Source organism: Schistocerca nitens, chromosome 5 (assembly GCF_023898315.1).
Source record: "Schistocerca nitens isolate TAMUIC-IGC-003100 chromosome 5, iqSchNite1.1, whole genome shotgun sequence".
Lineage (NCBI taxonomy): Eukaryota > Metazoa > Arthropoda > Insecta > Orthoptera > Acrididae > Schistocerca > Schistocerca nitens.
In genome coordinates this window covers 352,886,500-353,030,678 of record NC_064618.1, presented here as the reverse complement: position 1 = coordinate 353,030,678, position 144,179 = coordinate 352,886,500, and the positions used below count along the sequence as shown (strand labels likewise).

At 42.6% G+C, this 144,179-nt stretch overlaps 1 protein-coding gene across 2 annotated transcripts; it reads left to right on the top strand.

Moving 5' to 3' along the window:
• The first annotated feature begins 39,716 nt into the window (after positions 1-39,716).
• Positions 39,717-122,778, top strand: LOC126260115 (uncharacterized). 2 transcript variants are annotated; one of them, XM_049957351.1, is made up of 4 exons: positions 39,717-40,587; positions 59,151-59,250; positions 81,583-81,687; positions 122,455-122,778. In XM_049957351.1, exons 1-4 carry the CDS (start codon positions 39,767-39,769, stop codon positions 122,509-122,511), a joined length of 1,083 nt encoding a protein of 360 aa, XP_049813308.1. In that variant the 5' UTR covers positions 39,717-39,766; the 3' UTR covers positions 122,512-122,778. The 2 variants fall into 2 exon arrangements, with proteins under 2 accessions (XP_049813308.1, XP_049813309.1); XM_049957352.1 differs by lacking the exon at positions 59,151-59,250.
• Positions 122,779-144,179: the final 21,401 nt, after the last annotated feature.

The following is a 144,179-nucleotide window of genomic DNA, read 5'->3' as shown; positions in this document are numbered from 1 at the left end:
CTCTTTTGAACTTAAGAATGGTTTTGAGCTCGCCATTGGGTAACAGTTGTTGTATTAGAGGGAGTAACAGTTAGATACGTCTCTAGTAGGCTGTTCGTGTTTGGCAGCCGGCCGAACTGCCATGGCATATTTGTTGTGTAGAATATACTAGTATATTGGACTGAGGTGTCAGAGACATGGATAAGGAAATGCATATATATGCAGATGGTGGTAGTATCGCATACAGAAGATATAAAACGGCACTGCACGGGCAGAGCTGTCATTATTACTCAATTAACAAATGTGAAAAGGTTTCTGACGATCGTATGGCTGCTCTGCGGGAATTAACTGACTTTGAACGTGGAGTGGTAGTTGGTGCTAGACGCATTGAAAATTATATTTCGGATAACATTAGGGAATTCAACATTGCGAGATCTAAAGTGGCAAGAGTGTGCTGAGAAGACTAAACTTCAGTCATTACATCTCATAACGGATAACAGAGAACAAAGGCGTTTGCGTAGAGTTGTCAGTGCTAAGAGACAAGCAACAATTTGCGAAATGACAGTAAAAATCAGTGTGTGAACGTATACATTAGAACAGTGCTGCGAAATTTGGCGTTAATGGGCTGTGGCGGCAGACCGACGCGACGGCATTGCCTGCAGCCATATTGATTGGACTGGAAAACCGTGGCCTGGTCAGGTGAGTTCCGATTTCGGTTGGTAAGAGCAGATGGTAGGGTTCGAGTGTGGCGCAGACCCCACGAGTTCATGGACCCAAGTTGCAACAATGTACAGTGGAAGCTGGTGGTGGCTCAGTATTAGGGTGCCTGCCGCGGTGGCCGAGCGGTTCTAGGTGCTACAGACCGGAACCGAACGACTGCTACGGTTGCAGGTTCGAATCCTGCCTCGGGCATGGATGTGTGTGATGTCGTTAGGTTAGTTAGGTTTAAGTAGTTCTAAGTTCTAGGGGACTGATGACCTGAGATGTTAAGTCCCATAGTGCTCAGAGCCATTTGAAACATTTTGCTGAAGTTGAGACTACATAGTGCATCTAATCTTCTCTTGCACCCTCCTTATACAACAATCTCTTCGTCAGTAGCGAAAAGTCATCGATTGTAACACAAGATCTTACCTTAAAAGGTAATATTGATGCAACAGGAGGCGATTGGTTTGAAGAACGTTCTGAACAGTTCGGGCGAATGATTGGGGCGTCCAAATTGCTCGACATAAATCCTATCGTACATTTGTGGGACATAATCGAGAGACTACTCGCACACAATCCTACAATGGTAACTTCTGCTGTTACGAACGGCTATAGAGGCAGATTGGCTCAATATTTCCGTTGGTGGGGAGGCTTGCGGGCCTCAGCGATACAGATAGCCGTACCGTAGGTACAACCACAACGGAGGGGTATCTGTTGAGAGGCCAGACAAACATGTGGTTCCTGAAGAGGGGCAGCAGCCTTTTCAGTAGTTGCAGGGGCAACAGTCTGGATGATTGACTGATCTGGCCTTGCAACATTAACCAAAACGGCCTTGCTGTGCTGGTACTGCGAACGGCTGAAAGCAAGGGGAAACTACAGCCGTAATTTTTCCCGAGAACATGCAGCTTTACTGTATGATTAAATGATGATGGCGTCCTCTTGGGTAAAATATTCCGGAAGTAAAATAGTCCCCCATTCGGATCTCCGGGCGGGGACTACAAAGAGGACGTCGTTATCAGGAGAAACAAAACTGGCATTCTACGGATCGGAGCGTGGAATGTCAGATCCCTTAATCGGGCAGGTAGGTTAGAAAATTTAAAAAGGGAAATGGATAGGTTAAAGTTAGATATAGTGGGAATTAGTGAAGTTCGGTGGCAGGAGGAACAAGACCTTTGGTCAGGTGATTACAGGGTTATAAATACAAAATCAAATAGGGGTAATGCAGGAGTAGGTTTAATAATGTATAAAAAAATAGGAGTGCGGGTTAGCTACCACAAACAGCATAGTGAACGCATTATTGTGGCCAAGATAGACACAAAGCCCATGCCTACTACAGTAGTACAAGTTTATATGCCAACTAGCTCTGCAGATGAGGAAGAAATTGATGAAATGTATGACGAGATAAAAGAAATTATTCAGGTAGTGAAGGGAGACGAAAATTTAATAGTCATGGGTGACTGGAATTAGTCAGTAGGAAAAGGGAGAGAAGGAAACATAGTAGGTGAATATGGATTGGGGGGAAGAAATGAAAGAGGAAGCCGCCTTGTAGAATTTTGCACAGAGCATAACTTAATCATAGCTAACACTTGGTTCAAGAATCATAAAAGAAGGTTGTATACCTGGAAGAATCCTGGAGATACTAATAGGTATCAGATAGATTATATAATGGTAAGACAGAGATTTAGGAACCAGGTTTTAAATTGTAAGACATTTCCAGGGGCAGATGTGGATTCTGACCACAATCTATTGGTTATGAACTGCAGATTGAAACTGAAGAAACTGCAAAAAGGTGGGAATTTAAGGTGTTGGGACCTGGATAAACTGAAAGAACCAGAGGTTGTACAGAGTTTCAGGGAGAGCATAAGGGCACAATTGACAGGAATGGGGGAAAGAAATACAGTAGAAGAAGAATGGGTAGCTCTGAGGGATGAAGTAGTGAAGGCAGCAGACGATCAAGTAGGTAAAAAGACGAGGGCTAATAGAAATCCTTGGATAACAGAAGAAATATTGAATTTAATTGATGAAAGGAGAAAATATAAAAATGCAGTAAATGAAGCAGGCAAAAAGGAATACAAACGTCTCAAAAATGAGATCGACAGAAAGTGCAAAATGGCTAAGCAGGGATGGCTAGAGGACAAATGTAAGGATGTAGAGGCTTGTCTCACTAGGGGTAAGATAGATACTGCCTACAGGAAAAGTAAAGAGACCTTTGGAGAGAAGAGAACCACTTGTATGAATATCAAGAGCTCAGATGGCAACCCAGTTCTAAGCAAAGAAGGGAAGGCAGAAAGGTGGAAGGAGTATATAGAGGGTTTATACAAGGGCGATGTACTTGAGGACAGTATTATGGAAATGGAAGAGGATGTAGATGAAGATGAAATGGGAGATAAGATACTGCGTGAAGAGTTTGACAGAGCACTGAAAGACCTGAGTCGAAACAAGGCCCCGGGAGTAGACAACATTCCATTAGAACTACTGATGGCCTTGGGAGAGCCAGTCATGACAAAACTCTACCATCTGGTGAGCAATATGTATGAGACAGGCGAAATACCCACAGACTTCAAGAAGAATATAATAATTCCAATACCAAAGAAAGCAGGTGTTGACAGATGTGAAAATTACCGAACTATCAGTTTAATAAGTCACAGCTGCAAAATACTAACGCGAATTCTTTACAGACGAATGGAAAAACTGGTAGAAGCCGACCTCGGGGAAGATCAGTTTGGATTCCGTAGAAATGTTGGAACACGTGAGGCAATACTAACCTTACGACTTATCTTAGAAGAAAGATTAAGAAAAGGCAAACCTACGTTTCTAGCATTTGTAGACTTAGAGAAAGCTTTTGACAATGTTAACTGGAATACTCTCTTCCAAATTCTGAAGGTGGCAGGGGTAAAATACAGGGAGCGAAAGGCTATTTACAATTTGTACAGAAACCAGATGGCAGTTATAAGAGTCGAGGGGCATGAAAGGGAAGCAGTGGTTGGGAAAGGAGTGAGACAGGGTTGTAGCCTCTCCCCGATGTTATTCAATCTATATATTGAGAGTAAAGGAACCAAAAGAAAAATTCGGAGTAGGTATTAAAATTCATGGAGAAGAAGTAAAAACTTTGAGGTTCGCCGATGACATTGTAATTCTGTCAGAGACAGCAAAGGACTTGGAAGAGCAGTTGAACGGAATGGACAGTGTCTTGAAAGGAGGATATAAGATGAACATCAACAAAAACAAAACGAGGATAATGGACTGTAGTCAAATTAAATCGGGTGATGCTGAGGGAATTAGATTAGGAAATGAGACACTTAAAGTAGTAAAGGAGTTTTACTATTTAGGGAGTAAAATAACTGATGATGGTCGAAGTAGAGAGGATATAAAATGTAGACTGGTAATGGCAAGGAAATCGTTTCTGAAGAAGATAAATTTGTTAACATCGAGTATAGATTTAAGTGTCAGGAAGTCGTTTCTGAAAGTATTTGTGTGGAGTGTAGCCATGTATGGAAGTGAAACATGGACGATAACCAGTTTGGACAAGAATAGAATAGAAGCTTTCGAAATGTGGTGCTACAGAAGAATGCTGAAGATAAGGTGGGTAGATCACGTAACTAATGAGGAGGTATTGAATAGGATTGGGGAGAAGAGAAGTTTGTGGCACAACTTGACTAGAAGAAGGGATCGATTGTAGGACATGTTTTGAGGCATCAAGGGATCACAAATTTAGCATTGGAGGGCAGCGTGGAGGGTAAAAATCGTAGAGGGAGACCAAGAGATCAATACACTAACCAGATTCAGAAGGATGTAGGTTGCAGTAGGTACTGGGAGATGAAGAAGCTTGCACAGGATAGAGTAGCATGGAGAGCTGCATCAAACCAGTCTCAGGACTGAAGACCACAACAACAACAACAACAGGTTGTATGTCTTGCGGAAATAAGGCAGAACCTTTTTTCGGTATCTACCGGCATTATTGTCAACAGCCAGCCATCACAGACCTTTTCTGAATCCGGCAAACAGTATCGTACCGTCATCTTAGGTTTGATCACTCGTTGCCTATGCAGCCCGCACATTAAGAAGAAATTATCAGAATCATATTCAGCAGTGATAAAAGGGGAGGAGCTTACTAATCATATCCAACCGATACAGATTACAGCAGCTGTACAGTACGTCTGTTCGCAAAATCACGTAACAAACTCTAATTTCAAAGTTGGATAGAGATATAGGAAAAATAGACAGCGGATTCCAAACGTCTTTGAAGATGGTTACAAGTGTTGTGTGATGAACTTTTATGAACTGGGTGCAGAATGAAATATTGTATGGTGAACACTGAATCTAAATTAGTGGTAAGAATAATCAACAACTATAAACTGGTGGAAATTGCAGAAACTTGTGGAATTAGATAAATTAATCGTAACAGTAATGTGATTTTGGTCGTAATAATTACGGTTATGTAACCTTCTTATGCTAAGTAGTATTAGGAGACCTCTAATACAGACATTATTTCAATTACCTCAAAGATTAAATTTAAAAAATCGGTACAGAAAATAATCTATTGCAGGTGGTAGAAGGATTAATTAAGACATACAAAACCTAAGCTACCTGATTTAATACCACAAAAACATGATGCAAGGCGGAAGAATTTCAGGTTAAAAGCGATAAACTAGAGAGCGAAATCACGAATCAGAAAAGCAGTTCGATGGACAGAGATGCAGTGTCAAAAATCTGCGGTTGAAACTTTTAATTTAACTTGACAGTCCAATTTAGTAGTTGCTTCAGTAAAATGACAGTGCAGTGACAATGCGACTGATGTAACTGTGGCGCTTTGTGGCGTGCAAGCTCTTGGTGCAGATACTGAAATAAAATTTTATGACATCAGCGAGAAAATAGGCAACTACTCCGACCATGCATGGAAATCTGGTTGCATATTTTTGAAGAATGAGAGTAATACAATGAATGGTGTGGCGAATGTATTGTTTCCACATCCGGACTTAACGAACCACAGTTGTAATCTGAGAGCTCCGGGATTCTAACCAGTTCATGACACACATTCGCTGGTTTTTACTAAACTTACCTAGTCAGGAAATTGATGCACGAGTGAACCACTTAAAAATAAGATCACTGTTGTCAGGCAAATAAGCGTCGCAAAACTATAAAACTTTTAAATAAACTGACACAGTTTTTTTAATGAATATTTGTCACAATACCGTCAATGAGACATTAAATCATGATTCTCGACACCACCAAATTACACAAGGAATGAGTTGAGCTGGTGCTAATAGTTACAAACTCACATTGGTGTAAATGCAAATAGCGAACGGTGCAGTTAAAATTAACTGATATTTTAATTCAAAGCGCCACGTTGTGGTACAGGAAAGACTGGTTTGGTTTTTGCATCATGAAATGGAAGAAACGTGATTGATATTAGATTACTTACAGCATACTAATAGAGAATGTGCTTTAATAACTTTTTTATGTCTTGACCACATTTTTTTATTTCCAAACACACATTACGCATGTCGACTTTCCGTCGTTATCAAAGGCTACAAAATACAAGACAAAATTGGTATCAGATGGTATGGAAATACGTTACATTTCACCTCTGGTGAGAGACATAGTACAACGACTAGAATATTGCTTTCTAGCTTACCAGTGTTATGTCAGTCGTCTCGACTTCAAGTAAAAAAAGAGCTGGAGCCCTCATTAATTTACTTCTGCCTTCGCATCAAAACATAAAGTGTCATAACTTATGGAGTATAAGAATTCTAAAACCACATGCGTAACCGACCTAGTGGTCGTTTAACATGATTATGAAGCCATTAGATATGTGTCCTATTCGGATGAGAGACAGGGTGACTTCATCATGTCAAAATCGTATATTCTGTGACCTGCAGGGTGACTCGACCGTGTAAAAGCGATGTGTATGAAGTGAGACTTTGCCGGATGCTTGGCCATTCACACCATCTTCCACAGTCGTATGTTTTCTGACCTCCTGGGTAATTTAACACTGTGTACCGCTGTGTTCCTGCAGGTCTCCTTCGCTAAATGTCTGCTGGCTCTTTCCCCCAGATCCTACTGGGCCTAGCTCCTCTCCTCCGTGTTATCACCACATTATATCCGGACTTGTCGCATTAGGTAAGACGATGTTGATAATCGAACCTGAATGCTGATTAAACAATTCTGGTAACTGTATTGAGGCCCATTAAATGTAACACTGACGTAAGACATGGACAGTTGATTCTAACCAAATCATTTATCATTCCGGGAAATTAGGTGTGCTATTTGCTAACTGAACAAATGACAATGTGAAAGGCTTCAGAATGGTAACACCTCTCTCAAGTGGAAGAGAATTACGCTGAAAAATATTTTAGGAGCAGAGGTTCACTTTATATGCTACCAACACGAGCGACTGGTTGAAGACGACGTTGTAGACCATCTGGTTGCTCATCCAGTTAGCTGTTGAACATGGTTAATATGAGACTGACCAGAGGACATGTGGAGTCAGAGGACAGAGAAACAGGAACTGTTAGCAAAACTTTGTATAGTCCCATTTACCTTCCTTTCCAGAGGAAGAACAAGGAGGAGCTCGTAATAAAAGACAGTGGCTTAAGTAGTTACATTGTAGGCCTCTGTCATTCCAGATTATCTCATCGTACGTAGGACAATGGTAGTGAATGTCGGAAGAACGGAATTCTAACTGATACTACAGGCTATAAGTGAATTCACACTATCACTAACTCTAGGCCAAATGTTCGAAATAAATGTAATACTTTATAACACATATCTGTGTACAGAACTAGCGCTATCTCTGAATTACTAAACATACTCTACCTCTCATCGAACTAATAAGTTCTTTTCCAAGAGGAACGTCTGTTCACCCTGGACTCGTTTTTTGAGGAGATACTGCAGAAGCGTCTGCAAGAAGAGAAAGAAGTTCTTTCAGTTATGGTGAGTGTAAATTATAACAGTAGAAAAAATACTAGCATTTGGTTTCAAAGTGAATTTTTCGTTTTCTCACTACATGATAACTTACTCTCGAATATGATACTAGTTACTGCTCAGCTTCCGGGTATTAGGCTGAATTGTTGTGTTTATTTTGTGCTCAATACTTCCACGGACGTCCCAGTGATTAACTTCACGTGCGGCGAACTTTGCGGTAATGTGTATTCGGTGCTTGGACTGAAACCAGTCAGGGATCGTCACACGACCTGAGGGATATGGCTCGGTCAGTTGTTGAAATGTTGACCATAAAGCAGGAATAACAACACGGCATAACCTCAGAAGCACAGCATTAACCAGTCGTGCCAAAATAGTGTTAAAGATAATGTGATATTCGTTATTTGTAAGTATGAATAGTTGCTGAGAAGTGAAACGAATTAAGTTAGTTGGATAGTAAATTGAATTATTATATTCTTAATATCGATATCTGTATCCTGCTAACTTAGGATAAATGTTACAATTCGTTACACTTTTCTATGAGAGGAAGTAGTACAAATCCGGAATCACTTAACGTGTTACATAACATGAAAGTGATAAGATCTTTTCCAACAGGAAGCCGTGCGGTTCTAAGCGCTTCAGTCCGGAACCGCGTGACTGCTACGGTCGCAGGTTCGAATCCTGCCTCGGGCATGGATGTGTGTGATGTCCTTTGGTTAGTTAGGTGTAAGGACTTCTAAGTTCTAGGGGACTGATGACTTCAGAAGTTAAGTCCCATAGTGCTCATAGCCATTTTTTCCAGCAGGAGCGTCAGTTCACGTTGGACGCTTTCTTTGTGCAGTTGCTGCAGAAACGGCTGCAGGAGGAGGATTAAAGTCGTGCTGTTACGGTGAGTGGTACTTCGATTTTGGTAGAGAACTACAGATTTTGGTTTCTAAGCGTATTTCTCGTTTCATGACCACATGGTAACTCCCTTGACATAGGGAATCTTCATGTTTTCTCTAGTCTACAGTTTCATGATTTTAAATATAACTGAAATACTATCAGCTTAGATACATCCCCATGGCTACAAAGTTCTTGCCAGCCCCATAAACTTTGTTAGTACCCATAGTCTGACCTTTTTTTATGCCAGTTGTGAATTGTGTTCAGATATGTAGTCCTTTCGTGACATACATTTCGTTTTGCTCCAGTATAGGTAGGATACACTTAAACTCAAGAATCAGTGGTACAATATGGTTTCCTACGCATTCACATCATGTACAGCCGTTCAAAAAACATTCTCCTGTGTCATCTCCGGCCCATAAAACAGTTATCAGGTTTACAGCACAGCTTAAGTTTCAGCGTCCCATGATTATACTTGGTTCTTTGGTCCTATTTTTTATACTGCATAATCGTTTATTTTTCTGTCGCGTAATTATCCACGAAGCTCTCCTAATTTGAAATGAACATTTGCACAACTTGTTTTAAGAGATTCTAGTAATTTGATATTGATGCCTTTGCTCACAGCCTGAATTCTCTCCGTTCCTTAATGAGTATAGTACAAGTAAGAATAATACATCACTCTGCGTGAGGTATCGACTAACTCTAAAATATTCTGATACTTGTAACAACTATCTACCATTATGATGCAATAATTCTGTAGACCATTTGACCACAGTAGACCGCACTCCGGGACGAGTATACAGGCAAACATTCACTGTCGGTAGTTTTCATATTTGCGATAATTAGTGTTCTAGGGTTCATGAGATGGGGCGATAGAAACACCGCTTCTATGGACACAGAAAACGACCATTTATTACCATGGGGTCCTACGATAATTTAGCACTTTTCTTTACAGATGTCATGTCAACCCACCATAATAGGGTGACGTTTTTAATTTTGAAATTTATGTTTGTCGGCAGATCACTCCAGTGTCCTCCGCGCCCACCTTGGAGGTCTGCACATCACACCGCGCAGCTCCTGAGAGCCGCCATGTTAGACGCTGGATGTGTTGTCGCGTGGCCATCAACGCGACATCTGGTGAAGACCGTCTGGCTGCTAAACTGTTCGACGGCGATATCGTGGCGAATACCACCTGAAACCACAGTTACCGATCCAATAAATCTTTGGATTAATGATATAGCACGTCTCGTTATTTCTTTTATTTGCAACAGGCGGCGTTGTGGTAATGCAGGGGACTCGCATGACGGTGGTTGAAGTTCTCTTTCGACCACCTAGATGAAGGGGTTGATGGCTTCTCTAAGTAGATTATGGCAAACGCGAGAATGGTTCCTTACGAATAAAACTCTTTTGATTTTCTCTCCAATGCGAGTCCTATCTGCCATTATCTGTTCGTCAATGAAAGTGGAAGTTAGAAGTGAGTAATTCCTACTTCTTATTTTTATTCGTGTAACAAAATGAATATAAGCAATAATAGTAATAAAAAAACTGTTGTGCCAATGGTACACGAATGGAAAAATTAGGAATACACTGGACTTCTCATTCAAAATTTGTGTATGAAGTTTAAGAGCAAAATCATTGACACTAATGATAACACTCAAAAGACTACACTGACTACAAAATCTCTGCTTCGAAGGATAACATATTAGTCGCTATAATCCCAAAATTTACTATTCAACTCAACATGTAATACGGCCCTACACACGCAGCAATTAAAATGTAATCAACATTTGTCGCCCTCAGCATACAGTGCTCACTCATTAACGACGGTCTATACTTGTACGTAGAAACTACACTGATCAGTCAGAACCTTATGACCATCTACCTAATAGCCGGTATGTCCACCTCTGGGACGGATATCAACGGCGACTTGTCGTGGAATGGATGAAATGAGGCTTTGGCAGGTCGCTGGAGGGGGTGAGAGCACATCTGCACACACAAGTCACCGTAAACTACGGGGAGGGGTGCGATGAGCTGTGACGCCGCATTCCGAGATGTCTTCGATCGGGTTGGGAGGGCCAACACATCAACTGGAATTCAGGACTGTGTTCGTCGAACCGCTCCACACACTCCACTCCATCAGATTCCTGGCCATGTGACATGTCACCTTCTCTTGTTGAAAATTGCCACTGCCATCGGGAAACGCGATCGTCATGAAGGGGTGTCCCTGGTCTGCAATCAGTACACGGTAATCCTTGGCCGTCATGGTACCTTGCACAAGCTCCACTGGTCCCATGGATGTTCCCCAGAGCATAATGGAGCCGCGTTCAGTTTGTCTCCATCTCACAGTACAGGCGTCAAGGAACTGTTGCCCTACAAGAGACGGATTCTCGCCCTCCCATCGGCAAGATAAAGAAAGTACCGAGATTAATCAGACCATACAACGCTCTGCGACTGCGCCAATGTCCAGTGCCGATGGTCACGAGACCAATTTAGTTGTAGTTGCCGATGTCGTGGAGTTAACATCGACACATATTCGTGTCTTCGGCTATGGAGGCGCTTCGTTACGAGTGTTCGGTACAATGAGTTCACATACACTTGTACTCTGTCCAGCATTAAGCTCTAATGTTCATTCTGCCATAGTTCGTGGCCTGTCCTGCTTTACCAGTCTGCAGAAGTAAAGCTGTGAGTACCGGGCGTGAGTCGTGCTTCGGTAGCTCAGTTGGTAGAGCACTTGCCCGCGAAAGGCAAAGGTCCCGAGTTCGAGTCTCGGTCGGGCACACAGTTTTAATCTGCCAGGAAGTTTCATATCAGCGCACACTCCGCTGCAGAGTGAAAATCTCATTCTGGAAACATCCCCCAGGCTGTGGCTAAGCCATGTCTCCGCAATATCTTTTCTTTCAGGAGTGCTAGTTCTGCAAGGTTCGCAGGAGAGCTTCTGTAAAGTTTGGAAGGTAGGAGACGAGGTACTGGCAGAAGTAAAGCTGTGAGTACCGGGCGTGAGTCGTGCTTCGGTAGCTCAGTTGGTAGAGCACTTGCCCGCGAAAGGCAAAGGTCCCGAGTTCGAGTCTCGGTCGGGCACACAGTTTTAATCTGCCAGGAAGTTTCATATCAGCGCACACTCCGCTGCAGAGTGAAAATCTCATTCTGGAAACATCCCCCAGGCTGTGGCTAAGCCATGTCTCCGCAATATCTTTTCTTTCAGGAGTGCTAGTTCTGCAAGGTTCGCTGGAGAGCTTCTGTAAAGTTTGGAAGGTAGGAGACGAGGTACTGGCAGAAGTAAAGCTGTGAGTACCGGGCGTGAGTCGTGCTTCGGTAGCTCAGTTGGTAGAGCACTTGCCCGCGAAAGGCAAAGGTCCCGAGTTCGAGTCTCGGTCGGGCACACAGTTCTAATCTGCCAGGAAGTTTCATATCAGCGCACACTCCGCTGCAGAGTGAAAATCTCATTCTGGAATATTGATAATATTTGCACCATTTTACGTCAGTTTCAGCTTAGATTTTGCTTTATTATATCGATAAAAACTAATTACAGATATACTGTATATTATAGACCTCTAAAATGCCTAGCACGATTAGGTGAAAAAGCTTCGTACACACACGTAAATTCATTTGTAACGGACGGAATATTCTCTTATCACTATGATAAGGCACAATTAGGTTGTTTGCAGACGATGCTGTCATTTACGGTCTTGTAAAGTAATCAGGCGACCAAAACGAATTGCAAAATTATTTAAATAAGATATCTGTATGCTGCGAAAAGTTGCAACTGACCCTGAATAAAGAAAAGTGTGAAGTTATTCACTTGAATTCTAAGAGTAATCTGCTAAATTTCGATTACGCGGTAAGTCACACAAATCTGAAGGCTGCAAATTCAGCTAAATACTTAGGGATTACAATTACAGATAACCTAAATTAAAACGATCACCTAGATAATGTTGTGGGTAGAGCAAACCAAAGACTGTGATTCACTGGCAGACCACTCACAAGGTGCAACAGGGCTACTAAAGAGACTGTTTACATCAAGCTCTTCCGCCCTATTCTGGAGTATTGCTGTTCAGTGTGGGATCCGCATCAGGTAGGACTGGCGGATGACATCGAAAAAGTTCAAAGAAGGGCGGCTCGTTTTGTACTGTCGAGAAACAGGGGAGATAGTGACACAGACATGATGCTTGTATTGGAGTGGCAATCATTAAAACAAAGGGGTTTCTCGTTGCGAGGTAATCTTGTTATGAAATTTCAATCCCCAGTTCTCTCCTCCAATTGCGGAAAGGTTCTGTTGGCACGCACGTACATAGGGAGAAATGATCATCACGATAAAATAAGAGAAATCAGGGCTCGCACAGAAAAATTTAACTGCTCGTTTTCCCGCGCACCGTTCGCGAGTGGAACGGTAGAGAAACTTGTGGTTCATTGAACCATCTGCCAAGCTCTTTATTGTGAATGGCAGAGTTATCACGTTGACGTAGACGTAGAGGTGGACAATTTAGTTACTGCTTACAATAGAAGGTATACACAAGAAATCGAAATGGCAGGTAATAACTCCCGACCTACAACACAAAAGATTAGGATAAGACGACATAACATAAAATTACTAGGTAATTCAGTAATGCCCTTGATAGTTTATAGATATGGAAAAAAGTAAGGTTAAACAAGTAATTTTTCTTCCTAAAATGTGTCGGTGTTATGCAGTACGATAATGGAATAGTAATGGAATAGTAATGTGAATTGTATTCATCACAATTTTCTTAATAACTTTCAAAATGTCCTTTTTTACACTTTGCTTAAGGTCGGCCACACCGCAATATCTTTTTTTCCAGAATAATGCGGTAGCAAATACGTCTAGTGCTGAATACAAACAAACATAGTCTCCTACACAACACACTTTTATTTTACCTTTAGCAGCCCTATGACTTGTACACTTCAATACCTCTCTTCCATATACACTCCTGGAAATGGAAAAAAGAACACATTACACCGGTGTGTCAGACCCACCATACTTGCTCTGGACACTGCGAGAGGGCTGTACAAGCAATGATCACACGCACGGCACAGCGGACACACCAGGAACCGCGGTGTTGGCCGTCGAATGGCGCTAGCTGCGCAGCATTTGTGCACCGCCGCCGTCAGTGTCAGCCAGTTTGCCGTGGCATACGGAGCTCCATCGCAGTCTTTAACACTGGTAGCATGCCGCAACAGCGTGGATGTGAACCGTATGTGCAGTTGACGGACTTTGAGCGAGGGCGTATAGTGGGCATGCGGGAGGCCGGGTGGACGTACCGCCGAATTGCTCAACACGTGGGGCGTGAGGTCTCCACAGTACATCGATGTTGTCGCCAGTGGTCGGCGGAAGGTGCACGTGCCCGTCGACCTGGGACCGGACCGCAGCGACGCACGGATGCACGCCAAGACCGTAGGATCCTACGCAGTGCCGTAGGGGACCGCACCGCCACTTCCCAGCAAATTAGGGACACTGTTGCTCCTGGGGTATCGGCGAGGACCATTCGCAACCGTCTCCATGAAGCTGGGCTACGGTCCAGCACACCGTTAGGCCGTCTTCCGCTCACGCCCCAACATCGTGCAGCCCGCCTCCAGTGGTGTCGCGACAGGCGTGAATGGAGGGACGAATGGAGACGTGTCGTCTTCAGCGATGAGAGTCGCTTCTGCCTTGGTGCCAATGATGGTCGTATGCGTGTTTGGCGCCATGCAGGTGAGCGCCACAATCAGGACTGCATACGACCGAGGCACGCAGGGCCAACACCCGGCATCATGGTGTGGGGAGCGATCTCCTACACTGGCCGTACACCACTGGTGATCGTCGAGGGGACACTGAATAGTGCACGGTACATCCAAACCGTCATCGAACCCATCGTTCTACCATTCCTACACCGGCAAGGGAACTTGCTGTTCCAACAGGACAATGCACGTCCGCATGTATCCCGTGCCACCCAACGTGCTCTAGAAGGTGTAAGTCAACTACCCTGGCCAGCAAGATCTCCGGATCTGTCCCCCATTGAGCATGTTTGGGACTGGATGAAGCGTCGTCTCACGCGGTCTGCACGTCCAGCACGAACGCTGGTCCAACTGAGGCGCCAGGTGGAAATGGCATGGCAAGCCGTTCCACAGGACTACATCCAGCATCTCTACGATCGTCTCCATGGGAGAATAGCAGCCTGCATTGCTGCGAAAGGTGGATATACACTGTACTAGTGCCGACATTGTGCATGCTCTGTTGGCTGTGTCTATGTGCCTGTGGTTCTGTCAGTGTGATCATGTGATGTATCTGACCCCAGGAATGTGTCAATAAAGTTTCCCCTTCCTGGGACAATGAATTCACGGTGTTCTTATTTCAATTTCCAGGAGTGTAGTTATGAAAAAGTTAGGTATACAGATCCTAAATTTATTTATTCTTGTGATTTCGATCAGTATGTACCATTTTAAGATTTTTCTAATTATATTACCACCACAACAAATAAACTGATGCATTTTAACATATTCTTAATTCGATACTTTTAGAATTTAATACGCCCCACTAGAGACATGTGCCGGCCACAAGATATTCAGGTCCGCTAGGAATAAAACTTCACCGATCCCCTCAGTTTGCAACATTACCTGGGAAGTCACTAACCCATCCGGAGGATTCTGATCTGTAAATCAAAAGTGGAATCTGGCGACGTTAATATAACACAGCACACGAAGACGTAGAATTTAAAGGTACTGGACGCCCCATTTGTTCAATGGAAGGACGAACATAGGTATGTCATATTCCGAAGATGTAAAAGTTCGTCAAATTTGTGATCGGTTGATTTACTTTAACTGAAGGATAATGAAACGAAATAAAAATGAAATATGAAGAAAACTTAAGCGTAAGTTTAAATACTATGAGAGTGTTACTATGGCCATTTGCTATCTCTCACAAAAACTGTGAGCGACTCACAAGGAAAATTTTGGCCTCCTAAGCCAAACTGTGAAAATACAGCCACTGCATTTTGTAAAATTCACAACAATCACATCACACATCTCACGGCAAAAATTAAACAATCGCCAACAGTAATTGTAGTTATACAGCTTTCTGTAGCAGTGACTACTAACGTATATTCTTTAACCCAGCAAGGGAGCAAAATAATGCTCTGTTGTATCGTCAGTTGACATGTAACGAACTACGTGATTTTCCTGATCGTACTGGTTTCGTACATTTCGTACAATATAACTAAAACGGGAATTCAACATTGGTCGTTTTTAAAAGAGTTCCACACACGTCTCCCGCTGACAATCCACAAAATTCCCATAAGAAGTCTAAATAACATTCCGCAGTACACACTCTCGTAAGTAAATCAGCCCAAGTAAGAGTAGTCCAATGCTCTGGCTTCATCTCGCTCATCTGTAGAACACCTCCCACAGCATTCACTATTGCAGGTATTCAGTTATCATTGCTCTAAACAGAATCAAACTAATCAACATGTTTGCCATTGAAGTAGCGCACTAGATAATACAGAATGTAGAGAACTGATGTTTGGCTGCTGCTGTATAACAGCAATGCTTACATCTGGGGCGAAAACTATGTGCTGCTGCCGGTCGGAGTGGCCATGCGGTTCTAGGCGCTACAGTCTGGAACCGAGCGACCGCTACGGTCGCAGGTTCGAATCCTGCCTCGGGCACGGATGTGTGTGATGTCCTTAGGTTAGTTAGATTTAATTAGTTCTAAGTTCTAGGCGACTGATGAGCTCAGAAGTTAAGTCGCATAGTGCTCACAGCCATTTGAACAATTTTTATGAGCTGCTATGTCGTTACAGCACCACAACACATCGCTGGAGCATTTCAACCGATACATTTAACGCACCAGTCCAATAATTATCAGCCTGCGACGTCAAAACGCATCACGTCTTTACTAAACTGATTAACAGGTGTGACCGGCCGTGATCTCATCTGGAGGTGACAGCGGGCGCTGTGTGCGCCTCTCCCCTTGTTTTAGCTGTCTTCTATTATGTCAATTGGGACTGACGCACAGTCGTTTTTTAATTGATATCTGTCTTCGTGTTCTATAGTTTTTCATTTGGCCCGTACGACCCCAGACGTATCCTGCACCTAAGCAAAGCAAAACCAAACCAAACCCTCTCCCTAAGGCTAAATAGGGGCGCACCGTCCCGGCCAGATGTACGGCACTGTGTTTCAAGTATGGTGAATCATTGGGGTGAACAAGAGCCTTCGATAACACCTGTCCACTTTGACCATTGACGTCATCACAAGCCTCAAAATGCAACACAAATTTGATCTAAAAATGGCGATTAGGACGTCATAATCACCAGTTCCTATACAACCAAAATACAAAAATCAAATTCGGAAATGTAAAAATTCTGAATAACGTATATTGCACCTGAGAGGGAAACTGCGGCAATTTTGCAAGATATATTCTCAAATAAAAACCACAGAATCCCAAAAATACTGAAGTATACAAAACAAAACAACCAGAAGAATACGATGAAGAATAGGATGCAGAGGTTGGCATCGAAAATTCAGAAATACAGCATCAGACTACAGAAATTCAACTGGTATCGATAACATCACTCCACGAATATAACTTAACTCAAAAGCCAGACACCAATAAAAAAACCAAAAAGAAATATCAGTACAGAAAGCGACAAAGTAATACCTGTACAGGTAGCCAATGTCACGAAAGTTAATGGAATACGGTAACAAGCACATCACTTACCTACATAACTCGACCGAATACTCCCATACCGGTAATTTCCAAGAATGGTTGCCTATCGAAGCCGGGGGCTCCAACTCGAAACGATAGATATCGAACGTGCGATTGTAAATCGGGCACGCGACTGTGGTGGCGGGCGTTATGAGCATGTTTATAATGGTCGCCACTGCAACGACAAAAGAAGAGCGTTACTAAAATACTTGTAATTACAAAGGCAACAACTTACCTCATTCGTCGTCGACCTTGTCGTCATGAGAAAGTCCATTTGATGAGTATGCTACGGGAAGCATTTTTTTTTTGCCGTAACATGGCTAGACTCTGCCAGTGTCACACAAAAATATGTCTATGGTGTGACATACGTCAAGTTTGCCTTGCAACCGCAAGTTATGAAAATACAAATACTGAAAGAAGTTGAGTTCGTCTCTTCCTCCTGGACGTCCTTCTATTTTAATGAAAGATTTCACTGATTTCCACAGCCGCTCGATGTTCTGCGTGTGCACACTGGCGACATCGGAAGACACGAACTCTACAGAGTGGTTGACCAACTCGTGGTTGAATCCTTCTGCTTTCAGTGTCTTGAAGGGCTTAAAGCCGTCTGTAATCACTTTGCTACCAGGTAGCATAAAGTTCTTTCTTAAACCGACTAAAGGTACCTTGTCTCTGGGCAACACTTTTACCTCCAAGCACTTTCGGGACTCTCGTTCTGTACCACCGAATACCAAAATATATTTGAATTCACTCTTTAAAGGTCGTCCTCTCACGTTTTTCCCCCTTGCTATGTGCGACTCGTCTACTTCAACAACTTTATTTGGTCCACCGATCGGTACACGGTCGTTCGTTACTATTACATAACACACTTCTCTGCAAAACCCGAAATAAACGCAACACGGTATTAGTAAATAAGTCAGTTTCCGGTACTGTTGCTTGCAGGGTGTAGTCCCTAGTCCAGCAAGCTACAAGAATTATGCTGCTCTGGATTGATAATTTGGAATAGTCAAACTATGTACTCTTCCTGTTAGTCGTTCGTTACTACAGTTTCCGCAAGGAAAAACTATTAGAACTCTTGTTACGAACTTTTACAGACTTCGCCCCACCACAGTCTACACACTCCCTTCTTTTGTCATCTGGTATTTGTCCATATTTCGACAAATTCAAACAATTTTCTACAAAGCATGGAATCAGATTCTTCCACCTTAGACAATCGGCTAAAGAAACGTCTACAATACCATACATCCCACTCACTATCAACTTAAATAGTTTGGGTTTTCCTAGAAAGTCACAAATAATTTATCATAACGCCCGGCACCACAGTCGCTTGATCGATTAAGAATCGCACCTTCGATATCTATCGTTTGGAGCCCGCGGCTTTGATAGATGGTAATTTCCAAGAAAGATAGCCTCTTGAAGTCTTGGCGTCTAAACGATACATTTTGAATGTGCGATCATAAATCGATCACGCTACTCTATTGGCGGGCGTTATGATCAATTATTTGTGATTGTTATTTTTATCTGTTTTCCGTCGTTCTATTAGTTACACACCTGCGCGAATTAATAGCGAAAATGGAATTATTCGCGTAGCGTACACATATCAAGGTCTTTCACATGATGACAATACCAACAACGAGTAAGGTAAGTCGTCTCCTTTGTAATTACAAGTATTTTTGTTACGCTCTGCTTTTGTCGTTGCTGTAGTGACCACCGTAAATATACTCATAACGCCCGCCACCAGAGTCGCGTGATCGATTTAGGATCGCACATTCGATTCGTGTCGTTTGGACCCCGCGACTACTAGAGGTAATAATCCTTGGACATTACCGGCTCACCTTTGAAACAAATATGTGTAGAAGGTCACATATTTTGTAATCACTGTGTACTCACGTTAGCAAGACAACCAAAGATATCGATTAAACTCTTGTTCATTATGAGTGTAAGCGGGATACAGCGCAAACTCGTCTTTTTCTTAAGTAACTAAATTTATGGATTCAGTAACATGCCCACTCCATCAAAATTTGCAACGCTATGTATACATTATTTTGGGACACCCAGTATATATCCAATATAAACTACAAATGCAGCATAAGGTGACAATACAAGCGCCCCTAAGGAAAACAAACCAACGTTCCGCACACGTATGACGTCACCCGCCGCAACACCAATACTTTACAGCTCAAGCTCGACAGGCGATATCAAAGTTTCAGTTTGAGCTAATTACTATTTTGTCATATCGAATGCATTCTCTCTTTCCCAAGTCAGTTTATTTTACTTGTTAAATTAACGCCATAATATTGCAACTAAGCACTGCAGTCACTGGGGATGACTGTCTCGTGCAGACAGAATGTTGTCTGCTGAAATAACCACCAGTCTCTGCAGTTGATACACTTTTCCGTTTCATCTTGTTGCGGTAGACATCTCCATGCTTGCAATACGGGAGGCATCTGATGAGGAATACGTGTCCCGCCGAGACTCATGCAGTTTTGTCGTTCCCATAGTTTTCGCTTTGGGTTCATGTTGTCGGAAGACGCTATGCGGATAATCTAGTTTCTCTATTCACCACACAGCGCTAAGATCTGAATTTTATTGCTTTTGTGCAAAATGCTGCTGTTTCTGCAACGATTCCTGATGTCGCCAACTTACTAACAAGTGAATACTTCAAGAAGCAGTAGCCAAAATTATCTTTTCCAATCTAACATAAATGCCAATTTTCAATGGCACCAGGTCCTTACCATCGTGAAGAGCGATGAGAACTTACATGTGGTGAGCCATGGGATACCATTACTGTATGCAGATTTCTAGTACTTCTAGAACAGAAATCACACACAGGAATACACTCAGCCGAAGAAAGAAGCACTGGTCATAGCTCCTCTTTTAACAGCACCTTCTCGTAGGCAGGTGGCGCAACGAAAGGCACTAAGCGGCTGGAAAAAAGTTCAGGTCACCGCGTTTTCAACAAAACACACATAGTTATTGGTCCATATCACTGACTCCGTTAGGTTCTAGAAATGCGGAACATGTTTTATGATCACGCATTACGATCGAGGAAGATGTTCAACAAAAATCATTATGGATTCCACAAACAGACATCCAGCGACATTCAGTTCAATTTCATGGTCAAAAAGATCTACAGCAGAAGAGAACGAGACCCGGGTTAATGCTGTTTTCGTAGACTTCGCACTGTCGCACTCGCGTTTAGAGAAAAAATTACGAGCAACGGCGGTTCGTCGTGTGGCGAGCGGAACAGTGGATCCCACAGATATATTCACCTGACAGAATTTTACAGTGCGTAAAAATTTTAAATTTAAATTAATCCATTCTCCTGCCTCTATGACAAATAGATACTTAGTTATATAATGAACCTCTTCGACGACGTCCGCATTCTTGCTTGAAACTAGTGGTCAGCTCTCGTGTGCTGGGTTCGGCGCATGCGCAAAATCCTATTCTGCACCACCGAAGACCACATTCCATCAACTGAGTTGGTCTGCTAGGGGCGGAGAAGGGAGTGTGGGCAGCAGGTGTCTCCTGTCCTCAGCACTGGAGCAACGCTCCGTCGTGTATGAACCAGGACAATACAACCGTTGAACCTCGCCGAAGTGTGGTTCCTCTTCCGACCCAGTCGTTCCACCAATGTGACACATAAATAGTAGATTTTGAATCTGATTCATGTCTGCAACTATTCTGTAACTTATGATACCTGTTTTGTCACTGAACACGGTGGGAAATGATAGTTGTGAAACTGAAATAACAACAGGATTCAAGTCAGCTACGACAGGTAGGAAATTTCTCTGTTTGCTGCAGTTAATATGTCAGTACCGTGACCAGGTTTTACTGTGTGTCACGAGGGAAGATTCGATGTGCAGTTGTAAGTTTGAAGATGCCACTTCTCAGACGTGCAGCGTCTACAATAGTATATCCATATTTGTACTTTTCAAGTGTAGAGATTTTGGGTACTGAATTGTTTTTCCAGTTTCTTGAATATAAGTTCTGTATCTACGACTTATGGAGAATGGCGACGAAAATCAAGATAGGCAAGAATACTAAGTACAACAATAATGATATACACTCCTGGAAATGGAAAACAGAACACATTGACACCGGTGTGTCAGACCCACCATACTTGCTCCGGACACTGCGAGAGGGCTGTACAAGCAATGATCACACGCATGGCACAGCGGACACACCAGGAACCGCGGTGTTGGCCGTCGAATGGCGCTAGCTGCGTCTAATTGCGTAAGTGTAAAATTAATAGTACACCCACAAAACACTGATGGACCTTGCAAAATAACTTGTGATCCTTTGTTAGCAACTCTTACTTCCAGATCTTCTATGGCCTTATAAACAGTTTGACGGGAACGTCGATATCTTCTGCTGTAGCGAGGCATCTCGGAACATGCAGTTGCACGCGCTGCTGCTCGCCGACTGACGTCGGCTCTGACTGTAACTACTTATATACACGCGAAGCTCGTGACCTTGAACGGGACTTAGAAAATTCTGCACATTCGCAGACTGGCGCGAATCCCGTACGCGTGCGGTAGGAACTATAGACCGCACGCGTACGCGACTCCGCTTGGGCGCGGCGCCAAGCGACAGATGCCTCGCTATGCGTCACAGCTCAGAGTATATTGCATCACATTGTTCCAACTCTATGGCCTCCGGTCAATGGAGCGTACGTCCGATGATCAGAAACTAGCCGATTAGAATAATTATTAAATTAGGTTTTGAAATAAAAGAAGTTAATAATTAAAAAAATTATTTATTTCAATTTCTATAATAATGTGTTACATCTCCAGTCACTTGGACTTTAGCACATCTTCCAGCACCTTTCATCCATATACACACACTCTCTTGTTCACTTATTTTACGATGATTTCTTGTTCTTAAATAAAATGACTGGTTAGATACAAAGCTTGGGCGCGGCCGTCAGTGTCAGCCAGTTTGCCGTGGCATACGGAGCTCCATCGCAGTCTTTAACACTGGTAGCATGCCGCGACAGCGTGAACGTGAACCGTATGTGCAGTTGACGGACTTTGAGCGAGGGCGTATAGTGGGCATGCGGGAGGCCGGGTGGACGTACCGCCGAATTGGTCAACACGTGGGGCGTGAGGTCTCCACAGTACATCGATGTTGTCGCCAGTGGTCGGCGGAAGGTGCACGTGCCCGTCGACCTGGGACCGGACCGCAGCGACGCACGGATGCACGCCAAGACCGTAGGATCCTACGCAGTGCCGTAGGGGACCGCACCGCCACTTCCCAGCAAATTAGGGACACTGTTGCTCCTGGGGTATCGGCGAGGACCATTCGCAACCGTCTCCATGAAGCTGGGCTACGGTCCCGCACACCGTTAGGCCGTCTTCCGCTCACGCCCCAACATCGTGCAGCCCGTCTCCAGTGGTGTCGCGCAGGCGTGAATGGAGGGACGAATGGAGACGTGTCGTCTTCAGCGATGAGAGTCGCTTCTGCCTTGGTGCTAATGATGGTCGTATGCGTGTTTGGCGCCGTGCAGGTGAGCGCCACAATCAGGACTGCATACGACCGAGGCACACAGGGCCAACACCCGGCATCATGGTGTGGGGAGCGATCTCCTACACTGGCCGTACACCACTGGTGATCGTCGAGGGGACACTGAATAGTGCACGGTACATCCAAACCGTCATCGAACCCATCGTTCTACCATTCCTACACCGGCAAGGGAACTTGCTGTTCCAACAGGACAATGCACGTCCGCATGTATCCCGTGCCACCCAACGTGCTCTAGAAGGTGTAAGTCAACTACCCTGGCCAGCAAGATCTCCGGATCTGTCCCCCATTGAGCATGTTTGGGACTGGATGAAGCGTCGTCTCACGCGGTCTGCACGTCCAGCACGAACGCTGGTCCAACTGAGGCGCCAGGTGGAAATGGCATGGCAGGCCGTTCCACAGGACTACATCCAGCATCTCTACGATCGTCTCCATGGGAGAATAGCAGCCTGCATTGCTGCGAAAGGTGGATATACACTGTACTAGTGCCGACATTGTGCATGCTCTGTTGGCTGTGTCTATGTGCCTGTGGTTCTGTCAGTGTGATCATGTGATGTATCTGACCCCAGGAATGTGTCAATAAAGTTTCCCATTTCTGGGACAATGAATTCACGGTGTTCTTATTTCAATTTCCAGGAGTGTATTTGGTAAGTGACCAAAGACTTTAGTGGCAGTATAATTCACCCCTTTCTGTGCCAAAGTTAGATTTAATCTAGAATAGTGAAGATCATCCTTTCTCCTAGTTTTGTAGTTATGCACACTGCTATTACTTTTGAATTGGGTTTGGTTGTTAATAACAAATTTCATAAGAGAGTATATATACTGAGAAGCTACTGTGAATATCCCTAGATCCTTAAATAAATGTCTGCAGGATGATCTTGGGTGGACTCCAGCTATTATTCTGATTACACGCTTTTGTGCAATAAATACTTTATTGCTCAGTGATGAATTACCCCAAAATATGATGCCATATGAAAGCAATGAGTGAAAATAGGCGTAGTAAGCTAATTTACAAAGATGTTTATCACCAAAATTTGCAATGACCCTTATTGCATAAGTAGCTGAACTCAAACGTTTCAGCAGATAATCAATGTGTTTCTTCCAATTTAATCTCTCATCAATGGACACACCTAAAAATTTGGAATATTCTACCTTAGCTATATGCTTCTGATTAAGGTCTATATTTATTAATGGCGTCATACCATTCACTGTATGGAACTGTATGTACTGTGTCTTATCAAAATTCAGTGAGAGTCCATTTACAACGAACCACTTAGTAATTTTCTGAAAGACAGTATTGACAATTTCATCAGTTAATTCTTGTTTGTCAGGTGTGATTACTATACTTGTATCATCAGCAAAGAGAACTAACTTTGCCTCTTCATGAATATAGAATGGCAAGTCATTAATATATATTAAGAACAACAAAGGACCCAAGACTGACCCTTGTGGAACCCCATTCTTGATAGTTCCCCAGTTTGAGGAATGTGCTGATCTTTGCATGTTATGAGAACTACATATTTCAACTTTCTGCACTCTTCCAGTTAGGTACGAATTAAACCATTTGTGCACTATCCCACTCATGCCACAATACTTGAGCTTGTCTAGCAGAATTTCATGATTTACACAATCAAAAGCCTTTGAGAGATCACAAAAAATCCCAATGGGTGGTGTTCGTTTATTCAGATCATTCAAAATTTGATTGATGAAAGCATATATGGCATTTTCTGTTGAAAAACCTTTCTGGAAACCAAACTGACATTTTGTTAGTACTTCATTTTTACAGATATGTGAAGCTACTCTTGAATACATTACTTTCTCAAGAATTTTGGATAAAGCTGTTAGAAGGGAGATTGGACAGTAATTGTTGACATCAGATCTATCCCTCTTTTTATGCAAAAGTATAACAATAGCATATTTCAGTCTATCAGGGAAAATGCTCTGTTCCAGAGAGCTCTTACTTATCTGTTGAGAACAAGCTTTTAGTATTTTGCTGGAAATGCCATCAATTCCATGTGAGTTTTTGCTTTTAAGCTTAAGTTTCCTTAATTTCCTAATTTCAGAGGGAGAAGTGGTTGAGATTTCAATTGTATCAAATTGCATAGGTATGGCCTCTTCCATTAACAGCCTAGCATCTTCTAATGAACACCTGGATCCTACTATATCCACAACATTTAGAAAATGATTATTAAAAATATTTTCAACTTCTGAATTTTTGTTCGTAAAGTTTTCATTCAATTTTATGGTAATACTGTCTTCCTCTGCTCTTGGTTGACCTGTTTCTCTTTTAATAATATTCCAAATTGTTTTAATTGCCCTGTGTCAGACGCTGCTGGTGCAATCATAATCGGTACAGCTTTGCTCTGCTGTTCCAGACGGCGCCATACTTGTGATGCCACCTATACTCAGCCGCTGTCTTCCCGAATCCTCGTGCCGAGCAACATGCCGACTTAACGGACGACCACCTCGCTCATCGCCACTGGGGTCCATTATTCGCCCGCCGCTGCTTTGCAGCTAAAGGCACAGGAGACACCATAATCTTCGCCGCCCGTACTTGTTTAACTGCACTTGAAACGTCTGTGCTGCTTGACCTCTGTACCATATGACGGTGCAGTGTCATCGGCCATTTTCACCATCCTATGATGGATTGTTGCGGAACTGCTTCCCCCCAAACACAGAAGACGTGTTATCACACGATTCTCCACTTTGTCAGTGCGCTGCCCCATTATGTTGCCTCCTCTAGCGGCGAGCTGCGATTCTGTAGCGCTGGATTTCAGACTGTAGCAGACTGCAGACATGTACTGCGACGGTACTGTATCGTAACGTCAATGACGTTTTTGATAGGATGAAACAAAATATAAAACTAATTTTTGAGCAATTTATGAATATTTAATTAAGTGAACATATATACAGTAAAACTTAAAATCCTTAAAATACAAGGGACAGACTAACGAAAACGAGACAGATGGAAAAGAAGTAAATAAACTGTTTATTTTTTCAAAAGTAAACGCCATAACTGTTAATGTATTTCTCCCACTGAGACGCTTGGTGGTCAGTGCCTTCATGGAAATATGTTTCCGGTTGCCTACGGAACAATTATTCTGCCCAGGTGTGCGCCTCTTCATCAAAAGTATGTGTTATTGTTGTTGTGGTCTTCAGTCCTGAGACTGGTTTGATGCAGCTCTCCATGCTACTCTATCCTGTGCAAGCTTCTTCATCTCCCAGTACCTACTGCAGCCTACATCCTTCTAAATCTGCTTAGTGTGTTCATCTCTTGGTCTCCCTCTACGATTTTTACCCTCCACGCTGCCCTCCAGTACTAAATTGGTGATCCCTTGATGCCTCAGAACATGTCCTACCAACCGATCCCTTCTTCTAGTCAAGTTGTGCCACAATCTCGTCATCTCCCCAAATTTTATTCAATACATCCTCATTAGTTATGTGATATACCCATCTAATCTTCAGCATTCTTCTGTAGCACCACATTTCGAAAGCTTCTATTCTCTTCTTGTCTAAACTATTTATCGTCCATGTTTCACTTCCATACATGGCTACACTCCATACAAATACTTTCAGAAAAGACTTCCTGACACTTAAATCAATACTCGATGTTAACAAATTTCTCTTCTTCATAAACGCTTTCCTTTCCATTGCCAGTCTACATTTTATGTCCACTCTACTTCGACCATCATCAATTAATTTGCTCCCCAAATAGCAAAACCCCTTTACTACTTTAAGTGTCTCATTTCCTAATCCAATTCCCTCAGCATCACTCGACTTAATTCGACTACATTCAATTATCCTCGTTTTGCTTTTGTTGATGTTCATCTTATATCCTTCTTTCAAGACACTGTCCATTCCGTTCAACTGCTCTTCCAAGCCCTTTGCTATCTCTGACAGAATTACAATGTCATCGGCGAACCTCAAAGTTCTTACTTCTTCTCCATGGATTTTAATACCTACTCCGAACTTTTCTTTTGTTTCCTTTACTGCTTGCTCAATATACAGATTGAATAACATCGGGGAGAGGCTACAACCCTGTCTCACTCCCTTCCCAACCACTGCTTCACTTTCATACCCCTCGACTCTTATAACTGCCATCTGGTTTCTCTACAAATTGTAAATAGCCTTTCGCTCCCTGTATTTTACCCCTGCCACCTTCAGAATTTGAAAGAGAGTATTCCAGTTAACGTTGTCAAAAGCTTTCTCTAAGTCTACAAATGCTAGAAACGTAGGTTTGCCTTTCCTTAATCTTTCTTCTAAAATAAGTCGTAGGGTCAGTATTGCCACACGCGTTCCAATATTTCTCGGAATCCAAACTGATCTTCCCCGAGGTCAGCTTCTACCAGTTTTTCCATTCGTCTGTAAAGAATTCGCGTTAGTGTTTTGTCAAAAGTATGATGATGATGACAATGATTATAAGGTTTTGGAAGCGCACGACAGCATGGACTTTAGCGGCCGCACGAAAATATAGTGAGACTAGTATGGAGGAAGATCGTAAAATTACGAAAATCAGATCTCAGAATAAAAACGTAGAGGAAGTTCTGAAAACTTGCGCACGCACACAAACACACACACACCTACTCATACACACACACATAGGAAAAACCAACGAAAATCACGTTGTCTGATCTAACACACGGTGAAAAGGAGGAGGCAGTGGAAAGAATTGAAAGAAGACATCTGACACCTACGGCTGGCTCATCACAGGAATAAAAGGGGATTAGCCAGCCACTATACAATACACCAAAACCTTCAGCCTAAAAGCTTAGGCGAGAATTCATATATCACAAAATTTTAAAAGTTTTACCATATTTGTCTCTTCACAGATGAAATGAAGGGTAGATTCCCAACGATATCGCTTCTGTCCGCTTGTCGCGAAAGAAAATGCACTCAGCTAAAAATATGAGTACACTGTGATGCACACCGGAGGCATCACAGACAGGGGCTTGCCCTCGCTGGAGTGAAAGGCCAATGTCTTAAGAGACAGTGCCCAATTCATAGGTGGATCAAGACCGCCTCATATCACCGAAGCGATTGGTGTGAGGATCGCCACAGACAGACAGTTGGTTTCACAGCTACAGATTATAGTCCGTCACTACCAGACAACCCTCCTCCCTAAACTGTATGGATCTGTGACCAACGAGCAAAATAGCTTGCAGGTGAACGTAGCATTCTGTAACGCTACCTCCCCTGCAGGGCTCCTTCGTGGCTTTTTCAGCCTGTTCATTTTCCCAAATTCCCACGTGCCCTGGTGTCCAGCAGAATAACACATACTTTCCGTGCTGATGTAGGAAGTACAGTTGGTCATGTATGAGGTGCACCAGTTTCTGCGCTGGGTACATGTGCTTCAACGTTTGTGGGGCACTAAGGAAACTGGAGCAGATGAGAAATTGTTTGTCCTGAAGACGCCTCGTCTGCTCCAACGCCGTCGGGATCACATGGAACTCTGCAGAAAACACAAAATAGCTATGAGAAAGGCGAAACCTGAAGACACGGCCGGGGAATATGACTGAACGGCAAAGTGAGCACCCTTGTTGTGAGCCATCTGTGTAAACAGCTGTATATCCGTGATATCTATTTAAAATGTTAAAAAACAAAGACTGAAATATAAAATTGTGAGTGCAGTTTTTCTTAAAATTCATCAAGTGAAAAATAATTCTAGGTCTCTGTAGGAGCCAAGATGGAGGTCTGCTCCAACAATGGTGTAAAATTTTAAAACCAGTTACAACCATCTACAGTTGCGGAATCTAAAAGTAACCTCAGCGTTTCTATTATGTGTATCTGTTGTGTTAATTGAACTTACGGAAAACTTACGCGTTAACCCAATGTTTGCTATGTCGTGCGTCACATCTCAGGTAACGCTAATTAGATGTGTGCGCTGCTAAGGCTCATAATGGACGTGGCGAAGGGGCCGGTTTGTTTACATGAGAACAACTGGTCCATTGTCCCCGAATGCAATCAGCTCCACTGCTATTACAAAGGCTCCATCTGACCCTGATTAGAATATTTTATTTACACATATAACGTGTCCAATCATGCCAAGTAAATCAACAGCACTGCGTTCCCTATCTTCGATCTGTCTTCCCAACAATCACCTCATCTCAGTTTCAATAATTTCATTTCATTTTGTAATCTTTCATGTTCAAGCAATCTGTAACCATAAGAATTATATCCCAGAAAATTCGCCCTCCTCATTTCTACAGCAATGTCAATAATTTTGTCCAAATTACTATGCCACTGAAACACCTATCTTAAATTGTCTGTGAATTATAAGCCAGCTAGCTATCAATTCAAAGTAAGGATCAAGTAACACAGTTACACACATCAAAAAATGTTTTGCATCACCTCGGTTCCGAGAGTTGTGGAACCTGTACAGGAAATTGGAATAGATATCAACATAAATATTATTTCCTCCCTTTTTATTGGCCATAAAAACCACACATTGCATGTTGTACCACCATACAGCGAGACCTTCAGAGTTGGTGGTCCAGACTGCTGTACACACAGGTACCTCTGATACCCAGTAGCACGTCCTCTTCCATTGATGCATACCTGTATTCGTCGTGGCATACTATCCACAAGTTCATCAAGGCACTGTTGGTCCAGATTGTCCCACTCCTCAACGGCGATTCGACGTAGATCCCTCAGACAGGTTGGTGGGTTACGCAGTCCATAAACAGCCCTTTTCAATGTATCCCAGGCTTGTTCGACAGGGTTCATGTCTGGAGAACATACCGGCCACTCTAGTCGAGCGATGTTGTTATCCTGAAGGAAGTCATTCACAAGATGTGCACGATGGGTGCGCGAACTGTCGTCCATGAAGACGAATGCCTCGCCAATATGCTGCCTATATGGTTGCACTATCGGTTGGAGGATGGTATTCACGTATTCGTACAGCTGTTACGGCGCCTTCCATGACCACCAGCAGCATACATCGGCCCGACATAATGCCACCCCAAAACAGCAAGGGACCTCCGCCTTGCTCCACTCGCTGGTCAGTGTGTCTAACGCGTTCAGCCTGACCGGGTTGCCTCCAAATACGTCCCCTACGATTGTCTGGTTGAAGGCATAGGCGACACTCATTGGTGAAGGGAACGTGATGCCAATCCTGATCAGTCCATTCGACATGTTGTTGCATCCATCTGTACCGTACTCCATGCCGTCATGGTTGCAAAGATGGAACTCGCCATGAACGTTAGGAGTGAAGTTGTGCATCATGCAGCCTATTGCACACAGTCCGAGTCGTAACACGACGTCCTGTGACTGCACTAAAAGCATTATTAAACATGGTGGCGTTGCTGTCAGGGTTCCTCCGAGCCACAATCCGTAGGTAGCGCTCATCCACTGCAGTAGTAGTAGCCCTTGGGCGGCCTGAGCGAGGCATGTCATCGACAGTTTCTGTCTCTCTGTATCTTCTCCATGTCTGAACAACATCGCTTTGTTTCACTCCGACACGCCTGGACACTTCCATTGTTGAGAACCTTTCGTGGCACAAAGTAACAATGCCGACGCAATCGAACCGCTGTATTGACCGTCTAGGCATGGTTGAATTACAGACCACACGAGCCGTGTTCCTCCTTCATGGTGGAATGACTGGAACTGATTGGCTGTCGGACCCCCTCAGTCTAATAGGTGCTGCTCATCCATTACGCTAAGGACAACACACACACACCCATGCCCGAGGGAGGACTCGAACCTCCGACGGGGTATTCGCGCGAACCGTGGCAAGACGCCTAAGATCGCACAGCTACACCGCGCAGCAATCTTTCGGAGGGTTTAGTGACATCTCTGAACAGTGAAAGAGACTGTGTCTGTGATACAATATCCACAGTCAACGTCTGTCTTCAGGAGTTATGGAAACCGGGGTGTTGCAAAACCTTTTTTGATGAGTGTAGCGAAAACTGTCGGAAGCTCCATAACGCTGTTCGCAAATGATGCGATTGTCTATAAGAAGGGAGCAAAGCCAGAAGAGTACATAGATCTGCAAAATGACCGGCAGAAGACTGATGAATGGTGCAGGGGCTGGGATTGAAACGTAAATAAAAGTATAATATTGCGCATACATAGGAGAAGAAATCCACTTATGCACAACTACACCATTGATGCCAAATTGTTGGAAACAGTAACTACCATAAAATCTCTGCGATAACCATCCGGAACGAACTTAGGTGAAATGACCACTTGAAATACGAGGCCTGTTCAGAAAGTAAGCTCCGATTGATTGCCAAATTGAAACCACAGTGAACATCAGAACTGTTTTACTTGTAACAATTAGCTACACCTTTCAGCTACTTCTCTATGTAGTCGCCGTTCTGACTTAGACGTTTGTCATAGCGTTGTACCAACTTTTCAATAGCCTCATCATAGAAGGCAGCCGCCAGTGCTTTCCGCCAATTCTCCACGCTGGCCTACACCTCGTTGTCTGTGTCAAAATGTTGTCTTCAAAGACAGCGGTTCATGTGACCAGAGATGAAACTCAGGGGGAGGCAATTGCGGACTGTATTGTGGATAATCTCACATTTCCATTTGAAAACGATGCAGGAGCATCTTCATTGCCCCTGCAGAATGCGGCTGAGAATTGTCTTGAAGAAGAAACAGCACGACAGTTATGTAATGTTAGCTGCATAGCTTCAGGCGAAATTTCTCACCAGGCCCTCGTACTTGGCGGCAGACACTATTTTCTAGACATCTTTACGCACTCACTGCGAGCTCAGAAATGAGAAGAGCGACGTGATGCTAACTGGGGTTATACTAGAGACACTACCCAACACATCTGTGCAAAGCTTTGTCGGATTTTCATAGTCGTTTCCATTTCGCGACCGATCGGAGCTTACTTTCTGAACGCCCCTCGTAAATAGCAGGAAAACTAGATACCAGATTGAGAAAAATACTATGAATCATAGGGAAAATTAATCCATCAACAAAAGAAATGGCTTCCAAATCAGTTGTTTGACGTAGTCTTGAATATTGCTCATCACTCTGGGATTCATACGAGGTAAGAATAACAGAAGAGCGAGAGAGAGAGAGAGAGAGAGAGAGAGAGAGAGAGAATGCAACGAAGTGCATTGCGTTTCGTCACAGGGTTTCTGAGTCGGAGCGAGGGTGTTACGTCGATGTTCAACAAACTCCAATGGCAGAAGCTACAAGAGAAGCGTTGTGTGTCACGAAATAGTTTCTATTGAGATTACGAGGGACTACGTTCCAATACGAGCCGGACAACATATTACTTCCTCCCACATTCGTCACGCGAAATGACTACAGCGAGAAAATTCGAGAAATTAGAGCTAGTACTGAGGTTTACCTAAAATTATTCTTCCTAGGCGCCATGCAGCAACAAGGACTGGGGGATCCGCCACACACCCTGTAACTGGTTGTGAAGTACTGAGGTAAATGTAAACTATTAAGAGTTAAGAAAAATTCACTTGCTTGAATTGTGGTTCCACTATAATTTCATTTCGAATTTCCTTGCTTCAAGGAAAAAAAACTTATTGAGAATGTTACTAACGTCAAGTGTAGCAGCTGTATCGTATTCTACCGACAAGATGGCTAAATTTAACAATCTGCATTTACCTATGCTTAATCTTAAATAGATTCTCATACTTAATTTGTTGAAATTGTTTTCACAAGACTTCGCGGTCATCGGTATTGTCATAAACATTCTCAAGTCTCTTTATATGTTAGGATAACCATTTCTTATCCACAATTAAACCGTATCTCTTCCTTGTGTTATTTCGCCTCCCACTGTGTACAGCCCTATAAGACGCATATGTTTCATGTATTCACTCATTTTTCGTGAAGAAATGCCAAATCGGAAAAGGAAAACAGCAGGCGCACTCGGTCATAGTTTCGTGGAATGTTGCGCCCGTTTGAAAGTAAGTGAAAAATATACGCACAGGGATGTGTTCATGAGTTAATAAGATGTACTAAAATCACATGGTTTTATTCATTTCCAAAGTATTGCCATAGACACTTGGGACGTCGTACAGATAATCAAGAACTCAACGTCTGTCAGATTCTGATAAAATATAAAGTTTTACTTCTAAATAGTACAGGCAAGAGAATTCATTCCTTATCTGTGGTGAGTGCCTGTATAAGGCAACCAATCATTGTCTTTATTTTCGCAATGGTGACAGTACTGAGGCTATGCTATCCTACAGTTTCTTCCTCAATCTATATCTCAAACTATCAAAATATTTATGTGTTTCAAATAGCTATTTATTATTATTTTAGTTCACACACACTGAAGGATCGTCTTCGTTTCATCTGCATTGAACGGACGAGAATTTTTATAAAGAAGACAGTTACGTTACGTGGGCTGCATGAAATCAGGCGAAACCTCTCAGACGGCTGTTCACACTTGGCGGAACACACTATTATTCTCTATTTATGTTTACGTGTTCTCTGCGTGCTAAGAACTGAATGGTGCGGCGTGACGCGATAGTCGAACATGTCAGAGATACTGCACGAGACGTATGCACAGTTTCACCGGGTTATCACTGTGGTTTTATTTCGCAACTGATCGGAGCTTGAAAAAAAATAGCCTTTGTAATAGTTATTTGTTGTAGGTTGTTTATTAAACCACGAACTAGCGAGGCAGTGGGGCAGTTGGTACTGTACATACTTCACCTACACCCTGCGCCCCCATTTAAAATAACCCAAATTAAAATGTGTGCACTATACTTATTGCTTGTAAGTCACTTGATTGCTAGACTCCTTAATTCTGAACAGGCTGAAACTGCATGACTTCAAGCAGCCAGTGTTTTGTGTCTGACCCTCACCATTAACAACAACGATAACAATAATAATAATAATAACACAGTGTAGGTGCTGCAGTAATGTAGTATCCATTATATATTGTTATGTTGTGTTGTCACTTCGTTCATGTATCTGCTGCGATGAAAGTAATGAAACCATTTCTGGTCCATGTAGGACCTACCGACAATTGGGAGAAGACATTTTCATGATGTATTTGAGAATATGCAACGTATAACATATTTGTCTGAATTCTACTGTTATACGGGGGTTATTCGGAAAATAAGGAACGATCGGTCGCGAAAGGGAAACCACAGTGAAAATCCGATGAAGTTTTGCACAGGTGTGTTGGGCAGTGTCTCTAATATGCCCGTCGATCGCGTTATGTCGTTCTTTTTAGTTCTGAGCACACAGGGAGCACTTAAAGGTACCCGGAACAACAGTGTCTCCTGCCAAGTGCGAGGGCCTGGTGAGAAATTTCGCCCGAAGCTATGCAGCCAACATTACAGAACTGTCGTGCGGTTTCTTCTTCAAGGCAATCCTCAGCCGCATTCTGCAGGGGCAATGAAATGCTCCTGCATCGTTTTCAGTTGGAAATGTTTGATTACCCACAATAAAGCCCGTAACTGTCTCCCTCTGAGTTTCATCTCTCCTCACAGGAATCGTTGGCTATGAAGACATATTTTGGCACAGACAACGAGCTGCAGGGCATCGTAGAGAATTGGTGGAAAGCACTGGCGGCTATCTTCAATAACGAGGGTATTGGTAAGTTGGTTCAACGCTACGACAAACGTCTAAGTCGGATCGGCGACTATGAAGATAAGTAGCTGGAAGTTGTAGCTAAATGTTGCAAATAAAACAGTTTTGATTTTCACTGTGGTTTCCATTTCGCGACCTATCGTTCCTTACTTTCCGAATAGCCCTCGTAGGTGCATGGTACAAAGTGAAAAGTATGTGAGGAATATGATGTTCATGCAAATCGTTTCACAAGTTGCAACCTTCACCAAATTGCGCCCAATCTTAATGCTAGTATTTGAAACGTAAATGTAACTATTGGCAATTTTTTTAAAAGCAATAATAGTAACTATCTTTCAAAAATTATTTAGTTTCCTGATCGAAACCCAGTTGAAGTCTTTTCTATTTAACCCCTAGAAAAAGTCATTTTACCCCGGTCTGGGAACCATTGTCCAGCAGAATTCGGGTGGGCGCTATCGTGGAGTAGCATCACTTCACAGTCTTCCCGGTCTTTATTCTTGGACTGCGTGTGCAAGACGTCTCACCTGTTGACAATAAATATCAGCTGTGATGGTTACAACTCGGGGAAGCAATTCTTAGTACACCACACCGTCGCTTTTGCACCAGATGCATAACATTATCTTTTGTGGATGCGCGCATGTCTTTGTGTCGGTAGCTCCTGTTGTCTGGGCTCCTTTCTTTTCCTTATGTTAGCATGACGACACAATTTTTTGCCACAAGTAACGACACGGGAAAGAAATTACCAGTGTTGTTGACGAGCCAAATTATGGAGAGCAAGCAGAGATACATATAAGGCAACAGGTTGATTTTTGTGATTTTGTCTCATGGCATGGGGTACCCATACACCCGATTTTTGAACCTTCCCCACTGCTTGCAAATGTCGCAACATGTTCGAATGATCACAGTTCACCACATTTGCCAGTTCTTGAGTACATTGCGTGGATCAATCTGGGTTAACTCGTGTAAACGATCTTCATCAATCCCGGAAGCTCTTCCTTAGCGTCTAAAGTCACTAATGTCAAAACGATACTCCTATAAACGAGAAACCCATTTTATTGCTGCTCTCTGTCCAATGAAATTATCTCTATACACGGCGCGAATGTTTCTGGCTGTCTCCTCTGCTGTCATCCTTCTAATGGACTCAAACAGAAGAATATGTTGCACATGTTCCGACTTCTCCACTTGGCACCCCATTTCCTAGCGAGCACAGCTCCATTCACTATCTCTAAATGACAAAACGACAGTATGTAAACTCAAACCCGCAACAGTGAACTACAAATAAAAATCAGAACCAACGTGCACTCTACGCTCTTATGCACAAAAGTAATACAAGAAAAAATTTTGGAACTGGCAACAGGACTACTCCATACGTGTTTTAGATCATCAACGGATATTCCCGCTGATATGCTTTGTAATGATTGAAAATTATACTGCCCTTTCGCCAGCAAACAGTAGACTGAAGCAGGCTTGGTTGATGTGTTTCATCCGTTTACGAATTCATGGTCAGCATGCCACTTGCGAGCCATCGGACAAACTCGAGCGACAATGTGACATTTTAAAGAGGCATGCCGCAGTTATAGGAGAGAGAACAAAAACTGTAAAGACCTGAGTTTTCAACATGGTCCGTTGGCCGTATATAAGATGTCTGTTCCGGTTTCAGAGAGAATCTGGGAGTCCATAGCTGGCCAGGGTAAACAGGTAAATTAAAATGTTAACAACACTCATGGACCATGCCTTAAGACTGTTCCGACTGGCCGACTACTGACTGTAAGGCAGTACGAGGAAGAATCTGTGATCGCGGGACATGTGATCAACATCTCGCCAGTCCCTGCAGCCGTTATTTCCAGTAGGTGAATCCTAGAGGTGCCGCTGCTTCTTTATTCAAGCAGCTCCTCATTTGGCCTCACGGGGCTGGATGGACCCTATTACACATCTCCATGCCTGAGAAAAAAATTTGGTGAGGCATCAGTAACTGAATACAGGTCCTTCCACGTTGACATCAGCGACAATAACCCATTTTTTAATTTATTTTTTATTGACCTTGTTTGGATTCGACCCTGCAGCCTTTAAGTTCTCAGACCAACGTTCCAACATAAGACAATTTTTTTTTTTCGATCTGACTCCTTTGTCCCGAGTACTGTTGATTTTACACCAGTTAGACTCTTGACTTTGCGTACCCAGCAAGGGTGTCGGCTCAGGTTCTGCTGAAACCTAAGTAAGTCTTGTGCTTGTCTCTTTAATCTGCGTCTTCTCTAGTGTTCTTTACTAACCTCCCACACAATGCCATACTAGAAACATCCTGCCAGACACAAACCCTGTGTCCGACTGGCACTCGAACACGGAAATTTGCCTTTGGCGGGACATGTTATTATCTACCTTTTTTCCCAAAGGAACTTCCCCGGCGAGCAAAGGAAGTGGTGAGGACAAGTGAAGAACCCAATGCCTGGTCTCTATGTTCCGTTGCCTACCCTCAGGAACCAAGGATGACATAGGAAACATTAACGGAATATTTATTTATTTTCCTTTTCTGTTTTCCACCAAAAAGAATTGCAGGTTACCAAGGATATCAAGGACATTTTTCTCCCCGACAGCAAACAAGTACCATTCGGCTGCAGAGGTGTTCTCCGCAAAGAAAAAAAAATGGTTCAAGTGGCTCTGAGCACTATGGGACTTAACTTCTGAAGTCATCAGTCCCCTAGAACTTAGAACTACTTAAACCTAACCAACCTAAGGACAGCACACACATCCATGCCCGAGGCAGGATTCGAACCTGCGACCGTATCGGTCGCGCGGTTCCAGACTGAAGCGCCTAGAACCGCAAAGAAAAACATTTTCCGTGTCGTATGGTTGTAAATGATTTCATGTTAAGCTTCCTCTGGACTCTTCGATACATTTGAGAGTGATCAACCTGAATGAAGTTGCTCTGGCGTTGGTATACACTTTTAGGCAACTAATGGTTGAAAAAGAGAATCTATAGAACTGCATGGAATCACATAATTTATAAGCAGTGCGTATAACGAACAGTGGTGGTCGAACTTTTTTGCTTAAAATATTGACATTGTAGGGCTACACCTGCGGCCGCAGAGAGGTGATTGCTCGAAAAGATATTCAGTTTACACCGAACCATAGTTACTGACAGAGCTTACCACCTATACAGTTTCAGTGCACACATTATAAAGTATCACACCAAATACTTTGAAATGGAAAATAAAATAATATACTTGAACTGCATGTATTTTTATGGAGGCCTATGTAGTGACCAATTTTCCGTAGCTAGGCAGGTTCTGTGGCCAGTGCCGTCGCAACAGGTCTTCATATATGTTTTTCTGATTTCCGTGTACATTTTCTACGATCTGAAAATACAGATAACGCGGCTGCAGCAGACGTTTTCTATTGGACTTCTGTATTATGGCAAGTTTTACAGAAGAGACACAGTTTTAAGTAACGTAACTTAATTAATTCAGAACTGTCACAAAGGGATAGAATGGTGGATGACAGCTTTGTATACCAAAGCGTTTATAAATCAGGTTTATCTGTTTTATTATGTATGTTATTTGGAACTACATAGCTCCTTTTGGTGTGAACAGTTCGACTATTTTTCTCAATTGGACGCCGTATTGGCATTAGTGATCCATCGAAGAAACTATAAACCTGAAACAAATAACAAGGAACTGCACATGTAGGTCAAATGAAGTTGACGTAACAAGAATAATACAAATGACTTATTTTACGTCAAATGACTCAAAAACAAAAAAAGTTTTTACTAAACAATAACGGAAAAAACTTCGTCGGTCATTGTCACTGACCACCACGACGATGTGTATTAGAACTAGTCTGGCCGCTCCTCATCAGGTAGCAGCGCTTTTCAGAGCAGAAAATATGCAATGGGCACTTGTCCCCTGCTGGGTACTTTACCACGCCTTCTTGTACCGATCTTAATATTAACTGGTAATCAATATAAATTAATATTTTATATTAATAAATAAAGTAATTGCATTATGAGACAGGATCACAAATGTTTACTAAATGTTTTGACTATCATTTTTCTTTTGTACATTGTATTGCATTACAACAGCCTAGACTTGATTTATTATTAGATACTACAAACACGTACCACATTTGAAAATGACCGTTTCTATAACGCACTGTCACGAATCCGTGTTAGTTCCCTTTGACATATATACTGTAGTTGTTGAACGCTGCTAGTGGCTCAATCTCGTGAGTTGTCAGTATTCAAACAATAAAACATTCCGCCCCCACTCTCACTTCTATCAACCCCCAAAGTGGCCGCGCTCCATACCCATTTGCCCCTGACGTAAGCGGCAAACTTCTCTTAACTCACAGCTGAATTCACTACGTCAATTAAAATTAAGCACGTGTTTAAACATTACTGTCTCTGTCAGTATTTTTGTTTGGTATTCAGGAAGAAAAATACATTGTTAAGAAACTATTAAAGTCAGTTGACGTTTTTGGATTCAGCTGTTAGTTGTTAGACTCATATTATTATAAAATACGGATGAAAACTACGGGCCGCAAGCTTACTAGATTCGTGCCGTAAGCGGCCCGAGCGGCCGGAGTTTGACGACGCTGACTTAGACCGCCTCAAGTTACCCACACTGACAACAGTTATATCAAAATTATTGGTATTAGCTACAGACTGCGGATACAGACCTTTTCGTATTCTACCAAACGTACTGAAAATTGCCACTTGATTCTCCTCGTCCAAGGACATCTCCGACCCGTAATGCACTTGCGGCATTCCCAGATGCGATTTCGAACGTTAAGAGTCACAGTTGTGAGACCGCCTCCACGTAGGATTTGGTTTATATACAGCTGCGTAACTTCCGCCACTTACGTAACATTTGTTTCTGTGCCTAAATGACTTTGGTGGATAACAAAGAGAATCCTGCAGTATCGCCTAGTTTTACTTTAGATTCTGAGAAACGATGATTCGTGACCATAAACTAGATTTGTTAATTATCCTAGAATATTGATCTGCCTCTACAGAATTAGGTGTTGTTTACAATTGACTGGCAGTTGAGCTCACACTTAACTGCGACTGGTTAACTATTCATCCAAAGAATCTTCTCATCTGCAGCGTGGGAATCTAGAGTTGTGACGGAACGGATATTCTGTTTGAATCCGATATCCACTGAAGGTCGAACCGATCGTCGCTGTTGACATGCATCGTTCGTCAGACTTTTACTCCTTTTGTGAACTTTTGTTGGTACAAAGTAATTCGTGTAGAGCCGATGCTGCGGGAGTGACGTAAGACCTGTTCATTCCTTGTACAATGCGCGTTTAATTGTCTGGGTTCTGTCATTCTGATTAAGGATTCTCTTTAATGGCCGCTGAGGTCAACCAGGCAGTCAGTAAGAGGCGCGGTGAACACCAGCGTCGCTCTCGGTATTGATCGGAAGCTGTTAGTTATAAGAACAAACATCGTGTGGAGGAAATCACAGCCAGCGTGGAGTCCGATTTGCTCGCGCCTTCCTTACAGACTCCGGGAACAACAGGTGTAATTGTGCTTTTCCAGCAATTCTTCATTTTCTTACACCCATGAGCTGGCATTCGCAGCAGGACGAGCCGCTAACGTGGCAGTACACGGCTGCCTCCATTCTCAAGTTCGACGTGCGCATTCTGCACGCCATAGGTGTTTGGGCTCTGCCGGTGACGAGAGTTTATCGAGCGTACACGGGCATCATCCTCGTTCTGGTCGTGGCGTACTCCGTCGAAGCCGTGATCCACATCAGGTTAGTGCGCTTCAATCTCGACGATGTCACGCTCGCCGTGTCCACGTACGCGGTGATCGTCACCAGCACGTGCAAACTTCTGTCCTTCCTCCACCACGAGCCCGGCTACTGGCGCCTGGTGCGCTGGCTGGACGCGCTAGTGGCCGACCAGAAGCAGTTGTGTGAGGAGCGACCTCCGCTGAAGGCGATATTCGACAGGGCCCAGAAGCGCGCCACTCGCTTCACGCACGCCCTGCGCATATACAACACTTCGCTGATACTGGCCTGGGTGTTCATACCGCTGATGGCCCCGCCTGGACAGAGGCCGTTGCCATTCCAGCAGCTCCCACTGTCGGAGACGGACGATTTTCCGCTCTACATCGCATCCTATTTGCTGCAGTCCGTCTGCATGCTCTACATGAGTTTGGTCAGCGGCAGTCTGGACGGCTTCTTCACGGCGGTCATGATCCACACCGCTGCGCAGTTTAGAATTCTGGCCTGGCGCATTGCTGAACTCCGACAGAATAACGAGGGGCGAAAACAGCAGGCAAGATCCGATGTCTATGAGAAATCTCGAAAGGCTGCGGAGACTGACGACGTGTACGAAGAACTGCGTCTTTGCATCCGAACTCACCAGGAAATTACAAGGTATTCCGTCGTTGACAATATTTTGTGGACTAGCCACCCTCCATATTATTTCCTGGTTACTTTGAGAAAGTACTAACATATACATAATACATAGTCTATCTGCCTCAACCAAGAGGCTCTGAGAGACGTGTGTAGCAAATTGTTTTAAGTTTTAATTACCAGTTCCACTAATTCAGTTCAACTTAAATTTTGACAAAGATAAAGGGCTACGCATTACACTTAAATTCTTACAGTACCTTACTGTAACATATTATTTCATTGTTTAAACATGACAAAGATATAGGGCTACGCATTACACCTAAATTCTTACAGTACCTTACTGTAACATAATATTTCATTGTTTAAACAATACAAAAATGTATATGAACAGCTGCCATTAGTCTTACGTTGTTCGGACATCAATATAGCGGCAACGCATTTAGATCTCTGTAACCGTACTTCAGGCAATCTAGTTAATTTATCTGTGTCTTTTTGGCATCCATTTAGGTCTCTGTAGGCTTCCTTCAGGCGTAACTAGTTATTTTACCTGTATATTTTTTCCTCTTGAATGAATCGATCTCGAAGAAGAATGCAATTTCTTTGTGAAGATGTTCTGTATCGAATTGAAAAATAAGAAAAGCGATTAAAATTTGACGACCGCGGTTTTTGAGCGGTTCTAGGCGCTTCAGTCCGGAACCGCGCGACTTCTACGGTCACAGGTTCGAATCCTGCTTCGGGCATGGATGTGTGTGATGTCCTTAGGTTAGTTAGGTGCTCAGAGCCATTTGAACCATTTGATTAAAATTTGCCAAATAATATTGAATGGAAACGTCAAAAATGAGAGCTTTCGAGGGTTCTTCAAAACCAGTTGGACGATTCATCGATGCTACCAATTGTTTAAATGACTTCATGAACATCTGAAACTGTCAACGTCTTGGTTTTTTGACACTACAAATGTGCGGTTTCGGTCTTCAGCGAATTTTGCAAGACTTGTTAATTGGGTTCCTTCAGTACGATAGCTGGACGTATGATACATCGGTTATCAGTCTGAATTGCCGGCCTTTGTGGCCGAGCGGTTCTAGGCGCTTCAGTCCGGAACCGCGCTGCTGCTACGGTAGCAGGTTCGAATCCTGCCTCGGGCATGGATGTATGTGATGTACTTAGGTTAGTTAGGTTTAAGTGGTTCTAAGTCTAGGGGACTGATGACCTCAGATGTTAAGTCCCATAGTGCTCAGATGCATATGAACCGTTTGAACCTCTGAATTAATGACCAAACAGACTCATTTTAAACAGTTTACAGATTAGCCAGTGAACCCGATCTGTCGATTCTTTAAAGAATCGAACTGCCGTGTATAAAACCTCATATCTCTCGCTCTATGTGTTTTACAGTGAAATAATTTTTCAAATGTTCAAATGTGTGTGAAATCTTATGGGACTTAACTGCTAAGGTCATCAGTCCCTAAGCTTACACACTACTTAACATAAATTATCCTAAGGACATGCTGCGGTCGCAGGTTCGAATCCTGCCTCGGGCATGGATGTGTGTGATGTCCTTAGGTTAGTTAGGTTTAAGTAGTTCTAAGTTCTAGGGGACTGATGACCACAGCAGTTGAGTCCCATAGTGCTCAGAGCCATTTGAACCATTCCTAAGGACAAATAATTTTTCAGGCTCATTTAGTGATATTGTGGATACCGTCTGCAAATTTGTGTTGCATATAGAATACTAGCAAAAAAGGAATAAATTAAAACGTCCTCCCTGCCATAAAAGATTTACAGCAGGAACAGTGAAAAAGTAGTTAGCGATAAAGATATGTCATTTCATCATTATGTGTGTGGGGGAGAGGTGGAGGGGAGGGCGTGGTGCATCAGCAAGAAAAAACTTCGAAATTATGTGTACGGATCGTATGATGTCGCTATCTGCTCTCATTCTAAAATACTGGTAGAATATAATCTTCATAGTTTGCGCGCTGTGACATGCACTCCCTCGAGACATACAGAGTCTCTAACTGCAATATTTGACTTATTGCTTTAAACCTTTAACATAAAATTATAGCTCTTAGTGAGCAAAAAGTTTTAAATTTTTAAATTTGGACAGTAACTTTACGAAACACTGAAAGTCAATTTTTTGTTGCCTCTGCAAGCCGCTAGAAAGGTAGCCTGCAGATGGAACATGCAACCTTTCCGTTTCGTGGGCAATTCTCTTATCTATTGATCAATCGGCTACACACGACGTGCCTTCGAACTATATTTTCAGCAATACCACTCTCCAATTTTTCAGATTCCACAGAAGTTTTCCTGGGTGCGTTACGGGTTTCCTCGAAGAAACGAGTGCCATTTCCGCGATGTATGCAAGAAAACTTCTGTGAAGTTTGGAAGGTAGGAGGGAGGTACGGCTGGAAATATGGCAGTGAGGGTTGCGGGGGAAGGGGAGGGTGGTGAGTCGTCCTTGAATAGCTCAGTCGGTAAGACCGTGAAACGCAAGGTTCCAGGTCTCACTCGCAGTCTCGCACATAGATTTAATGTGCCAGGAATATCCGGATTCTAATGCAGATGAATAGCTGATCCATCAACTTACGGAATTTAATTTATAAAAAAAGTTAACAGTCGTGGTTAATGCCGAAATGGTATAACTGTACTAAAAATAAACCAAGATGTTGACAGCTATGCAATCATTTTCAAAAAAATTAGCAACTGTGCACACATGTTCAAAGAAATTAGATCAATGAATGATACTTGCCATATCTTTGTCCGATCTAATCAGAGTTCAGTCCGTCATAATCTCGACGTCGACGTGGCTTAGCTGCTCCTGCAAATGGAAGAAAATTGCACCGCTTCGACAGATAGTATGTCGTGTGAGAAACCAATCATCTGTCGATATAAAGAGACAATTGTGGTCCTTACTCTAACTGTGTCACTTAGAGAAAGAGAAACTAAAGTGTGTTGACTTCTGAAGCACAGTAGAATGACTACGAGATAAGGGGGAAACTATAAATGGCTGTATCTCTAGGTCAACAGGTCTCTTTATAGATCACTGCACTTCTTCAACATTTGGATAATCAAGAGACTTTAAAAGCTCCGCCATATACCCGTCCACGATTTCCATAACCTCTCAAAAGGACGCAAATAGTTTTGATGATGACGTTTGGATTGTGGGGCACTCAATTGCGCGGTTATCAGCGCCCGAACAAATTCCCAACCATTGCTCAGTCCAATCACGCCACATTCATGAATGATGATGAAATGATGAGAACAACATAAACATCCTGTCATCTCGAGGCAGGTAAAAATCCCTGACGCCGCCGGGAATCGCACCCGGGACCCTGTGCTCTAGAAGCGAGAACGCGATCGCGAGACCACGAGCTGCGGACCAAATCGTTTTGCTGTCTCAAATTTGTTCACATGTGGAAACAGTTGGAAGACAGTGGGAGCCAAAACTGGATAATGGGGTGAGGAGCCCAAAAAGTTTTATTCCATTAGTTTTCCCATTACCGAAGCAATACCGGGGCAGTAGCATTCTACAATATAGCCTCTTCTCTTGTATTCCAGTTATTCAGATATATGGTAGACAATAAGAAAAATTTGTACTCTATTCCAGGAAACCGTGAAAGTAACCTTTCTGGTAGAGTAAATGGACTTCGCCTGTTTTGGTGCAGTATCACAAGTATCCATCCACCACTTTTATTGTTGTTCATTTTTCGAAGTGAAGTGCTTGTGTCACGTCTCGTCCAGAGTGAAATATCTGACTAAAAAAATCAGCTGTGTTCTGTTTAGGAAGATCAAGAAAACTCTGAGAAATTAGTTTTGCATTTACTTCCGTTGAGCCATCAATAAATGCGTTATGTACGCGTACCTTCCACAAAATTTGCTCATAATTAATTGTTCATGTAAAATATTCTCTACTCTCACCTGATATTGCTACAAAGATAAATAGAGCTTTAAAGGGCGGTCATCCAAAACCATGTTTGCCACTTTGTATCTGGTTTCATCTGTGATCGCAATTCTGGTTCGTCTTACACGTATTTTCTTGAAGATAAATGTGGGCACATTTCTTCGTTCACCTATACCTTAATTGTTGTAGATGAGTAACACACTGATTCTCTAATTCTGGATGGATATATTTCAGCAATAATAATTCAAAACAAAAAATTACAGAGTTTTATATTGTACTGTATCAATTTCAACGATATGTCTATTACAAAAGCCGTATAAACAAAACGGTTTCAATAATGAAACGATACTCGTCTTGCGTTATTGTGTTAAGTCGGCTACACACGCTCAAGCACGCTTGAACGTCTTGCTTGCAAAAATGTGCATGCACAAGCATTATTGAGCGAGCGTATGATAAATTTATATCAGGCGAATTTGCTTGATACTTGACTGAATTTCTACGAGTATTATACGTGCTTGTGCAAGCTTTCAAACGTATGAATGGTCGAGCGTCTCTAACAGCAATGAGGAGGCTTGTACAGTATTCAAATTCTGAGTCAATTTGCGTAGCGTGAATGTGTTATGTTTTCGATTGCTTTCGTTACATAACGATGTCGGATTTAAGAAACGTGTACCGGACGTGTTAGAGGAATTTATTAGGCTTTATGAAAATCTTGAATGTTCGTGGAACACTAAATGTAAAGGAAGAGAGACGCTGCCTACGACGTACTTCTTGCGAAGGTCAAACAATTAGATTCACAGCAACAAAAGATACTGTGGTGAAGAAGATGAATTCATTAATAAATAATTGGAGAAGAGAAAAGAAAAGAGAAAGCAATTTTAAAAGAGGGGTTGCTATTGATGAGATCCACAAACCGGTTATATGGTATTTTGATTTGTTCCACTTTTTAAACGAGTAAGAGTCTCAAAAGATGGTCTTCTAGAAGGAACAGAAGTGAGAGGTAGTCAGAAATATTTATTCCCAGTAGTACTGTTGTAATTAAAATATTTGCCTCTTTATTGTCGTACAGTATTTCAGTACTGATTGTTTTTTACATATTTTTCACAATGCCAATGCATAAACTTTTGTTACCAGGAAACTTGTCCTGTGTTTACAAAATATTTCATGAAATGCTCTTTCACATGGTTAGCATTAAGTGGAATATTTCCAGCAGTAGAACTTTATAATGGTAGCATATTAAAATCGTCCGATGTTAAGCCATCACAGAATATACCTTATTCTAGGTCCTCTTTGTTGAGAGAATTATATGGAGCATAGGTATGACATATAGTGGTCATTAAATAATTGTGTACAGCAACTACTGCTTTTACCGCCTTATCAATACGGGTGACTTCCAAATTTATTGCTGTGTGGTAAATCCTAAAGCGCGCTGTTAAGGTCGCAGAAACGTTCTCAATAATTAACCGAGCTCTGCATAATCTGTAACTGTATATTTTTTTCCATGCAGCCAAAATCAGTCTGACTGTTCAGTACATCAGCCCTCAAAGAACATGTACCGTCGCCTACAAATACGTAGTGCAGTTTTCGTGTACTGCTTGCTACTTTTTCTCCTGTGGAATGTGGAGTGTGTTACTTTTTAATCTAAAATATTGTAGTATTCCGAAGAACACATCCATTTGATATTCTGCCATTTGTGCCAGAATCAAGCGGAATAAACCTTTAATTGGCGTCTGCAATAGGACGATGCTGTGTGTTGCTTCTAATTAAAATGACCAATTTCCTGCTGGAGGCACAATGCTTTCCATCAATTCATGCAAGACAATGTGGAAAATTCCACCTCTTTCCAAAATCATTTGCAATTGTAGAGCACTCACACTCTATTTTAGGAACCTGAAAAATGAATAATCCTAATTTTAAGCATGGTACCCAAAAATTACATAAGAGCATTTTCAATATTTAGGAGTTTTCTGCCTTATTTGCAGAACGAAACTATTAAAGAAACGGTAGCTGTTTCACATCTTGTTGAAGTCCACTAGATTTTCAGCCACAGGAATCTGAGGTATCAAATTAGCATAGTACAAGTAGCCCTTCAAAAGAGCCTTCGGAAGGAACAATAATGAAAACATAAGAAAGGTGACCCACAACAAAAAGAGATGCACCGCTACAGACTCGATGTTAGGAGTGTGCACTCACACTCTATTTTAGGAACCTGAAAAATGAATAATCCTAATTTTAAGCATGGTACCCAAAAATTAAATAAGAGCATTTTCAATATTTAGGAGTTTTCTGCCTTATTTGCAGAACGAAACTACTAAAGAAACGGTAGCTGTTTCACATCTTGTTGAAGTCCACTAGATTTTCAGCCACAGGAATCTGAGGTATCAAATTAGCATAGTACAAATTTAGAAGACAGAAAGAGAAAAAAGAAGACAGACACGAAATGTTTGGAAAGTCGGTAGCTGCCAAAATGAGGAACATTTGTAACCAAAAGCAAAGACTGGTGGCTGAAAAATTAATTAACGATCGATACAGGTGGCGTAAATGGGTAGTTGAAACCAACACACACTATATGTGATGTAAGTGCAGCATCTAATGTGCCGTGCATGATTACTGTGAAACAGTTGGAACTGTGGGCAGCTCAGTGATTTACATGAGCCACTTGAATGCCTTATTACACATTTTCGTGAACCATAATACATTTATTACTTTGTAACAAACAAATTTGTAAGAACAGACCATTCTTGTTTCCATTAAATGTTTTTCAGTAAATATATTTTTGTTGTTGTTGTAGAATGCTTTTTTCTTTCAACCAGGTGTCAATCAACATTTTAAATTCTTTTTCATGTAGTGCTCTTGTGTTATATGGTACAGGCAACTAGGGTACCATTTACACAATTAGTTAATGAGTCTTTCAAAAAGTGAAAATGCATACTAATTAGCACTGTTAGAGTGCATTTCAATTTTAATGCTCTTACAGACATACACTGTCATTCAGGTTAACTTTATACGGATAGTAAAGGCAATACAGTATTACAGATTTACTTTGAAATATCAAAATGAACTAATGCTGAGGCAGTTATATTAGAAATGAAACCCTGAAAGTAGAAAAGCAAAATCACTGACAACTGCAGAAGTAAAGAGAATATAAAAGACAATCTTGCATTAGCGAGGGAGCATTTGTGAAAAAGAGAAATATGTTAACAGATAATGTAAATTTAAATTTTAGGAAGTCTTTCAGAAAAACTAAACGGATTTATTTGGAGTGTAGCTTTGTAAAGATGTGGAAAGTAGTTGACAGACAGAACAGGCAAGAAGGGCATAGAAGCATTTCAAATTAGTTGTTACAGGAAAGTGGTGAAGATGAGATCGATAGATTGAGTAAATAATGAAGAGGCACTGAACCAAACTGTGTAGTAGAAGAAGAAGTCTAAACTATAGTAAGCAGGTCCAATAGGATGTTAAGCTCCAACTGTTATGCAGAGGGTTATTCCATGCGTGAATGTGCCTGATATTCAAAAATTTTTATTCATAATTGACGATAATTATACAACATAACGGAAAAATGTGTTATAATATTTATTGAAATACGTAATTACTTTCAAACAGTAGTACATTCATGGAATAGATCTGAAAAATAAGTAAATTATATAAAGTTTAGTCTACACAGAACCAGGAAACTTCATCACCACCTTTGGTTAGTTTACTCTTCCCTTCAACAAAATTTTGCATTCTTATTATGTATGGACAATGTAATCAAAGAATAAAAGCTTGTAGGAAAGTGGAAAGACAATTTAAATACGAAATAAAAATCACTAAAATAACAAAAATCTTACTTTTTCTCTACAAGAAGGTATTTAGATAACCTTACCTTTAAGGAATTATGTTTGAGCATCTCATAGGTAGCACGGCAGGTTTCAGGCGCTATGGCACTTAGTGCTTGTGGTGACATTATAGCACTGTCTTTGAGTTCTCCATAACTCCTTCCTGTCGCGAGAAATCGCAGTGGTGCTATTAGCCTTTCATGTGGCGTTACAACCTCCCTACTGACTGTACTCTGCTTATCAATCTAAGTCGTAAAGAGTGACAAAAGATTAAAATATGTTTCTTCATTAATCCTGAGGTAATTATGGCAACCACGAGACTATATCTTCAGTTCCTTGGTAATTTCCAAGAATGATTGCCTATCGAATTAAGTTTATATGGGAATACGATTTCCGTTTTTTTTAATCCATTTTTTAGTCGGAGTATCACTTTTCTTCTTTTCCTCTTTGTTTATCACGAGCAAAATAATTGCTAAAGCCAGCGCATTGTCGGTTGAGCTCAACGTTTTTCAGTATAAATAAAATGCTGCTCGTACAAGCAGCTTGGGCCGTGTGGCGGCGCGTGGATTTTGTGCACGCTTGCGCAAGTTTGGTTGTCAAGCATACAGTTACGCGTCTGGCCGCTTTTACGTGTACCAACAACACAAAGATAATATTGGACTGATATCGATGACATTTCTGTGCCAGAGACGTCTTTGTGCTCTTCAAATCTCTGTGCTCTTCGCCATCTTCGCATTGAATGGAAGTAAATGGCGCGTCAAGAACTTTAAGAGTAAAGTAGAGCCAATAACAGCAAAATGAAGTCATATATGGTGTTAGTAACAGAACTGAAATCCTTGGAAATAACAACAATTGGGTCTGAAGACTTCAGTTCACATGATGTTCGTAGATGTTAATCTATGTAAATTTTGACGTTAAGTCCAAAGCAGAATAGCATCAAAGCCTCAAGCAATTCAGAAAGAAACGTTTACAACTACTTTTCTTGTAGCTTGTGGATCATGAAAAATGGAGAGTAGTCGTTTGTACCTTCTGTTTTTATTGCTATCTGAGACAACTACTATTTCAGATACGGCGTATGTGAGTATCGAAAAGTGAATAAATGCAGTTTCTGATTCTTACTAAGTATGCCGCGATGTGATATAAACGCAAGGAGATAAAAATAGTGACAAATAATAATACATTTGTTTAGTGCACACAATTTCTGTTACAATATTCCTAGGAGGCAAATTTTGTTGTGACAATGTCATCTAATAGTCAGTGAAGTTGATTATTTGTAATTCTGAGAAGTGCAGATGCGTGAAAAGCTCACGTGGAAGTATAGCATCCTGCATCTCGCACATGACATTCTTAACTGGAATAATCTCCGTTGTCTCTCAACTGAGACGCAACAGATTGTTTACTTTGCATACTTTTACTCTAAGATGTTTTGAGGCAAATCTGAGCCTTCATCCAGTCTACTCTTAGCCTAGAGGAGGACAGTCTGAAAGATCTGTGGTGTCAGTTCGCCAACTTAATTGTGGCCGTTGTTCCAACATCTCAGATTTATACCTGTGCTACTCCTGTATACATACTCCCTCATGGGATTTGGGTAACAATTAAGCAAGTATTCACAGCCTTTTTAAAAAAAATGTAAAATTTTCTATACCACTTCAAATCTATGTTTACGTGCCATCTAAGAGCTACATTTGTCATCTAACCTCCACGAGGAAACAAAACACGTGACAAGTTTCAGACCATAATTTTTTCCGGGATATAAAGAAGTTCACCATCAATCATAATATCATCTGCATTTTCCATCGGTTCCATAATTAAAAAATAACACAGGAATCAGACACTGAAAAAACACGCTAAGCAAGTAACGTATCACAGATTTACAAAATGCCAACTGCATAATTACTTACTGTTTACAGTGGTCATGTAGACTCAACATAGTTATAATGACGAACACTGGAACAGAACTTTGGCAGTTACAAGCATCACTCAGACCAAGGTTACTGTTTACAGATTTGTAGAACTAAGCTCGGTTTACGCTGTGTTACATTTCCAAAGCCCGCCGTTTCCATTATTCATACAGAAAAACAGGTTAATATAAACTCAAACAGTCCACGGGCGTACTGCCGGTCCATAGTGTCCAATGGGCACAATATTTCGGCGATCAGACCTGTCGCCATCGTCAGGTGCGCAGACGAACTGAGCTCCTGAGGGCGGGCGGCAGTCTTCAATCCCCTTCCCCTGTGAGGCGTTCTCTCCGCGGTCCGCGCCCGCAGCGACGCGTCGGCGGTCGCTGAGACGCTGGCGTCGGCGTCTATGATGGCGTCAGTGTAATTGCCTCTTCCGCCCTAGTCGCCCGTTCGTTTTCTTTGCTGAGCATCTTTTTAGTTAGACTCAATGCTGGTTCCAATCCCTTGCTGAGGTTACAGCCTCAATCTCGGTTGATGAGTCCATCCCTGGTACGAATTTCGATAGCCTCTCTAACGACGTTGTCCCAGCGTTTAGATGTTGGTAGTGTATTTTGTGTTTTTCGGACAAACAGTGCTCAGCAACCGCCGACTTGTTGGGGTACCTACGTCGAGTGTGCCTCCGATGTTCTCGGCAACGATCTTCGATGGTGCGCACTGTCTGTCCAATATAAGTCTTCCAATATTGACGCGGAATCTGGTATATGTTGGCCTTCCGCAAACCTAGATCGTCTTTGACACTTCCCAATAATGCTCGTGTTTTATTGTGTGGGAAGAAAGTTCCTATTCGGTGTTTCCTCAATGTTTGTTCTATTTTTCCCGATACTGCGCCAGTATACAGTGTATAGGCAGTGGCTGTCTCTTCCTCCGAAACTTCTTCTATCTCCACCCACTGTACTGTAAAGGTGGGGCAGAGAGCGCATCTGATCTGCCATTCCGAGTACCCGTTTTTCCGGAATACAGTTTTGAGGTGTTCCAGCTAATGGGGCAGACTCTCTGAATAAGAGATAAAACGCGCCCTGTACACCAGTGTTTTAGCATCACATTTCTCTGCGAAGGTTGGTGGCAGATATCCGCATGCAAATACAGGTCTGTAAGCGTTTTCTTCCTGTACACCCCATGGCCCAGGGTATACTGGCGCACTATCGAGGAAAATAGGACGAATGTTGAGGATACACTGAGTAGGAGCTGTCTTTTGCCCACCCAATAAAGCACGAGCATTATTGGGAAGTGTCAAAGACGATGTCGGTTTTGCGGAATGCCGGCATATACCAGATTCAGTTCAAAAAATGGTTCAAATGGCTCTCAGCTCTATGGAACTTAACATCTGAGGTAATCAGTCCACTAGACTTAGAACTACTTAAACCTAACTAACCTAAGGATATCACACATCCATGTCCGAGGCAGTATTCGAACCTGCGACCATAGCGGCAGTGTGGTTCCAGACTGAAGCGCCTAGAACCACTCGGCCACAGCGGCCGGCCAGATTCCGTGTCAGTGTGGGAAGACTTAAATTGCACAGACAGTGGGCACCATCGAAGATCGTTGCCAAGAAAATAAGAGGCAGTCTAGACTTAGGTACCCCAAGATGTCAGCCATCGCAGAGCACTACCGTCCAAAAATCATGAAATGGACTACAAACATACCAGGGTCTTGGCTCAGACATCTAAGTACTGGGACAGCGTCGTTAGAGAGACTATCGAAATTCATACCAGGTACGGACTCATCAACGGAGATTGCGGCTATAGCCTCAGCAAGGCATGGGAACCAGCACTGAGTGTAATTAAAAAGGCGCTCAGCAAAGAAAACGAACAGGCGACCAGGGCGGAAGAGGCAATTACTTCGACGCCACCACAAACGCTGACGCCAGCATCTCAGCGACTGCCGACGCGAGGCCGCGGGCGTGGACTGCAGAGAGAACGCCTTGCAGGGGGAGGGGATTTAAGATGGCCGCTCACTCTCAGAAGTTCAGTTCGTCTGCGAACCTGACGATGGCGACAAGTCTGATCACTGAAATATTGTGCCTGATGGACACTATTTACCGGCAATGCACCTGGAGTCTGTTTGAGCAAGAAATGCCCCAGGAGAAACTGAAGAATCACAGCTTAATATAAAATTTATGCATACGAATAAATTGAGTTCATATAATAATTATAGTAAAATGCAACTTTGTCAGGAGGCATACAAATTAATGTAAGCATTGTGATAAATATTTCAAGACATTGATTCATAATCGTGAGGTACATAAAATTGCATTACAAACTTTATATTCCATAAAATATAAAACAGGGTAAACAAAGTCGCATAAAAATTATAATAGTCCATTCTTTATTTTATAACCTAAATATGAAGTATAATTGTCAATAAAACGTGTGTAGACACTATGTAATGAAAGTTTTGAAATCAGTGTCTTGTCTGCCAAAGGTAGCATAGACTGATATTAGAAACTAATCTATGAGGTGTACAGTCTGTACATACTGGAAAGGTGACACAGATTTGTAGTTATACAGAATTTAGTCATATAGTACACCGTCAAAACATTACTACATAGCTATAGGTCCGCTAGGGTGAATGCTTCATCACTGATGACCCCCATTTTAATTACTTCCTTTACCCTACCAGTCATGAACGCGCAAACACCATTGTCCAACCCTGATTCCCAGCTTACAGAACTTGGCAAAAATAGCACAAACAAAATTAAATACACCAATACTACGCAAAAAGCGCAATACTTTGCCCACTCATGACGCTCATGACACTCTCCTCAAAGAATGGTCCCTCTCGTTTCTAGTCACCCTTGCAATCCTTTACACCACTATCCCCTCCCCTAGTTACTATCCTCAACTGTAGAAAACCTGAATCATCCTACTTTTCCTCAAACTGTACAAACCTTTTACTGGTACCTCCTACTGCCCCATATGCCTCACCTCAATGTATAGCAAGGTCCTCGAACCAATTCTCTCTCGATGCATCCACCAACAAATTAGCCAAAATCACCCCCTTCCCATTAATCGCTGTGACTTCCATCCGACTACCACCTCTGATGACCAGCTCCTGCGTCTCACCCATCCCCTACCCCTCCAGCTCAAGTTCCGTAAATCTGCTGTGTACAAATGTGCATGGCATTCCAGTCTCCTTTTCAAACTCCAGCACTTCTAACTACGTCCTTCTTATTGCATTCTTCCTATCTAATCACCCATCCTATGTAACTATTAACAATACCAATTGCTGTATCTTCCATACCACTGCAGGAATGCCCCATGGCTCTGTCCTCCCTCCTCTCCTTTGTATTCTTCACACTGCTGACATGCCCAAACCACCTCCACCTGTCCACCACCTTCAGTATTCTGATGACACTGCCTTCCTCGCTCTCTATCCTACACTCCAGAAATCCCAATGATACCTCCAACTCCACCTCAATCAGTTTACCTCCTGGTGTAACCAATGGAACAACCCCTAAAAATCCCAGGAAATTATTACAGGATAAACCACCCACATATTCCAGCTCCATGACTTTTACCTTACCATTTATGACTAAAACTATAAGGGGCTTTCAAAAAGAAACGAGCTGGAGGCATAATTACAGAAACCTGTACCTGTATGTTAGAAATATTAACCCTGGATGTTGAGACACTTGTTCCACTGTGACACAAGGCAGTAATGGCTGTCTCATAAAATTCCCAGAGCTGCGATGTTAACCAGTTCCGCACATACAGCTGGATGTCGTTGTGCGAGGTGAATCGTTTGCCTCTCAGAGCCTTTTTAAGAGGACCAAAAATGGCGTAATCAGAGGGAGAGAGGTCTGGACTGTATGGAGGGTGGCCGAGAACCTCCCATTTGAATTTTTGCAGAAGTGCCGCGACTGTGTTGGCCGTATGAGGCTTTGCATTGGCGTGTAGCAGAATGACCCCACGGGTGAGACTGCCTGGTCGTTTTGATTTTATCATTTGGCGAAGGGTGGTCAAGGTTTGCGAGTAAGATGGGCATTCGCTGTTGTCCTGTGCTGCAGGAAGTGAATCAGAAGGGGGCCATCTTGGTCAAAGAAGAATGTCAGCAAACCTTTCCTGCACCCATGGCCTTGGCTTATTTTGGTTGTGGTGACGGTGGTGACCCTGGATGCTTCCACTGGAGACTTTGTCATTTTGATTCTGGTTTTAAGTGATGACACCATGACTCATCTCCAGCCACCGCTCATACCAGGAACACATTCCCTTCCTGAGCACAGTTCTGCAGATGAGCAAGACTGTGGGCTGTTCGACAAGCTTCCTGGTGTGGTTGAAGACTGTGGGGCACCCATTGGGCACACTCTTTGCACATGTGCAGTCGTTCGTTCATGATGGTGTGAACACTTCTGAAGCTCAATCCGACCACAGCGGCTATGGCTTTCACTCTCACTCAGTGGCCCTGGGTAATTAGTGCATCCACCAGCTGGACGATGCCGTCGGTAATGCGGTGTGATGCTCAAGATCATGCATCATTGGCTAATGACACCTATCCTTCCCTGAAGCGCTTGTGCCACGCCTTGATCCTGGCAAAGGTCATGCAGTGTTCACTGCACGCTTGTGACATTCGGCGATGAATTTCCATTCCTCCTACTCCTTTCGCTGTCAGAAAACGAGCAACACCTCTTTGCTCTTCTTGTGACGCCTCCATGTCACTGTCTGCAAAGAGACTGGCAGCATTGGAGAATGGATGCATGCGGCGGCTAGCTCTGTATAGTCACATGAGATGCACATGTGCCCTCTAGCAATGGGCTATGAACTTCCACACTTTGGTCGAAACTACACCTCATTACACATGCCACGATATGTCACCAGTTTGTGCATTCCAGACTCCAGCTCTTTTCTTTTTGAACGCCCCTTATACTAAAACCACACACAGGCGAAACTTCAGGTTTACAGCGATCCACTATTCTCCACATCTACAAGACACTTCTTCAACTCATCCTCTGCTATACAAATGTTGCTTCCAGATCGTCATATGCCATACACTCTGTATTTCTTTCTGTATCTGTTTAGTTCTCCCCTACATGGATCTTCTGCCATCTCATCAAATTCCCACATCTCCGCACCCATGTCGAACACCTCTGCATTATACTATCTACAAACTAGATTCTAATAATCCCACTGGTCCTCCCTCTCATTACTAATGCTGGTACGCTGCTGTCCCTTTAAAAAAGATCCCCCAGTCTCAAATCTATACACACCCCATGTCCTGTCCCAACGCAACTTCAACCATATCCCTGTCCCTGACAATGAAATCTACTCTGATATTTATCCTTCCTACTAATTAGAGCTTTTCCCATCTATTTCCACATCACATCTCTGCTCCCTCCTCTCTCCTACCCCTGTTCTTTCCATTTACTTTATTCCTCTCCTGATACCATGGCTCTGCCCACCCACCAAACTCATCCTTCCTTTCTGTCTTTTTCAACATCCATCTTATCACCTACGCTCTTTCTACAGATACCACGCAATGAGATATAAATTATACCGAAAAACAATCCTAATGTTTAACTTCCCCCAACTTCCTCACCCAGTGCAGGTACTTCAGCGTTTTGATGAAACTGCAATGCATCTTTCTAATGAACGCCGGTGTTTCATTTTAAAGTTCTTAAATGTCTGGTCCATATTTTATCATACATGTCATTCTCTTTATTTTCTTCATAAACTTCAAAGGAAGAAAGTCACACCATATATTTGAAATAATATCTATGTTACATTTTAAAACATTTTTAATTTTTGCGTCCATAAATATGTTTTTTCATTTCTTTATTTATTTTCTGTGAACGCTCTAGGCCGAAGAGTGGGTATTGTACTGCCGGCAGCCAACCTCCCGCGCTCACCGGACGAGGGGGATGAAATAAAAATAGAGAAAAAAGACAATGAATGCGTCACTACTGTGTAGCCATCACACCTTCTACCAGGAAGGTGGCACCCGAAAAGCTCCCAATAATGGTTATTTCTAACTGCCACTTGCTTAGTTAGCAATGTGGGGCGAGGAGATCTCTGATCACAAAAACCTCCATCTCTTGAAGTAAATCAAAAAACTGGCGCTTCTCCTCTCTATGAAACAATTTCAGTTGAAAGGTCACGTCCGGAACACTGTGTCTGCTGTCAGCCAGATAGGCAGCAAAATAAGATGGCTTAGCCATGACCTTTCCTCCCAGCACCATATCCTCCCGGAATCTGGCCTCGAGCTGTCTCCCAATTTGGCCGACATAACAGACATTAAGTCTGAACACTCCAAGCCGTCTAAACCTGGTCGATGAAAAATGTTATTTTTTCTGTGTTATTTAATGGTTACTGATTAAAATTATTCATAGTCGGAAAAGATACTGTAACTGTGTAATTCCTTAAAACTTTCGCCACTCTTGTGCTAACAAGTCCCATAGTAAGACAACACAACAAATTTACTGTGGTTATCTTTTTGTGTGTTATTCACATTACGTCTATTTTGTTCCATTCTACTTGCAATTTTATTGTAGGTATTAGTTACATACTTATAAGGATTGTTATTAGCTTTTGCCATGTTACTGGTAACATGTAACTCTGTTTATTGTTCAGAAAGACAATGGAAGTTCAAAAAAGGCGATTAATAGCAGAATTAAGAAATACTTTCTTGTGTTGGCCAGGGTGGCTCGAGCGAATAGCTCTGTAAAGGCATTTTTCCAGCAGATCACAATGGCATGTTTCCCATTTTCATTCTTAAATTTCAAAGCTACAAAATTTACAGAATCATTGTACCCTATTTCAAATCTGAACTTTTTTCTTTATAAATTTTTAAACAGCATAACAGTTGTGTTAATGTCAAAAGGATTGCCTTTTTTTTTTATTAAGAACGGCATATCGTCTACATACCCAAGCTATTAAAGAAATTTAAGCAGTAAATCCGCATTTTTGCGAAAAAGCCTGTTTTACAGGCAGTTAATAAAAATGTCTGCTAACATACCAGGAATTGAACTCCTCATACTTCAGCCATTTGTTTAGCTGTAGATTTCTTCATTGCATGCAAAATAATTGTACTTCAGTATTAGAGACTTCAAGTCAATAATTTGGTTAATCTCATCCCTGGATGCTTTATTCTGCGTAGTTAAATTTCTCGTAGTGATTTCAACCGTAGCATCAGTCAGCATATTGGCGAATAAGTTCACGACATCCAGTGATACAAATTTGATTTCCGTAGTTATTGGTACATCAAAAATACTATTAGCTAAGTCATAACTGATTACTCTATTGCTAGTGTTTTTTTTAAAAAAATAAAAGCACTTTAGCGACTTTGTTAAAAGGACCACCACATCCATCAACCACAGGTCCTACTGGTATTTCTTTCCTGTGAAGCTGATGTTGGGCCCTACTCTCGGGTGCATGTGGGTTCCTTACCATAAGCTGCTGTATCCGTCTCGGTGTAAGCATTTCATTAAATATCTATAGTTTTTATTAAGTTTTACCTGGCCCTCCATAGTTACATTCCTAACGATTCTTTCGATGTTATTTAACTCAAAAAATTGATTTGTATGTTCAGTTTCAATACAATTATCATACATGTCATTCTCTTTATTTCCTTCATAAACTTCAAAGGAAGAAAGTCACACCATATATTTGAAATAATATTTATGTCATATTTTAAAACATTTTTAAGTTTTGCGTCCATAAATATGTTTTTTCATTTCTTTATTTATATTCTGTGAACGCTCTAGGCCGAAGGGTGTGTATTGTACTGCCGGCAGCTAACCTCCCGCGTTCACCGGGCGAGGGGGATGAAATACATGAGAGTAATTATGGCGGCAACTTCGCTGACCTTTTTGTTTATACTACCTACATTCAATCTTTCGCTTTTACTGATATTATAGGACATATTAGATCTCCTATAGACGATTTTGTCTACTGCTATAGCAATTTTATTTTGTTCACCGTTGCAATGGTAGACAATACCATTTGCAGATACCATTTTCATTTATTCAGCTTTGGGTTTTACTGTATATTTTTAATTTTCTTATCAGCTTCCTGTGAATCGTTTAGTGATTCTTGAACAATCCTGTGGATCCTGATGAACTATTTTGTTAGATTGTTTGAATGATGGTCAAAACAGTGCAAACATCCTGTGCAATTTAGTCTGGTAGCGACTTGTTCAGCTCTACTCAGTATGTATCAGATTATCTAGTCAAAACACACAGTACTATTAAGTGAATAGAAATTAGGAAGCGAAAAGAAGGAAAGAGAAACCAGGCACACTTGTAATTCACTAGTGACTGGTAGTGACTGGATCAAAACCAGCGTGAATGATGCGGATTATCCAGGCTGATGCTGAGGAAGGTGGAGCAATGGTTAAGACACTGGATTAGCAGTCAAGAATATTGTGGTTCAAGCTCTTGTCCAGTCATCTACGTCTGAGTTTCCCTTAGTTTCCCTAAATCGATGTAGACTATTTCCGTCGCTGTAGAAGTTAACAACCTTTCTCTAACTGCTTCATCATCACCGGAAAATAGACCGTAATCTTCACTTGTGCAATGAAATATTTACACAAGAAAAGGAAATACGTCGTAAACCACATTTGAGACCTGTGGTTTGCAATATACACTTTTCGTGTAGCCAGATGAAGCTGTGGTAGACCGAAAGTGGCTCAGAAGCAATGTAAAAGAATTCTCAGACATATGAAACAGAATTTCAACAGTGGATCCTGAAGCTCTGATAAAATTTAAGAAATGGTAAGTCAATTCCTTTCAGTATCAAAGAAAAAAAAAAAAAAAAAACTCCACACGTTTACCAGTATCTGCAGACCTTCAAAGACTGAAAGTAATGTGTGCTTTTCCACAATGGATACTCTAAAGCCACGAACAAAAATTTGTATTTTGAGAAAAAAAATGCGGTTGTTGCTTTGATGTTCCGTCCTCCTGTAACCGAACTTCTGTTTCAGCTTTGCCGCACACCTGGAGAGTGTGATGAAATCTATTGCAGCTCTGCAATTAGTTACTGGGGTGACCAACGGTTGCTTGATGATATTCCCAACAGCAGCTGTAAGTACATCTGAGAGACAGCACTCTACACAATGTTGTTTATTATTTAATTACGAGCTGATGCTATTAGAAACCATGATAATTGTGGAATTTGTTGCAGAACAAAAATCTGTCTTGATTACAAAGTACTTTAATCGATTTCCTGTTTCTATGTTCAAGAAGCATCTTTAGATTCAAAGGACCACAGCAGCATGTAATATGTTTCAAAGTTAACTACTACTCTGCAGAACGAAGTGTATTCTGCAGTTACACTTTTAATCTGAAGACGGCTGTGAAAGAATAGTAATCGGAATGTCAATGAAATAGTTGTGAGAGTAATAAGGAATATAATTCTGTAATATAATTAAGACTAATAATGTAACAATTCCGACAATTAATGTAGTTTTCAATGTTAAGTATTTATCTTATGAACGCATGCGACACAAGAAAGACCAAGAAGATGGCGCAAAATGTACACAAGCTAATCAAAAGTATCCGTATGCTTCTATATAAAGCAAGTTCGACCTGTAGATGTCACGAAACATGGACCTTCCAGTCAAAAAGGAAGCGCGGAGTGTTGTGTTCCCAGTAGAGAAGCAGAAACAACAGAATGGGTCAGTCAGGAGAGCTCAGTGATATAGTACATGGACTTTCCATTGGATACCATGTGAGTAACAAATCCTTCAGGGACATGTCAAACCTTCTACAGGTCGCCATGTCGACTGTAGGTGATGTGAAAATGCGAAGAAACAACCACAGCTGATCAAGACCAGGTAGAGCATTGTTGTACAAATCGCTTGTAATCTGAAGAGGGAATCACTCGTGAATTCCAAAATGTTGCCGCAATGACTGCGTAGGGAGTTAAAAAGAGTGGTCGGTGCTAAGCGATGCTTGTGGTAGTGAAAAACCGACGCCACTGGGCGGTGGATGATCGGAAGCGAGTGATGTGGAGTGGCGAATTACGTTAGTCCTTTGGTATTCCCATGAAAAGGTTTGGGTGAAGTGAATGCTGGAGAATGTTACACGCCATCATGTGTAGTGCCAGCAGTGAAGTACGAAAGAAGTGGTGTTATGGAATGCAGATGTTTCGTGGATATGGTTTGGTAGCCTTGCTGCGCTTAGGGAAACACTAAATGCGGAAAGGTGTGAACACATTTTCCAGTATAGTGTACTGCTTACAGTATAGGAAGAGTTGGCAGTTTGTATTAACAAGAAATGTACCCTGCCATAAAGCCGCATCCTTGAGGTAATGATTTGTGGACAATAACATTTCGAAATGGATGGACCTGCCGAGAATCCTGACCTGAACCCAATGGAATACTTTTAAGATGAAGCAGAAAGTCGACCTGGCTGATCTCAACGTCCAACATTACTACCTGCCCCGGTTTCGGCTCTTGAGAACTAATGGGCTGCCATTCCTCTACAGACATACAGACACCTCACTGAAAGTGTCCATAGATTACATTAGAGTAGATTCAGGGTGGGTGTGGAACTAGTCAGACTGTATAACATAAAAAATATATAAAAACTGGAGATAATACTCAGTACCCTCTTCATTCGTCAGGTGATTGTCAAAACAGGTAATTATATAACAGTAAACTGGAACCGCTAATATTTACAGAATTAATACACTCTCAGAATGAAACATAGTCACGCACTTTTCATAAATTTATCATAGACAAAATACCTAATCTTGACTGTTATGCCCAAGTGCTGTGAAAACTGAAATCTAACAGACATTTTTACTTAAGCTGGACCAACAGCCCCGTTTAGATATTCATCTATAGAGTAGAAGGAATTGCTTATCAAAAACTCTTTAAAACTCTGATTAAACTGGCTTTATTTGAAACCAAGTTTTTAATGGCTGCTGGCAATTTATTGAAAATGTGTCTTCCTGAATACTGAACTCCTTTTTGGACCCAGGTATGTGATTTTAGGTCTTTATGTAGATTTTTATTATTCCTACTATTGATATTACGTATGGAGCTACTGGATTGGAATCAGAGATATATTACTTGCAACAAATTTCATTGAGGAATAAATATATTGAGTAGCAATGGTTAGAATACATGTTCCTTGAAAGGGTTTCTACATGGTGTTCTTGAATTTACACCACAAATGAGTCTTACTACACGCTTTTGTACTCTAAAAGCTTTTGCTCATTTTCACGAGTTACTCCAGAATATGATCCCATATGACATAATAGAACGAAAGTAAGAATAGTATGCAAGATATTTTATATTTATATCTCTTAGATCCGAAATCTTTCTCACTGTGAATACAGACTTGTTCAGCGGCTTCAGCAATTCTGTGGCATGCCCTCCCCAACTGAATTTATTATCAAGTTATAATACCAGACATTTGACACTGTCAACGTCTTCAATCTGCATGTCTTCATATGTTATTCACGTGCTTTAAGGAAAGCTCTGGCAGGTTCTGAACTGCATAGAGTGAGTCTTTTCAAAGTTTAATGACAGTGAATTAGCTTTAAACCATTCATTAACATCAGTAAAAATTTGATAGGAGTATGCCAAAATCAGTGCTTGACTTGCTACTTATTGTAATGATTGTATCATCCGCAAACAAAACAAACTTAGCATCTGGCAATGCAACAGACGAGAGATCATTAATGTGCACAAGGAAAAGTGACAGACACAAGATGGCACCTTGAAAAATACCACATCTAATTAATTCCCAGTCAGATGGAGACTGACTGCATACTGCAAAGGTATTTCGCAAGGACACCAATTGTTTTGTGTTAATTATGTAAGACTCTAACCATTTTGCATCACTGCCAGTGACATCGTAATATTCTAATTTTCTTAAGAGAATGCTGTGATTCACACAGTCAAAGTCTTTTGACAGGTCACAGAAAAAGCCAGTAGCCTGTAATTTGTTATGTAATGAATTAAGCACATTCTCACTGCGCCTGTAAATAGCCTTTATATAATATTGGAACCCTTAAGGAATTCATACTGTCACTTGGACAATATATTATTTGCAGTCAGCGAACGTGATAACACTACATGCACTTGTTACCAATGACTCATTTATTTTTAGAGCAATCTGTTCTTCTTCCTTTTTGGCCCCACCTGTCTCTGTCTTCACGATGTCCCATATAGTTTTTATTTTGTTGCCTGATGTTATTATCTTTTCTGAGAATGAAGCTCTTGGGGTTTGTGGATTACTTGTTCCAAAATTTTCCAGTATTCTTTGAAATGCATGATAATGCTGACATCAGAGCTGTTCATAGATTGTAGATACAGTTTCATTTTTGCCCCACAAGACAGTTTTATTCCTTGTGTAATCCATGGTTAATTTTTAGACTTCTATTTGATTTGAGTTACTGTGCAATGACTCAATTAAAACAGGATGAACCTAATCTTTCTGTCGATTTTTTAATATCTCCAGTTTCATTCAGGAGCTTTTGCATGAATTGTGTACATTAAAATTTGCTTTCTAACTTCCTGTTTTATCAATGTGAATGTCATTTTCAGCCTGTCTCTGAACACCTTTAATTTCTTCTCTCCCTACACTAAAAAATCTAATGTTCTGTTACTTGTAACCACTGGTACTTCACCGCTTCTGACAATTATTTATTTTTTAAATTATTTGCTATTAGCCCAGACAGTTTTCCCTTCCCTTTCCTGCTGAGGTGAAGGCCATGCCTAGTACAATCCCACCCTACTGAACCACACTGATATGAGACCCCATACCTGATCAAAGCAGCTTTTAAATCTCTAAATCAACTCTGCTAACGGAGGAGTTAAGATGAGGCCAGCCATGGTGCCCCAGAGCAGATACAAGTCCGACATAAGCATGTCTTTCTGGTGAAACTGTCTTTACCAAATCACCCTCAACTGAATAATTAGGGTCCCTGTCTAGGCCGTTGCCTGCCCCATCCACTGTTACAACAGTGTCTTATTTTGTGAAGTCTTTGCGAAGTGAGCCTATCACCTGACCCAGACTTGCACTAGGTTTAAAAACCTTGTAACCTGGTAACCTGACCCTAGCTCATATTGCAACAGTTGTCCAATAATTCTACCATGCGAACTACTTAACAACAGAACTTTCTTGTTTTTCACAACTTTTTCTTACTTCTTACATGTCAAACATTATTTGAAAGTTTGTTGTGCATTGTCTATTCCTGCATGTACTTGTGGCTGATCAGTTTCCAACTGTGACAACAGGTAAAATATATTTTCCACACTGACAACAAAACTGTCTGAGATAGTACTATTGCTGTTTCTTCTATAACCTGTCGTCACTTCCCACCTCTCTTCCCCCCCCCCCCCCTTAAACTTTCCAGATCTTGTTTTGCCTTTTCCGCTGCCGCCTGAAGGGCAGCAGAGTTCAAGCTGTCATATTAATGTCCATTAATGATGTCCACTAATAGGTGTCTGGATAGGTTTGGCAAAATAGTATATCAAAGTTACACAGAGAGTTCCGCTAACATGATAACGTTGATAACATCTGAACTAATGAAGGAAACCTACGCAGTTACATAAGGAAGGTCTGGTTTTAACGGATTCATTAGAGACGACGTATCAGCTTCGATTGCACATGAAACAGCGAGGATATTGGCAGGATATTTGCCGTAAACTCTTTACAAAAACCAAGGAAAACTGAAAACTAGACGACCAAAGGGGGATTCAAATCCCACTATTCTTGAATGTGTATAATGGCTTAAACTCTGCGCCTCTTTGCTGATTTACACTAAGAAAATTGTTATCTTATCCTAGTGGCGATACGTGCTAGTCACATCGTCCAGTACAAACTACCATATAGAGTGATCCTAAACATTTGTAAGAAACGTCAGAGGTGATGCCTAGGATAAATAATAAAACGAAGTGGGAGAAATAGTTAAGGTAGCAGGTGGATGTCACCAGGGTTCTGCATGCAGAGGGAGAAGGTCCTCTTACAGCTGTCTACTCCCATACACCATAGTTAAAACGTTAAAGAGAGGAAGAACACCCACTATTCGAGATCGTGCTACTCTTAAATCGGCAAGCACGGTATAGCAGAAGAATAACCAAACTGTACCTAAAAGCAGTTACAACAAAAGAAAGGAGTGGCAGCAGGCATAGCAGGCAGGCTCAGGTGTCCCCCTGACCCAGCATATTTATCGGAGAATAAAAACCACTGTCACAGAGGAAATGGAGAATCAGTTCAGTTCTTCGTCAGAGGCAAAGAATTCAGAAGACCATGATTAGTATGGAGAGCCACAAGGATGGAGCATCCGCCAGGATATGAGCCACTGTCTGCAAGTTTCCACAACCATCACATGGGGTCGGCATGAACTGGTGGCATGAACAATACGGAGGCGTCATATGAGGGTACATGCCTTCCAGAAAGAAGGGAAGGAGAAGGGCCAGTCAGCACTAATCTCCTTGGTAGTGCGGAGTTTATTAAAGGGGGCAGTGGCCCACCAGCAGTCATTCCACCTCCGGGCGAGCTGAAGTCTTACTTGCACCCACATATCCGCATCTGGGCTCGTCAAAGTGAATAGTATTACGAGTAATCGCTCCTCTAGCTAAACTGTCAGCCAGTTTATCCCCTGGGATACCCACACGACTTGGGAATCAGAGTAAGATCACCGAGCAAGCAGTATGACTAAGTTCAGTGAGATCATGAACAGTAGAGACAAAAGGGCGGCAAGAGTAACGTAAGTGAATGGCCTGCAGGTTGCTCATTGAGTCACTAGGTCCTTTAATAAAATAGAAGGATCTGCTAACTGGTATCAGTCACACCACAAAAATACGTCATGTTCCCGGAAATGAATAGTGTTCCTGACCTGCTGGAGATGTAAAGAGATGCTCATCCGGTCCACGACTTAGATGCTTCTGTGTAAAAGGAGACAGCACTCTGAAACTTCTGCGGAAGTGAAACAAATAAGGTCATGTGACTTAGAAATAGAGCGGTCCTAAATCGTGGCCTGGGCACCAACGAATAAGGGAAGGAGAGGGGGCCGAATAAACATGGGAAGGACATTTTAAGTAGGAGAAGCAGAGGTCCTAGCAGAGGGCTGCAAGACACATTCCAGCAGGTAATCCCACCCAAGGGCGGGTGGCGGGGCTCGATGCCCATCGAATGCGAAAAGAATAAGTTATGGTAATAATCAGGATATTGTCGAATGGTGATTGCGTAGGACACCAAGTACTGGTACCGCCGCAACTTAAGAGGGAAGATCCTAGTTCCGACAAGGAGATTGTCTACAGGACTTGTCTGCAGGGTACAAGTGGCCAATCTAACTCCACTATGATAGACTGGGTCTAACAATCTGAAAGCTTAAAGCGCCACTGACCAATAAACCGGGCAACCATAGTCATAATGGGACATGATTGGAGTCCAGTAGGTATGGAGGAGAGCCATTTCACAAAACTTGAAACAAAAAGAAGTAGGACCAGCACCCTTCACTGAAATTAATGGTTCAAAACACTGTTGCTCTAATAATATTGATGGAATTTCAAATAGAATTCTCAAAAGTTTTTCTACTTTAATAAGTAATGTCCACAGCCACATATCTTATGCATCAGTGGTACATGACATTTTTCAAGACGGATTAGAATAAGCAATTCTTAAACCTTTTCAGAAGAAAGGTGATAAGAAAGACCTAAATAATTAGGTTTCAGTTTCCTTATTGAGATCGTTTTCCGAAATACTCGGAAAAGTAATGTAGTCAAATGTAACTTCGCATTTAAGTAGAAATATATCACAGTTTTGATTCCAGAAGGTTTGCTCGACTGAAAATGCTACTTACACGTTCATTCATCAAATATTACAAGCCTTAAATAATAAAACATCGCCAGCTGATATTTTTTCTGCTCTTTCCACAGTGTAGACCATGTTACACACCTTTATGGAATTTATGACGTTAGACACTAGTGGTTTGTAACATACTTACCAAACAGAATGCAAAAATTTGTGATCAACAATTCAAACAATGTAGGAGGCATAGAAAACTTTAGTGTCTGGTGGGAAATCATAAAAGGAGTCCCATAGGGTCTAGTTTTGTGTCCACTCCCATTGCTTATATAAGAGCATGAGCTTCCATTGAATATTCAGTTATCAGAATTAGTGCTCTTCGCAGACGATACTAATTTTATAGTGAACCCAATTAGAAAAAGAGCAAGAGACTTGGTTGTTAACGATTTTTTCAAAGAATTATCAAATGATTCTCTGAACATGGACTTCTCTAAATCAGTTCTGTATAAACAATAGAGTCATAACAAAAAATGATGTAGCAATTGAACAGGAGTCAGTAAATAGGAAAGAATGTTTAAAATTTTTAGGTCTACATTTTGATGAAAAGTTGAACTAGATGTAGCATATTACTTAGCTTCTCAAACATCTAAATTCAGCTACTTCTGTTCTTTGTATAATTGTTAGTCTTGGAAAACAAACGAATTGTCCTCACGACATACGTTGGATATTTCCACTCAGTAATGTCGTATGAAATAATACCCTCGGGCATGGGTGTGTGTGTTTGTCCTTAGGATAATTTAGGTTAAGTAGTGTGTAAGCTTAGGGACTGATGACCTTAGCAGTTAAGTCCCATAAGATTTCACACACATTTGCACATTTTTGAACTCGTTTCGAGTCACCCGGTGTCCAGCGACGTCGCTCATTACTCAATGTCGAGCACGGTTCAGCACTGACTTCAGAGGAGTGTGGCTTAGGAGAAGCAGCTCAAACAAGGTACCTCATTACTTTTTAACTCTGTACGCGAAGTCACTGAGCTAGCTGGACTGCTGGTAGTACTTTTGAACTTACAAGTGATTCGTCCAGATTTCGCTCGTTGTTTTACAATCAGCCTCGGGAAGCTCGTAGGTAAACATCCTTCAGTTTATGAGGTCTGCCTGATTTAGCTGGGGTTGTTTATTTCGTTTCCACTTCAGAATCACGTCACCAAAAGCCGACATCGGGGTTTTAGAAAGATTGAAATATCCCCTGCAGATCTGTTGCTTAGAAGACGTGGAATGACTAGTCCAAGTTCGAAGTCGCTGAGATCTCCTGACCGATCCATTCTTCTATTACTGCCTCTCTATCGACAACACAATACTCTCCGGCTCCTTTTATACTGGCGCGACTGCCTCTCGTGACGTCTAGTGGCCAAATCGGCACTCCTTATGGGAGTCCGGATAAGTTAGATCAGATAGTGTAGATTACATGCTAAATCTTGATATACACATGTCGAGTATAGAAGGGGTGATCAGTTCAGCAAGAACTGAAAATAGTGAATGATAAAACCAACAAATAGTTAAAATGAAAATGTCGCGTGACTAGGGCCTCCCGTCGGGTAGACCGTTTGCCGGGTGCAAGTCTTTCGACTTGACGCCACTTCGGCAACTTGCGCGTCGATGGGGATGAAATGATGATGATTAGGACAACACAACATCCAGTCCCCGAGCGGAGAAAATCTCCGACCCAGCCGTAGGATCGACATTCTGTCGCGCTGACCACTTTTTTCCCATTTTTTTTCGTTGTTGATCGTTGTGGGCGTCACATGACATCCGGTCAAGTTCGTTTGTTGATCCTTCCACTCAGTTTCTTATTACCCAGGCCAACCAGCTCTCTGACCGAACACGCTGAGCTACCGTGCCGGAAGCCACTCAGCTACTGAGGACTGACAAGTAATTGATCACGAGTGAAACGTGTTGCATTATTCAAACCAATAACTACGCGCTAAGTTCATCATGTCTAGTCGTTCAAACGACAGTTGGCTTGACGCAGTATGGCTTTTCGCACAGGCAGCAACTACCGTATTGGATATTAGCTCGTGATCGCTGTCAGGAAAAAATTTGTACATTTCATTACTTCCAACGTCCGCCCCCGGTAGCTGAGTGGTCAACGCGGCAGAATGTCAATCCTAAGGGCCTGGGTTCGATTCCTGACTTGGTCAGATATTTTATCCGCTCAGGAACTCGGTGTTGTCTTGTCCTAATCATCATCATTTCATCCCCATCGACGCGCAAGTCGCCGAAGTGGCGTCGAATCGAAAGACTTGCACCCGGCGAACGGTCTACCTGACGGGAGGCCCTAATCACACGACATTTGCGGAACGCTGTCACGTTTCACGAGGTACGGTGTCACTGATATTTCGGTTTCTTCTTAATAAAATGGCCTCAGAAACCACTAGCCGGGCAAATAACAGTTGTCTTTTGAAATTGAATGTGTTCTCCTCTGCTAAACGGGGCTTAGTCCAAGGGCGCCCATACTCGTTGCCAAGGCAGAGCCTCCCCCCCCCCCCTCCCCTAACTCTCAGGGAAAGAAAAAGCTATAATGTAGTCAGGTGTTTTTCTTTCAAGAAAATAACTGAAAAGTCGGTCTTAGGTAGGTATTTAACTGGGTCGGAATTAGGTCTTTTTAATGGCTACTTGCAAGTCTCCCTTCGTCTTCCAAAATATTAAAAATACTGTATGCCTGCAGGTCTTGCCCCCTCATCCTCCACCCTCCAAAGTATCATATAGATGCTTTCGACTCAGTTCGTTCATATTTACCTCCGTTACCCATTCTTACGCTGAGTTTACGTCGTGTCCAACATTCTGAGTTAGAGCGCTATGTCCGTCCAATTTATTTCACGACGCATTCGCAAAGAATGTGATAATCTCAGGTGTGTGGAGTTCAAGGTCGTCTTTCATGCTGCCCAAGAGATTTATCATTTTTACGTGTGACCAGATGCACTTTAATCCTTCCTTGCTTAGAGCACATCCTATACTTGCTGTTGACGATCCAACTCCATCGATAGGCTGTCTTCGTCAGTTGTAGTCCTCGGTCTTTTCATCAGTGTCACAAGACACAAAAATGGCTGTCTGGATTGGTGCCATCTCTTTTCTAGTCGAAACACGTCTATGTGAGTGGCTTTTCTGTATACTCACGTCTCGGCGAACCTTCAGGTTTCTTCGGTACGTGAACATCCAGAAATAGGAAGCAATCTTACCCAACTTCCTTATTGATTTCGATGTTTTTGTGAATGTTACTTACGAGGTCGAGGAATTCGTCGAGAGAGAACATACTATGTTGCTGCACTACGAATGGGATCCACGTATCTGCAGAAGTACTTAAGTTGGGGTAGCACTGTCTTCACTGCTACTTCTTCTGTTTCCTCAATGTAGAATTTCTCCATGACAAGTGAAACCGAACGAACTGAAAGTTTATCAACTCGCTCATATTTATCCCTACCATGAAGGAATGCGACGTTAAGCGACGTATGATCTTCAAAACTTTGGTCCAGTAAACATTCCTTGGAGAGATTCTGGTGAACAACGAAACAACATAAAAATTACCAGGATCAAGTTTTATTGTTTTTAGAATATCTATAAAATATGGCGAATTTCTGATTTTATTTATTTATTTATTTTACGAGTCCAGAACACCATACGTTAATAAATGGCTCAAATGGCTCTGAGCACTATGGGACTCAACTGCTGAGGTCATTAGTCCCCTAGAACTTAGAACTAGTTAAACCGAAGGACATCACAAACATCCATGCCCGAGGCAGGATTCGAACCTGCGACCGTAGCGGTCTTGCGGTTCCAGACTGCAGCGCCTTTAACCGCACGGCCACTTCGGCCAGCATACGTTAATATCTAGTATAAGTCAACTGTAATGAAATTTAAAGTTTCATTATATTTTGCCCGGTATTTAGCTACACAGATAATCTTATCATTACCTAGCTGTAAATCTAGCGAGGTATAGCTTATGCTGAGGTTTGGCCACGTCGATAGGTGGCCGTTCGTTTGGACATTTTCACAGTCACTTAGTGTTTCCCCATCAAAGTAGCACCACCGGGTAGGGTTGTACTTGCAATTTGAGATCCTATTCGTCAGCCTGTTGAGAGCCTTACAGGTAGTGAAGGATTTGTCACTTCCAGCTCCATGTTCTTCCTTCAGCTCCAAGACAGAATTTGGTGTTGCCTCTTTCCATAACTGTTTTCTCCTCGACGTTAACATTGAATGGCTCTGACGTGCTAAGGAAGCTCTTTCTTGAGCGAAGCCGCCTTGGCTGTTGTTGGTGCCCATGTAGGAGGTCATTCTCCGCCTCGACGGCTACTTGACAAGGTAGATTTTCTGTGTAGGCGTGGGTCTCAAACATATTCATATAGCCGGACGGAGTGGCCGAGCGGTTCTAGGCGCTTCGCCGGCCGCGGTGGCCGTGCGGTTCTGGCGCTGCAGTCCGGAACCGCGCGACTGCTACGGTCGCAGGTTCGAATCCTGCCTCGGGCATGGCTGTATGTGATGTCCTTAGGTTAGTTAGGTTTAAGTAGTTCTAAGTTCTAGGGGACTTATGACCTAAGATGTTGAGTCCCATAGTGCTCAGAGCCATTTGAACCATCTAGGCGCTTCAGTCTGGAACCGCGGAACCGCTCCGGTCGCAGGTTCGAATCCTGCCTCGGGCATGGATGTGTGTGATGTCCTGAGGTTAGTTAGGTTTAAGTAGTTCTAAGTTCTAGGGGCTGATGACCTCAGAAGTTAAGTCCCACAGTGCTCAGAGCCATTTGAACCATTTTTTTCTGTTCTGTTTGTATGTTGGTGCTCGTAGCAATCGTACTATCAACGAGAAGTGTACTTCGCTGACGATCCTGCTTTTGGATATGGACTTGATCAGGATTACGACGTGTCAATAAAGACACGCTTTGGTTTGAAGCGCTTCAAGATGTTGTTGTTGTGGTCTTCAATCCGAGGGCTCAGACGATGCAGCTCTCCATGCTACACTATTTTGTGCAAGCCTCTTCATCTTCCAGTAATTACTCAATCGTTCCGTGCATTTTTCCCCTGCTACTCTCAGAATTTCAAAGAGAGTATTCCAGTCGACATTGTCAAAAGCTTTTCATAAGTCTATAAATCCTATAAACGTGGTTTGCCTTTCCTTAACCTACTTTTTAAGATAATTCGTCGGGCCAGTATTGCCTCACGTGTTCCTACATTTCTCCGGAATCCAAACTGATCTTCCCAGAGGTCAGCTTCTACCAGTTTTTCCAGTATTCTGTAAAGAATTCGTGTTAGTGTTTTGCGGACATGACTTATCAAACTGATATTTCGGTAATTTTCACAACTGTCGGCACCTGCTTTTTTTTGGAATTGGAGTTATTACATTCTTCCTGAAGTCCGAGGGTATTTCGCCTGTCTCATATACCATGGAAGAGTTCTGTAACGGCTGGCTCTCCCAAGGCTATCGGTAGTTCTAAAGGAATGTTTTCTATTCTCGATAATATTACTCTCAAGTACATCTCCCTTATACAGACCCTAAATATACTCCTTCCATCTTTCATCTTTCTCTTCTTTGCTTATGACTGGTTTTCCATCTGAACTCTTTATATTAATGCAAGTGGTTCTCTTTTCGCCAAAGGACTCTTTAATTTTCCTGAAGGCGGTATCTATCTTTCCCCTAGTGATATATGCTACTAAATCCTCACAGCTGTCTTCTAGCCATTCTTGCTTAACCATTTTACAATTCCTGTCAATCTCATTTTTTAGACTTTTCTATTCCCTTTCTTCTGCTTCATTTATTGCATTGTTATGTTTTTTTCCTTTCGTCATTTAAATGCAATATCTCCTGTGTTACCCAAGGATTTCTAATAGCCCTCGTCTTTTTACCTACTTGATCCTCTGCTGCCGTCACTATTTCCTCTTTCAAAGCTATCTATTCTTCTTCTAATGTATTCATTTCCCCTGTCCTTATCAATCGTTCTCTAAGATTCCCTCTGAAACTCCCAAACACCTCTGGTCCTTTCAGCTTATCCAGGTCAAATTTCGTCGGCAGGAGTGGCCGTGCGGTTCTAGGCGCTACAGTCTGGAGCCGAGCGACCGCTAAGGTCGCAGGTTCGAATCCTGCCTCGGGCATGGATGTGTGTGATGTCCTTAGGTTAGTTAGGTTTAATTAGTTCTAAGTTCAAGGCGACTGATGACCTCAGAAGTTAAGTCGCATAGTGCTCAGAGCCATTTGAACCAGGTCAAATTTCCATCGATTCCTACCTTCTTTGCAATTTCTTCAGGTTTAATCTACAATTTATAGCTAATAAATTGTGGTCAAAGTCGACGTCTACCCGGAAAACGTCTTACAATTTAAAATCTGGTCCCGAGATCTCTGTCTTACCATTATATAATCAATCTGAAACCTTCCATTGTCTCTAGGTGTCTTCCACATATACACTCTTCTTTCATGATTCTTAAAACAAGTGTTAGCGTTGATTAATTTACGCTCTGTGCAAAATTCTACCAGGCGGCTGTGTTTCATTCTTGTCCTCCGGCCAACATTCACCTACCATTTTTCCTTCTCCTCCTTTTCCTACCATCGAATTCCACTCCCACATTACTATTAAATTTTTTTCTTCCTTAACTATCTGAATCATTTCTTTAATCTCATCATACGATTTCTCAATCTCTTCATGATATGCGAAGCTTTTTGGCATATGAACTTGTGTTACTGTAGTGGGTGTGGGCTTCAAGTCTGTCTTGGCTACAATAATGCGTTCACTGTGGTGTTCATAGTTAGTATATTCTGGAATATTTGATACTTGTATAAACAGCAGCACTCTCCGTTCAGGAATTCAGTTCTATCCTGTTTGTATGTTGCTGTTCGTAGCAAACTTACTATCAACGAAAAGTGTTGTACTTCGTTGTCGGCCCTGCTTTCGGATATGGACTTGATCAGGGTTACGACGTGACAGTACAAACGAGATGACGCTTGTTTGTGGCTTTGGTTTGAAAAGCTTCAAGGTATGTTGCATTAAACCCAAGGAACTCAGAAATGCCTTCATCTTCTTTGCGTCAATGCATTTGGATTCCCTCAACTTTTTTGTAGGCTGTATCATTTAGAACTCTCGCCACCTCCTCCAAGTAGCCGGTTTGAGGAGAAGCACAGTAACGTTCGATGAATTTCTTCAATCGCTTTAGATGCGAGTCCCTTGATGGCCTGTTTCACTCCACTGATGATTTGTTTAGGGAGCAACCTGTGTGATGGAAACCCTTGGCGAGAACTGATGTTTTTGCTTGCCCAGTTAGATTCATCATAGTGTCTAGAAGTGACTACCTCTTGGTGCACTGTTTTGTTGGACACAATCACTCATACTGATCACATTGTCGAACTATCAGCCTCTGATGCTTTAGGTAGATTTGCGATGTGGTCTCTGCGTCTACCAAGCACAACACATACGGTATTGGGAAACTGGGAAGGAAGATGTGGTTGGACAGCAATAAATAAGCTGTTTTGACCAGTTGTCGAGGAGTGTATTGGATGTGTTCGCTTACGAGAATCTTATTGGCATGGAGGTTCACCACAAATCTAACATCTACAAACAATCTTTTCAGACATGTTTCTGATTCTGCATGAGCAAACAGATAAGCTCTGTCCACATCCAGAATCCTTCAGGCTACAAATACTTGGCAGATCCACTTTTTCCAGACAACTGACACAAAATACTCTCTGATAAACAATGAAGTGAACCTCAGGATTATGCACTGTGCTGCAAGCGATAGAGAAACGGATTCTTTGAATCAACATACATTATTTCGCCTTAAATAAAATCTACTAGCCACATAAAAGAAGTAAGAAGACCAAGTCTCTTATTACACATGCATATCTAATCTCATATTCATAATCAAATAGTTTCTAACAAGTACTTACCACTTAGAATATTCAACACGTATATAAAATAAGACTGCTGTGTAACCTAAGAGGGCTATTCCGAATGTAGTTTTATCTTCGTGTTGAAACAGTGTTTACCCAGTTAATGCCATCGGTGCATTGATCAGTGAAAACAAACCTGTCGTATTTAGCTTCAGTATATAACCAGAATTTCTCGCTTACTTTGTAACTAGATCCTGTATTCGAGACTGACAGATATTTTTACATCAAGCTCGTGTTTCAGTTTTATACACAGAAGAGCCAAAGAAACTGGTACACCTATCTAATATCGTGTAGAGCCCCCGCGAGCACACAGAAATGCCACAACATGACGTAGCATGGACTCGACAAAAGTCAGAAGTAGCGCTCGAGAGAACTGACAACCGTGAATACTGCAGGGGTGTCCATAAATCAGTAAGAGTACGAGCGGGGGAGGTCTCTTCTGAAAAGCACGTTCCAAGGCATTCCAGATATGCTCAATTATGTTCGTGTCTGGGGAGTTTGGTGGCCAGCGGAAGGGTTTAAACTCAGAAGAATGTTACCGGAGCCACTCTGTAGCAATTCTGGACGTAAGGGATGTCGCATTGTCCTGCTGGAACTGCTTCCCGGAATGCACAGCGGTCATGAGGGGATGCAAGTTATCAGGCAGAATGCTTACGTACGTGTCAACCATCTGAGTCGTGTGTAGATGTATCCGGGGACCCCACACCATTACAGTGCCTCCACCAGCTTGAACAGTCCCCTGCTGACATTCAGGGTCCATGGATTCATGAGTTTGTATCCATACCCGTACATGTCCATCCGCTCCATACAATTTGAAATGAGACTCGTCAGACCACGCTCCGAAAGCCCATATCGATGATGTTTCGTTGAATGATTAGTACACTCACACATCACACATGTTGATGGCCTAGCATTGAAATCTGCAGCAGTTTGCGGAAGGGTTGCTCTTCTGTCACGTTGATCGATTCTCTTCTGTCATCGTTGGTCCCGTTCTTACAGGATCTTTTGCCAGCAGCAGCGATGTCGGAGGTTTTATGTTTTACTGGATTCCTGATATTCACGAGATGCTCATGAAATGGTCGTACAGGAAAATCCCCACTTCATCGCTACCTCGGAGATGCTGTGTCCCATCGGTCGTGCACCGACAATAACATCACGTCCAAACTCACTTAAATCTTGATAACATGTCGGTATAGCAGCAGTAGCCCATCTAACAATTGCACCTGATACTTGTTATCTTACATAGCCATTGCCGACGATAGCGCCGTATTCTGCATGTTTACATATCTCTGTATTTGAATACGCGTGTCTATACCAGTTTCTCTGGCACTTCAGTGTATTTCTGCAGTGAAGAATGAGAGGTAGGATTTAATATCCCACAGATGTTCCAGATGAAGCACAAGCTTGCCTAAGGTAAATGTAGGAAGGAAAATTTCCAGAGGAATCATCTCGTTACTCCTGTGTAACAAAGAATTTATTATGAGCAGAACTGATCCTACATCTGCTAAATGCTGACGAATAGCAAATGCGAAAATGTCTTAGTAATGTTGAGCTGTCTGAAAAAGAACCCTTGCAAAGGTTGTACTGATTTGTAACGATATGTAACACTTGTGGATGGGCAAGCTTCAGCGGCCAAGATCAGTTGGTACTTTCGTTATATTTCATAATGACCGGTTTCGACAGAATCTTGCTGTCATCATCAGATCTACAATGTACCAAAAACACAACCTTTACAAACAGTACTTAACACTCTACAAACTTCAGTGATAAGATGTACATAAACATTAGTTCACATGTCTTTGATTTTTTTTCTTTATTGTAGTTTCATTCCCCTGCCCCACACGGGCAGGGGAGGGCTGGCAGCGGCACAATCCACCGCTCTTCATCGGAGTGGTGCACAGAAAATAAGAGGAAACTTACACATAAAAAGGGACAGAAAAAGGCGGATATAAAAACACAGTAAATGGAGACAATGGAAGTTAACACATTGCCGTCCGGCGACACCACAGTGCTTTCATGTGCGAAATAGCCGCCAACGACCAGCAACACCACAGTGGTATTGTGTGCGTAGTATCGCTCACTGACCGGCGACACCACACTGGTGTCATGAGCATAGTATCGCATAGTGGCTAGTGACAGCACTTTCGTACCTTTTTGATTCTGTTAGTGTTTTGTTCTTAGGTAACAATAAGGTACAGACGTCAATAAGTTTTCTGTTTTTATGGGCACTTGTGCACTTTCATCATGGCAGACGAAAGAGACGATACGATTATTTACGATGAATGTGTGGACGTCTTGTCTGACGTTCCGGACGACTTGGCCCATTGGGAAGAAGACATTGGATATCAAAAAAATGAAAGTGAAGCAGAATCGTTGGAAGATAGTGAAATACGTCGAAGATGCATTCGGCGAACGCTATGGTTGCCAGCTGTTTTACGTGAATCAGACGAAGAAGGCGGACTAAGATTTACAGAGGACCAATAATAAATTCGAAGGATCTCCGGGTCCACACATATTTCCCAAAGATACACAGAGTGTTGTGGGTATCGTAGAATTATATATTGGGGCCGCTGTGGCTGAGCGGTTCTAGGCGCTTCAGTCTGGAACCGCGCGACCGCTACCGTCGCAGGTTCGAATCCTCGGGCATGGATGTGTGTGATGTCCTTAGGCTAGTTAGGTTTAAGTAGTTCTAAGTTCTAGGGGACTGACGACCTCAGATGTCCCATAGTGCTCAGAGACATTTGAACCATTTTATATATTGGGAACGATCTATTTGAATATATTACCAACGAAACCAACAGATATTAGAGTCAAAATTGCAGTAGAAGGAAACTGGAAAAAAATGCCAAATTTGTATATGTTACAGGACCCGAATTTAGAAAATGGTTTGGGTTTACTATCCTTATGGGAATTGTAAAAAAAGCTACTATTGATGATTACTGGTCAACGAATCCGTTGATAGACACACTGATATTTCGCAAAACGATGTCCCGCAACCGATTCAGACGAATATTATTACCATTTTTACATTTTTCCGACAATAACAATAAACTGGATAATGCCAACCGGCTTTTCAAAGTATAATTCGTAATTGATTATTTTCCCAAAAAGTTTAAATAAACGTTTAATCCAAGTCAAATCATCTCAGTTAATGAAGGAATGATAGCATGGCGTGGACAGTTAACTTTTAAAGTTTACAATCTGTTGAAAATTACGAAATATGTCATACTCATTCGGATGCTGTGTGATTCGATTACGGGATACATTTCCTCATTCAAGTTATATTCCGGCGCTGCACAACATTTAGCAAAAACAGTGATGGAACTATTGACACCTTCTTATGGAAAGTGGCATCACCTCTACATGGATAATTACTATAACAGTGTAGAACTTGCAGAGAAGTTACGTGAAAAGAAAATTCGAGTTTGTGGAACGTTACAGCAAAATAGAGGATTTCCAGAAAAATTAAAGTGCGCAGATGTCAATGTCTTTGAAGCTTGTCATCAACAGAAAGGTGACAAGTGGCCAGTGACAAGCCAAGTGATCCGAATTAGCGCTGCTGGTGCCAAGTGAATCAATTTGTACGAGACGTGCAGATGGCAAAGTGTTAAAATATACACCAACATTAGAGGACAGTTAAAAAAAGTCGACATAAAGTTCAAACAACACAGTCGGTGATTTGTGGGCACTTAAAATGCACTGGAGTCACAACCACAAGTCAAAAGTCGGCCACAGTATAAAAACACACAGAGTGAGAGACAATTAAAAAACCACTGTAAGCGATGGAGCACACACAGAGGATAAAAACTGGTGGTAGGGACCTGGTGAAGGACGGAATAAGAAGGGAGAGAAAGATGCAGTGAGGGTGGGGTTGCAGCAGGGGTGGGAGGAAATGAAAAAAGTGGGGCAGGGCACGCACCAAGAGGGGTGGGAGATGAAGAGGGAAGGCAAGTCAAGAGGGAGTGCAGAGAAACAGAGGGGAGCACAGGATAGGGAGGGCATAGGAGGGAGGAAAACAGCTCAGGGGAAGGGAAGAGGAGGGGAGAGGGAGCCCTGAGGAGGAGGAGAGGGAAGGTGGGGTTACAGTTGGTAAGAGGGGTAGATATCAGGATGTCGTCCAGGAGAGGTAGGTGCTGGAAGTAGCATTGGGAATGGAGATGGAGGGTGTGGAGATGGAGAGAGTGTAGGACACAATGGTAAAGGTGTGGCAACGGGCTCGGGGTGGAGAGGAAGGGGTATGCCAGAGGATGAGAGGGATCAAGTCAGCGGATGATGTACAGGGTGCAGATGTGTTTGAGGAAAAGAAGATGATGGGGGAAGGGGATGAGGTCGTAGAGGATGCATGTGGGGGCATGGTTTTTTTTTCCTTTATTGTTATTTCATGCCTCAGCTGAGGTGGGCTGGCAGCGGCCTACATGCGCCACTCTTCGGCCAAGAGATACAACATACAGACACGGAAGACAGAGAAAACATAAAATGCATGGTAAACATATGAGGAACACTGCACAATAAATTAGAAGTCGTTCGACGGAAGGCACTATAAAGGAAGGGTGGCACCAGTTGAACAGATGAAGACATCCAGGTGGAGACACGAATGTAGTAGATAACACTGATGAAGACACTGTACACAGACGGAGAGACACTGACACACAGAAACACTGGCGACAATCATCGGCGAAGCACTCACACTGACGAAGGGGGGGGGCTGCCTCCAGGTGAAAGGGAGAGGCAGGAGGGTGGGAAGGAGGGGGGGGGTGGAGCCAGTGGGAGAAAGAAGAAAGAGTTGGGGGCAGGAGAGAGGGGAAGGGTTGGAAGCCTGGGAAGAGGGGTGGAAGCAGGAGACATGGGAGAGAGGAGGGGGGAAAAGGAAGGTGAGGAGGGAGAGAAGGGAAAGGGGGGAACAGGAGGGGAGAGTCAGAGCAGGTAGGAGGGGTAGACGGGCGGGACAAGGGCATCATCTGGGAGGTGGAGTTAGCGGAAGCCACCTTGGGAAAGCGTATGGAGGGTGTGAAGGTGGAGAGCAGGTGGGATGCAAGAATACAGGCGTGGCAGCGGGCTGGGATGAGCGAGGATGGGAGACACAAGCGGGTGTGGAGGATCGAGCTTGTAGGAGGTGTAAAGGATCTGTATCTGTTCGAGGAAAAGGAGAAGGTGGGGGAAGGGAATCAAGTTGTATAGGATCTGTGGGGGGGATGGGAGACAGATGTGATAGGCGAGGCGGAGCACGTGGCCGTGGAGCACGTGGCCGTGGAGCACGTGGCGTTCAAGGATTTGGAGGGACTTACAGTAGGTGGGAGGGGCGGAGATCCAGGAGGGATGGGCATAGCAGAGGATGGGGTGGATGAGGGATTTATAAGTGTGGAGGATGGTGGAAGGGTCCAGAACTCATGTGTGGCCATAAAGGAGTTTGAGGAGGCAGAGTTGGGAGCATGCCTTGGCTTGGTTCGCCTGGAGATGGGGGTCCACGAAAGGCAACGGTCAAGGGTGACACCAAGGTACTTGAGGGTTGGGGGTGAGGTGATTAGGATGGCCATGGATGGTGACATAAAAATCAAGGAGGCGGAAGGAAGGGGTGGTGTGGGGGCATGTCTTTTGAATTTCTTATTAACATCTATACATGCCAACAATGCAATGAGAGCAGTTTCTACTCATAGGAAACGACACCACATTGGTTTGTTAAACACATGAAAAAGAACATATAAAATATCCATTGCACCAACTATATGCCCAGAAGTGTAGATAAACATATACAAAGTGCAGTCACAGCCCACAGGAAGAACTGAGCAGGCACACTGCCTTCAGCAGTATGACCGATAACCTGAACAGCCAACAGGTGGCGAACGTGTGCACATAATGATACTTAACATGTTACATGTTACAGTAATATACTGGGGAATTATTAATTGACATTCTTATATCAACTACACTGGAGAATCGTTACACCATGGTATGCAATATATATTGCAGGGGGTATTTGACATCCACATAGGTACGAACTTAAGGCAAATACTGCCAGTTCTAATGCCTGTTTTGCCTGTTCTAATGTGAATAGGCAGAACACATATCATATACTAGTACAGTATCCCTTGACTTGCACTCCATATCCTGGATGATTTAATTAAGACCATTCCTTAAAGGCGAATTAGCCAAATCACCAGCGAACAACCAGTGCGCTGGGTTCATAAGTACATGCCCATGCATGTCACATTCACTCTCTGCCATAGGCTGCTAGCGCGCTTAATTCTTTCTGTGATGTGCTGCGTCTACAACTGCTCTTTCTATTAGTTTACCTACACTCTTGAGTACACAGCTGGCAGATATTTTAAATTTCTTTTATGTGTTTGAGAAACGAATGTTGTGTCGTTCCTTATGAGTGGAAAGTGCTACCATTGTATTTGTAATAAGAAATTCCAAAGGTACGTAAACTAATGCTTATGTATATCTTATCACTGACGTGCTAGTTTGTACACAGTGATAAGTTCTCTTTGTAACTACTTTATGTGTGGTACATTGTAGAACCGATGACAAGAGCAAAATTCTGTCGAAATCTGTCATTGCGAAATAAAATAAAAATACCAAGCGGTCTTGCCTGCAAAAGATTTCCTATTCACCGATGACAGATCGCTCCCTGCAGATATGTGCGCCGACATATATGTATGACTTCATCACTTTTTGCTAGAAATGAAACAGTTATCACAGAACTGTACGGTTGGCGGCGTCCTTGCGAAAGAAAGGTGAAATTGCAAAAGGGACTTGTATCATTGATTATCTTGTACAGGGTGATATAATTTCTGTGAATATTATACAATTTTTTGGGACTAGCCCGAAAATCGAGACATCCGGAAGTGCCCTGGACTGCAGAAGAAAGTGATATGCAGCCAAATCATTTGGACGATGCATAAAAGATCTTTCGACAATGGGAAACTGAATTAGTAGAAAAACGCGAAACGACGAATCTTTGGAACATCCGCCATTTTTGACAGGTTTGATACTCTCTGACTTCCAAGTGTTCGTTCATCTAAGAAAATGTGTAACCAGTAAACAAAATGGTCATTGTAGTAGTAGATAGATATTTTGTTGGTGTTTCACTATAGTATTTCAGGGATGGAATGTGTTACATACTAATTCGTACACAATGGTAAGGAGAGATTGGCTATAGAATGGTGCAGCAGCTCTCATCGTAGGGAAGCGGGACAGAATCAGAAATGATTAGCAAACACATAAATACAGTAAACAGAAATTTTACTTAATTTGTAGTTTTCTCCAAGAGTTGCGAAGAAACTTCACAATAGAATAAACAGCAATAAAGTCCAGTTTAAGAAGCAAAAGAGCATCGTCCAGTGTGAGGCTTCCACTATCAATAGGCGAAGCGTCTGTGAAGGCTGACTAAGACTGAAGACGGTCGAAGACTACGACTCAGATTGCGGAGTGCAGCTGCTGCCGGCCATACTGTGTCGCGGCAGCAGGTGGCGCAAATACAGCAGCTGTAGCAGCTGACGGCGTTGCTCAGCACGCACGCATCATTGGACCCGCCAGGTCTCCGTGCGACCGCTATCAGCGTCTGTTGCAAACGTGCATCTCTGTTGCCAACTGTGATACGCCAGTGAGAGTGGCATCGATCTGTAATGCCACAGAATTGTCGCGCTGCAAAAAAAAAAAAAAAAAAAAAAAAAACATGGCCTGGTGGAACTGTTATCTCATTACCCCTCGTCTGTGTGTTCACAGAGCTCCGAGAGCGGCGCCGCGCTGCTCAAGTGCGTGGCCTGCGTGCCCACCATCAGCGCTCAGGTCCTCATCTACTGCCTTGGAGCTCACTCTGTACAGGAGCAGGTCGGTGTCTGTAGCGTGACCAGTGTCGTCAGATGGCGGCATAACATGTTAATTTTGGTTTATGAAAGTGAAACAGGTAACAGCAGTTATGCACAGTAGATAAATATTCTGAAGTTATCAGGCATACGATGCAAAGGCCAGAAGGTCAGTCAAAAACAAGATTGCAGTTATACGAGATAAGTGCATGAAAGCGAAGCTCTAGTTCATAAGGAAGTGGCACAGGTTTGTAGTCTATTCCTCATTTTGTTCAGTCTGCACAGTGAGCACCAATAAAGACCCAAGGAGTAATTCTGAAAACGAGTTAATGTTCAAATGGCTCTGAGCACTATGGGACTCAACTGCTGTGGTCATTAGTCCCCTAGAACTTAGAACTACTTAAACCTACCTAACCTAAGGACATCACACACATCCATGCCCGAGGCAGGATTCGAACCTGCGACCGTAGCAGCCGCACGGTTCCGGACTGCGCGCCTAGAACCGCGAGACCACCGCGGCCGGCAGTTAATGTTCACTGAAAAGAAAACTATAAGATTTGCCTGAGAGATTGTTATGACTCGGGAGATAAATAATGTGTGAAATCTTATGGGACTTAACTGCTAAGATCATCAGTCCCTAAGGACAAACACACACACCCCTGCCCGAGGGAGGACTCGAACCTCCGCCGGGACCAGCCTCACAGTCCATGACTGCAGCGCCCAAGACCGCTCGGCTAATCCCGCGCGCCTCGGGAGTAAGTGGAACAGAATTAATAATGTCTGGAAAAGAGATTGTACAAAAAAAATCAACAAAAATGAGATAGAGGTAATTGGTTGTATTCTAATTAAATCAGCCGACACTGAGTATATGAAACACTAAAAGTGGTAGACGAATTTTGCTAACTGGCCAGCAAAATAACTAACGGTGGCCGAAGTAAAGAATATATGTAGAACGTAGACTGTCAATAACAAGAAAAGCTTTCCCGAAAAGGGATACAGATTATTGGACAACATGGTTGTGGAGATACAGATTAACCTAATGATATAAAGGGTGAAGCGCACTCGGATTTCGCAGAGCGACTCCTCACATGCCAGCGATAAAAAGAAGTCTTTCACAAAATTTCGTCCAGCGTGTACATCCGGAAGAAAAATGACGTTAAAGAGTGGCAATCTGTAAACACTGTAACCACATGTACGGTAACAATCTCCGTCAGCACATATCAGTCGTGCTGTACAGTTGGTGCAGTGCATCGTGTCGCCTTGCGCGTCGAGCGGGCAGGTCGTAGTTAACTTTGTTCCGTGCCGCAGCGCCGCTTGTGTCGAAGCTACTCATTCTTTATCGAGATGGAATCCCGCTGACGGACTTCGAAACGCTAGACGATGGCCGATCGCGGTATAGGCTGTAGTTTTTATGACCTCACCTCAGTTTTTCTTTCTGCTCCTTCTGGATCCGGTCGTTCATCCAATCGCGCACGGTTTTATAAGGAAGAAGTTGTTTGTTTACTCAGACGGAGACCGCGCAAGGTTTTGTTGGGGGGCGATTTTAACTGCTCTTACGTCGTGTAGATCAGACCCCAAATTACACATGTAGTCATGAACTTAATGATATTGTGACGTCCTTCCATCTCCAAGATGCTTGGGTTTGCCGTTATCCTACATTGGTGCGGTTTACGTTTTTTACAGCTACTTCAAGGTTTATCTGTCCCCATATGTAGTCAGCTTCTATCGATTGATGTAATTCCTGCGAGATTCACTGATCACTGTGCTGTTTCAATGACTGTTAACCACGTCCCGCAGCGGGTCCATCTTTCGCGCCCTTTATGGAAGCAAAACACTCTACATCTCACGGACCCCTCTCTGGAAGGCATCATCGCAGACGTATGGCGACGTACAACCCAGTCCCAGGCGAGTTATTCCTCACTTCTAGAATGGTGGGTTACTTTTGCTAAACCTCTGATTCAAAATACACTCAAGCAGTCTAGCGCTGAACAAGCGACTGAAATAAGGCGAGCTGGGAATTTTATTATGCTGTCCTTCGCGTTCTTTACGACAATGTTCGTGATGCCCCCTTGCGAGTCGTCAACGTCCACCGTCTAAAGGAAAAACTTCTACAACTCAAACGTAGGCAAATGGATGGTGTCCGATTGCGTTCCCAGCCTCGTTCAGTCGTACAGGATGATTTGACCTCTCTCTATCATCTTCTTCGGCTTCACAAGCGATCTCAAAGGACGTGTCTTTCTACCATTCGTTCTCTAGACGGGCGTGAGTGGTCCTCCCAATCTGATATCATACGTGAACTTGACCAGTACTTTTCCGAACTTTATACTGAAGTGGATTCAGACGGACCACCGTCTGTTGATTTTACGTCCCTCCTTGATAGTGTTGTTACGCCAGCTCTCCTGGAAGAGCTTTTCTCTGTATTCCATCGTGATGATACATTTGATATTGTGGCTCGTTCTCTCTCCCACAAATCGCCTGGCTTTGATGGCCTTCCCAAAGAATTTTACATTCGATTTTGGCCCCTGGTAGGAGATACGATAACTTCTGTGGTGAATTAAGTATTTCACGGAGGCCTTCTCCCGCCCAGCTTTAAGGCTGCTAAAATTGTCCTGATCCCCAAAACGCCGGGACGTTTGGCGTGTGGATCAGGTCCGCCCGGTAACCCTCCTCAACTATGATTATAACATAGTGGAGCGAGCGGTAAACAGCAGACTATCGGTATTGTTGGCTACCATCATCGCGAGCCATCAAAGTTGTCTTTCGGGTCGTACTCTCCTGACTCCCGTTGCTGAATGTCGTGATTTAATTTCGATTGCTTCCACCATTCCCGTGCCCAGCGCTTTGCTTTTCGTTGATTTTCACCACGCGTTCGACTGCGTTAATCATGGATTCCTTACGCGAGTCTTGACGACTGGTTTTTTTAACGATGCTGCATGACGACTGTTTAGCTCTCTAATTACTGGTATTCGGGCGTCCATTGAAGTAAATGGCTGTCTTACTTCTCCCATCGCGGTGTGTCAGGGTGTCCTTCAAGGGAGTCCATTATCTATGTCGCTCTATGTGCTGTTTTTGTGGAACCCTTATTGCAATCTATAGCTGCTCGTTTGGGTGGCTGGTCGCTGATGGGAGAAAGGTTTACCTTTCGGGCATATGCTGATGAATTTATGGTTTTTCTTCGTACCCATGATGATATATCACTGCTGAAGGAAGTTTTGGACGCCTTTTGTCATCTTATGGGAGCGCGGGTTAATGATCAGAAATGTCGCTTACTCAGTTTGCGAGGATCTGACGCTGTTGACATTCCATAGGGTTTGAAGGTCACCCGATATCGATCGTTAGGTTTTATAACTGACAGTTGTCCGCTAAAGATGGATCATTGAACACAAGCGTCGCTCCCTCTCACTTCTTCATAAGGTCCGGGCCATGGGAACGTATGTGTTAAGTAAGGCTTATTTTATTGCACAAACCTTTCTACTTCCTGCGATGATGTACCGCAGGTTGCAAAGTTTAACTGGCAGGTTTATCTGCCGCAACTCTATATTTCCCGTGCGTTATGAGGTCATGACGCGCCCCCGTCTGCTGGGAGGTTTGGGCCTCCCTGACATTCGGGTTAAGGCTTCTGCCTTGTTTATCCGTCGCATCGTTTTAACATGTCTATGCCCCCCCCCCCCCCACCCTGTCACTTACAGCTCGTCTTCATGGCTGTATCCAACCGGCGAGTTTAACACCTGCAGTAGATATTGGTAGGATTAGTTATAAACTACGGCACGCTAAGGAATTTTTTCTTAAAGTTAGTTATTTAGGAGTAATATCCTTTCCCACGCAAATATCTTCCTAAAAATGCTGTTAAGCCGCTGGCCAATTCCTCATAGTATTCCCTCCGTGGAAACCCTGTCGCCAGAAACGAATTGGAATATTGTTTGGTCTAACGTTAGCCTCGCGATTTTCCCGTCCTCCTGGTACCAAGTTGTTCATGATATTGTTCCTACCAAAGTGCGACTTTTTCGTATTGTGACGGATCGTTGCAATCGTTGCCATGAAACTGATACATTATATCATCGTTTGATCTCCTGCAGTCATGGCCATTGGAGATGGCTTCGCCGACAACTGGCTTCTCTCCACCGGACGTCGGAGGCGGCTATCTCGGGGGAGGTTCTAGTGCGTCCCGATTCAGCCTTCTTTCCCCGGTCGTAGAACAATGCCATCGTGTGGCTTCTTGGACATTATGTCCACCACGTGATGGTGAGTGGATATTACGCAGATCCGTGTGCCTTTTTCCAATATATGGCCACAGCAAATTGGACGTGGCTCAGGATGCCACGTTATCGTTAGCTTTTTTCTAATATGCTGTAACTTGTTTTTCATCGACAAGGAATTGGATGAAATGAAATCCCGGCTTTTTTTGTGGACATTCTTGTTTGGATTTAAATGTTCCACGATGTAGAAGTGACGGAGGAAAGAAGGTGTGGGCACGTTAAAATTAACATCTTATTCCATCACATACGTTTTTCTGATTTAACCTTTGGTTTTTGTCGAAATGACTTCTTTTGATCTATTTTAATTGATTGTCTTAAATAAGTGCTTTGAAGGAAAAAAAGGGCATAGAATATTAGGTTAGCATGCAGGAGATCGAGGTTTCGGTCCTGGGTTGTGGACCATTTTTTTATTTGCTAATTTCATTTCGATATTTCATACTGTAATATGCACCATTTATTAGGTCACATATTGTAACGCTGAACATAACAAATACGTGGTTAGACAGATAAGAAATAGACAGTTAAAACAAATGACCTCTCATAGGACTGAATAACTACAAAACCAATATCAATATCGAAATGCTAAAGATGATGGCACAGTAGAATAACAAAACACTTGTTTGTCATACTACATGTAATATGAGCGCTCAGATGTCGAACATTAGCAACCAGTGACAATAATAATTTCCATATTAATGACTGCATGACCTTCACAACAGAATACGTTCTCCTCAAATGGTTCAAATGGCTCTAAGCACTATGGGACTTAGCATCTTAGGTCATCAGTCCTCTAGACTTAGAACTACTTAAACCTAACTAACCTAAGGACATCACACACATCCATGCCCGAGGCAGGATTCGAACCTAGGACCGTAGCAGTAGCGCGGCTCCGGACTGAAGCGCCTAGAACCGCTCGGCCGCAGCGACCGGCACGTTGTCCTCAGAACAACAGATGCTCACAGCGACCTCCCTGCACGTCCAAACATTGCGCAACCCGTCGGATCACACAGTAACAAGACCAGCATGAACACGCGCTCCCAATTCTTCCACATTCGGCGGTGGAGTAGAGTACACGTGCTCCTTCAGGTGTCTCCACAGGAAGAAATCCAGGGGATTTAGGTCAAGTGAATGTGGTGGCCCTAGAAGTGGACCTCCACGTCCGAGACATTTCCCTGTCCAAATACTGTCGCACATTAATTCTAGAGTGTGTAGGTGCACCAACATGTGGGAACCATATCCTCCGCCAAACATTTAGTGAAACATCTTCCAGCGCATCAGGCAGATAGTTCGAGAGGAATGCATGATACCTTCGTGCTGTCAATCGGTCAGGCAACATGTAGGGGCCCAAGCACCTGTCGTGCAGTATTCCATCCCAGACGTTGATACTCACGGTCGTGGGTGACGTGCGGGTTAAACTCACACCAATTATGTGGATTGTGCTTATTGAAGACACCCTCAAAAGTGAATGCTGCTTCATCTGACCATATTACGGTGTTCACGACGTCATCGTTGGCTTCCTGTTGTTGTTGGGACCATTCACAGAACTGCGTACGCTGATGGTGATTTGCAGGATGCAAATGTTGTGGGAAAGCATAATGATTGGGGTGCTGCCCATGCTCTTGCTGTACATTAACGACCACGTATTTCGAGACACACACCTGCCTTGCTACGCTGCGTGTTCTTTGCTGAGGTTCATGGTGCATAACGCAAGACCTCTAGAATAGCTTCCTCAGTAGCTGGAGTACGGCAAGTCCATGGACGACCTCTGACAAGTGAAGGAGAGAACCTACCTCCCAAAGGCGCAGCTCGAGACAACCAAACACATTTTTATATGGATGGAGCCGACGAGAATATCTAGTAGCATATTCACGAGCGGCAACACAAGGCCGGTTCTCAGATCACCAAGGACCAGAATCATATCCACATACTCATCGTTTATGTATGCCATACGTCTGTCACATTGGTTTAGAGGTTTACAATGAGAAAATTTGATACGTGTGCGCATGTGTGCTTGAGACTGTCACGGGCGCGTTACTCTGCTCTGTCTGACGGACAGCCCATACAGTATAAACACGCCGTCAGTCCTGCGTGCTGTTCCATCTGACGTACATTACCCCTCTAACAGATACTGTTCTGCTTGATTCATCCCGACACTGCTAATTTTGAAATGTTCAGTTTCGAATTACGCTGTTACCTTAACTGTGATGGGCGTGATGCTTCCACAATCCCATTGATAGAATAATAGTAATTATGTATTGAGATACATACTAAAGAGAATCCGGTTACCACTGTTGAAAGACATAATTAGTGGGACCATGGTGATAACACACACAAATAGTATCGAGTTTGGACTGAGACCTGGTACTTAGGGAAAGGCAGGATTCGGTGTGGACGGGGCCGTAGTCAGTTACTGTTGATTGCTCATTTTTTTTTAATCATGTACACTTTCTTTGGAAACAGTTGCAAATAAAGTTGACAATAAGGAACAATTATCAAATTTGACTGTTAAGACACAATGTCTAACCAAAAAAATTCTTAAGCAAGTTGCACTCACGGCTGAAGGCCTTATTGACCAGAAATTCAAATTATTTGTCGGCTGAAAGCCCCAATAGTAATAACTCAAAAAAACAGCTGGATGGATGAAGGCCTGGATAACAAATTTTTGAGAAGCAATTTAACTTCTTCGACAGATATTTAAAGAAGAATCATCAACATTTCAGTGTTGAGATATTTTTCCTAATTAAAATTTCTTAAGACAAGCTACACTAACAGCTGAAGGCCTTATTAACAAGAAATTCCAACTCTTTGTCGGCTGAAGGCCCAAAAAGTAATAATAAAAAAACCATAATCATAATCTGACCAAATGAAGAGAGAAGTGGGCCTCAGACAGTGCTCCACGGTTCGACCTGGGAAAGTCGCTCTACTTCGTAAACGATGAGACAGGCAGCCAAGAGTTGTATCCACTTAACCGGATGGCAACTCGATCTAGTGACAGTTTAAACGCAGACCAAAACTCTTGCAAAATCTACCTAACGTCTGATAACCAATACAACGATGGAATAACCCAGGCAAGGCGGAACTGACGGACAGCACTGTGTCTTCAGAATTCGATGGTTAGAACATCCAGAAGCAGAAGGAACCACTATGACCAAAGTAGTCCAAAAGAAACAAAATATCCGAACCACAATCAAGGAGGCTGTCGATTTGCATGCCTTACTGGACAGCAGCGGCAAGGCGAGGAAAGGTACAGTGCTGCGAAAATACGCTAACCACCAGGGCAGGTAACTGGGGTTTTAGTGGCCACTAGGCAGAAAAATACACCAGTAATAACACAAGGAATTCAATGATTAATAATAAGAATTGGATGACGGGTAATTAATTTCGCCAACTCCAATCACTCCACTCGTTGCTCTTCATCTCAGCGACCCTGCGAGCAGCAACGTGGGAACAAACGGCGTGATCTCAAAATAGTGGAGGTTTCACTACTGTGTTGATGTTCACTCAACTCAAACGTTCAGGGTCCGGTAGACAACGAGGTTGTGGCCCTCGCAACTACAGCCCCTCGATCCGGCAGTGCCTGCGTGCCGCCAGTGGTCCCGGCATGTCCTAGCACTGCCGGACCTTACTGCTGCTCTGTCCAAACCGAACTCTCCGACACACTCTGACCTGGAAAAAACTTGACGTCCCTCCAAAGATAGTACCAACGTACTAGATATTGATAACCGTTGCTGCTGCCACTCGCAGGCAGACAATCCTAGCAAACGTAGTGGCGCCAGTAAACACAAGAAGAAAGCGAGATGCCGCTATCCTCATTACACGATGCCAACGTACCAACGGCACCAATGCGACGCGCAACACGGCTCATAGAGATTATTTGCAAAGCACGTTGCTAGTCCTACTGGTAACATAAGGCCCTAACGAAATGTAACGGACTTGAACAAGGCAAGAACATAGTTGGTACTAATATATGGGACCATTGGAAGAGGGTACAAGGAAAACAGGTTTCATGTCTACTAGATGAAGTAGTGCGAATAAATTCACGCCTACGACGTGCAAATGGCTTCTTTCAAAGCTGACCAATCTTCCATTTCTACGACTGTAGTATGTAAGTGCAAATGTTTCCTAGAGGACCCGCTGCAATCGCTGTTGACGATTACGATGTCAGATACCGTACCACCTGAACTACACTTACCAAATAAAAAACATATGCGTCAACCCAGGATCGAACCATCAACCTCCTGCATGCTAACCAAAAACTCTATCCACTGCACCAACTATACAGCATGACAAATACATGCTCACACAGGTTGTTACCGTAAATGTGGTTACAGTCTTGACAGATTGCCACTCTTTAACGTCGTTTTTCTGCCTGATGTACTCGCCAGACGAAATTTTCTGACAGACATTTTTTTATCTGGAGTATATCTTTGTATTGAAAGGCCGGCCGCGGTGGCCGTGCGGTTCTAGGCGCTCCAGTCCGGAGCCGCGCTGCTGCTACGGTCGCAGGTTCGAATCCTGCCTCGGGTATGGGTGTGTGTGATGTCCTTAGGTTAGTTAGGTTTAAGTAGTTCTAAGTTCTAGGGGACTAATGACCAGCGCAGTTGAGTCCCATAGTGCTCAGAGCCATTTGAACCATTTGTATTGAAAGAAAACATGGACAATACATAGTGCTGGCATGCTGGCAATACAAGCTTTTCAAATGTGATGTTACAGGAGAATGCTGAAGATTAGATAGTAACTCAAGCAACTAATGCATGGGTACTGAATCGAAAGACGAGAAAAGAAATTTATAGTGTTACTTGATTAAAAGAAGTGTCTGACTGATAGTAAACACTTTCTGAGGCGTCAAGAAATAGTTAATTTGGTACTGACGGGTGAGAGGTAAAAACTGCAGAGGGAGAGACTAAGCAACAATAAACAGGTCGAAGTACGTGTAAGTTACTGTAGTTTTGCACACATGAAGAGGATTTCTCAGGGTAATCTAGCGAGAGAGCCCCATCAGAGAAGTTTTTAAATGAATATCATTGACACACATTGAGAAAGGTATTTTCCTTACACGATAAACAAATTCCACTACGGGCGAGAGCTTAGGTGAACATGCCGCGAATATAAAAGAGAATGGGGCTTGGAGGTGAAGAAAGAAGAGCGAACAATTAGAACTGGGCGATGAGACGCATTAGATTGCTCACTGAGAACACCTTTGTGGGGAAAAATATTTCCGCATTCAAATTCAAGTGTAGCACATAATGTTACTATGTTATGATTATTCCTTACTTTCTTGAACTTCCTAATTTCATACTATAATCCGCTGTGACACTTGTGCAATCAACGTAACGAAATAACCGACGAACTGTGCGTCTGACAGGATATCCAACACAACAACAAAAATTTAATACAATAAAATTTAGTGATAATAAATGGCTAGCTATACTGGGTGTTGTAGTTCTGTACCATATGTACTACAAACAACTAGACAAACTTTGGGGAGGGGATGGATCCCATGCAACAAAAGGTTCTTATAAATATATGAACGAAATCGCTCTTAGAATGAATTTTTCACTCTGCAGCATAGCGTGTGCTAAAATGAAAGTTTCTGGCAGATTGAAACTGTCACTGGACTGGGATTCGAACTCGGAGCTTTGCCTTTTGTGGGAAAGTGCTCTACCTATTGAGCTACTCAAGCATGACTCACGACCTGTTCTCACAGCTTCCACAGGAGAATTTCTGTAGTGTTTGGAAAGTAGGAGATGAGGTATTGTCCGAAATCAAATTGTGAAATTTGGTCGTTAAGTCCTGCTTGGGTAGCTGAGTTATTACAGTCCTTGACCTCAGAAGCTACGTCTGGTTCGACTCCTGGCTCGACACAATGTTATTACCTTCCAGGAAGTTTTTAATCGTTCCTGTTTAAATTATAAATGGAATTACAGTTTGCCGAGTCGTCAAGTGAGAAATCATAAGAAATACGAGGGAAGATCGGAATTTTATTACCAAAAAGTTTAATATGTAATGAAATAAAAAATCACTAATGAACGTACATCTTCTACCTACTTTTCTACGTAGTCACGAACGTTCTCAACACGTTTCTTCTACAGTGGTACCAGTTTTAATATGCCCTGTTCGTAGACGTCCTTTTCGTTGGAGTATAGCTGTCTGCAGACTGGTGATTTCACTTCCGCATCTGTCACAAAGCATTGGACAACCAGGCATTTCTTCATGGAACCAAACAGATGAAAGTCCGGACTGTATAGTGGATGCTGGAGCTCCTCCCACTCAAATTTGACGATATTGTCGCAAACAGAAGCAGCAACATGGAGTCCAGCATTCTCATGAAGAAGTTTGGCACCGTCAGTATTAATGCTGTGCCGTTTGTCACGAAGGGCACGGTATGACTTAACCAAAGTTTTAATGTAGGCTGCAACTTTCACAGCGGTCTCTCAATGGCCCCGAAGTTCTGCGGGTTGAAAATATTACCTGCCGCCCGGAGCGTGATGAATCACTGATGTTCACACGGCACTCTTGGAAGAATGTACGCCACCTGGAGATACTGCTATAGTCCATGAAGTCGTCCCTACACAGGCCATGCACACTCATGTGAACTTGACTCGGTTTATGCCCTTTAGCCCACAAATATTGAACTACACTACCCTGCTCTTTGCAAGTTGACGACGGTAACAGGGAAACCATGTTTGTTTCGTAGTTCAGGCTTCTCTAGCTAGAGCTGCGCATGAAAGCAAAATACCTTCTGTTGCGCAAACTTCAAACTATGTGATGATTCACGAAGATATGCAAATATTTTAATATGTTATTCTACAAGTAAATCTAAAGAAAAAAGTTCATATAAACATAGGTCCGCAAATGTTTAGTTACGGAGTTACGTCTAATAAAAGATTTTGCCTGAAATTTAGCAACTTCACTAATATGAAGCCGTCGCCAAACTGTACGAGGTTAAAGTAAAGCATGATTGCGATTTATTTTTTTGTTATTGGTCTGGTGAATCTAATAAAAACATGTCCCATGTGAATGTATTGTGAAATTATATGTACACTGTACAACTTACTTAACACTGAGCTTTTTGCCGGTTTAACATGAATTCACGTGTGCTATGGTATTATAAAAAGCAGATTATCTGACCCATTCATACAGTTTCAGTTAACGTTAGTACCATCATTTTCCCAAAATTAAATTCTCTACAACTTCTGCTGAAAACTTTGTGCAATTGTTTGCAGTTTAAAAAACAAATTGGGTCAAGTACTTAATAAACTAAAAAAATTTACGAAATTACTTCTTTGCTTCTCCGGATGTTCTAGAAAACTACTGCATATACGCGTCTGGGACATGTGCTTTTCTTTATCCTCATACAGTTTTGCGATGGCTTCATATTATATTTGCATATCTTCGTGAATCATCCTGTATATCGTCGTGAAATTGTAACAGTCCAGCTGCAATATCAGCGGAGAAAAAAATTATTAAGCGTTAGTTTCCGATCCTACTCCGTATTCAAATCCTAGGGCTCCGGACCTTTACCCAGTTCATCTACATCTACATCTACATTTATACTCCGCAAGCCACCCAACGGTGTGTGGCGGAGGGCACTTTACGTGCCACTGTCATTACCTCCCTTTTCTGTTCCAGTCGCGTATAGTTCGCGGGAAGAACGACTGTCTGAAAGCCTCCGTGCGCACTCGAATCTCTCTAATTTTACATTCCTGATCTCCTCGGGAGGTATAAGTAGGGGGAAGCAATATATTCGATACCTCATCCAGAAACGCACCCTCTCGAAACCTGGCGAGCAAGCTACACCGCGATGCAGAGCGCCTCCCTCTCTTGCCGAGTCTGCCACTTGAGTTTGCTAAAGATTTCCGTAACGCTATCACGGTATCCAAATGCGCCGCTCTTCTTTGGATCTTCTCTATCTCCTCCGTCAACCCGATCTGGTACGGATCCCACAAGTATAGGTCGAACGAGTGTTTTGTAAGCCACCTCCCTTGTTGATGGACTACATTTTCTAAGGACTCTCCCAATGAATCTCAACTTGGTACCCGCCTTACCAACAATTAATTTTATATGATCATTCCACTTCAAATCGTTCCGCACGCATACTCCCAGATATTTTACAGAAGTAACTGCTACCAGTGTTTGTTCCGCTATCATATAATCATACAATAAAGGATCCTTCTTTCTATGTATTCGCAATACACTAAATTTGTCTATGTTAAGGGTCAGTTGCCACTCCCTGCACCAAGTGCCTATCCGCTGCAGATCTTCCTGCATTTCGCTGCAATTTTCTAATGCTGCAACTTCTCTGTATACTACAGCATCATCCGCGAAAAGCCGCATGGATCTTCAGACACTGTCTACTAGGTCATTTATATATATTGTGAAAAACAATGGTCCCATAACACTCCCCTGTGGCACGCCAGAGGTTACTTTAACGTCTGTAGACGTCTCTCCATTGATAACAACATGCTGTGTTCTGTTTGCTTAAAAACTCTTCAATCCAGCCACACAGCTGGTCTGATATTCCGTAGGCTCTTACTTTGTTTATCAGGCGACAGTGCGGAACTGTATCGAACGCCTTCCGGAAGTCAAGAAAAATAGCATCTACCTGGGATCCTGTATCTAATATTTTCTGGGTCTCATGAACAAATAAAGCGAGTTGGGTCTCACACGATCGCTGTTTCCGGAATCCATGTTGATTCCTCCAGAGTAAATTCTGGGTTTCCAAAAACGACATGATACTCGAGCAAAAAACATGTTCTAAAATTCTACAACAGATCGACGTCAGAGATATAGGTCTATAGTTTTGCGCATCTGCTCGACGACCCTTCTTGAAGACTGGGACTATCTGTGCTGTTTTCCAATCATTTGGAACCTTCCGTTCCTCTAGAGACTTGCGGTACACAGCTGTTAGAAGGGGGGCAAGTTCTTTCGCGTACTCTGTGTAGAATCGAATTGGTATCCCGTCAGGTCCAGTGGACTTTCCTCTGTTGAGTGATTCCAGTTGCTTTTCTATTCCTTGGACACTTATTTCGATGTCAGCCATTTTTTCGTTTGTGCGAGGATTTAGAGAAGGAACTGCAGCGCGTTCTTCCTCTGTGAAACAGCTTTGGAAAAAGGTGTTTAGTATTTCAGCTTTACGCGTGTCATCCTCTGTTTCAATGCCATCATCATCCCGGAGTGTCTGGATATGCTGTTTCGAGCCACTTACAGATTTAACGTAAGACCAGAACTTCCTAGGATTTTCTGTCAAGTCGGTACATAGAATTTTACTTTCGAATTCACTGAACGCTTCACGCATAGCCCTCCTTACGCTAACTTTGACGTCGTTTAGGTTCTGTTTGTCTGAGAGGTTTTGGCTGCGTTTAAACTTGGAGTGAAGCTCTCTTTGCTTTCGCAGTAGTTTCCTAACTTTGTTGTTGAACCACGGTGGGTTTTTCCCGTCCCTCACAGTTTTACTCGGCACGTACCTGTCTAAAACGCATTTTACGATTGCCTTGAACTTTTTCCATAAACACTCAACATTGTCAGTGTCGGAACAGAAATTTTCGTTTTGATCTGTTAGGTAGTCTGAAATCTGCCTTCTATTACTCTTGCTAAACAGATAAACCTTCCTCCCTTTTTTTATATTCCTATTTATTTCCATATTCAGGGATGCTGCAACGGCCTTATGATTACTGATTCTCTGTTCTGCACTTACATAGTCGAAAAGTGCGGGTCTGTTTGTTATCAGTAAGTCCAAGAGTAGGTCTCCACGAGTCGGTTCTCTGTTTAATTGCTCGAGGTAATTTTCGGATAGTGCACTCAGTATAATGTCACTCGATGCTCTGTCCCTACCACCCGTCCTAAACATCTGAGTGTCCCTGTCTATATCTGGTAAATTGAAAACTCCACCTAAGACTATAATATGCTTAGAAAATATATGTGGAATGTATTCCAAATTTTCTCTCAGTTGTTCTGCCACTAATGCTGCTGAGTCGGGAGGTCGGTAAAAGGAGCCAATTATTAACCTAGCTCGGTTTTTGAGTGTAACCGCCACCCATAATATTTCACAGGAACTATCCACTTCTACTTCACTACAGGGTAAACTACTACTAACAGCGACAAACACGCCACCACTGGTTGCTTGCAATCTATCCTTTCTAAACACCGTCTGTGCCTTTGTAAAAATTTCTGCTGAATTTATCTCTGGCTTCAGCCAGCTTTCTGTACCTATAACGATTTCAGCTTCGGTGCTTTCAATCAGCGCTTGAAGTTCCGGTACTTTACCAATGCAGCTTCGACAGTTTACAATTACAATACCGATTGCTGCTTGGTCCCCGCACGTCCTGACTTTGCCCCGCACCCTTTGAGGCTGTTGCCCTTTATGTACTTGCCCGAGGCCATTTAACCTAAAAACCGCCCCGTCCACGCCACACAACCCCTGCTACCCGTGTAACCGCTTGCTGCGTGCATTGGACTCCTGACCTATCCAGCGGAACCCGAAACCCCACCACCCTATGGCGCAAGTCGAGGAATCTGCAGCCCACACGATCGCAGAACCGTCTCAGCCTCTGATTCAGACCCTCCACTCGGCTCTGTACCAAAGGTCCGCAGTCAGTCCTGTCGACGATGCTGCAGATGGTGAGCTCTGCTTTCATCCCGCTAGCGAGACTGGCAGTCTTCACCAAATCAGAGAGCCGCCGGAAGCCAGAGAGTATTTCCTCCGATCCATAGCGACACACATCATTGGTGCCGACATGAGCGACCACCTGCAGATGGGTGCACCCTGTACCCTTCATGGCATCTGGAAGGACCCTTTCCACATCTGGAATGACTCCCCCCGTTATGCACACGGAGTGCACATTGGTTTTCTTCCCCTCTCTTGCTGCCATATCCCTAAGGGGCCCCATTACGCGCCTGACGTTGGACCTCCCAACTGCGAGTAAGCCCACCCTCTGCGACTGCCCGGATCTTGCAGACTGAGGGGCAACCTCTGGAACAGGAAAAGCAGCCATTTCCGGCCGCAGACAGAGCCTGAAACCGGTTCGTCAGACAAACTGGAGAGGCCTTCCGTTCTGTCCTCCGGAATGTCTTTCGCCCCCGGCCACACCTCGAGACGACCTCCCACTCTACCACAGGTGAGGGATCAGCCTCAATGTGGGCAGTATCCCGGGCAGCCACAGTCGTAGTCCGATCGGGGGATGCGTGGGACGAGCTGGCCGTCCCCGACAAACTCCCATCCGGACCCCCACAGTGATGCCCATTGGCAACAGCCTCAAGCTGTGTGACCGAAGCCAATGCTGCCTGAAGGATGCACAAAAGCAAGTACTGGATGACCCCATAGCTGAATACAAAAATCACTTCTTCCTGCTCAAGAATGAATATCCTGCCGAGAGAAAACAAAACACTTATTAAATAGATCACTACTCTACACACGAGAAACATTAAAGACAAACTAACCTCAAAGGTAAACAAATCTGAAATTTAAAAGTGTCACCATAACAACAAATTGCCACGAGGATACAGTGACTGAATCAACAGGTTTACTAGTATCGATAATGTCACCTATTTGTCTAACAAAATAAATTTTGACTATTATTTACAGGCTTGTTGGAATGCATCTCGAAACATGTTTAAACCACACTTTCATTAATAATTCAGTACTTTTCAGGACTGGGCATTCTTTTTATGAAAGCATTTTGTCCTTATAATCTGTATGACTATTTCTTATACTCTGTGTAAAGTTGTGTTTGCAATGAAACTCTTCCAACTGAGACTACACCCTGTTGCGTAACATTTAATACTATACCTCCCACTATATTTTATTTTTATAAGGGCGTACTGAAAACCCTTAATGCTTTTTAAATAAAACAAACTTTATTAACTTTCGACGTCTTTATTTTTGACGCCTTCATACAGTTCCGACTTGGCTCCATCCGATTCTTATCTGTTTCCAGAGCTTAAAGAACGTCTTCGAGGACTTCACTTAGATAGTGATGAGCGGTAATAAGACATTCGATGATGATATGAACAAACTGGTCTCTCGTTGGAAGAAAGATGTTCTTCGCCAGGGTGCCTATGTTGAGAAATAAATATATGCACATAAAGAAAAAAGGTGTAGAATGTTAATAATGTTTATTTAAAAAGGTTTAAGTGTTTTCATATAAAAATTTTGAGGCATTTCTTTTCAGCACGCCCTCGAACTTCCTAATAGGAATGCAAATAATTTCTCGATAAAGTTATGTCATATCGAATATTTCTATGCATTAAATAGTTGGATGAAGAAACGGAAGGAGGAGATAAAGTATTTTCGTCATAAAATTAAATGACTGTTTCAAGTTACTGTCAAATTTTTATACGGTAAAACAGGAGCAAATACATTACACATACCAACCAGACTCAGATGTGCCCTGATATAACTATTACCCATTTTACACGCCTGAGTAGTATCAGTTAATTTTTACGGGCCGCGTGGGATGATCGCACGTTTTGAGGCGCCATGTCAAGGATTGGACAGTCCCTCTTGCCGGGGGTAAGAGTCCTCCATCGGGCATGGGTGTGTGTTGTTCTTACCATAAGTTAGTTTAAGTAGTGTGTAAGTCTAGGGACCTAGGACCTCATCATTTTCGCCCCTTAGGAACTCACACATATTTGAACATTTTGAACTATTTTTACGGGCCATAGATAAAATGGTTTGTTGTTGGAATTAAAGGGACCAAACTGTGAGATCATCAGTCCCTTGCAGATCAATTAAACAGCAATAAACCTGTCTTCTCAATCTTTGTCTTCCCTGCTTAGTAACTAAAAAGAAATTACGAAGCAGCTGCTTTAAAGTTATCACATGATAGCCAAATTATGATGTCGAAAGGATTCTAATTCATGTTATAGTAATTTATTTTTATGTATTTTTCTCGCATAATGAGATATAAACGACACAACAGCTGCAGAAGAGCACCTGTTGTCTGTTACACCACTATTAAGGGAAATATGCAGAGTCATCCAGAAAACAGAAATGAATGAAACTTACACTCCGCAGTAAGTATAATGATGTGAAGAAACGATTAAATGTATAGTCCTTATGGTGAAGAGAGCACTATGCGATAAGATCCTTTACATATTGTGGCGACGAATTGAAAATGATTCCCCTACCTACTTTAGGAAAGGAATTCCTATGCCAAATAGGCGACAAAGGTATTAGAGATTGATTCCAAGTTTGGACTGAGATAGATGTGGGAAGAAATCGACCTTGTCCTTTCAATCACAGAGAGCTTAAATTTGGATGGCTGTGCAGCCTCCAAATGCAAATATAGTGTCCTTCAGGAGGGACATTTCAGATAACTTGTAAGTCCGAAGTTTAGTTGTATTATGTCACTGTAAAAGAACATTTATCTGCATGGGTCATAACATATGTGAGAGAAATGGCCTGGAGGGACCTATTATGGAACACACACATAAATCTTGTTGTAGTGGAAAAAATATCGCAAACTGAAATTCATTGGATGGACCTTAATGAAGTGGAATTCAGCGACGAAAAAAGCGGCTGACAATACACCCGTTATATTATTGAGTTTGTTTGCCACCTTTCTAAGTAGGTTAACAGAGGGGACAGAAAATATCCAAAGAAGGACGATATGATCAGTTACGGATTCGTTCAGAACCGCAAGATCTTAACGGATGATATGAAACATCCTGGTAGATTAGAACTGTATGCCCGATCGAGACTCGAATTCGTGATCTTTACCTTCTGTGGGCAAGTTCTGTATAAACTGACGAGGACAACACGGCATGTTCCGTCATCCGATCTCCCAGGAACTACGCTTAGCGGAAGAGGAACCGAAATAAGCGAACATTTGTCTGGGCTTATTCGTTGATACTCGACTGTGTCTGCAAAAACGACGGTCAAAGTCTTAGAGGTGTTCGAGGTACTTTGTGTGTCTCTACAGCGAGATATTCTCAGAGTGGTGGCTCTGTTATTAGAGCTGCAGGATTTTAATTTTGCAGCCAGTGTTCGAAACTCGATTTTTTTATTTATTTTATTTCATTTTCATTATTTTCATTTATCTACCCATGCCCACAGAAGGTTACTACACGAGTGTTTCTTATCAAATTAGGGGAATCAAGGGCGTTATATTAACTGTAAAACTGCAACTGGATTTCACAATAAGTATCACACATTTCCTATATACTGTATGTGTGAACGGTGTTTTGAGTGGTTACAAGCTTTTTAAATTCTCTTGTTCTGACGTTGCAGTCTGTTCGTAATTCTTACATTTTATTTCTATGTTTATTCTTCAGGAAGATTTGGTGCATTCTCTTGGATGATACCGATAGTAGAAACAATTTAAATACAGATATTCCGAACACCATGAGCATCGCGCGAAGGCAGCATTGACACTGTGACTTTTCTTTATATTGGTGAAGGTTTCGCGCGTTGACAATAATCTTACGGCAGACTGTGCGTGGCAGGTTACTTTTTCGAAAACTGGCCGTTGCAATTGATTATGAATCCAGATACACTACAGCAATTTCATCGAAGACAATTTCAAATAATTTGCTAATTTTTTTAAGATCGTTCATCTGAGTTATATCAATATACACTGGAAAACATTCGTAACCTTCTACAGGCATGTATATATAAATGCAAAACAAAAACAAAAATAATAATCAGATTTGGAACATGGGGCACAAAGTTAAGAAGTCCTTACGCTAACCATTGTAGCGTGGTAAAAGGCACATAAGGTACCTGGAAAATAACTGAAGAACTTTGACCATCGTTTTTTGAGAAACAGTCGACTATCTCAGCCGGGAAACGTGTTCGCTTAATGTGACCCCTCTGCCATTGGACGAAGTTTCTGGGAAATCGGGCTATGGCACTTGCTGTGTTCTCCTCATAAGCTACCCAAGTACTACTCACGGGCCGCCCTCAAAGCTTTACTTCCGCCAGTGCCTCATCTCCTACCATCCAAAGTTCATAGGAGATCTCTTGCGAAAATTGCGGGACTAGCACTCAAGGAAGAAAGGATATTGCGGAGATATGGCTTAGCCAAAGCATGGGGGATACATATCAGGCTCCACTGACAGACATTCCAGGCAGTCGTTGTGCAACACACAGAGATTTGTTACCGATTGAAGACAAGTACTACATGCTGAAGGCCATAATGGAAGCGAAGGAAATAATAACAGCTCTCTGTTGCGAAACCTTGTTCTCCGCTCTGCTAGAACCATGAGAAAATATAAAATATGACAATGTAAGACAAAACTGAAGCGTTCTCTCTCTCTCGTTTTCAAACACACACACTATGTCTGTCTGTTTGACACACACACTGATGTGCACGCGCTCTGCAGTGATAAGGTGTTCATCACTTGTTCCTCTACTGCCCGGTTTGTTACTTGTTCTGTTCTCCATGTTATTATAGTGATGATACTCCCGTATAAACACCCAGTCTCCCCAAACCCCCTTCCCACCTTCTACCGCTACATCAGTTTGTGTCACTTAATCGTACTGACTATGCACGAGCTGTCGCACTTTAACTCCTGCATTGTACCTCCAGAATGCTCAGAAAGTTCAATGCCTTTTATATGTTCCCTTACTGTTCATGAATTTTCGTAAGCGGTGTCTTTGCTTTAAAATATAGACGAGCCAGCGTTAAGTGGCCGCCACACTTTGCAGTGTATTGCTCGGCGTTCGCAGAGCGAGGCGGTGTCGCAGGCGGCGTACGACTGCGGCTGGCCGGACACCAGCCCGCGGTGCCGGCACGCGCTGCTGGCGGTGATGGCGCGCGCCATGAAGCGACTCACGCTCACCGCGGGCGGCATCTACGCCATAGAGAGGAGCACCTTCCTCTCGGTGAGCTCCGCGGCGCCTGCGCCAACACTTCCTCATCTTTGCACTTGTTACACACATTTGCGCTGCAGGATGACAGTTGCCTTTAAATATGGATAAATGCAAGACAACACTCGTAACAAGGAGTAAAAATTAAATATGGTAACATCCTCTTGTTCGCATTGTGGTCTTAACTCCTAAGACTGACTTGATGCAGCTGTCACGCTAGCCTATCCTGTGCAAGCTTCTTCATCTCTTCACAACTAAGGCAATCTGCATGCTCCAGTCACATTGATGTAACCACCCTGTGTGTTCGACGCCGACGTGTAATAACTACTCACAGACGGCTGGTGAGAGCACTAACAGTGAAGGGTACATAGTGCGTCCCGGGGGACGCGGGAAGCCAGGCAGTCGTTGCCGTAACGCGGGGAAAGAGCGATTTATCTGACAGCCAAAAGGCGACGATCGTTGGCTTTCGGGCCAAGAGTGGGAGCATTTCCGAAACGGCTAAGTTTGTAAACTGTTCGCGTGACGCTGTGGTTAAAATATACCGTGCTTGACAAAATGGTGCCATTCAAAACCAGCACCGATGCAACTGTGGTGCAGCTTAGGCCATAGATAGCATGGATGAACGACTGCTGTGGAGATTTGTACGGGTGAACAGACGTGCGTCTGTTGATCAACTGACTGTCCACATGAATCAAGGAGCTACCAACAGTGTCTCTTCAGAATGAGATTTTCACTCTGCAGCGGAGTGTGCGCTGATATGAAACTTCTTGGCAGAGTAAAACTGTGCCGGACCAAGGCTGTGGCTAAGCCATGTCTCCGCAATATCCATTCTTCCAGGAGTGCTAGTTCTGCAAGGTTCGCAGAAGAGCTTCTGTGAAGTTTGGAAGGTAGGAGACGAGGTACTGGCAGGAGTACAGCTGTGATGACGGGTCGTGAGTCGTGCTTGGGTAGCTCAGATGGTAGAGCATAGGCATAGGTCCCGAGTTCGAGTGTCGGTTCGGCACGCAGTTTTAATTTGCCGGGAAGTTTCAGTGTCTCTTCAATTAGGGTTGAGTGAACGTTGCTGATACAGGTCTCCTCAACAGGTGCCTAGCTCATACACGCATTCTGACTGCTGTTCATGGGCGACGAAGGCTGGTACTTGCACACCAACACCGCCACTGGACGTCCACTACGAGTCACCATGGACCTTTTCGGTCAAATCACGTTTATGCTTCCTCGCACAGACTGCCGTAGACCTTTACGGCGTGGGACGTCTGTAAGTATACTAGGAGGGAGCGTTATGGTCTGAGGAAAGTTTTCTTGGCACGTCCTCCTTTATCCCGCCATCCTGGAAGGCATAATGGATCAACACAAATTTTCATCTATCCTTGAGGACTATGCCCAATCCTACATGCAGTTTGTTTTTCTTTGGCGCGATGGCGTCTATCAGCAGGAGAATGCAACATAGCTCTCTGTATAAGTGCGTGGTTCAAGGAGCACCACGATGAGTTTACCGTACTGCCCTGGTTACCATACTCCCCGGACTTAAAACCAATCGAGAATCTCTGGGACCACATCGATCGGGCAGCTCGCGACATTAATCCTCAACAGAGTAACTTAGCGCAGCTGGTCACGGCAATGGAGTCGGCAAGGCTGCACAACACTTTCGATGCCTTCCAAAACCTCACAGATTCTCTTCCTTCACGTCTTGTAGCGCTCCGAACTGCAAAACGTTGTTATTCAGGCTTTCGACAGTTGGTCACATTAATGTGACTGGACAGTGTACATCCATTTGAATGTCCTTCCTGTACTCAGATCTTCGATTTTTTATTCTTCCTCCCCCCCCCCCCCCCACACACACACACGTATTATTCTATTGCCAAATTGACTATCCTTCGGTGTCTCGAAGTGTGTCCTGTCAAGTGATCACTTCTTTTAATCTAATTGTTCCTCAAAGTTTCTTTTCCCCCATTCGATTCAATATCTCTGTGCTACTTATTCAGTCTACAAAAGTAATATACAGAATTCACATTTCAAAAGCTTCTATTCTCTTGTAGTCTGAACTGTTTATCGCTCACATTTCACTTCCATAGGTTATACAGGGTGTTACAAAAAGGTACGGCCAAACTTTCAGGAAACATTCCTCACACACAAAGAAAGAAAATATGTTATGTGGACATGTGTCCGGAAACGCTTACTTTCCATGTTAGAGCTCATTTTATTACTTCTCTTCAAATCACATTAATCATGGAAGGGAAACACACAGCAACAGAACGTACCAGCCTGACTTCAAACACTTTGTTACAGGAAATGTTCAAAATGTCCTCCGTTAGCGAGGATACATGCATCCACCCTCCGTCGCATGTAATCCCTGATGCGCTGATGCAGCCCTGGAGAGTGGCGTATTGTATCACAGCCGTCCACAATACGAGCACGAAGCGTCTCCACATTTGGTACCGGGGTTGCGTAGACAAGAGCTTTCAAATGCCCCCATAAATGAAAGTCAAGAGGGTTGAGGTCAGGAGAGTGTGGAGGCCATAGAATTGGTCCGCCTCTACCAATCCATCGGTCACAGCATCTGTTGTTGAGAAGCGTACGAACACTTCGACTGAAATGTGCAGGAGCTCCATCGTGCATGAACCACATGTTGTGTCGTACTTGTAAAGGCACATGTTCTCGCAGCACAGGTAGAGTATCCCGTATGAAATCATGATAACGTGCTCCATTGAGCGTAGGTGGAAGAACATGGGGCCCAGTCAAGACATCACCAACAATGCCTCCTCAAACGTTCACAGAAAATCTGTGTTGATGACGTGACTGCACAATTGCGTGCGGATTCTCGTCAGTCCACACATGTTGATTGTGAAAATTTACAATTTGATCACGTTGGAATGAAGCCTCATCCGTAAGCAGAACATTTGCAGTGAAATGAGGATTGACACATTGTTGGATGAACCATTCGCAGAAGTGTACCCGTGGAGGCCAATCAGCTGCTGATAGTGCCTGTACACGCTGTACATGGTACGGAAACAACTGGTTCTCCCGTAGCACTCTCCATACAGTGACGTGGTCAACGTTACCTTGTATAGCAGCAACTTCTCTGACGCTGGCATTAGGGTTATCGTCAACTGCACGAAGAATTGCCTCGTCCATTGCAGGTGTCCTCGTCGTTCTAGGTCTTCCCCAGTCGCGAGTCATAGGCTGGAATGTTCCGTGCTCCCTAAGACGCTGATTAATTGCTTCGAAAGTCTTCCTGTCGGGACACCTTCGTCCCGGAAATCTGTCTCGATACAAACGTACCGCGCCACGGCTATTGCCCAGTGCTAATCCATACATCAAATGGGCATCTGCCAACTCCGCATTTGTAAACATTGCACTGATTGCAAAACCACGTTCGTGATGAACACTAACCTGTTGATGCTACGTACTGATGTGCTTGATGCTAGTACTGTAGAGCAATGAGTCGCATGTCAACACAAGCACTGAAGTCAACATTACCTTCCTTCAATTGGGCCAACTGGCGGTGAATCAAGGAAGTACAGTACATACTGACGAAACTAAAATGAGCTCTAACATGGAAATTAAGCGTTTCCGGACACATGTCCACATAACATCTTTTCTTTATTTGTGTGTGAGGAATGTTTCCTGAAAGTTTGGCCGTACCTTTTTGTAACACCTTGTATACATTAAGAAAAGACTGCTTGATAGTTAAATATTTCAAGATACAAAGGAATTATAGACATTGGCTGAGAGCGGGCGTTGATTGAAATCAATGGGGAAAGCAGAAAATTTCTGCCGGATCAGGATTCGAACCCAGGTCTCCTGCTTACTGGGCAGGTGCCTTTAACACGCACACTGACACATGTTGATGGCCCAGCACTGAAATCTGCAGCAGTTTGCTGAAGGGTTGCGCTTCTGTCACGTTGAATGATTCTCTTCAGTTGCCGTTGGTCCCATTCTTGCAGGATCTTTTTCCGGTCACAGCGATGTCAGAGATTTGATGTTTTACTGGATTTCTGATGTTCACGGTATACTTGTGAAATGGAAATTCATCGCTACCTCGGAGATGCTGTGTCCCAACAGTCGTACGCCGACTATAGCATCACATCCAGACTCACTTAAATCTTGATAACATGTCATTATAGCAGCAGTAACCAATCTAACAAATGCACCTGACACTTGTTGTCTTACATAGCCGTTGCTGACAGTAGCGCTGTACTCTGCCTGTTTACATATCTCTGTATTTGAATATGCATGCCTATACCAGTCCCTCTGGTGCTTCAGTGTATCTCTGCAGTGAAGAATGAGAGGTAGGATTTAGTATCACACGGATGTTACAAATGAAGCACAAGCTTGCATAAGGTAAACGTAGGAAGGAAAATTTCCAGAGAAATCATCTCGATACTCCTGTTTAACAAAGAATTTATTATGAGCAGAACTGATCCTGCATCTGTTAAATGCTGAAGAATAGCAAATGCGAAAACGTCTTAGTAATGCTGAGCTGTTTGAAAAAGAGCTCTGTAAAAAGACTACAATAACCATTGCCTCCATCCTGAGGCAGTGGTCATTGTAACTGCACGGACGATCCTAGCAAGCCTCCCGTCCGAAAGAACAGACATTACATTTGTATAAAAGTTGTTATCCATTCTTAACAGATTTCTCTTTTGTTAGAAATTATATTCTTGCCATTCCCATTCTGCATTTTATATCATTTCTGTTCCGGCCGTCTTCAGTTATTTTTCTGGCTTAAACGCTGTATTTTGTATCTCATTTACTACATTAATCACCATCACTTGCTATTGGAACTAAACCACTTTTTGTGGGTCACCAGTGCATGTAATAAAGTGATATAATTAGTACCCACGTGACATGAAATGTAAATATCGTGTTACAACCAAAGCAGAAAAACATCTGCATACCTTAAGTGTGCTACTTGCCAATATGCTGTTTGAAGTTAATAGACTTCAGCTAATTCGGTAATAGACATCTTCTCATTTCATGCGTTAAAAGAATGCCGAGTGCTCTGATGTTGTCCTCCAGCTGTTACTATCTGGTGCTTCTCTTATCTTGTCTACATGCCTAATTATGATCTCCTTCAGGTTCGTACAATGTTTCCACCCTTTATCTTCTTTCTGCGACACATTAACTATTTCTGGGCGTCTTTATGTATTTCCCCTAACTGATTCCTTTTTCCAGTACGAATATTTCACAGACTGATTTCCTCACTTATTCTTAGTGTCAGTTACTTGTCACATAATATTTTAACATCCTTTCTGTCGTATGACGTTTGAAATATTGCAAGTATATTCTTACTAGTTTATCCAAAGCCTATTTTACGTTGCCATGCTGCAGACGTACAGTCGTAATAAACTGTGCTTTGAAGGTAAGAATTAACCTCCTAAGCTGAAGAGATCTTTCATTACCTGCATCAACCTGCTGTTTTCTCAGAATCTTTGGTTGCCACGTTAGCTCATGATAAGCGAGACGAAATCATGCTGTGTCCCCTATTTCTAGCAAAATACAAGAAAAGAAACTATGAACATAGGTGTAAATATAAGGAATTTAAAAGAACAATTCAGCTCAACCACATTTACAACGTTACCCTCGTTACATCTGACCACATTAATGTTGACGTGTTTCGCAAAAAACAATCTTCCATCTTAAGATACAGGTCATCAAATGAACGTGGCATTCTGATTCTTATGATTGTGTGTTGATTATGGGAGTTTGTTGTTTCAAAGCGCATCCCGTTTCATGTCATCAGATTTTATTTAGATTAAAATTACACGTGAAGCGGCTGAGAAATATTTGCTTTACATTGGAGGAACACCAGTACTACGAAAAACCCGCTGCTGAAACGACAGTACACGAGACAGTTACAGAAATCCAACTATCTTCTAAGTAATCTATGCAAGTCTTATAATTTTATAGTCTCTACTAATAAAATGAAAATTTTAGTTTTTAGAGGGAAGTATCGAACCAGAGCAAAGACAGTTTTAGAAAACAATATCTTAGAACCAGAATAGAATTTTAAATATCTTGGCTATGAGGTAAGTTGGGCCATTTATAATGACAACGATTTTGAGCAAAAAGTAATAAATTTCGAGCTGTATTTGGGCTACTAAAGAAACATTTAAAAATAAAAATCAGGAAAGAAATGAAAATGAAATTTTATAAAGTAATGGTTTTATCCACAGGGCCATGTGCCAGCGAAGACTAGGTATCCACTAAAAAGCAACTGAGTAAAATACAATCGGCAGTAATGAGACTATTCAGGATTGTTAAAGGATAAGCTGGGATGGATAGGATACGAAAAGATGATATTAAGAAAGGAGTACAGAATCACTTCATTGTACAATGTTAAATACCCGTCAGAATTGGACCGACCACTTACAAACAACGGAAAATATCAGACTTCCTAACGTAGCGTTGGATTACAGATCGAGGACAACCGAGGCCACGCTGGAGACAATTTGAAGGTCCAACTGGCTGCAATGCCTAATTACGTAGTGCTGAAAAAGAAACAGAAGAAAGTTGCACGTGGTTGAGCCGAATTCTTGTGTTAAAATGTTAAATTACAGACATGACCTTGTTACCATCGATCTATGGACAAAATTAAATAAATATAGCCGCTATATGCGGTGTTTCTTGTGATTTTTCGTTTATTAATTTATGTACATCGGACTTCTTAGAAACTAGCTGAAGCATTACAAATCTGAATTTACTCGCTTCTCTTAATAATATCACCTTTCTTATAATTATGAAGTATTTTACTCATATATTCGCAGCTTCTTCCAACAGATATATGTAGAGAACTAGACACTGATTCATAATTAATTATTTTCATTGGTTCAACAAAAATTAGTAATTATTAAGTCAGAGATTACCCTCATTCACTGATAATACAGACTAAGACGGGCGGTCTCAGTGAATAATACTTACATTCAGTATACTTAATATTTTTACTTCGGTAGAATTCCAGTAACTTCAAGTTGAAAAATGTGAATTATTTAAAACATTTGAAATAAAAATACTGCAATCTCCCATATTTTTTTCTTAAGAGATCTTCTCGCATCGTAGTTTACTAGCTGTTGGAACTATCTATTGACTCTTCTATGACTGTACGATACAAATGAGATCAGTATGAATGGACTACGTCAGCCTTCAACCAGCTCTCCTGGCTGACTGCATATGTAACTATACATCACGTAATTATAGGCTTTAGATGTCTACTCACAGGTCATGTAATTCGCGTAAGTATCGGACTGTTGATTTGCGTACGCGGTGATGGCGCCCGATAGCGCCCCAGATGGGTTCCATACGATTTACATTGGAGGAACTGGTCTCCGAGACATCAACGTCAGTTCACTGTAATGCACCTGAAAACACTGTAACACGGGGCGGCTCCGAGACACGGACAATTATACTGCTGAAAGATGACATCGCCCTAGGAGAAGACATCAAGCATGAAGGGATGCAGGTGGTTCGCAACTCTCGTGTGTCTTCGATTACTTCGACAGGACCCGTGCAAACGCAGGAGAATGTCTCCCATAGCATAATACCGCTCCCACCAACCTGCGACCGTGGCGTGCCGCAAGTTTCGAGCCGCCGTTCACCTCGATGACGGCTTTTGTGGGGACGACTACCGACCTAGTGCAGCAAAAATGTGATTCACCTGAAGAGCGGACATTTTTCCATTGATCGACAGTCGAAACCCGATGGTCCCGTGCCCAGTGCAGTCTCAACTGACGACGTCGTTGGGTCAACACATGAACAGGTACGGGTGGTCTGCTGCAGAGCTGCATCTTCAACTATGTACGGTGAACGGTGTGCTCCGAAACACTTATGCGTGCGCCAGTGTTGTCCTCTTTCGGCAGAAATGTCACAGATCACCATCTATCCTACATTACAGGGAAGAAAGCCTCCGAGCCCCATGTTCTGTATAGAGTCGTGGGCGTCTGACCAATTAGCGCCTAGTAGTAGTCTCACTGTCCTTCTACCTCTTTCCGTAGACGCTCACGACAGTAGCACGTGAACATTTGACCAGTTTCGCCGTTTACGAGATACGCGTTCACGGGCTCTGTATAATAATAGTCTGCTCGTTCTCAAAGTCTCGTATCTCAAGGGATTTCTCCATTTGCAGCTCATATATTCGCTAGGGTGATCCCACTTCCGTGACTGTTCCGCTGACAAACTTTCGTTAGCGCCTCACGTGCCCGCAGCTCCAGCTCCACCGGCGGCGTCCAACGTCACGATGGACAGTGATCATAATGGTTTGACTGGTACATATAACTACGCAAAACCTCGATAGTAAAGTATTTTTATCCTAATGTTCATATTAGCTCACTTGATAAAAAGAACATTTATGTTGTACAGAAGCTTTCTGGGAAAGTGCACTACATCGGTAAAGTAAATCACATACACAACGCTTGTGCGACCGGTTTTAGAGTATTGCTCCAGCGTTTGGGAACCTTACGTCGGGGTAACAGTAGACATCAAGCAAAATAGGAGACATGTTGGTGGACCTATAATGTAAGTGTGACAAAGATTCACAGGGAACTTGATTGGGAATCTCTGGAAGAGGGCTACGCTGCCTCCGGAACCCTTCTCCTGTAAACTGTTCAAAAAAGATTGTACATCGATTCGGCTCGCATCGTAATTTATCTCCTGAAGGAATCAGGAGAACAGAATAGAATAATGGCGTCAGTTGTATGTAGTGGCTTTTCCCTTACTCAGAACGCTAGTGAAATAAGACTGCTAAATGCCTAATATTCCTACAAATCACCATCCATCATGCATTGGACAGGAACATGTAGGGTGCATAAAAGATAAAACTAACAAGGCTTGATATGTTTTGCAAGACGCCAAGTTGATAATTTTTCAAGAAGGAAGTAATGTTCAGGAATTCATGATACGGGTGGGCGTCATAGTCAGAGAACGGTTTGGGTGTGTTGATAATATTACAAATTTCGTTACATGAAGTTTTATTGCAGAGGGTATTTCGCCAGAGAAGAGACTGCCGAAATACGTACGGCTGTGCGTTCAGTATTTCAGTTGCAACGTGGTTTAGTGTTGATTAGAACCTGTTTTGGTGTTACAGGCGTAGCACACACTTCAAATGCGAATGTTGTAGATGAGGCTTGACGGTGACCATTAAAGAAACCGACTGAAAATCCAGGTTTCTTAACCGGTCACACTTTATTTCCACTACACGTTCCGACGGATTATGACCAACATTATAACTTGAATTTGTGTCATGTATGTGCGATTTATAGGTAATGTGTACTGGATGCAAAAAATGACTGGTAAAGCAACCTGTGACCACTGAACGACAGTGTCAATGGGTGCCAACGAGAAGTTATTCATACAAATCTCTCGTGTTTAACTTCACTGCCTGACAAAAAATATGAACCATCCAGAAGAAATGACTGGATACCAACGTAACTTGATACATGTACACGCCATTGGTGGGTACTTAAAGGACAGAGTTGTAATTTTCTGTGACAGGTAGTATGGCCACCAGATTGTCTTAGTGTTGTCCATGTTTAGTGTTGTCACCAGGCCTGGAAGGTTACATAAGGGGTGCGAACAGCGGCAAATATTGAGTGGTTACTGTTGAAAAGCGACAAGCCGTTTAGCCCCTCACCTTTCATTTATTCATCGTTAACAATCGGCTGGAGATGAGTTAAGTTTGTTTAGATGGATTAATAATATTGAAGTGAAGAGTGCTGCGGATGTGAGACAAGTGATTTGTAGAGAGGCCTGCTGAAACTACCACGGTGAGTTGAGGGAACGCGGCCCTTCACAGAACTGTGGGCAGAGGTTTCTTACAATCATTCTTTCGACACAACTGTCGTGAATGGACTGCAGGTGGAAGTTAAATAACGGAGGTACTCTCCACCATACACCGCATAGACCTTTCGAAGTTATCAATTGTAGACAGAACCGACCCTATTAAAGTCATATGACTTGAAATTATGACTGTATCTGTCGATTTCTTCCATGTATTGGAGTTCCAAAGTTCGGATTTTTCTTCGCTAAACAACCCAGTGGCGGTACGCATGTCTGTATGGGAAAAGAGTATCATCTCAAGTTGCGAATCATATCGTTTGTACTCTCTCCACTATTTTGCGATAACACAGAATGAACCGCCCTTCGAATTTTTGAATTTCAGTGTCCTCTGTCAATCCTATCTAGTGCGGATCTCATATCTTACTGTAGTACTCCTGAAGAAGAGGAACAAACATTGTGTAGACATGGTCAATTTGTTGCAGTGTCTAGGCGTTGATTTCTCCATGAATTGTGCTTCCATCTCTTCAAAACGAAGTATATGCTGAGTCTATACACATCTGGATTTATATTAGGGGGAGGGGTGGATTGGAGTAGATGGAGCCCTGTGGTTCAAACCAGCAGGGGCATCTGGGTGGCACAAGTGGCTGTCAGCTATCTTGGCGCGGTTCTCATCTCGCAATAGTGCCGAAGATCGCGGTCAGTGAAGGACGCGAGCGCCCACGAATGCAGGGCATTGTGACTGGTGTCTATGTCAGGTGGTCACTAATGAAAGGCACGACTCTGCGTACTGAAAAAGTTGTAATTCTTCCCTTCCTTCCTTCCTGTTACGTACAACAGTAATTGATCCGTTATACATCGTTTTTCGAGGTATCAGTGCTGACAGGCAGGTGGTGACAGCACTTGCGCGGTGAGCATTGTCTGGCTTCGGGTTGCACATGGCATATGATACAGATAATGTGTCAACAAACCTCTGTAGTTCATCAAAATCCCAGTCTGCTTCCATCACCCAATTTGGCCCCACAAAGATGCGTCTCTTTGTCAGTAGAGCGGCTGTGGCTCGTTGCAGTAGTATTAGCCTCCCAGCACGCGGTGCTGGGCGATCATTTAGCGGTTTAGCGACTTGGCTCTGAACTTATGTCAAACATCACGAATCCAGCGGCTGCTCACGGGGACAGTGTTGGGTGTGGTGGCCCAGTGGGAGAGAGGTGGGAGGGGAGGGGGACGGTAGCAAAAGTGACTTAGTGTTTGTTTAAAATAAACATGGAACTGGACCGATTGTATACTACTGCTACTCCTTGTGTTACAATGCGACTTCATAAATAAATACCTCCGGTAATGTTTAAACATGAAATCGTGGGATATTAGTATAAACTTGTTTATGTATCTCCGTAGTGTAGTCCGCAGCTCGTGGTCTAGTTCCTAACGTTGCTGCCTCTGGATCACAGCATCCTGTGGTCTATTTCCGGCCGGGTCAGGGATTTTCTGCACTTGAAGACTACGTGTTTATGTTGTCCTAATCATTTCATCGTCTTCGATAATTTGTCGAGTTTGGGCAGTGAAAAGATTGGAAATTTGGACGGGCGTGATAACCACGTAGTTGAGCGCCGCATAATGAAATATCATCATCCACGATGTAACTTATCGATGTGGCTCTGAGCACTATGGGACTCAACTGCTGAGGTCATTAGTCCCCTAGAACTTAGAACTAGTTAAACCTAACTAACCTAAGGAAATCACAAACATCCATGCCCGAGGCAGGATTCGAACCTGCGAACGTGGCGGTCTTGCGGTTCCAGACTGCAGCGCCTTTAACCGCACGGCCACTTCGGCCGGCACTTATCGATGTATTGTGTATTATGCATAATGTGCTAGTGCTAATTATAGTGTGCTAGTACATGTATGTCCAACATAAAAACATCATGTAAGGTGCGTGAGATGGCTTCCCGACACTTTTAAACTTACGACAAGTGGATTTTTTAATTTCCCACCATTTTTTTTCATGTTAACTGTATTTCATAGTGTTGGACTTACCTTGGGCAGCCATGTTATTTTTTGTGGTTGAGGAATTATAATAATTAAGAAAAGGCTAAATCAAAAAAATTCTGGCAGCTATTTTGCATCGTAAGTTAGGGAGATAAGGATAATGATGTTACATGTGTTTATACTTGAGTGCAATGATATGAAACGTGAGTCAGTGCACATTGTGAAGTGGAACAATTATTTAAGGGGTGGGATAGTTGAGAAATACTTGGTAGCCAGTTTTGGACCACACATTATGGAGGGGGTGTGGCTAAAAGTGACATGTACTAATTAGGTAATAAATTATACTGGGGGTATTAGATAGATCTTACAATCATGCTGTCTGTTCTCATATCATCATCCGACAATGCCCCTTTGAATTTCCTGCCATTTATACTTCACCCAATTGTTGTAGATGGCCAGGGATGGGGAGGGGACAGGGGGAGGTGTGGTAGAGGGTGGAGAGGGAGGGTACAAGAGATCTGGCAACAATGCAGACATGCTCCTATATACCCAGCTGCATTACTTACCGTCTCTCTAAGATGGATGTTAGTGTTGCGACTTTTTATAGTTCATGTTAGTGGCAACTGCTATTGACAAAGTCAGAGCAACATGTCTGTAATTCGCCTCGTACTGCTGGCCATGTGGAATCACGAACACTATCGACGGAATGCGAATTCGTAATACATCATCTTTTTCGTATGGGCCTTGATTATCATGATCTAAACTGACATCTAGATATTCAATTAAAAAACTGCTGTCATTCTGAATACGTTTCGGAGGTTCGTGTTAGAGACTAGGAACCCCAATAGAGCTGTCGATGGACTTCTTGTGTGGTTGGTTGGATAATATTACACTGAGGTCTGTTGCCACCTTGTGCATACAATTCTCCGAGTACAACATTAAATTAGCTAATAGACAATGCCACACAAACACAAACGTGTTTTCGATTTGGTTATTTGATTGAAAGAACTCTTCTGTAATCTGTTGTGTCACTCAGAAATGGAGAAATTCTTACCGACAGTGCGATTCGGAGCTTCTACCAGTTACCTATGATCTGTCATTACTAACACATATCTCACGTAATGTACATGTAGGTGCAGATTCCTGTCTTTTGGTCGCAAAATAATCGAAGTCATAGGACTGTGTTCTCCAGGAAACGCGAAACAATTTAATAACTACCAGAGGGTTTGGATCCCCTTCCACTACAAAGGGAGGTTACATTTAAGAAGTCTGTTTTACATCTAAACTATTTATACTTTCACTCGCTTCCAGTTACTTACACCTGTGTCTACAAAGTCTCCTACTCTTCAACTATTTCCACTTTCTCCATCAACTGGTCAGCATCAGGCCCTTTCACGTATGTTCATGCAGCAGTACACAAGACGAAATACTTCATTATACCTTGACAAAGCACACTTTCATGTTTTTGAAACAAATATCTAGAGCATGTTTTCAAAATTTTAGTATGTAATATTGAAGGGATAAAATTTAAGAACTTTACCCGGCTACGTTAAACCAAGCATAATTATCATTATTTGTTTGTATGACGGGACACTTAAGGTTGTCCTTTTTTGTGTTTTTGTGTGTTTCGCTTTGGTGTTCGAGAAGAACTGAACTGAAATCCCATTGTGGTGTTCTGATGCAAGCGTTGTGGAATATCCTTTAGATAGTTATATTGGCTATTAATTGGTGTCTTAATAGTGCGTAAATCATCGATAAAAACCAGACAAACAAAAATATCTACGTCTCGGTACTTCTGCTTCTACACTGCTTAGGCTGGCACTATTATTAGAAGGGTGTGAAAAGTCACATGCATCTTAAACAATGCTTATTTTTTATTATAAAACTTCGTTTCACCAAAGTTCCTAGAACAGTTAGTTTTCTTTCGTTGCTGTGATGCAACAAATACAGACTATTCATCAAACATGTACATCAGTTTATTTAATTAGGCAGGAAGACTGTACTGAGTTTAGCGTCTTATGTAAGAGGGGTATGACTCAATTAACAGAAATCTTCCCCCAATTGCGCTGAAGGACGCGCCACCCAAAATGGTCATCGTATCTAGCAGTGAAATTACGTGTATAGCCACTTGGAGATCACAGTGTAACGAAACGGAGAATGTAGGGAAATGGATAAGAAACTGAATTCTCTCTTCCAAAATACACACACTAAAAAAAGTTTTGCGTCACCCCAGTTCCCAGAACTCCTGAAGATAGACGTTGACTGTGGATATTGCATCACAAACAAAGCCCCTTTGACTGTTCAGAGATGTCACTAAACCCGCCCAAAGATGTAAACAACCATGCATGAGCAGCGCCTTTTAGGCAAAAATGGCTCTGAGCACTATGGGACTTAACAGCTATGGTCATCAGTCCCCTAGAACTTAGAACTACTTAAACCTAACTAACCTAAGGACAGCACACAACACCCAGCCATCACGAGGCAGAGAAAATCACTGACCCCGCCGGGACTCGAACCCGGGAACCCGGGCGCCTTTTAGGCGGTGGGGGTCCGACAGCCTATCAGTTCCAGCCATTCCACCAGGAAGGAGGTACACGGATCGTGTTGCCTGTGGATCAACCATGCCTAGACGATCGATACTGCGGTTCGATCGCGTCCGCATTGTTACTTTGTGCCAGGAAGGGCTCTCAACAAGGGAAGTGTCCAGGTGTCTCGGGGTGAACCAAAGCGGTGTTGATCGGACATGGAGGAGATACAGAGAGACACGAACTGTCGATGACATGCCTCGCTCAGGCCGTCCAGGGGCTAACACTGCAGTGGATGATCGTTACGTACGGATTATGGCTCGGAGGACCCCTGTCAGCAACGCCACCATGTTGAATAATGCTTTTCGCGCAGCCACAGGGCATTGTGTTACGACTCAAACTATGGGCTATAAGTTGCATGATGCGCAACTTCACTCCCGACGTCCATGGCGAGGTCCATCTTTGCAACTACGATACAATGCAGTGCGGTACAGATGTGCCCAACAGCATGCCGAATGGACCGCTCGAGATTGGCATCACGTTCTCTTCACCGATGAGTGTCTCATATGCCTTCAACCAGACAATCGTCGGAGACGTGTTTGGAGGCAACCTGGTCGCGGTGAACGCCTTAGACACACTTTCCAGCGAGTGCAACAAGGTGGAGGTTCCCTGCTGTTTTGGGGTGGCATTATGTGGGGCCGACGTACGCCGCTGGTAGTCATGGAAGGCGCCGTAACGGTTGTAAGTTACGTGAATGCCAGGTGATGCCAGGTGCTGCCAGTTGATGCAAAACGTATTTTGATGTGTGTGTATCAAAGAATTTTCAAGGTGTTCGAGATCGGAATCTTAGGAATATATCGTAAAAGTTTGAGATATTTGCTGTGGATAACCATCTTGGAATCCTAGGTTTTGGTCTGCTGGGGACGCCGAAAACATTGTAAACAAAAACTTTTTTGTGGTTTTCCAAGGAACCGCCTTTGAATTAACGGTGCCGCTAAAAGTCCCATCATGCTTAGCATAGACCACGTCAAATTCAGAATGAACCAACCGACTTGTTCCGTTTGCCTAAGCAGAAGGAAGTGTTTAATAACACTTGATCCTACCTTATTATCGCAAATAGAACCCGACGTACGACCAACGGAAAATCGTGGTTTTATGCGCGGAATTTTGGAACATATTTGCAGGCAAGCTGTCGCACGCATACCGATCGATGTAGATCTTAGAATGAGAGCCATCGCGTGTTTCTGTACACGAGACGTATCTCACCTCGCTCGCGTTTTGGAGTAACAACGTCCATTGGAATTGCACCAGTAAACCCCTTATTCTTTAAAGGATCGAACTCCCATGTCCATATAGCTACAAAATTCTGATTTGTTTCAAAAAGAGTTACTGTGTTAAATATTGAACGTTAAGCATGTAAGCGAGAAGAAAATTTAGAAAAGTTTTTTAATTATGTTTAAAGTTTGTGGGAATTCGCTGTACTGAATGAGTCTGCTCTCGGTAATTTGTGCCCTGTTTTAAGCAAAATTTATTTGTCGATTCATCTCAACGTTTAAGAGGTCATATATCCTGAATTACGTACAGTATGACAATATAATGTTTTAGGTACATTCACTGGCGTATACTGATACTGTCTGCTAGATGCGTTCTGAGTACAGTTAGTAGAAAAAGAGTAATGAATTAAAACGCCATGCATGCGTGATGCGACAGTTTTACTGCATGATAGCTAACACGTAGTAAGCGACAAACATGTTTTCTTTTATCAGTCAGTGGGTGTACTACAGAGAAAAGTTTCGTAAAGGTTTCAAATTATGTGCAAAGTATTTTGCATGTCTTTAAGTGCTCTCCCTCTTTAAACACTAGGTGACCGCATCCTGGCTATTTGCGTTTTGTGAGTTACACTGCCTCAAGACATATAGAGCGTTTCTTAACGAGCGGGCTCGCGCAGTGGTTTAGCACAGCGGACTCGCATTCACGAGGACGACTGTTCAAACCCGCGACCGGCCATTAATTTAAATTATCCGTGTTTTCCCTAAATCGCTTCAGGCAAATGCCGGGGTGGTTCCTTTGCAATGGCACGGCCGATTTCCTTTCCCATCCTTACCTAAGCCGATCTTGTGCTCCGTCTCTAATGACATCGTTGTCGACGAAACGTTAATACTAATGTACTCCTCATACTCCACACAGTGTAATACGCCGTAAATACACTCCTGGAAATGGAAAAAAGAACACATTGACACCGGTGTGTCAGACCCACCATACTTGCTCCGGACACTGCGAGAGGGCTGTACAAGCAATGATCACACGCACGGCACAGCGGACACACCAGGAACCGCGGTGTTGGCCGTCGAATGGCGCTAGCTGCGCAGCATTTGTGCACCGCCGCCGTCAGTGTCAGCCAGTTTGCCGTGGCATACGGAGCTCCATCGCAGTCTTTAACACTGGTAGCATGCCGCGACAGCGTGGACGTGAACCGGATGTGCAGTTGACGGACTTTGAGCGAGGGCGTATAGTGGGCATGCGGGAGGCCGGGTGGACGTACCGCCGAATTGCTCAACACGTGGGGCGTGAGGTCTCCACAGTACATCGATGTTGTCGCCAGTGGTCGGCGGAAGGTGCACGTGCCCGTCGACCTGGGACCGGACCGCAGCGACGCACGGATGCACGCCAAGACCGTAGGATCCTACGCAGTGCCGTAGGGGACCGCACCGCCACTTCCCAGCAAATTAGGGACACTGTTGCTCCTGGGGTATCGGCGAGGACCATTCGCAACCGTCTCCATGAAGCTGGGCTACGGTCCCGCACACCGTTAGGCCGCCTTCCGCTCACGCCCCAACATCGTGCAGCCCGCCTCCAGTGGTGTCGCGACAGGCGTGAATGGAGGGATGAATGGAGACGTGTCGTCTTCAGCGATGAGAGTCGCTTCTGCCTTGGTGCCACTGATGGTCGTATGCGTGTTTGGCGCCGTGCAGGTGAGCGCCACAATCAGGACTGCATACGACCGAGGCACACAGGGCCAACACCCGGCATCATGATGTGGGGAGCGATCTCCTACACTGGCCGTACACCACTGGTGATCGTCGAGGGGACACTGAATAGTGCACGGTACTCCAAACCGTCATCGAACCCATCGTTCTACCATTCCTAGAACGGCAAGGGAACTTGCTGTTCCAACAGGACAATGCACGTCCGCATGTATCCCGTGCCACCCAACGTGCTCTAGAAGGTGTAAGTCAACTACCCTGGCCAGCAAGATCTCCGGATCTGTCCCCCATTGAGCATGTTTGGGACTGGATGAAGCGTCGTCTCACGCGGTCTGCACGTCCAGCACGAACGCTGGTCCAACTGAGGCGCCAGGTGGAAATGGCATGGCAAGCCGTTCCACAGGACTACATCCAGCATCTCTACGATCGTCTCCATGGGAGAATAGCAGCCTGCATTGCTGCGAAAGGTGGATATACACTGTACTAGTGCCGACATTGTGCATGCTCTGTTGCCTGTGTCTATGTGCCTGTGGTTCTGTCAGTGTGATCATGTGATGTATCTGACCCCAGGAATGTGTCAATAAAGTTTCCCCTTCCTGGGACAATGAATTCACGGTGTTCTTATTTCAATTTCCAGGAGTGTATAATTACATGAAATATGTGAAAATAAAATTGTTATGCCCCTGGAAGACAGGCATCCTGTAACAGAACTCACGCATTACGTCAACGAGTAACAGACTATACAATTTGGTCAGAAACTCTCTGCAAAAGCTTGTAAGGGTATTGCAGGGTAGGTTGTTCTGAGAAATAATTGTTAAGCAAAAAATTCGATACGTTGCACAGTTTCAGAGTTAATTAGCATACACGTTCTTCGTTTGGTTTCCTAAAGCCGAAGACGAGAGCAATACAAAAATAACCGAGCTACAGGCTGAGTAGTCCCGTGCGCTATCATCTGCGCTATGAGAACAACTGGTATTAGTTGTATACTGCGGCCCACTCAAATCTGCACACGAAACGGCCTGACTGGCTAACTTCATTGCAAACTAACTCGGAAAGAGCGCAACGGGTCGAGTGTTTTTTTTTTTAACCATTACTTCTCAGAAGACGGCCGTTGTCGCCGAGTGTTTCTAGGCGCCTCACTCTGGAACCGCGTGACCGCTATGCAAGTGCTCTACCAACTGAGCTACCCAAGCACGACACAAGCCCCGTCCTCACAGCTTTACTTCTGCCAGTACCTCGTCTACTACCTTCCAAACTTTACAGAAGCTCTACTGCGAAACATGCAGAACTAGCACTCCTGAAAGAAAGGATATTGCAGAGACATGACTTAGCCACAGCCTGGGGGAGGTTTCCAGAATGAGACTTTCACTCTGCAGCGGAGTGTGCCCTGATATGAAACTTCCTGGCAGATTAAAACTGTGTGCCGGACCGAGACTCGTACTCGGGACCTTTGCCTTTCGTGGGCAAGTGCTCTACCAAGTGAGCTACCCAAGCACGACTCACGCCCCGTCCTCACAGCTTTACTTCTGCCAGTAGCTTCATATCATCGCACTCTCATTCTGGAAACATCCCCCAGGCTGTGACTAAGTCATGTCTCCGCAACATCCTTTCTTTCAGGAGTGCTAGTTCTGCATGGTTCGCAGGAAAGCTTCTGTAAAGTTTGAAAGGTAGGAGACGAGGTACTGGCAGAAGTAAAGCTGTGAGGACGGGGCGTGAGTCGTGCTTGGGTAGCTCAGTTGGTAGAGCTCTTGCCCGTGAAAGGCAAAGGTCCCGAGTTCGAGTCTCGGTCCGGCACACAGTTTTCATCTGCCAGGAAGTTTCAGTAATTGAAACTATCTATAATTAAATAACTTTGTGCATTTTAACTACTTTCAATGGATGGGGGGCCCTTAATCTTGACCACTGTAGCAGAGCAAACTAAACACACTTTCAGTACACTAAAGAAACAAGCCCTTAACAAACATGAACATGTAACTTTAAACAGTAAGTTCTCAGCTTTTACTGCAGTAGAACACAACTTGATGTGGTTATAAGACAATAGCTCACCTTTGGGTGATTTTCAACAGACAGCACTGTGATCATTTAATTTGCAAAACTCTATAAGCCACAGTTTTCAGAACATTCACTTTAGAAGTTGGCAACAAAATATTAATAAGCAGTTTTAATAGAATAATTATTGTCAGCCAGAATCATTTACTATATTACTCAGTTCTGCTACATTAACTTTAACTTAGTTACTTTTTACTACCTTCAAGTGGCATTAATTAGTAAAAGTCTCAGCTTTAATGTTCTATCAATAAGGACACTCGGTAATCGCTTTAGCATGGGAAGGATCCTAAGTGGAAATGTGACAGAGGATAAATCAAGGTAAGTTTTCATAAATAGTCTTTTGGTTACCTTACTATTGATAACTAATAAATCATCCACATGACCTGATCCTTCACTGTACATTTTTATAATTCCTTGGTTCCTTTTTAGTGATTGGGCAACGTGGTGGCGAGTGCATGTTGGTGGACGAATTTGCAGGCGGAAATGCAGAACTCTGTCATTTCTTGGTGGCGATGATAGATACCAATTTCAGAATAGTTCCAGCTCTTTATCCATCCATCCGAAGCATTGAAAATCGTCAGGAAAAGCCTCTCTCGGAAGCAGCACAATACACAACTTTTACATGAGCAGCTGATGGTTTGATAGCGCGTCTTCGACTGACTCATGGTTCCACCTTTCTATCCATGCCCACCACATTTTGCGCGCGCTGCTAAGTTCCGTTCCGTAGGGGAACCACACCACCTTTTACATACAAAATAACTCAGAACCCTAAGTGAAGTTCAGCAGTTTACATAACAGCAAACAAACATATTAAATAACACAGAACATTTGCACATATTTACATTTCTACAAAAAATTATTCACCCAAATTCCAAATATATACAGCGAGTTTTGTTCCCTCCAAATGAGACAAAGAATTTAAATGATAGATACATCACATTCCATAGAATCAAACCATGACATCAAAGTTTTTACAAATAAAGGAGTATGCAATTTTGTGTTATCGATTCAATCAAACAACATTTACAATATCTTAATGATAGAAGGTAGAACAGACAAAATAGCAAAATTTATGTCAGTAGAGCTACGACGGTCTGGTGTTACATGATGACCTCAGATGTTAAGTCCCATATTGCTCAGAGCCATTTGAACTTCTCAACAAAAATTACCCTGCAACACTCTTACAAGTTTTTCAAACAATGTCGCATGAAAAAGACAAGAATGTCATTACTGAAAAAGAAAACCTGTTCTATCTCAGACCCACTTTCAGCTAAGCAAGTGTCTTCTGATACGTGGAGGACGTTAAAACATATCAGTCCTGTGGTAATAACATAAATGAAACAGTCTGTCCATGTTTACGTTGAAGTACCTATATCCCAGTGTAAAGGTGCTTGCTCTGGTCTGTTGCAGTTGCTGAACGCTGGATACTCCTACTACGCGCTGCTGAAGAACTTCAACAGCCGCTAACAACACAACATACTGCTGGCGAGAGGGCTGGCCAACACAGACACTGAGCAAGAAAACTCTCTCCTGGCTGACAACTCACCTGCAACTGATGATAAATCCGCAGCTACTGATCTTCCCTGCACGAACAGTGAATGAAAATGAGGTCAGCTTCTGCTTCGGTGGCAGCTACCGGTGTCGCTGATTTCATCAACCCACAAGACGAAAAGTGGTCTTTGCACGCTAGATTATCCGCCTTCGCTCTAATACTAGTGGACTAGCAGTAGACTAATGCACGTTACGAAGCGGCTACGCTGCACTGAAATCAAAATAAATGCATTTATAGTGGGTGCTCATACTCGTCTACTGTTTTAATTAAGAGGTAAATGGTTTATTTACTGCAATTTTGTCATATGATGACATGTTTGGAGACAGTGGCTGTTATTTGAAGGCAAATGTTGATGGTGTTGAGACAGCAACCAGCCACAAATTTATTTTCAGTTCCTTTATTCAAAGGGTAACGTTAGTGGTCTCGAATCGTTATGATTCATCTTCAGAAGGTTCATGCTTTCGTTACAACATTTTTTTTTCAGATTAATCGTCCCAAAATATAAATAATACATAATTTAGAAGCACGCCACACAGATGGTTGCGTTATAGATTATCATTGGATATGACTTATGTGAAATGTCGGTTTGGAGTGTTTGTTTTCATTACATTCGTCCAAAAGATGTGAATACATTCCCGCTGCGTTCTTATCGTTGCGCACGTAAATTTTTCTCGCTGAACGCGTTAGATTTGTCAGATAAAAGATTTCTAGCACACACCACATTTTTGATACAATACAAAGTTCTTACAAACATATGAGTGACAAAGATGCTATGATATATCGTAACATCATGAAGATGTTTGGAAGAAGATCTTAGCCGGCCGCGGTGGTCTAGCGGTTCTAGGCGCGCAGTCCGGAACCGCGCGACTGCTACGGTCGCAGGTTCGAATCCTGCCTCGGGCATGGATGTGTGTGATGTCCTTAGGTTAGTTAGGTTTAAGTAGTTCTAAGTTCTAGGGGACTGATGACCACAGATGTTAAGTCCCATAGTGCTCAGAACCATTTGAACCATTTGAAGATCTTAAGTTCACTTATGCAACTGAAACGCTTTTTACACTAGTACAGAGAGACTGATTTTGTGAGCTTTATAGCGAATGCTGTTATATTAGTTACAAAGTTGATCCATATTATTATTATTTTTTAAGTACTGTATTGGTAAGATAGTACATTATTTATTTATATTCAGCATCATGATAATTGTAGTAACATATAAATTTGCTACTTGATCTGCAGATAGGCGTAGGAATATTATTTGCTTTGGAGGGTGGAAAATAATTTTTGGAAATTTTTCAGGAAAGGGGTGTTAGCTAACACGGTTTGTTCATTAAGGATATAGTCTGGGGTGTCCTTTCTGTGTGTGTGTCTTTCAGTTTCTTCTAATATATTCATAGTGGCTCCTTTTTCTGCTAGATGTAAGATTTTTAAGTTGTTCGCAATGTTTCTCACCGAATGGTTTTCTTCAGCAATATGAGCTACAAATGCTTATTTTTTCAAGTTGCCAAGCCTTAAAGCATCAATGTGTTGTTTGTATCTAACTTCAAAACTTCTGCCTGTCTGTCCAGTGTAGAAATTTGGGCATGTATCGCATTTTAGTTTGTATATTCCTGATTTACCATAGGGACTGTTGGAGGTATTTACGTCATGGAATACTTTTTGTTGTAATTTATTATTTGTGGAAAAGCTGACTGTGATATTTTTCTTTTTAAATAAGTTTGCTATTTGGTACGGTAGTGGGCCTATGTATGGGAGAGTAGCATATTTAGGTTTGGCTTCTGTGGCACACCGGTTTGGCTTGGATGCATGTTGTGTTGATTACTGTGAAGTGGATCTGTGGTTTTTGCCTGCATTTTGTTGTGGAGTTTTTCTATTATTATGGGTTTATATCCATTATTATGAGCGACTATTTTAATTATATTGATTTCATTTTGTTGGTCTGTGTCACTCATTGGTACCATCGCTCTGAAATATTTCATTTTTTGTTGGTGGGGGTGGCAAGATGAGTTGTAAATACTGACATCTGTGGTGGTAATTTTCTGTAAATACTAAATTGATGTTTATTGTTACTATTGCATATCTTTAGGTCAAGAAAGTTAATGCTTTTATTAGTTTCATGTTCAACTGTGAATTTCATGTTTTTGTGCATTTTGCTTAAATCTTACTTGCAGTTTTTCTGCAAGTTCTAACCTGTATTACTTGATGGAAAGAATCCGGACATCCCTGTGTAATGCGGAACTGACCACCAGATGTCACGAGAGGTAGGCCTGCTACTATAAAATGAGACGGGTAGTCCTGTCGTCTAGTAATTGGATATCACCTGAGTAACAAATCCATCACAGACATCAAAAACCTTCTAAAGCTGCCCAAGTCGACTACTGGTGACGTAATTGTGACGTGAAAACGCGCAGGAACAGCCACAGCTAAGCAAAAACCAGGCAGACCTCAGGTACAGACGGGCAGGGACTGTCGAGTATTGCTGAGTGGGGTTGCAAAATACCACATGGAAATCAGTGAAAGGACCGACTTGTTTCAAAGTGCTGTCAGCAGTCCAACAAGCACCATCATAGAGCTAAAAAAGAATGGGGTACAAAGGCCGAGTAGCTCCGCATAAGTCACACATTCCTGTAGTCAAAGATAAGCGGCGCATGAGGAGGAGTGAAGAGCGACGACACTGCACGGTGGACGACTGGAAACGAGTGATTACGAGTCATGAAGCTCGCTACAAGCGGATACTTTTGATCAAATAGTTTATTTCAAAAGTATTCTGTCACCACTGAGAGCCTCAGCTGGCTTTGTATTTATAACTGCACTACTTTAACAACACTAGAGGTGTTACACAACTTATTTTTCATCATCCAGCTATTTCCTTCGGGCGGTCTACACTGAAGTGCCAAAGAAACTGGTATAGACATGCGTATTCAAATACAGAGATATGTAACCAGGCAGAGTATGGCGCTGTCGTCGGCAACGCCTATATAAGAAAACAAGTGTCTGCCGCAGATGTTAGATTGATTACTGCTGCTGCATGGTAGGTTATTAAGATTTAAGTGAATCTGAACGTGGAACTACAATTGGCGCGCGAGCGATGGGCCACAGGACCTCTGGGGTAGCAATGAAGTGGGTATTTTGCCGTACGACTATTTCACAAGTGTACCGTGTGAATATCAGGAATTCGATAAAACATCAAATCTCCGACATGGCTGCGGCCTCAAAAAAGATCCTGCAAGAGCGGAACAGATGACGACTGAAGAAAATTGTCCAACGTGACAGAAGTGCAACGCTTCTGCAAATTGCTGCAGATTTCAATGCTGGGCCATCAAGTTTCAGCGTGCTAACAATTCAAAGAAACATAATCGATATAGACTTTCCGAGCCGAAGGCCCATTTGTGTACCCTCGATGACAGCACGATACAAAGCTTTACGACTAACCTGGGCCCCTAAACACCGACATAGGACTGTTGACGACTGGAAACATGTTGCCTGGTCCGATGAGTCTCATATCAAACTGTATCGAGCGGATGGACGTGTACGGGTATGGAGAGGACCCTGCATGTCAACAGGGGACTATTCAAGCTGTTGGAGGCTCCGTAATGGTGTGGGAAGTGCGCAGTTGGAGTGATATGGGACCACTGATACGTCTGGATACTCTTCTGACAAGAGACAAGTACGTAGGAATCCTCGCTGATCACCTGCATTCATTCATGTCCATTGTGTATTCCGACGGACTTGGGCAATTCAAGCCGGACAGTGCTACACCACACACATCCATAATTGCTACAGAATGGCTCCAGGAACACTCTTCTAAGTTTAAACACTTCCGATGGGCACCAAACTCCCCAGATATGAACGTTATTGAGCATATCCGAGATGTCTTGCAACGCGCTGTTCACAAGAGATCAACCCCCCCCCCCTCTCCCCATCTTACCGTTATGGATTTAGTCCATGACAATTCTTGTTGTTGCGGCACTTCTGCTTGCTCCTAAACTGTATTAGGCAGGTGTACCATTTTCTCTGGCACTTCAGTGTATTTTAAATTACATTTCGTGTAATAATATTTATTGTTTTCTGAAGTTACAGTGAAAAGATGTAACTACAGATTGAATAGAAGGTACAACACGATCTTGATACAAGTCCTCGGCAGAGCTGTCACTTGTAACCTGTTAACAAGAGACCAAAAGAAGAAACGAACCAGAGTCGTGAATAATGTCCAACCCCAGTGTCTGAAAGTGTTTCAGAATCCAAGGTCATACCGTTACTTTCCGAGTGACTATAATTGAAGTGCAACTACTCACTGATATTTTGTTTGACTTGTATCTATGGTATGGCAGTGAAACTTCGTAAATTTGCTAATGCATTATGGCCAATTAGTTCCAGCTATGGCCATGAGGTGCAAATCTGGCGTTGTACTGGTTCTCGTCAACGTCTCCGGCGCTCATACTGAACAAACTGTGTAAGTGGCAGTTAATGATAAAATAAGCATTACGCCTTTTGCACTTGTTTTACTTTTCTGCCCGCGACGTATTCTTAATATATTACATGTGGAATATGTCTATATGTGGTTCTTGCAATCACAGCGGCAGATATTCACATGGTGGCCACAGAGGTTTTTTTTCTTTTTTTTTTTTGTGTGTGTGTGGGGGGGGGGAGAAGGGAAGGGGGGGGGGGTGATCAGTCTTCTGGCTGTTTGACGCAGCCCGCCATGAATTCCTCTCCTGTGCCAACCTCTTCATCTCAGAGTAGCCCTTGCAACCTAAATCTTCAATTATTTGCTGGGTGTATTCCAATCTCGGTCTACCTCTACATTTATTGTCCTCTGCAGCTCCCTCTAGTACCATATAAGTCATTCCCTGATGTCTTAACACATGTCATATCATTCTGTCCCCTCTTCTTGTCAGTGTTTTCCACATATTCCTTTCCTCTTCGATTCTGCGCAGAACATCCTCATTCCTTACCTTGTCAGTCCACCTAATTTTCAACATTCGCCTGTAGCACCACATCTCAAATGCTTCGATTATCTTCTGTTTCGGTTTTCCCACAGTTTCTCTACCATACAATGATGTTCTCCAGACGTACATTCTCAGAAATTTCTTCCGCAAATTAAGGCCTGTGTTTAACACTAATAGACTTCTCTTCGCCAGGAATGCCCTTTTTGGCAGTGTTAGTCTGCTTTTGATGTCCTCCTTGCTCCGTCCATCACTGGTTATTTTGATGCAGAATTCCTTAACTTCATCTACATCTACATCTACATCTACATCCATACTCCGCAAGCCACCTGACGGTGTGTGTCGGAGGGTACCTTGAGTACCTCTATCGGTTCTCCCTTCTATTCCAGTCTCGTATTGTTCGTGGAAAGAAGGATTGTCGGTATGCTTCTGTGTGGGCTCTAATCTCTCTGATTTTATCCTCATGGTCTCTTCGCGAGATATACGTAGGAGGGAGCAATATACTGCTTGACTTTTCGGTGAAGGTATGTTCTCGAAACTTCAACAAAAGCCCGTACTGAGCTACTGAGCGTCTCTCCTGCAGAGTCTTCCACTGGAGTTTATCTATCATCTCCGTAACGTTTTCGCGATTACTAAATGATCCTGTAACGAAGCGCGCTGCTCTCCGTTGGATCTTCTCTCTCTCTTCTATCAACCCCATCTGGTACGGATCCCACACTGCTGAGCAGTAATCAAGCAGTGGGCGAACAAGCGTACTGTAACCTACTTCCTTTGTTTTAGGATTGCATTTCCTTAGGATTCTTCCAATGAATCTCAGTCTGGCATCTGCTTTACCAACGATTAACTTTATATGATCATTTCATTTTAAATCACTCCTAATGCGTACTCCCAGATAATTTATGGAATTAACTGCTTCCAGTTGCTGACCTGCTATTTTGTAGCTAAATGATAAGGGATCTATCTTTCTATGTATTCGCAGCACATTACACTTGTCTACATTGAGATTCAATTTCCATTCCCTGCACCATGCGTCAATTCGCTGCAGATCCTCCTGCATTTCAGTACAATTTTCCATTGTTATAACCTCTCGATTTACCACAGCATCATCCGCAAAAATCCTCAGTGAACTTCCGATTTTATCCACATGGTCATTTATGTATATTGTGAATAGCAACGGTCCTACGACACTCCCCTGCGGCACACCTGAAATCACTCTTACTTCGGAAGACTTCTCTCCATTGAGAATGACATGCTCCGTTCTGTTATCTAGGAACTCTTCAATCCAATCACACAATTGGTCTCATAGTCCATATGCTCTTACTTTGTTCATTAAACGACTGTGGGGAACTGTATCGAACGCCTTGCGGAAGTCAAGAAACACGACATCTACTGGGAACCCGTGTCTATGGCCCTCTGAGTCTCGTGGACGAATAGCGAGAGCTGGGTTTCACATGACCGTCTTTTTCGAAACCATGCTGATTCCTACAGAGTAGATTTCTAGTCTCCAGAAAAGTTATTATACTCAAACATAATACGTGTTCCAAAATTCTACAGCTGATCAACGTTAGAGATATAGGTCTATAGTTCTGCACATCTGTTCGACGTCCCTTCTTGAAAACGGGGATGACCTGTGCCCTTTTCCAATCCTTCGGAACGCTACGCTCTTCTAGAGACGTACGGTACATGGCTGCAAGAAGGGGGGCAAGTTCCTTCGCGTACTCTGTGTAAAATCGAACTGGTATCCCATCAGGTCCAGCATCCTTTCCTCTTTTGAACGATTTTAATTGTTTCTCTATCCCTCTGTCGTCTGTTTCGATTCTACCATTTTGTCATCTGTGCGACAATCAAGAGAAGGAACTACAGTGCAGTCTTCCTCTGTGAAACAGCTTTGGAAAAAGACATTTAGTGTTTCGGCCTTTAGTCTGTCATCCTCTGTTTCAGTACCATCTTGGTCACAGAGTGTCTGGACATTTTGTTGTGATCCACCTACCGCTTTGACTTAAGACCAAAATTTCTTAGGATTTTCTGCCAAATCTGTACATAGAACTTTACTTCGTGACCATCAATCCTGATGTTAACTTTCTCGCCGTTCTCATTTCCGCTACATCTCATTACTCTCTTCGTCCTTCGATTTACTCTCAATCCATATTCTGTACTCATTAGGATGTTCATTCCTTACAGTAGATCATGTAATTCTTCTTCACTTTCACTCAGGGTAGCAATGTCATCAGCGAATCGTATCATTGATATCCTTTCACCATGAATTTTAGTTCCACTCTTGAAACTTTCTTTTATTTGCATCATTCTTCAATGTACAGATTTACACCCTTTTTACACCCTTTTTAATCCGAGCGCTTCGTTCTTGGCCGTCCACTCTTATCATTCCCTCTTGATTCTGTACATATTGTGTATTACTCGTCTCTCCCTATAGCTTACCCCTATTTTTCTCAGAATTTCGAACATCTAGCACCGTTTTACACTGCGGAACGCTTTTCCCAGATCGACAAATCCAATGAATATGTCTTGATTTTTCTTTAGTCTTGCTTCCATTATCAACCACAACGTCAGCATAGCCTCCCGGGTACCTGTACCTTTTCTAAAGCCAAACTGATCGTCATCTAGCACATCCTCATTTTTCTTTACCATTCTTCAGTATATTATCCTTGTGAGCAACTTGGATGCATGACCTCTTAAGGTGATTGTGCGATAATTCTCGCACTTGTCAGCGATAGCAGTCTTCCGAATTGTGTAGATGATACGAGGGTTGTCCAGAAGGTAAGTTTCGTTCGGTTGCGAAATGGAAACCACTTGGAAAATCCGGTAAAGCTTTGCGCAGATGTTTTGGTTAGTGTCTCTAGTATGCCCGTCGATCGTGTCGCATCACTATTTTCAGTTTTGAGTGAACAGTGAGCACGTAAAGATGCGTAGAGAATAGCGTCTCCCACCAAGTATGAGGGCCTGGTTAGAGATTTCTCCTGTGTAACGCAGCCCATATAACACAATTGTCGAGCAGTTCCTTCTTCATAGAAGCCCCTCCGCTCTCTCCTCTGCATTTAACAGTGGAGTTCCATTTGCACTCTTAATGCTACCACCCTTGCTTTTAATGTCACCGAAAGTTGTTTTGACTTTCCCATATGCTGAATCAGTCCTTCCGACAATCATTTCTTTTTCGATTTCTTCATATTTTTCATACAATCATTTCGTCTTAGCTTACCTGCACATCATGTTTACTTCATTCCTCAGCGTCTTGTATTTCTGTATTCCTGAATTTCCCTGAACATTTTTGTACTTCCTTCTTTCATCAATCAACTGAAGTATTTCTTCTGTTACCAACGATTTCTTATGAGTTACCTTCTTTGTACCTATGTTTTTCTTTCCAACGTCTGTGATTGCCGTTTTTAGAGGTGTTCATTCCTCTTCGACTGTGTCGCCTACTGAGCTTTTAATGATTACTTTATCTGTAGCATTGGAGAACTTCAAGTATGTTCTATCATCCCTTAGTATTTCTGTATCCTATTTCTTTTCGTATCGATTCTTCCTGACTAATCTCTTGAACTTCAGCCCACTCTTCATCACTACCACATTGTGATTTGAGTCTATATCTGCTCCTGGGCACGCCTTACAATCCAGTACCTGATTTCGCTATCTTTGTCTGATCAAGATGTAATCTAACTGAAATCTTCCGGTAGCACCCGGTCTTTCCCAAGTACACCACCTCCTCTTTTAATTCTCCAACAGAATATTGACTATTACTAGCTGAAATTTGTTACAGAACTCAATTAGTCTTTCCGCTCTCTCATTCCATGTCCCAATCCCACATTCTCTTGTAACCTTTTCTTCTACTCTTTCCCCTACAACTGCGTCCCAGTCTCCCATAACTATTAGGTTTTCATCTCCCTTTATGTACCGTATTACTCTGCCCACTCCCGGTAGCTGAGTGGTCAGCGCAGCACAATGTCAGTCCTAAAGGCCCGGGTTCGATTCCCAGCTGGATCGGAGATTTTCTCCTCTCAGTGACTGGGTGTTTTGTTGTCCTTGTCCTAATCATCATAATTTCATCCCCATCGACGCGCAAGTCGCTGAAGTGGCGTCAAATTGAAAGACTTGTACGCAGCGAACGGTCTACCCGACGTCATTTATTTACCCTATTACCCTTTCAATATTCTCATGCACTTTCTCTATCTCTTTATCTTCAGCTTGCGACGTCGTCACGTATACCTGAACTACCTCTGTGAGTAGCTGTACTTTAATTTTAACCAGCCGGTATATACTCGCAGACTGAAGACAGGTGATGAAATTCAGCCACCGAAGTCGAGAATGACCAAAATTGACCTCTAGTCTCCTAATATATCACTAGACAGGAGAGACTCACACCATATTACTTGTCATTGCAGAGAAGTAGCTGGACAGGAGAAGAGTCATAATCACCCTTGGTAATCCTGCAAACTTTCAACACACTGCCCTGTGTCTACACCACTCCAACTGAAGCGTAGCGTTCTAGCATGGTTTCTGTTATGCAAAGGAAGCACTAGTTCCACGGGACCTGAAATCCCTAGAAACTGGTTTGAAGCATTCCTTCTTTCTTATCGCTTGTCAGCTGCTCTTGATTTCAAAATAACCATTGTATCCTAAATAATCGATGATTTTCGTTATGTGGTTAAAACTAAAGTGCATGTCTGAATACATTGATGTCAGACATAATCCAATTGGACCTTTTGATGTCGTCGGAATCAGAGCTGTTCAGTAAACTGTGTACTAGGCACATGCTCAGATTTTCAACGTTTTATCCCCCAACTTATAAAGCACTGTTAAGTTCTTGCAACGACTGACGGCACAGTCTAGCAAATACGTGAATGGACTTGTATGACTTCTGCACAGGCAGAGAAGATTCACGTTTACGCCGATTCGACAACGAGACCATTTGATACAGACCACCTTAGTATGGCTACACAGATATTTGAACCCTACTCATCACAAAAACGAGTACAATGTCCATACCACAACTACGTCACATCACAAGGAGATTTGTAGTAAATACCGAAAACTTTCGGCTGTTGTCGTCTTCAGAGGAGTTAATAGTGCCGGGAACCATTAAAAACGATTCAAGTTTGAAAGGAGCGTCTTCTTGTCGATAAGATGTGTAGGAATACAAAAAAGCCCGCCGTTCCAACGACTGAGATCGTGCCAGGGTAGGAAACCTCTTTGGCAAAAATGAAGCAATTACAGTGAAATGAACACCCTTAGCTGCTTACAGGTGTTGACATACGTCAACGGGGACAAATGAAAATATGTGCCCTGACCGGGACTCGAATCCGGGATCTCCTGCTTACATGGCAGACGCTCTATCCATCTGAGCCACTGAGGACACAGAGAATAGCGCGACTGCAGGGATTTATCTCCGGCACGCCTCCCGCGAAACCTACATTCTCAACGTATTGTCCCGCTCTACATTCATAGTGCCCCCGCCCATTATACTCATTACTCGCTTAGCGTAAGAGTTCGGGCTCTGTTTGTGCATTCGCACAGAAGAAGAAGATGGTCAAGTGGCCGGTGAGCCTTAACTATATATATACTAAGATGGTATCTGTTCTTTCTGACGTGTCCGAAAGAACAGATACCATCTTGGTATATAAAAAGGAAGCAGTTTGTATGTCTGAGCAGGTTATCGTCAGCCGCCAGGAGCTGCCGCCTCGTCAGAGTTTATGGCCGTGTCATTGCAATAGACCTTCATGCCGTGCTGCAGTACAGTTAACTTCTCATTATTTTGAACAAAGCTTAGGAATGTCCATCGTTTTCGGTCAATGTTTCGACCGCTTGGTGATCACGGTTATTTCTCGAAACGAGAATAATGCAGTGTCTCTAACATACAGTAAGTTTCTTCGCAGTATCGTCTTGATCTGCTTCTCATGGTTCAGAAATCTCTCTCTTAGTTGTGTGCATAGCTGTGGGTTAAATACTTGTTCTGTATAATGCCAGTGACGCCTGGCCTCGGCTGAACCGTATGTTGTTCCATTTAGGTTTCAGAATATATCTCAGCATCTTTTATAATTTTTTGACTTTCGTATTGACCAACTAGGATCACGTATCACCTTCAGTTCCTTTTCTTTCCTAGTTATTTTCTATTTTTCCAGTACTCCTTCGTCTTCTCCCCATGTTATCTTTTCCTTTCGTCTGTCCATGTTGTTCCCGATGTCTTATTTCTTCTGCATTGAAAGCCTTCTAAATTTAATATTTTATTCCTGAAAAGAGTTCTTTCTGTTATTACCGATTCTTTGGTGATGTTTCTCTCTAAATCTTTCCTTATTTCTGTAATCCTTGCTATTGTCGGTTTCTTCTTCCAGAAATATAGTAATATTTGTTTCGTGACCCTGTTCTCACTCATTCCATAGAGGTGTCCAAAAAAGATTAATTATCATATATCCTCTAATTTTTTTTAGTTCTCCTCATTACTTCTCGTAATCAGTCGTGTGTAGTTTGTTTTGCACTCATTATTTTCTAACTATGCATTCTTCATGTATTTCTGTTCTGTCCAGCTTATAGTTCATTGCTAGGCATTCTCATCCATATAAACATTATGGTCGTACCGTTGTGGCGTAGTGTTTTAGTTTTGTTTTTCTATGTATGCATTTGCATTTCTCCTTATAAATATTCTTTGTCAGATCATATGCTCTCTAAATTTTGTTCACTCTTCCATCTACTGGAAATTTTTCCCGTCCATTCTCTTGTATAGTTTATCCAAGATATTTGAATTAACTTAGTATATTTTAGGTATTTGTGCTTCTATACGTTTTGGTGCATTGTTTATGTTTGTCACTATTTTTTTTCCTCAACTGTTGATTTGAGACCAGTTCTATTTGCTGTTTCTTCCACAATATTTATTTGACTAACTGCGTCTCTCAGATTTTCTGCAACTATTGCAAAATCGTCTGCAAAACCCAGGCATTTTATCTTAATTCCATGTTCTTCCTTCCTAAAAATATTGGTTCAGTTTGTGATTCTTTAGCTCCAAATCCCAGATCATTACAATTTTTTTCTAGAAAGCAGTTAAACAATAAAGGTAATAAACCAGCCCCTAGTCTAACATCAATTTTTATTACAAATGGCTGAGATAGCGCTCCCATAAATTTGAGTTTAAATACCGTCTTTATTGAAGTTTCATGAATTATATGTGCTAATTTTGCTTTAACATAAAATTCTCTAAGGATTTTGTGTATTATCTCTCTGTCTACCGAATAAAATGATTTTATGTAATGAATAAATGATAGGATTATAGGTTGGCTGGTTAACATTCTATCTCAAATTATTGATTTTAGGTTAAAAGTGTATTCTGCGCAACATCTTCCCTTTCGAAGACCCCTGTTACGCTTCGAGTTTTCTGTTTCTACCACTTTTTCGAGGAGAATTTTTGGTAGTATTTTGTATACTACTGGCAGAAGTAACACTCCTCTGTAATTGATGATATTTCTTTTGTCTCTCTTTTTGTGTAGCAGGTGGATTAACGCTATTTTTCGCTCTTCTGGAATCTTTCTAATTTTCCAAATGTTCTCAAAAAGCAGTTGTAGGCATTTATAATCTTTGGTTCTGTTAGAGCGATTTGATGGCTTCATGCATGAATTTCTTGCTCTGTTGGTAAGAAATCTTCCTCCAGATTTGATGGTATTACTGGAAATTTCAGTTTAACTTTTGGAACTGGACAGTCTAAAAGCCTGTCAAAAGATTTTGCCAGAATTTCACAGTTTTCTTTGTCATTTAATCCTGTTTTACCGTTCTCATCTTTGATGCAAATACCTGGTGACTGAAACCCTTTAAGTATATATTCAAATGTTTGGTAAAAATTTCTAGTATTACTTTTAATAGAATTTTCTTTTCCCCCCCATAAGTTGGGTTTTTTAAAGGTTCTTTTTATTTTTCGAATTGTTTTTTTATGTTTTTTTTCTTTGTTGTCTGAACCTTCTACACGTTGTCTTTTTTAACATCTTCATTCTATCCATTTTTGAGCTCTTTGTTTTATAGTTTCTTCGTACTCTTCGTTCCACATTTGTTTTCTTTTTATTCTTGATCATTTCTAAAGTTTTCCCTGCCACTTTAGCAATTTGTATTGGAGGTTAATGCCAGTAACGGTGTTTTATTATCTCAGTTTCTTCTCTAAATCTGAATATTTTGCCCTAGTATTAGGTATAGTGGAGTTATATCTGATTACTTTCTTGGTTGTATTTTTTGTTTGAGACGTGAGAAATTTTATTTTAATCTTAGAAAGATACTGATTTGAATCAAATTCCCCATTTCTGAATACTTTAACGTTCATAATTTCCATGACATGCCTTTTAGACTTGGCTATGTGCTCCAACTGAAATTCTTCTAGGTTTTGATTTGGAGATATCCAAGTTTTGGCTTCTCTTGGTAGTTTGCGAGAATGTGTGTACATCAGTTTCAACTGGAACATTTGACACATACCGATCAGTCATTCACCATTCCTGTTTGTGCTGGATATCCGCCTACAATATTCTTTCATTTCTTTTCCTTCTCAGCTGGTGCACTGAAGTCACCAAGAAGTATTTTGACGTTGTTTTTATGTATGTTGGAGATTTCAGATTCTAAAAGATCCCAAAACTGATTTACTTTCTGCATATTTTTTGTTATCATTTTCTATACGTGCATGGCAATTTATAACGTTATAGCTTTTATTTTTGACCTTTATTGTTAACATGCACATTATTTCTAACCTCGACGTAAATTCTGTTATATTACCTACGATTCTTTTGCTAACATAAAAAACAGTTCCAAACATCGGCATGTTTTCCATTATTCTTACCGCTGATTTACCTTCATAAATTCTGTAATGTCATGGAACAACTACATTCTCATCTAAGAATCTCGTTTCCTGCACTGCTAAATTTCGTGAATGGTTCATCTGTATAAATAAATCCAATTCCTTCTGTTTCTCTATTTTAAGAAGAGAATTTATATTTACAGTTCCAAAGTAGTGCTTCTTTTTGAACTTAAACTTAGAAGGCTTTTTAGTATAGTCTGTCTCTTCATCACTGCAAATGTTGAGACTCCTCGGAACCCTAGGTCGCAATGCATTACAAGATGTAATAGTGGATTCTTCATCAGAGTTACCACCTGGTGTAGTGGACCCACTGAGGTACCTTTTTATTTTGTAAAATACAGAGAGTAAGAAAGCCAGCGTCATTCTTGAATTCCCAAAATAAGACCAAGCTATTAGCCTGGAATTTTACTGATTCAGCCGCCAATGACACGTCGAACGAACGCTGTCGGGGTACCGCCACTAACATGTGGAACCGTCGTGTCCTCTGTCCACTTTAGCATTGGACAAGAGGGTGCCTCTTTCGCTAACTCCGCTGACCGAAGTCTCTCTGCTCCCTCTTCGCTATCGTTGGGGTCTTCTCAGTAACCCTAGCAGGGGGCCCCTTACATGGTACTATCTGCTGGACCTGCTGAACCAAGGGATTCTTAAGAGATGTTACTCCTCCATCACTTCTCCTTTATCCTGGCCTGTAACATGCAACCTTAGAACTTTAGAACTCAGGTTGGCGGAGTTGTATTTCTCTTTTATTTCTTCCAAATATTTTTCTTGGTAGTGTTTCGAATTTCTTCTACGTTTCTCCAGCATTCAAACAAACAGAAGGCTCCCTGCTAGTGGGAACGTAGCCAATGCCTTATGCGTTTTCAGATTGTGATGCCATGGCTAATAACGAGATATATTTTTTTTCCTTTCTTTTACTACTTTGTGTTCCATAGATATGTTTCTGATGACGTAGAATATTTTTCATTTGGTTATATACTGTAGAACATGAAAGGTGTGTGACTATGTTTACTGTGTTATTAAATGTATTGTGTGAAACGGAATGCAGTAGGCAGAAGTTTTGTAAGAACTGTGGAGCGAGAGAGGTATCGATAGTTGTCGGGTCGAACGGTGAGCAGACAGTAGTAGATGGCGCGTAAGCACGGCGGTAGGGAAGGAAGTACTGAGTGTAGTAATTGTATGCGTTTAACGGGATATTAATACCGGACGTTCTTGTGTTAGACCGTTTGAAATTTGACTTTATGATGGATATTCTAAACGGACGTTGTATTACGCAAACGCTGTTGGTTTTTGCAGAACGATACTTGTGGCAGTGACAATGCACTCGTGAGTAGGCAGTATTGTCGTCGGTTTACAGTTGAGCTGCATTACATAAACTGTGAATTTAATATTACTCATTCTCTTGACTACGATATATGACGTGTGCCAAAACACGAAGTACCAATGTGGAAACTGTGAACTGTGTTGCTACGTAAGTGACAGTTTTCGCAGGAACAGTGTTGTTATGAACAATGAATATTAACAGTAGGTAGACTGTCTAACTTCGCAATTGGGAAGTTATAGCAAACGGAGTGTTAATTTAAACAAGTCATGTACACTATGCCAAACTATCATGTGTGAAAGTTACAGTTGAACTAATACGACCTTCAGGTGCTGCATAAGCAGTTACTTTGTTCTGGCCTATGACAAATGGATGTTATACAACTTATTACCACCCAGCCGAAACAGGACGTAAGGAAAGAGAATATTTTAATGCCAAGGACACGACTGGATGAACATATAGGATTCATATCAGCAACTTCAAACTGCATCTACCGCCGTCGCCACATCACGCCGACCCGTAACATAGAAGAATCAAAAACATTCCTCTCTTCGAGAAACACAATTGTAACCAATTTAATTGCTTTATTCTTTCTAATAGATTATCTCTTAATGTTTCTCTGCAAAAAAAAAAAAAAAGAAGTGTATTGTAAAGACTGTTCACTTTTAAGTGATTGTTGACCCCAACACTAACATTACTTATTGCCATCACTTATTTGTTTTTGCTTTTCTGTTTTTTGTACTAGTCGATCCATGTGTTTTATGTGTGTTTTAGAAGGGCGTGTTTCCATATGTATATACAGTAATTTAGACAGGAAAATATATGTGTTGCACTACGAAATGTGGCCAAACCTGTAGGTTGGGGCATCTGCCATTAAAATTATTTACACCGACCAATTACAAAGAAGTAGCTTATTCGCCATTGGTTCAAGTTAGCGTATTGGAGGGAACTTCGAACCTGACAGTTGTCAAAGTACGCAGTCTTTGTTTACATGCCACTTAATGTCATATTCCCATTCATTACGTTTAGATGCAAATTTATGTTACTGGTAATCAAAACTGCAGAATACTGTGTCTTTATTTATTAAATTAGCTTCAGAGTGTTTTACCGTTTTCCTCTATCAAAGGATATTATTATCAGCACTTTAACAGGATTTGGAAACTTGCTTTTGAAGTTTCCAGAAGTAAAACGGGTTCGTGGGGTTTACACAATATTAATTTACTTCATGTCGTTTTTCTTTACACATTTTCTGATTACAAATTCACGGTCATAGTGAAGCTCCAGGAACAGTTTTCTGCACAACGTACTGAATTGTAAATACAACTGAATGCTGCGCGACCTGTTAATATTTATCTTGTCCGCAGGCTGGGGAAGTTTCCTATCATATATGTTGCCTGGGATTGCGAGGACATTGCCAGAGACTGAGCCAGATAGTTTACATGTTGTAGCGCAATCTTAGCGACCGCTAATATGAACCATTTTGGGCCACGTTAACCACGTGTGCTCTCCTTTCACTGACAAGAAGATGAGGCGTGAAGAAGCTTATGACCCCCATTCTGCCTCCCCCCCTCCCCCACCCCACCCCCTGTTGAAGCACTTCCTTGGAGTTCTGACATTACCTGAGAAACGAGGCATGTAGCTGCAGTGACAGCATTATACTATGCAAGACAAAAAAGTTTTTCAACTTTTGTTGACACTGTCAGCTTACCTTTCCGCTACAGAATTTTGGAGAGAGACTGATAGTGGGAAGGAAATCCATTTAACTTACAGAGAAATAATAAAGAGCCATGAGAGAAGGTTTATGGCCAAATGGGGACAGACTGGCGTTGTAAGAATGCAGGCAGACAGAACATCAATTGTCTGTCAGCGTCAGCTATGCCACAACGGACAACATTGGGCATGGCAGCGGCCAACCGGCCATCCTGAACTTAAGTGTCACTGCCTCAAGCCGCCACGTGGAGGTCTGAGGTGGGATAAGCATCGCAAAAGCAACCAAGCAATCGCAAATGCAACTGCAGCAGCTGACGCAGCCACTGCTGAGGTCCCACAGCTGATGTCGACAACGCCACCGACACCGCCACTATCGCCTATCGATGGACACTACCGATGCCGACACCGTCACAGTCGTCGCTGAAGTCACAATAATGACCACACCATCTATAGCTGAAATGTTACACACAGGTAAGTTGAGCTTTGCAGTCAGTCACTAGAGACAACCTAGATTCCTTACAGATGACGATGGGCCAAAAGGCTAGTTCACTAGAGAAATTTCTCTTAAAAAGCTGATCATGGCCATCGTGAGACTAAGAGTCAAATGATTGAACTAAGCAGACAAAACTCTCAAGGCCAGCTGTTGGAAGAATGTCGTTAGGAAACGTCAAGACCTTACTGGAGTTAAATGGTAGGCTTGGCTGTTTTCATAAGCAAGTAAATAATGTGGGGTAAATAAGCGAATGGATGCCTTTGAAACCTTGCATGGACAGATAGTCAGTGTTCAAGAGCATATCTTGGATCAAATGCTGCAGATGTGACTGTGAAATCTAGTATCAATGGAATAGAGGTGAAGTTAAAGCCCAGTCTATGTTCTGTAGTAAGTGAAAATGTCTTACACTGAGTGAGGAGTGCCAGCCGGAGTGGCCGTGCGGTTCTAGGCGCTACAGTCTGGAGCCGAGCGACCGCTACGGTCGCAGGTTCGAATCCTGCCTCGGGCATGGATGTGTGTGATGTCCTTAGGTTAGTTAGTTTTAATTAGTTTTAAGTTCTAGGTGACTGATGACCTCAGAAGTTAATTCACATAGTGTTGAGAGCCATTTTGAGTGAGGAGTCACTCAGTCGAATGGATGCTGAGTGCAGAATTTGAATAAAGCAATAAACAATGGAAGCATTCCTTTGTAGCTGTGTGACACAGGAACTACAAATCGTGTACCAACTGGAGTAGGTTCAAAAAATGGCTCTGAGCACTATGCGACTTAACTCCTGAGGTCATCAGTCGCCTAGAACGTAGAACTAATTAAACCTAACTAACCTAAGGACATCACACACATCCATGCCCGAGGCAGGATTCGAACCTGCGACCGTAGCGGTCACGCGGTTCCAGACTGAAGCGCCTTTAACCGCACGGCCACACCGGCCGGCAACTGGAGTAGGGCCTGTAGTCAATGCAGAGGTTACTGTGAAGAAGAGTGTTGACATCACATCCTTACTGGATGCGATGTCCCAAACTCGACTGGATTGGTAAGCCAGGACAGCACCTTGTGTCCACTGCGAGTGATGGCTCCCAGGGGCTGGTCCTGACTGGAGGGAAGACCGCTCTCATTCACTGCCTCTGTCCCCTGGCTACAGGATGACTCAGTCATGCACCTCACAAGACTGCGACAGACATCGCGATTTTTGATATAACAGGAGATGACCCCACAGGAAACTTTCTGGCGTAACTACAAGCGCCGGAACGAAGATGAAGAACGCAAGACCATAGAAGGTGGTGAAACGACGTCGGCCAATGGCGCGCTGATTAGGACTGCACCACGACAGGAGCGACACTGCAAGAAGTGAATATAAGTGTCCCTGATGCCAGCCTCGGCCACTCAGCTCGGCTCAGTGTAGTAGACATTAGTGGAGTATTAGTGTGGCCTAGCAGAGAGTGTTATCATATTAGCTTGTGTGATCCATATCAAGTGCTTACTTGGACTTTGTGTATAGTGTATTTACTGTTTGGATGTCGCCCATTGCTTGTGACACCTTTGTACATTAAAGTTAAGTATTGTCAATCTGCTTTATAGAAACAAAACTGCTAATGTTATTTGCTTGAATTGTTGTATAGGATTCCGAGAACGCAACTTCGCTTAGGCACCCTATACGAGACATGTGGGCAAGACCTAACAAATTGCTTCGCATCTACCAAATCCTTCTTGGAAGAAATCTCAAGGATTAAACTTAAACAACCCCCTTGCGGATTCTGTCAACAACTTCGGAGATTGGTCCGATTCTTTCCCACTATCACAGAGATAGGAAACCAACATGTTTGGTCATTACCTTGCATTAGAGGCTCGCATCTGGTGGGATACAGCCAGCCAGACACATGTCACCTTTCTCCAATTGATGAAGGAGTTCCTAGCTCAGTAATGGAATTATTCTCAAAACCTGCATGTGGGAAGAATTCTCGCAACAAGTCTCACAATCCTTGTAGACTTCTTGCGAGAGCAGCAGATTTTCAGCACCACTTAGAGCCACCTATGGAGCTGGAAGAAGTGGTTCCACTAATCCATTACGGAATGTCCGAGTGGGCTCAGAGGCGATTGCTGACGGTGCCTACCTTAACTATAAAGAACTTTCTCGAAGTCCTTTCCGGTTTGGGCGGGTTTCAAGCAGAAAGGGAAAAGAGACATCTAACGACAGTTGACTCACGAGTGCCACAGCAGCAGTCTTCTGACAACAGCCAACCCAGTACACACCACACTTCACGTCCTAATAGTCAACCCACACAAAACACTCTGCTGCCTAAAAATCGTCAGCAGTACCGGCAGAGGAACCGGATAATGGCAATGGAGACCCACAGAGGAACAGAAAGCGGAGGTGACAACGAAATCATGCCGGCGACATTAGTCAACCACCAATAATTGTTTAACTTGTCGCTCTGGCAGAGCAAAGTGCCGTCGGTAGTGCAGGAAATGCCTACGCTTTCCATTCAGTTCAGCTCCCACTTCTGGACTGGCAACATGCGACAACCGAACTTCACAGTACACAGGACTGGATTCTACCACCTTACAGGAAATTCTTTAGAACGGTGTTTACGAGAAGTAAGAAAATTAGCCAGAACACATTCTTATGTACGATACTTTACACTGTTGGAGTTTACACCACAGTCTGAATACTTAATTAACAAACTGGTACATGCTTGAACATGATATCCTGCCATCAGATTAATGTATGACACTCAGGTTACAGTGCCGATCAAAGAAATTGTGGGCTTACCCCAGCCACCAGATTCAGCCTGGGTTGAAGACGGTGGTACAGCTTAATAAGGCACACAAAAAGGAAATAGAACAGAACAAGTGCTATCACAGCCAAGTTAAAGCTCATTCTTTAAAAGTAGGGAACTATGTTCTTTTCAGTACCATTCACAATTCTATGTGACTGAGGAAACAATAGTGAAGTGTATCTTTTGTTTCTTGGTCTTTATATAATCAAGAAAGTCGTAGGTGACCATTCATACATGGTGGAAGGTCCAGAGAACGGTTCTGTGGAAAATTTCCGGGACATAAGCAACCTGAAAAATTTTTCATTTCGACAGAGAAAGAATCAACTAGAGATCCCATTTTATTCTATAGCTGTGTCACATCAGAATTGTAGGTTGTTTAAAGATGTGTTTATTTTTCTAGGTGTTATTTGAATAACAGTGTTATCAACTTAGTGTTTCATATCCTTTTTTTTTAGTTTTTCTTGTATTACTATAGCCAGAATAAGTATTCTGCGAGACTGAATCTTGAATTTTATCCATTATGCCGTCAAATACCATTGCTGGTCCTGCAGATCCAAATTTAGACCCATTAACTCCAGTCATATAAGAGCTAATCTTCCAAACAGATTGCTTTTGTTTCTTAGTCATAGTAGGCAGAGTACTGGAAAACTCTCGCAATATTGACCCTATAGGTCCTTGCTTGCAAGTTACAGTTCAGATTCGGCAAACAAACCAACAAAGTTATGTAACTGAAGGTATTGTGTCTCTCTCAGATATGATTTACGGGTTTTGTAAGTTATTGAGAAGCAGCAGCAAGTGGATTCTATTGACAATGAAAGGTTCCTCTCTTCCATATTGGTTTTCAAAAGCTAGCAGTTGAGTGAGATTCCATTTCAACAAGATTAAGAGGGTCTGTAGGACTTGGCTGATGTCAGCCGTAACTATCCCGTAGAACTGGAGAAATATATGTTTTTGTCAGTAAAGTAACTGACACATTGTGAAAGTGTTTTGCTGATGTAGGAAGTTACGACACACACACACACACACACACACAAACACACACACACACACACACACACACACACACACACACACACACACACATATAGACCTTTTACTTGTGTTGAAATGGAGTCTCGCTCAACTGATTTGAAAACCAATAAGGAAGAGAGCAAACTTTCACTGCGACAAGAATCCACTTGCTGCTGCTCCCCAGAAACTTACAAAACCCATAAAACCTCCAGCGCCACGTATCTTACAAGGGAACCTCCCCATCGCACCCCCCTCAGATTTAGTTATAAGTTGGCATAGTGGATAGGCCTTGAAAAACTGAACACAGATCAATCGAGAAAACAGGAAGAAGTTGTGTGGAACTATGAAAAAAAAATAAGCAAAATATACAAACTGAGTAGTCCATGTGCAAGATATGTAACATCCAGGATAATGTTGGCGCAGGAGTGCCGTGGTCCCGTGGATAGCGTGAGCAGCTGCGGAACGAGAGGTCCTTCGTTCAAGTCTTCCCTCGAGCGAAAACATTA

Coding starts and splice junctions, on each gene's coding strand:
- LOC126260115 (XM_049957351.1), top strand. CDS start 39,767: ATGAGCTGGCATTCGCAGCAGGACGAGCCGCTAACGTGGCAGTACACG. Junction 40,588..59,150: donor ACTCACCAGGAAATTACAAG/GTATTCCGTCGT, acceptor CTTCTGTTTCAG/CTTTGCCGCACACCTGGAGA. Junction 81,688..122,454: donor CTCACTCTGTACAGGAGCAG/GTCGGTGTCTGT, acceptor GGTCTGTTGCAG/TTGCTGAACGCTGGATACTC.